General features: G+C 45.7%; 2 protein-coding genes and 1 pseudogene across 5 annotated transcripts; 1 reads left to right on the forward strand and 2 right to left on the reverse strand.

Moving 5' to 3' along the window:
* Window positions 1-2,333: 2,333 nt before the first annotated feature.
* Window positions 2,334-13,096, reverse strand: IRAK1 (interleukin 1 receptor associated kinase 1). Its single transcript, XM_053579361.1, has 14 exons — window positions 11,360-13,096; window positions 11,111-11,278; window positions 10,870-11,001; window positions 10,649-10,752; window positions 10,277-10,465; window positions 9,974-10,038; window positions 9,651-9,765; window positions 8,786-8,904; window positions 8,189-8,396; window positions 7,690-7,755; window positions 6,138-6,374; window positions 5,025-5,412; window positions 4,142-4,285; window positions 2,334-3,410 (listed from the first exon to the last, which is right to left on the reverse strand). Exons 1-14 carry the CDS (start codon window positions 11,493-11,495, stop codon window positions 3,349-3,351), a joined length of 2,133 nt encoding a protein of 710 aa, XP_053435336.1. The 5' UTR covers window positions 11,496-13,096; the 3' UTR covers window positions 2,334-3,348.
* Window positions 13,097-22,702: 9,606 nt separating this feature from the next.
* Window positions 22,703-97,002, reverse strand: MECP2 (methyl-CpG binding protein 2). 3 transcript variants are annotated; one of them, XM_053579363.1, is made up of 4 exons: window positions 96,868-97,002; window positions 91,239-91,362; window positions 25,010-25,360; window positions 22,703-23,919 (listed from the first exon to the last, which is right to left on the reverse strand). In XM_053579363.1, exons 2-4 carry the CDS (start codon window positions 91,250-91,252, stop codon window positions 22,836-22,838), a joined length of 1,449 nt encoding a protein of 482 aa, XP_053435338.1. In that variant the 5' UTR covers window positions 91,253-91,362; window positions 96,868-97,002; the 3' UTR covers window positions 22,703-22,835. The 3 variants fall into 3 exon arrangements, with proteins under 3 accessions (XP_053435338.1, XP_053435339.1, XP_053435337.1); XM_053579364.1 differs by lacking the exon at window positions 96,868-97,002 and adding an exon at window positions 88,653-88,800; XM_053579362.1 differs by lacking the exon at window positions 91,239-91,362 and having other exon boundaries at window positions 96,868-96,999.
* Window positions 97,003-112,856: 15,854 nt separating this feature from the next.
* Window positions 112,857-115,543, forward strand: LOC128577222 (mitogen-activated protein kinase 7-like; annotated as a pseudogene). The gene has a single exon (XR_008377528.1). The product of XR_008377528.1 is annotated as a mitogen-activated protein kinase 7-like (transcript).
* Window positions 115,544-139,625: the final 24,082 nt, after the last annotated feature.

Genomic DNA, 139,625 nt, shown 5'->3' on the forward strand with positions numbered 1-139,625 from the left:
CTTGGTGCCTATAGCTCCAGGACTAAGGCCCTGGCCACATATATGGGGGCTAGCGGGTTCAAACCCGGCCAGGGCCTGCCAAACAACAATGACAACTACAACAAAGGTGACAACTACAGAGGGTGACATGGAAAAACTGTCTCAAAAAAAAAAGATTGTATACACAAACCATCCCAAGTTATTTACCAAAACATTACTAGACCTAATAAGTGATGTATATATATATATATATATATATATATAATTTTATTATTATTTTTTTTTTTGTAGAGACAGAGTCTCACTTTATGGCCCTCGGTAGAGTGCTGTGGCCTCACACAGCTCACAGCAACCTCCAACTCCCGAGCTTAAGCGATTCTCTTGCCTCAGCCTCCCGAGCATCCGGGACTACAGGCGCCCGCCACAACGCCCGGCTATTTTTTGGTTGCAGTTTGGCCGGGGCTGGGTTTGAACCCACCACCCTCGGTATATGGGGCCGGTGCCTTACCGACTGAGCCACAAGCGCCGCCTATTTTATTTTTTTTTGTAGAGACAGAGTTTCACCGTACCGCCCTCGGGTAGAGTGCCGTGGCGTCACACAGCTCACAGCAACCTCTAACTCTTGGGCTTACGTGATTCTCTTGCCTCAGCCTCCCGAGCATCCGGGACTACAGGCGCCCGCCACAACGTCCGGCTATTTTTTTTTTTTTTTGTAAAGACAGAGTTTCACTTTATTGCTCTCAGTAGAGTGCCGTGTCATCACACAGCTCACAGCAACCTCCAACCTCTGGGCTTAGATCAGGCTATTTTTTTGTTGCAGTTTGGCCGGGGCTGGGTTTGAACCCACCACCCTCGGCATATGGGGCCGGCGCCCTACTCGCTGAGCCACAGGCGCTGCCAGTGATATATTTTTTTTTTTTTTTTTTAGAGACAGGGTCTCACTTTATGGCCCTCGGTAGAATGCCGTGGCCTCACACAACTCACAGCAACCTCCAACTCCTGGGCTTAAGTGATTCTCTTGCCTCAGCCTCCCGAGTAGCTGGGACTACAGGCACCCGCCACAACGCCCGGCTATTTTTGGTTGCAGTTTGGCCGGGGCCGGGTTTGAACCCGTCACCCTCGGTATATGGGGCCGGCGCCTTACTGACTGAGCCACAGGCGCCGCCCAGTGATATATTTTTTTAATGAAACAGTGTCTTACTCTGTTGCCCAGGATAAGAGTGCCAAGGGGTCAACAGCAACCTCAAACTCTTGGGCTCAAGTGATTCTCTTGCCTCAGCCTCCCAAGTAGCTGGGACTACAGGTGCCCGCCACAATGCCCAACTAGTTTTTTGGATATGGGGTCTCGCTCTTGCTCAGGCTGGTCTGGAGCTTGTGAGCACAGGTGATCTACCCGCCTCGGCCTCCCACAGTGCTGGGATCACAGGCGTGAGCCACCACACCCAGCCTAAATAATAAGTGAATTTAAACAAGGTCACAGAACAGAACACAAGGTCCATACACAAAACTCAACTGTATTTCTTTCTTTTTTTTTTTTAATTTGAGACAGTCTCAAGCTGTCGCGCTGGGTAGAGTGACGATGCGTCATAGCTCACAGCAATCTCCAACTCTTGGGCTCAATTGATCCTCTTGCCTCAGTTTTTCTACTTTTAGTATAACCTGGGTCTCGATTTTTGCTCAGGCTGGTCTCAAACTCGTGAGCTCAAGCAGTCCACCTGCCTTGGTCTCCCAGAGTGCTAGGATTACACGCGTGAGCCACCGTGCCTGGCCTCAACTATATTTCTATACACCATCAATTAGAAAACCAAATAAAGATACTATTTACAAAAGCATCAAAGAACATGAACTATGTCAAGAAGAACTTAATGACACATCAAAGTACTGGGTAGCAGTACTATGGATTTGTCACCAGTCTGAGTGTGGCTAACTGGGAGTGAAACCAAAAGCCCAGGGAGTAGGGGGGAGTGTGGTCTGGAATTTTAGTTGGATGGTCAAGAACCCAGAGATATAAAGCATTGGGAAAGCTCAAGGCTTTCAAGGAGCTTGAAACAAACTCCACAAGCATAGCCAGAGATCAAACTCCACAAGCATAGCCAGAGATCAAAATGTAAGTCTTTATTACTCAAGGACAACTTGGAATTCAGCAATGCCTAGCTTCATGAGGGTATGTAGTGTGACTCATGATTGTCAATACAAAATAACCATAAACCTGGGCTACTGCCTAGGTTACTTTTGAAGACCCTCAGCTACATAAAACCTTACTTGCTTCTAAAAATGTGAGCCGTATTTTTTTTTTCCTGAAAATGTTTCCCTTACCTCTTTGCCTTGCTCCCAACTTCTTGCCTTCTTGGGGCTTTATTTTTTGTTAGAGACAGAGTGTCACTTTGTTGCCCTCAGTAGAGTGCTGTGGCGTCAGAGCTCACAGCAACCTCTAGCTCTTGGGCTTAGCTGATTCTCTTGCCTCAGCCTCCCGAACAGCTGGGACTACAGGCGCCCACACCAAGGGTGGCGGGCGCCCTACTCACTGAGCCACAGGCACCATCCCTTCTTGGGGTTTCTTACTGTCTAGGTAACATGTGGCTTGGGCCTAGCTGGACCTTGGGTAGTGGACCCTCTGTCATAACCAGTACCTGGGCCTGAGTCTAAGCATGTGGACTCTGAAGCCTGTCTGACCTGGCTTGGGGCCTACCTGTAGCATTCAGTGGTGGCCTGGCTAGCAGGTAAGTCATAACTAAGCTAGCTCACAGGTCTCCAGTAAAGCTATAGACACTGGCCTGAGGGGATGTCTTGCTAGACTTTCTGGGGGATCTCACAACTCTCACTGCTTGCTGTGGACTGAACCACAGGACCATAAGACAGCCATACTTCACTTTTCCAAATTATAAGCATATGGGAGGTCTCTGGACCTCATGTATTTTTGTGCAGAGTGGCTACTTTCTCTTCAGGACTTCAGGAAAGTCCAAAGCAATGGGCTAAGGGTTGCTGCTACAGACCTGAGCTATAGACACCCTGCCTGCCTCGAAGACGAGCTGGCTCCCTGTGGCATCCCATGGCCCAATGGCCCCACTATACTCTTCCCCTGGCCTATGCAGCCAGTGGCCTTTGACATACTTCCCCCAACCCAGAATACTGAACCAATGGCAGGTCTCTTGAGATGTCCTGCCCTATCAGCAGGTTCCATTGAGCCTGGTAGGCTGGCCCTAGCTCCTGCCTGTGCGCACACCCCTACAACAACATGGGCAACAGCTTTCTCTCCTGACAAGGTCCCACCCCATTGCCTGCAGGCTGATGAGGGTTCAATCACCATGAGAACTTCTGACCATGAGAACTTTGACTTCCGGGTTTGAGGGATCTGCCCAGGTGAACAAATCAGCTCTGAAATTCATCACTCTCTTCAGGCCCCTGCCTGTTTTCCTGCTCCAGGCCCAAGCCTATGGAAGAAAAAGAAATGCCACTTAGCAAACAGAAGAAACGCTGAAGCTTGTGGGGTACTCTTAGGAGTTGAGGGTTTCTAGTTCTAAGCAGTGGCTCTTCAAATAGTACCTAAAATGGAAAATTCATGCTGGGCTTCATAGTTTCCAGGAGCATGGTGTGGGGAGTGGGGTGGGCACTGGCACTTCAGGTTAAGGCAAGGTCCTATTGTCTGGGTGTGTCTGGGAGCTGTGACAGGGTCTTCTTTTTTTTTTGAGATAGAGCCTCAAGCTGTTGCCCTGGGTAGAGTACCATGGCATCACAGCTCACAGCAACCTCCAACTCCTGGGCTGAAGCGATTCTCCTGCCTCTGCCTCATAAGTAGCTGGGACTACAGGTGCCCGCCACAACGCCCGGCTATTTTTTGGTTGCAGCTGTCATTGTTGTTTGGCAAGCCCAGGCTGGATTCGAACCTGCCAGCTCAGGTGTATGTGGCTGGCACCTTAGCCGCTTGAGCCACAGGCGCAGAGCCGGGACAGGGTCTTCTTAAGGGAGGTGTAGGGATAGGCTGGGCTTCCACTGTTAGAGGGGGTAGCCTGCCTCATCATTCCATACCCCCAGTGAGTGGGGGCCTGGTTTATCTGTGTAATCAGTGCTCTGCTGTTTGGGGCTGGCCCCAGGAAGTGTGCCTGAGCACCCCAGGGGCTGGCTATCAGGCTGCAGAGGCAAAGTTGGAGCAGTCCCTGGGTACCTGGGAGGGAGCTCGATGACAGCAGCTGGAGGCTGTCCAGGACCCCATCTTCATATAGGGCCAGCTTTTGCACCATCTTCTGTCGGGCTGGGTTGATGACAATGTGTGGTGGCTCCGATGACATAGAGCTGCCCAGGGGTGATCCTGGGGTGGAGATAGCACCCTCTTAGCTGTCCCTGGGAATACCTCAGTGACACTTCCAGCTTCACAAATCTTTTCAGTCCCCAGCCTAACACCTGGCTCTCTGGCTTCAGAATAGAATTCCTTCATGAAGTGTGAGGTCAGGGCCCAGGGTAGGCTGTGCCATGGACCCAGCTCTTGGGCTTCCCTGGACAGAACCAGCCTTGTAGGCTGGGCGTGGTGGCTCATGCCTATAATCCCAGCACTCTGGGAGACCAAATTGGGTGGATCACCTACCTGAGCTCACAGGTTCAAGACCAGCCTGAGCAAGAACAAGGCCCTATCTCTAAAATAGCCAGGCATTGTGGCTGGCACCTGTAGTCCCCGTTACTTGGGAGGCTTAGACAAGAGAATCGCTTGAGCCCAAGAGTTTGAGGTTGCTGTGACCTAGGACACCACAGTACTCTACTGAGGGTGACAAAGTGAGAGTCTATCTCAGAAAAAAAGAACCTGCCTTGTTCCTGGCTTTCAGGTGTGGGATGGGGGAAAAAAAGGTCTGGAAGGCTGGCCTCTGATCCATTGGGAAGGAGAAATAGGACAGCGCTGGCCATCCTTCGTGCCCCTTTCTGTGGCCTCAAGCTTACTAAGGACAGAGTGAGTTGACCATCTGGCCTTTGTTCTCATTTCCCAGAAGGCCAGGGTGGGGAGTGTGGGGGCTGTTGCCTAAGGAAGTCCCTGGGCCCTCTTCTGTCCCTGCAGCTACCTTCCATGGCTGTGGGCCGGAGCCCTGGGCCACTGCCCCAGCTTGACTCTCCAGCAGTATCCCCCTGAATACAGCCAGCCTCCCTGAGGGGTGCTGGGCCTGGCGAGCAGCTTGGGGTCAAGCGCCAGGAGTGCAGGGCAGCAGAGAGGCCGTATACACTCTCGTCGCTCTCCACAGGCTGGTTGGGGCCTTTCTGGAGCTGCTCTGCAGCCTGGGCTGGGGTTCCTGGTGGCACTGCCAGGGGCTGCCAAGGAGCACAACCACTCTGGGCACTGGCAGCAGTGGACACATAGGAGTTCTCCTGTGGGGAAGGGGAGATGCAACTCGTGGCCTCTGGCTGCCTAGGCAGCCCTGCTGCTGCCTGCAGCCTCTCCAGCCTCTCGTACACCTGCAGGGAGAGAAACACATCTCTCAGGGAGAGCAGGGCCAGTGCCCCTGAGTGTGCCAGATCAGGTTGGCCTTGGTCTCAAGATGGTAGCAATGGCCTGGCATTCTGTGGTCAAACCACAGAGCTGCTCTAAGTTGCCTACAACTTGCCCCAGGGCTCAGGCTGCCACCCCAGGCCTTGCATAACTATTCTGGGGGATTCAGGAACCACTGACCTGGCACACCCTGCAGCTGGGGAAGTGCTGTTCCTTGCCCCTTTGTCCTTGCCGCAAGGAATGCTGTGAATCATGGCTACCAAAGCCAAAGACTAAGAATGGCTTCTCTTTCTCCTCTAGAAAGAATTTCACTGCCCTGCTACCTTCAAATGGGATTTTTCTAATACTCAGCCGTTACCAGCCGTGGGGAACAAGGCTGGACAGAAAAGGGGAGATGTAGTGGTACAGTACACTCAGCAGGGGGCGCAGCAGAAGCCCTTTCCTTTTGCCTGAATGAGGTGGGGTCAGAGGTGAGCCCAGCAGAGCTGACTGCCCTGGGTCTCCTCAGTTCAGTGGGGCAGAGCCAAAGGGCAAGAGAGGAATGTCTTGAAACTCATCTTCAGAAAGAGACCTGGCAGGAGCTGTGTGTCGCTTGCTGAAGAGCAGGGCCAGGCATGTGGGGTTTCTAGCTGGCTAACAGGTCCCCCTGGGCAGCTGGTTTCTCAACTGCTTCCTGTCTCCCCAGGGCTACCTGGGTCATGGGGGGCCTCTTCTTGGCCCGGCGGTGCAGGCAGCAGCAAGCCAGCCGCCCCAGCCCCAGGCCCAGCTCAGGTAGGCATGGTCCAGGCTTGGTGTCCAGGTGCTTCTTGTAGATCTGGGTAGAGATTGGAGCAGCCCAAGCATCTGTCGCCAGACCTGCTTTCAGTGCACTCTGGGTACTTTTCAGGGTCACCCCGGCCTCCTCTGCCTCTTCTTCAACCAGGTCTTTCTGTGGGATGGATACTGTGAGCATGGCTACCAGGTAGCCACACCTTCAGGGGCATTCTCCAGGCCCTTGTCACCCAATACTGTTGCCTTCTTTCTATAGTTATTAAACACCCACTGTGTGCCCAGTGCTCCTCCAGGATTCCCTGGGTTCTTGCTTTACAGACCTGACCTCTGGGAGGGTGCAAAGAGATGCCCATAAGCCTACCAACTTGTTAAGACACCCATGGGGCATGTAGTTGGGGCCTGAGCAAGTAGCACTTGGGCTAGGATCTGAAGCCATGAACTAGCCAGAGAGGGCAGAGCCAAAAAGGGGAGTGCCCCACAAAGAGGTATCCTGGGGGTGGAAAAGAAACTAGAGGCCATGTGGCGTTTTAAGGTGGGACAGACCAGGAGGTACTACCAGAGTGGGTGCTGGCTCTTCAGAGAGAGGGAATGCCACAAATACATATGAAGATCCTGAAGCAGGCAGCACGGAGTGCCCCAAGCACAGGGGACCATGGGAGTTGTGGGGTCATGCCATATCAAAGGATTGGGCTTTCACCATAAGAGCAGAGAAAAGGCAATTGGGCTTTCTGAGGCCACTTTGGCTACAGGATGGAGAGCCAATGGGGAAGGGTCCAGAGAAAGACCTCTGAGAAGCTTGGCATGTTTCTCCAGGGCAGCAATGGGAACAAATGCAGAAGGTAAGGAAGGAGTGGCCAAACCCCCACTGTGCTCCCTGAAATACACAGTGCCCTGAGCAGGAGGAGAGCAGCAGGAGGCGCCCGACTCCACACATGGCAAGCAGCAAATGTGGTCTGAGCATGTTCCCAGACAGGAGTCGTGTGAGCACTACGCATGTATTGTTTTGTATATGGACAAACTGAGGCCTAGAGAGGAGCAGGAATTTGCTCCAAGGCCACCATCAAGCGGAGACTAGAACCCAGGTCTCCTTCCAGCCTCTCGACTCATCAGTCTTTGGCAAGCCAGATGGGGGTAAAGAAGTAAGGACATGGTGTGCCCACACCCAGTGCTCACCCACAGTTTGCCCATGGGGGCCTGACTCCACCACTGCCTCCCAAATCCCTGTCCTCTAAGTTCTACTGCAGTACCACTATCAGTGCACTGGGACTGTCCCCCTCCTCCTCTCAGCCCAGTGGAGGCATCCATAGAAGAAAGACAGGTTTCTCCTTGGCAAAGTAAAGCAAACTGCTTAGCGCCCTGCCCACTTCTAAAGATGAGTCAGCAGCAGCAGAGGCTTCTGAGCAGCGCTGCGTGCTCAATCACTGTCCCCTCTCCGGCTATACCTGTTGGCTGCCCTGCCTCAGGAGGCTCACCAAATACTTGGCCTTGGCCCCATGCATCTTCACAGCCCTTTGGCCAGTCAGTGTCTCCAGCACCACCTAGAGAGAGGGCAGGACAGACAGTATAGCAGTGGCTTCTGGACCAGTATCACCCCAGGTCTTGGCAGGAAGAGACATGCAGGGCAGAGGCCTCTGGTGGACAGTGGATTGGGGCTGACAGGGGTATGGCCTTGAGACAGGCAGGTAAGGACCAGCTACAAACAGCGAGAAAGGGCCAAGTGTCATGGGATGGAAGCATAGGCATCTCGGAGGGCCCACGTGCAGAAAAAGATCTCAAAATTACAAACACAAAATAAGTTGCAGGGTGAGGAAAAGAACCGTGCAAGGTATGGAGAGGCCCTGGAGCTGAATCTTTGTCAGCTTCTCACGAGGTTGGCCTCTGACCCCTGCAGAGAATTCTGCAGGACCTCTTGCCTTTGGCTACTTGTGTTTTTTTTCCTCCCCTAAGCCAGTGGAGGGGCCAGCGGCTCACCACCCCAAAGCTGAAGGTATCAGTGTCCATGGCCAGTCTCCCTGTCTTGATGTACTCCTCAGGCAGGTAAGCCAGGGTGCCTCGCACCGTCTGTGTTCGGGCCACTGTGCTGCTCTGGCTAGGGTTGGTCCCTGCAAAGCGGCTGAATCGGGCCAGGCCAAAGTCTCCCAGTTTGGGTATCAGTCTCTCATCCAGAAGGACGTTGGAACTTGGGGAGGGAAGAGAGTGGAGTCAGTCCAGCCCTCACTCCAGCTTGCTCTGCCCCCAGCACCTGCCTGGCTGGGATGAAATTGTACTTGAGGCTGCCAACCTGGCACCTTGCCCACAGAAGGCTGCTGGTGCTGTCTGGGTGTTCCAGCAGCCTGTGGGGCCAGTGGTTCCTGAGGCCCCCATACACAGCTTGTCCTCTGCTCATCAGTGGAGCTGTCCTTGGCTTGTTTCCATACTGTACCATGCTGGGGTGCTCAACACCCCGAGAACCCCCAGCTTTGAGGTCTCAGGCTGTGCCCATCTCCCACATCAGCAGGATAGAGCAAGGTGGCTCTCATGGGGGGCACCTAGTCTCTGTCTTTCCAGCTCTTATGGGACTCTCCTCACCTTTTGATGTCCCCATGGATGAGGCCAGGGATGTCTCGATGTAAGAACTGAATTGCTCGAGCTGTGCCCAGAAGGACTTCTAGTCGCTGAGGCCAGGAGAGTGGGCGGCAGGCCTGGGTCTGGGGTGGCAAAGGGAGCAAAGGGACAAAGGGGAGGCTGGGGGTAGCCATTCTTTGACCACCAACCCTCCCTCCACCTGTTACCAAGTGGCATGGAATAAACCACTTCACTCTTTGGGCCTGTTTCCCCTTCTGGAAAACAAGGACATAGTCTCTTTGACATGCTTTACAAGCAGGTGAAGACTCAGCTGTCCCAGTGGTTTGTAAAGCACTCCAAGGCAGGAAAGTGGCTGGGGAACATGTTCTTGGGGTTTGTGACAGAATCTGATAGGCTTCAGTTCCCAGAGTTTAATCCTTCATCTCTGGGTGGTCAAGAAGTCATCTAAGGCACTCTCGCTACCCTCCCCAACACACATGCACTTAGTCCCTGTGTCTTGTGGGTAACTCACTCAGATGGGGCCAAGTCTAGCATCCAGGTGGTTCAGGCTGCTGACCACTTCCAACTTTGCCTCAAGGGCTATACTGACAAGACCCTTCAGCTACTCTGATAGCAAAAGGGAGAAGCTTGAGTCAATAATCCCCTTTTAGAGGACTGCCAGGGATAGGCCACAGGAAAGAGTTCTGTAGCAAAGAGCTGTCTCATGCCAAAACCTGAGCTAGGCGCTGTGAAGAGACTGGAAGCGCAGGCTCCCAACTGGCAGAATCCAGCCACAGAGGCTAAAAGCCCCTAAGCCCCATGCCTAGCTCTGTCCAGGTACCAAGAGTGCTGTGGGTCCGGGCCAGTGTGCCAGGCCAGGTGTGCCTACCTGGAAGTGGAGACGGTCTTCGAGGGAGCCATTGGGCAGGAAACCATACACAAGGCAGTAGAAGCCACTCTGGGCACAGTAGCCAGCAAAGTCCACGATGTTTGGGTGACGGAACCTGTTTGACAAAGTAGGGCCTGAATGCTCTGGCCGTCCAGTCCCTCCCTTCCAATAGCGAGATTCAGTAGGCAGTCCTTGCTGGTCCCTCAGTGAGGCTGGGCCCAGCAGGCTTCAGGTCCTCGAGGGAGCCAGGTCTTGTGGCATGTCATCCTGGAGCCTGACAGGGCCCTGGTCCAGCCTTCCCTCTGTCCCTAGGCAAGGCTCACCTGGACAGCTGTTCCACCTCTGTCAGGAAGCTCTGCCTCACTGCAGTCCACTCCAGGTCAGCCTCCTGCAGCAGCAGGTGCGGTGGGAGGGTAGGGAAAATGGGCAGCATGAGGCTCTTGCAGCCAAGGCTTGTTAGCCACTTCCAATACCACCTGTCTTGGGCACAGAATTGAGCGACCAGGGACTTCGTACTGGAATCAGAGGGCTAAAGGAGTCGTAGGGCAGCCAAGGAGAGAGACTGGAGGGGGGCAGTGAGGGTGCCTGATGGCCTTGTGGGGTCTCTGCTTGGAGGCAGCACTCACCTCCTTCAGCCTCTTCACCGCATACACTGTGTTCCGCATCACTGCCCGATACACACGCCCAAAGCCGCCCTCCCCAATCTTCAGCTTCTCTGAGAAGTTGTGGGTGCCCTGGGAAATCTCACAGAGGGGCCAGCAGAATGGAGAGGCATGGGCCCCCTGCAGGAGGGACACTGGGCTCTTTGAGCTTGGCTGTAGGAAGAGACCCTGAATCAGGTACAGTCTGGGTCTCCCCCATCTGTCCAGGGCTTCAAGCTCCCCAACCCCAGCTGCCTCCCATCTGACCCGGCTTGGCTGATTGGGGCTCTGCCATGCACCAAAGGCTGAGTTTCTTCTCTTTGTCTCTGCCCTTCCCTGGAGCTAGGGGACACCTACCTGGGTAGAGGAAGGAGCTGTTGATGGTGGTGGTGGCTGGAGGGAAGCAGGGCTTGGGACCAGGCCAAACTCAGGCCCCGAATGGGTCTGGGAGCCTGGAAGAGCTTCACAGACACACCAGTGAGAGGTAAGCAGAGACCAGCAGCAGGGTCTACAGCCCTGGCCATGGTCAAGGTGGCCCTTCCTCAGGTCCCTCACGCCCAACACCAGAGCCCTCTTACCCGGGGAGGGGAGGGTGGAGACTGAGGATGGCAACTTCCGGGGAGTCCAGGTCTCAGCCTCCCGGGGTGCGGAGATGCTGCTGGGCCTTGGGGCAGTGGTGCTGGGGGGCGGGTGTGGGGCAGGAGGGTGCCCTGGGTTCCAAGGAAGGAAGGGAAGGTTGAGACCCCTGTCAGGGTGGGCAGGGGCCCTGGGGGTTCCGCTGCGCCCCTAGTCCCAGGGACTCGGGGCACTTCGGCTCACAGGCTGTGATGATGTCGCGCGCACGGAGCAGCTGCAGGTGCGTGAGGATGTGCACGAGGTCGGCCACGCGGGCATTGCGGTTGATCCAGGGCCACAGCACGCTGGCTGTGCGCTGTCCAGAGCGCTCGCACAGCCGCAGCTCGGTCTGGTCCCGCACTATCAGGGCCGCTGCAGGAGCGAGGGCGTCAGGCCTGGGGGCCCGGGAGCCCGCCGCCGCCCGCCCCCGCCGGCCCGCCCGCCGTCACTCACCGAACTGGCACCAGTCCGCCGGCTCCAGGGCGTCCATCACTTTGTAGAAACGGCACATGACCCAGGGCGGCACCTCGTACAAGAAGTGCTGCGCGCCGGGGGCCGCGGGCTCCTCCGGGCCCGGCCCCCCGGCCATGGCCGCCGCCGCCCGGCCGGGGCCTCTCGGGGCCTCTCGAGGCCGCGGCGGGTGCGGGCCTGGGCCGGCCGGGTCGGCGGACACTGACTCACTTCCCCTTCGAGGCGGCCTCGTGCGACGCCCGGCGGGGCGGAAGAGGCGGTGCCCGGGCCCGCAGCCACCTCGCGCGCAGGCCGGGGCTCCCCTCGGCCACACGGGGGCGCCCCGCTACCCTTTGCCGCGCGGGGGTGGGGGGAAAGGACGCGGGTGGGACCCCTACCCCTCATGTCAGCGCGAGGCCGAGCAGAACGGGTTCCAGGTGGAGGGCCCGTGTGAGTGGGACTCTGAAGGAGTAAAAGCGGCTCCCACACTGGAGACGAAGGGCACAGCAAAGGAACGGGACGTCCCAGGAAGACCGCTCTTGCCAGCCTGCTGACAGTCACTAGGAGGCCCCGTTATTTGGGAGGCAGTGGAGAGTCGGCAGAGTTCAAGGCGGGGCGGGGTCAGATGTGGCTCACAGAAAAGTTCTCTCTCGCAGATGACTCTCATCAGCTGCTGGTGAAGCTGGCTGCATGAAGAAGGGTGTGGAAGCTTGTACACCAGGCCGCCTGCTTCAGCACGCATCAGCAATCAGTAAGTAGCTCTTTGCCACTTTTCCTTCTCTGCTGGCTTGTCCCACTGGCACAGAAACGTGTTGGTTTCTGACAGTGGCCTTGGCATTGCCCTCCTCTCAGCCTCCTGGCTGCCCCTTTCTCTGTCATACTTCTGGCCCTGTGAAGACACCACAGACCAGCAGCCTCTCCTGCCCTACTCCCAGTCTCTCGTGCCTGTTTCCTTGACGCTCTCCACCCTGGGATTGGTTTGGCTTCTTTGGCCATTCCTTTGCTGCTCCCTGGAAGACACCATCTGGCTGTCATCTCACTGAGCATCTTTGGAGGCCACCCCTTCCCACAGGCCCACTGCCCTCACCACGGCCTTACCTTGATGCAGGGGGTTCCTTGCTCCATCTCTGTCCAGAGGGCCTTCCTCGGGCATTCATCAAGCCACCACACTTTCCTGGACAAGTCCTTCCCAAGGTCCCCAAATGTTCCTGTGGAGGCCCAGTTCTTTGGGCCTGTTTACAGGGCCACGACAGCCTAGCCCCTACCTGCCCACCTTGTGTCTAGCTCACCCTCTGCACTCATCGGTAGCTATCAGCCATTGAGAACTGTCCCAGCTGTCCTCCAACGTGGCAAGAATGCTGTTCCCCACAGCCATGAGTTTGCTGTTGCTCTCCCAGCCCTTGTTTATGAAGGTTGAGATTTGGCAGCTGTAGGAACAGTGTCCTGAGCACCCAGGCAGCTGCCACAGCCTCTGCACACTGCACACATCCTCTCCCATACAGTCTTCTAGAACGGGAGCCCCAAGCCTCTGCACCTGACTCCTCACTGCACCAGGCCTCCAGCAGCACTGGGGACTATTTTGTTCCTCCAGCTGGATGCGTGCAGGGAAAGCAACAAGCCTCCTCCCCCAACAGTCTTCCTCTCCTGCTCCACCCTGAAGGCAGAGCATCTCAGCTCCAGCCTTTTCTCCCAGAAACTTAGGGCTGTTTCTAGAAACAAGGTCTGCCCAAGGCCCACAACTGCCCCTGTTGGAGCCTGTTCCCTGAAGCTGCAGCCACTGTAACCACTTCCAAAGGGGTAGCCAACTATGCCCTGAGACCCTGAGGCTCTTCACAGGTATAGCCTTTACTGAGATGTCCTGCCTAATCCCAGCACTCTGGGAGGCCAAGGCGGGTGGACTGCCTGAGCTCAGGAGTTCAAGACCAGCCTGAGCAAGAGTAAGACCTCATCTCTACTAAAAACAGAAAAATTAGTTGGGCATTGTGGTGGGCGCCTGTAGTCCCAGCTACTCAGGAGGCTGAGGCAAGAGAATGGCTTGAGCCCAAGAGTTTGAGGTTGCTGTGAGTTGTGATGCCATGGCATTCTACCCAGGGCAACAGAGACTGTCTCAAAAAAAAAAAAAAAAAAAAAAAAAAAAAGAAAAGAAAAAGAAAAATCGCTGTGCACACTCGTACCACCCTCTATGGAAGTGGGCAGGGTCCCAAGTGTATAGTGCTCGCTCAGACAGGCTCCCTGCATACAGGCTGCACTCTGGAGTCCCTTCTTAGTAGGTGTGTTCACATTTGCACGGCAAACGGCACTCTGAATGAATCCACAGCCTGCTGCCCCATATAGTTCTCTTCTAGCCCAGTACCAATCTGGTGAGATAGCTCCTTATGGGAAGCCAGCGACAACAGGTCCCCCTTTGGACACTCTGTCAGCATGCCCTTGCCTGGTCAGGGAGCCAGGTGAGCAGTCATCAGAGGCCATATGTGGGTCTCATTGGTCTGGAACACAGGAGGAGCCAAGGCCTAGGGCTCTAACAGCACTCAGCGAGTAAGCCCTAGAAGGCACCCTCCTCACACTGGGACAAGGAAGCTGTGCTGCAGGCAGACTCATGCCAGACCCTGCCCTCCACATGCTGGAGCAGCCAAGGAAGGTGCCAGGAAGGCTACTGTGTGAAGTGGGCTTTCCTTTCCTCTCATGGCAGTCCTGAAATTGGCTATCTGGGTTTAGGGGCAGCCAGATGAAATTGGGAAACACACTACCATGTTGTCGTGTGAGCTGGACAGGGGGACTTCTGTCTTATAATGAAAGCCCAGACCTTGAGTCACTTTCACAGAGAGATTTATCGAGAATGCTAACAGCACAGGATACAGTACTTCCCAACAAAAGGTGCAAACGCATCACTTAGAAAGGCATGCTATTTCTTTGCTTTCACATGTATTAAAAAACTTACAAAAATAAAATAAAACTGCGTGCTGCCCATCTTTTCAAATAGTAAAAGAACCTTATGAAAAAATCACTTGATTTTACAACAAAAGACACAAACGGACATTTTTATGTAAATTTATAAGGCAAACTCTTTATATAATAAATAGGTTACAGGGATTCAGTGGGGGGGTGTTTTTGAAACGTATACAGGTACATTCAGACAGGTTTACTGAAATGGTACAAATTTCCTTAATAAATTGCCTTTTGTTTTTAAATATATCAGTGCTTTCAGTTATTTGGCTATACACAACCTTTTTTTTGAACACTACAAAAAAGCAATCAATAATTTTTGTTGTTAAAACGACCTACTTATTTTCTAAAGTAATTGTCCCAAAACACAAAAGTAAAGGTGAGTGTGGCAGGGAGTTTAGAGACATCTCCAGCTAAGTCTGTCCTGGCTTGTCCCTGTACCCTACATGCGCTTCTTCCAACCTCAGATGGGTTTCTGGGCTGGAGTCAGCTCCCTTCTGCACAGGGTAGCTTGTGACACTGGTAACACTGTCCAAACACGTTGGCCTCCAGGATGGCACAGGGGAGCATGACTTCAACTCGGCAGGGGGCAGACACCCTGCTGGCCTCCTCCAGCTACTACACCCCACGTGCAAATGCTCACTACAGTCAGGACTGTCCTCACCTCTCAGCAGACAGGCCATCAGGTGCTATGGGAGCCCAAAACAATGTCTAACATAGGTAACGGCTCTCTGAGAATGATCTGTTTTTCCATGGAAAGGTAACATGTTTCTCATGTCCAAATTTTGCTAGCGACTAGATGACAAGCCCTTCCACCTTCATTTTATTGCCCCAGATGGTGGGGACTAGAAATGTCATAGTGTTGTACACTGGAGCACAGGGTGGGGTATGACAAGAGTGTCTCCAGTGGCAAGGTCCATAGGGCATGCCTTGGAGGTGAGAATGTCACCCTTCCAGGAAGAGCTGCAACATATGCCTGGCCTGTACCCACAGCCCACTCCACAGTGGAGTGTCCTGGTCACACCTTTACCCCACCCTACCCCTCTTCAGTGAGGTTAGCTCTGCACACATCCCCTCTTGGCTCCCCTCTAAGGATCAACTTGTCTTCCCTTAAACATAATGAATGATGGTAATGAACTCAGGGGAGGGAAACCCAAACTGATTTTGCCCTGATTTTGAAAATGTGAAGTGTTTGGTCTGTTTGCTGGGAATAGGGCTCCCAAGCTTAACTTGTTTTGGTGGTTTCTGGCCTATGTGGGAAGAGCTATCTCTTCAGCTCTCTCCTTATCACAGTCAACTTCCCCCTCCCTCCGAGTGCTTTTTTTTGTAAAGAAAAGGTGTCTAGAAGCATTTGTCTCTGGAACAATTACTTTAAACATGGTTACAATACAGACTTCAGTTCAAACACAGAAGAGATTTACTTAGCAAAGTTCCTTTCACCCATCAAAAATTACACAAATATAAGCCTCAACACCACAGTTAAGAGGACCAGTTGAGAGAACCTCGTGTTTGTAACACAAAAGGAGAAATAAAAACCAAACCCAACCCAAACAGAAAAACCCCAGAAAGACAAGGAAAGGGCATAGGAGGAAGGAAGGAGAGCAAACACAGCACACGGTACAGTGTCCAGATACACGGGGAGCCCAGCACAAGGAACGGGCTCGGCACACATTGAGTAACAGTCCTGGTGATATTTGGTCATATATTCATCAACTACTGACTCTGGAGCGGCTGTTATTGATTGAAGCAGTGACAAATCAAACGGAAAAGGAGGCCGTGGTAGCAAGGGAAGGAGCAGGCTTCAAGTTCTCCACCTTTTGCACTCCACTGTCAAGCTCCCCAGAAACACTGAACCAGGTGGGCCCTGCTCCATCCAGGCAGGGCTAGAGGTTACCGGGTGAGGCTAACTCAGGTGCTGATTTCAGAAGTCAGTCAGAAATCACGCACGTGGACACACTCAGACACCCACCTGTTAGTGGCCAAACAGCAGCAATGGCCTCCTCTGCCCCCAGCCCAGGCTGGGTAGGAAAGAACATGGCGACCCGCTGCTAATACTGAATGTGCTGGAGCAGGCCCTGCAGGCGAGGGGGCCCAGAGGCTGTCCCAGCCTGGTCCTCCCCCGGGCCTGAGGGTAGCCTGGCCACTTGACTGTGTCTCACTTGGATTCAGGCCTCAGAAGCAGCAATGATGCAGGGAGGGAAGCTTCTGGCCCTGGTGATTATAATGCTCTCTGCTTTGGAAGAACAAGTTTCTGGATTTTTTTTTTTTTTGGTGTTTTTAATTACTTAAAAAATGATCAAAAACAACTGTTACAGCTAAACTCTCTAGCAGATATTGCTCATTAAGAATTACAAAAGCAAATGCAATTACTCATAGGATGGGGAGAAGAGGCATTTTTGGAGTCTTTACTACTTCCTGGAGGGACTCACTAGACTGGTGCACATGATTCTGGGGTCCCTGGCATTCTACCTGGTACAGCTCGTAGGTTTAGAGACAGGACAGGCCTGCTGTGTCCCCGCCAGCCCCCACTTTGAGCCCTGCTGGAGGGGAGGCCTGCTAGCTGACTTGCTGACTCTCTGGAAGGGGGTCGGGGGGATTAGGTACCCCAGGGGACTCCAGCTTCTTTTCTCCAGCAGAAGGGGACCAGGCTTTAGTGGGTCAATGGAGTGCTCTCACACCTGCCCGCTGAGGTGAACTATCCTGCACCCAGAGTCTTGGGACCACTTTCACAAGTGCAAGAGAAATGGAGTGCAAAACCCGGGTGCTGCCTGGAGCCTCCTTTGCTTGGCACAGGGAAGCCCTTGAAAGAAGCGAGGAAAGACCACGGATCTGCTTGGACAGAAGAAGTGACCAGCAGACAGATTTGTCGTTTTTTTTTTTCTTTTTTTTCTTTTTTTATTTTCCCTTGTCCTATGCTATGGTTATCAGAAATATTGTAATTAAGCAACAGGTATAATTTTAACAGGTCTTTTTTTGTGTGGAGCCACAAGCAAAATGAGTTTATAATTGTGCAATATACAGATATATATATATAAAAATCCAACTGCTTTGTGTGTCTAGTCGGTGCATTAAATAAAAGGGACAGAAAAATTAAAAGCAGAACTAAAAAGCAAAATGAAAGCCCAGGATAGAGGAGACAAAGCAGGCCTATGTGTACAGTCTGTAAGTTACTGGGTATAATCAGGGTCACCAGGAAGCACAGCTTTGCCACTTGACACACGGACAGTGCAGGGAGAGGGACTATCAGTGCACAGGCGCTCTCACTGCTGAGCAGGACCCAGAGAAAGGTAAGGCAGAGGGGGAGCCGGGGAGCAAAGCCACTTGCAGGTTTTTCAAACATCTTCAATTCAAAGGCAGATTTTCATCCGTGAGGGCCTGGGCTCCGCCTGTGTGAAGTTGGTGGGGGGTGTCCTCCCTCCTGGCACTGCCCTCATACCTGCCCTCTGCCTGCCTCCCGACAGGGCAGGAAGAGTGGCTCCAGGAGGCAGCGAGAGATTTGGGAGAGGAGCATGTTGAGAGGGAAGTGTCAGGGTGCGTGCCACACAGCTGCTCCAGAGGCCCAAGACCCATGGAGCAGAGCAGGAGGAATGTGTGAGGGCAGGGCACACCACAGGCAGAGATGGTCTCCTAGTTTCCTGGGTGTTCCCTGACAAATCGGTGCTGGGGGCAGGCTGTCAGTATAAGAGAACAGGTAAGTGAGGTGCTGCTGGGCCTTCTGGGTCCCTGGTGAACAGTCTGCTTTCCATACCAAGAGCTGGGCTCTTCAAGCTTTGGGACCAGGCTAACCTTCATATTACCCCCAAAGGACAGGGTCAGAAGCGGTATCCTTGGGGACTATTACCCAAAGAGAGACTGGCTCTCCACTAACAACATGGCCCAACATCTCAGGAGGCCTGATGTCACCTCCTCAGATACAGAGTGTTAGGCTAGATTTCCCTTTGCCTGTAACACGCACCAGACATATCCAGCCGAGCACTAAGTGTTTTCAGATCAGCACTTTTGCAAAAGCTTGCTCTTACTCATTCAGAAACATCAAATGTATTTTTCTGCCAAACATTTTCTGAGCTTTCCTTCTAAATTGTTGAGAACTAGTTTCAGAATTCAATTTTCCTCCTTTAATATGTAGTTTTAGACTCTGGGAGAGGCAGTATTCTAGCAATTTATAACAAGTGGACTACATATGCCTTTTCTAAAGACTGACATAATCTAAGAGAGAAAGACAACAAAATGGAGAGAAATCAACAAATCCCTTTAGAGCGGAGCTAGTTCTGATGGAGACAGCACAGAGAGGCAGAGCGGGAAGAGAGCACAGAGAGCAGAGGGCTCTGCCCCAGACATAGGATGCTGCTGCTTCTGTGCCACGGCAGCTGTTCCAAGGCAGGAACTTGGGGCACTTGCTATGCAATCCTCCACAGGGGCTCTAGAAACAGCCATCAGAGCTAGTATCTATAGGTGTGAACTTGAATCAGGCAATCAATTTGGGGCAACATACAGCCTAAAATTGATGAACAAAGGTCTTCTCAAAGGACTGGTGCCTGTGATCTCCTCCAGCTCAGTCAGCCCAGAGAGCCTGGCTGGAATGCTCTGGAGAGGCCATGGCTAGAGGGGTTCAGAGCTCTGGCTGTCAGGCTATAGTTGGGCTAAACCAAATCTAGCTGATCCTACTTGGTAGATTCAGTTCATATCCTTTTGCTCTCTTGAGCTTAAGCCACTTATTAAAAGTTATTGAAAATCCAGAGGTCCTGTCAGCTAACTCCCTTTTCCATCAGACTTGGCAGTTTGTTTCTGGTTATTATCCTTTCATGATCTCTGTCACAGCAATGGTAAGTTGCACAGAGAAGCAGGTGACAATCTGGGGCTGCTCCAGCTCCCATTTCCACTATTGGTGGCCTATCCTGGAATGATGCCACTGAACAGACTGAATTGGGCTATCACCATCCAGTGAGCAGAGAGGCTAGGGCTCCTGGCAAGTTTGGCACTGATGGATTGGGGAAAGTGGCATTTCTAGGTGTTCCCTGTGCCTTTTGATGTGGAAATACAGCATCAGCAGAAAGGATCTGTACTATAGCCTACCTGTGGCCAAGTGTACCCAGCTCATTGCACTGTCAAGGCTGGCAATTCCACTGGTTATGACAAGTCCATCAACAGGCAGGGCAGGGCCAGGATGGGAGTACCTAGGAGGAGCTTGAGGACAGTCTTCTGTCAGGAGAGGAGGTAGTAACTAACAACTAGAACAAGGGTGAGGGAGACTGTGGATGTGAACTTAATGACCTAGCCTCACAGGTATTTGAAGGCTTTTGGTCAATTCATTCCTGTATTCTTTACTTCACTGAAAGAGCCCCCCAGTATTCATAGTGTTTAGGTATGACAAAATTGAGGTCACACCCCTAACTGGGCCCATCACAGCTGGTGAGAATCCTGTGGCTTAAGGCTTTCCCTTCAACCTCCTGTCAACCTGACCCTGAGGCAGGGGCAGCATGGGAGCTACAGGGTTCCTGCCTGCCAGGGTGATAAACCATGCTGCCTTCATTTGGGGAAGGAGAGGGAATGGGGAAGAAATTGGGGGAAAGATAGAAGACCCTAAGGAGCTTTAGGCGCCACCTGCAGCTTTGGAAGGAACTCTTAGGAAAGGCAGCTGGGGAGTGAGGGAGCTGCAGGTGAGGTGCAATTGAAAGAAAATAACACTTTGAATGTTGTGTTCCTAACCACAAATGCTCTTGAATGAACTGTCATGGGCAATGGGGAGCCTGGTGGGCACCCATACTCCTCCTACCAGGACCAGATCACACTTGGCCGATGGAGAAGCCAGCTCCTGACACGGAGTCTAGGAGCCACACTTCACTGTATTAAATATAGTATGTTAAAAACCTGACTGACCAAAACATCTCAGTGACAACCTGGTTGGATGCCACACTCACATGGGTATGTGTCCTCTAGGGGTGGTGGGAATGCGAGGCCACTGCAAGGACAGGAGCCTTTTGTCCTTGGAGGAAGAGGGGCTCTGAAGGACCCCTTTCCTTTCTTGGGGAGGAGTCAGAAGTGAAGGGGGGAGGTCAACAGCACATTAGGTGGAAGGGCTCAGGGATCAGTCTGATGGGAGTCTGGTTGCAGGACTTGCTTTTACAGCATAAGGAAATGGATACATATATGCTAGAAAGTCCAATTATGAGACTTTACAAACAGAATGGGGCAAACTCCCTCACTTCTAACCATTCCAGAAGAGACAAACACATTTTTTTTCTTAAGCTACTGATTGGAACTGTCACTATGGTTCCTGATCACTAAAGACTGGCAAGAAGTGCTAAGACAGTTTCTATGATGTTTCACTCCTTCATCATTACACCATAGTAAGGAAGCCAGGAGACAGTAACTGAAATACACAAGACAACACGCACTTGACAGTTCATGGCAGCAGCTCACATGGGACATGCCTGTAGGTGTTTCTGGAAGCATAAGACTGCTGTCTCATTTGCTACTTTGATAAGGTACTTCTCAGTTGGACAGATTTAGATATAAGAGACATCTCTGTAAACACAGAAAAGGATGTACCAATATGATGAAGATATGCAGCGAGGTAAGGACTTCCTGAACAGAGGCTAAAAAGACAGGGTTCCACATGAAAACGGAGCGGTTAGAACCGCAGCAGGCCCAAGCCTCTAAACCCCATGCCATACCCCAGGGCCAGATGGTCAATTGCCTAGTGTTCTGGCCCTACCCAGTCTCTGGTGAGCAAAACATTTCCATTAGAAAAGGAGGAACAAAGGATGGGCTGGTCCCAGCTTGGGTTTTGGGGGTCCACTTGTTCTGCCACACTATGATGGACTCTGGATCTGTGAGGCCAAAGTCAAGGTGACAGGGAGTCCCTGCTGGGCCACTTGATGACTCTGGCATGCCACTGGGCCCTCTGTGCTTTTCTCAGTTACCAAATCTGGTCCAGCTCCTGCGGTCCACTTCTCTAGAGCAGGAGGGTAAAAAGGCTCATTGTTTAGGGTCTGAAAAGCCTTTTGCTTTTTTCTTACCAGGGAAGAGGGGTCTACCTAGGAAAGCAAGACCTTGCTAATCTTGCTCTTCATAGAGAGGCCAGGTTGGACTCAGCAGACCCCAAGTTTTCTTCAGGGCTCATAAAGGGGGTCTGGTACTGGCAGCAGGATGGCAAAGGGCAGGGAGGGCTCTAGTGGTGGGAGCTGACAATTGTCAGCTTGGTATATGGTTGGGCACTGTGGCTGCCTGAAACAAAGGATGAACTGTGAGGAAGGGGAGAAAGGAAAGGATGAAAGAAAGACAGAAATGGAAGGAGAGGAGAGAAACCAATCAGGAAGTCCTTATAAAATTGCAGCAAACACTTAGAGTTTCGGAGCTTCGTGGGAACCCTATGTGCTGAGCCCACTTTAAAACAAGCGCAGGTATATACAGATCCAGGTAGTTCTGAACATTGTCACGTCTGGTGGCTTGAGGGACAAAGTATCACCAATTCAAGCCAGTTTGCTCTCAGAGCATCTAGTTGTTTTGAAGTGGGAACATGAAGACTCAATAGTGCAAATAATTCTAAGCTGTCCCTACAGGAGTAGAATTGGAAAGTTAATTGGAAGAACATTTTCCTCTCTTCCCACTTTGCCCCCTGCCCTGTCCACTAAGTCCCTAACTACCAGTCACAGACTGCTCTGAAAGATTAGGAGTCCCTCTCATCCCACAGAGCTCAGCCCAGCCCGGCCCCGACCCCGAGCCAGCTTGCCTATACCTCGTTCTGCCGCCTCCATGGCCTCTCTAGTGATACCCACTAGAGGACGTCCCTTGAGAATGGGCAGTGCCACCTCACCCTGGGCCATCCTTTCCTGTTGGCTCAGGCCAGTCTACTCCCAGCAATTCAAGGGACAACTCGCTTCTAGCTATGCCAGAACTGGAGCAGACAGGTGCCACTTTAACTGTACTGTGAAATGTCCTTGTCAGTTTTGGATTGGGGTTGGTATGGGGCCAGACTTGTGCCACCATGGGTGGGATCACATGGGCCATAGCGACTGGCCATCTCTGTCATCTTCTCTCAAGAATCCAACCATCTCTCCTGCCTCACACCTCCCTGTCCCAATGTGACTGGGAGTGGGTGAGGTGGGGGGAGCTGGGGGAGCTGTAGGCAGGGCACCAATGGCACCAAAAATGGGAGTGTCCTCAACTGCTCTCTGTCCCTAATACCACATGGGGGAAAGGTCTATGTGGGAGGTGAGGTGCCTGGTCAACAGCTTGTCTGGTCAGTAGTATCTGCAGCAAGCCTTGTTGAAGGAGCCTAGTTTAGAAAAGTGCAAAGCTACTTCTGGCCCTGGTTAGGTCTTCAACCTGACTGTGCTTGTCAGTAAGAAAAACATCCCCAATGCTCCAACTACTCCCACCCTGAAGCCACGAAACTCTAAGTTTACTGAAAGAAAAAAAAATATTTTTTATTTCAGTTAATCGGGAAGCTTTGTCAGAGCCCTACCCATAAGGAGAAGAGACAACAGCTGCCTTTATTCTTGTTGGTTTGCTTTGCAATCCGCTCTGTGTAAAGTCAGCTAACTCTCTCGGTCACGGGCGTCCGGCTGTCCACAGGCTCCTCTCTGTTTGGCCTTGGCATGGAGGATGAAACAATGTCTTTGCGCTCTCCCTCCCCTCGGTGTTTGTACTTTTCTGCAGCCGTGGCGGCGGTGGCGACTGCGGGCTGAGTCTTAGCTGGCTCCTTGGGGCAGCCATCACTCTCCAGTGAGCCTCCTCTGGGCATCTTCTCCTCTTTGCAGACGCTGCTGCTCAAGTCCTGGGGCTCAGGGGGGCTTGTGGGGTCCTCAGAGCTCTCAGGCTCAGGTGGGGGTGGGGGCAGGGGTGGGAGCAGCGGCACAGGAGCCTTTGGGGACTCTGAGTGGTGGTGATGATGGTGGTGCTCTTTTTTGGGGGGCGAGGAGGTGCTGCTGCTGCGCCCCTTGGGGCTGCTCTCCTTGCTTTTCCGCCCAGGGCTCTTGCAGGTCTTCAGTCCCTTCCCGCTCTTCTCACCAAGAGTGGACACTAGCAGGGGCTTCACTACCTCCTTGACCTCAATGCTGACTGTCTCCCGGGTCTTACGCTTCTTGATGGGGAGGACAGTCTCCTGTACGGACCGGATGGAAGACTCCTTCACAGCTTTCTTTTTGGCCTCTGCAGCAGCAGCTGCCACCACACTCCCAGGCTTTCGGCCTCGTTTCTTGGGAATGGCTTGGGGGTCAGCCTCAGCTTTTCGCTTCCTCCCAGGGCGTTTGATTACCATGACCTGAGTGGAAGTGGTGGCCCCACCCCCCTCAGCCTTGCCCCCTGGTGAAGCTTGAAAAGGCATCTTGACGAGCAGCTTCCCAGGACTTTTCTCCAGGACCCTTTTCACCTGTACACCCTCTGATGTTGCTGCCTTGGGTCTGGCAGTGCCACTCCCTTTGGGGCGTCCCCGACCTCTGCCAGTTCCTGGAGCTTTGGGAGATTTGGGCTTCTTAGGTGGTTTCTGCTCTCGCCGGGAGGGGCTCCCTCTCCCAGTTACCGTGAAGTCAAAATCATTAGGGTCCAGGGATGTGTCGCCTACCTTTTCAAAGTACGCAATCAACTCCACTTTAGAGCGGAAGGCTTTTCCCTGGGGACTGTGGGAATAAATGGAGAAACACAAAGAACAATCAGAAACTTTCCATGGCAATGTCAGAGATGGGGCAGAGTAGACGGTGGTATCAAACTCTCTGACAGACATTACTACTGAACAAGAGTCACACTTAGGAAAAGCCAGGATAAGCTAAAGAAGGGCACAGGCAGGGTTATATGTGAAGCAGTGTAGCACAGGTAGGGGTTAGGTCGCCTGGTAGAAGTGGGCACCTGTATGGCCTGCTCTGAGGCTCAAACAGCTTGGTGCTGGCTACTCAACAACTGGGGCCGGGCTGTCCCTGTACCTGCTACCATCAAGGCCACTCCTCTGGCCCTCCCAGGCCTCTTCACAATCTAGCAATCATAGGGGCCAGGCCTGACATAGTGGGGGCCCATCAGGCTGGGGGCCATTCTGCTGGTTGGTGCCTGGGCCTTATGTACCACCAGAACATTCCTGCATCTGAACTTAGGCCTGGTGCTCACCCACTGGGAACTGGTTTCAACAGATAAATGAAAGAGTCGTGGAATCGCAATGAGGCTCTCTGCAAATGTCCTTTGAAAACTGCTAACCTTTTTGGGATCATTTGAGGGGCTTAACTGACATGTGCTTCTTCACTCTTCTGAACTTATGACTCTGGAAGTTAATCTGCTTCAATAGGAAATGCCTAGCTACCAGCCCAAAGCTGGACAAATACAAAAGGGAAAGTTGGAAAGGTACATGAAGTTTGTCTGACTGTCTTTGCAGAGACCCTGTTAAGAGAACCCATCCTTTCCCAACACTGACGTGCAGGAAAAAACAAAGTCAGAGTGGGCTCTATTGCTACTCCCTTTCCAGACAAGGACTTGAGGTGTGGCGAGGGTAAAGGGCTTATTCCTCTAGAACTCCTCACTCAGGGCAGTGGCCTCTGTACATGGTTACCCCTTCTATACCTGGTCTTGGTGTCATTATTTATGCCCCCTACAGGTATGGTTATGCACACTCATTTTCGTGATCCATCAGCAGCCGAGAGCTGTCACTTCAAGGGAGCCCTGTCCCTAACCTCCCACCCACCCTGCCCTCCCCACCCTGTACAGACAGGAGTTATTCTTACTCACTTGATCAAATACACATCATACTTCCCAGCGGAGCGGCCAGATTTCCTTTGCTTAAGTTTTCGTGTCCAACCTTCAGGCAGGGTGGGGTCATCATACATGGGTCCCCGGTCACGAATGATGGAGCGCCGCTGTTTGGGAGAGGCAGAAGCTTCTGGCACAGCCGGGGCAGAACCTGACCCTTCTGATGTCTCTGCTTTGCCTGCCTCTGCTGGCTCAGCAGAATGGTGGGCTGATGGCTGCAGAGGCTCATGCTTGCCCTCTTTGTCTTCTTTCTTATCTTTCTTCACTTTTTTAAACTTTAGGGGTTTGTCCTTGAGGCCCTGGAGGTCCTGGTCTTCTGACTTTTCTTCCCTGAAGTATTAAATAAGTATGTAAATATCAAAGAAAACACATCAGGCTGCAGAAAGAGTGGGTAAAGGCAGGATACCCCTCAACATGCAAGGCCCCAGGCCACTGTATACTCAAGGTCCTGATGAACCCTTGCCCAGGACAATGGGGCCCAAGTATTTCTTTGCTGGTGCTGCTGACCTGCACCCTGGTGATCCCCACGTCCTACCTAGCACTGCAGGAGTGAGTAACCTACATAAGTGTCTTTCTTCTGAGTAGAAATACCGTGTGGTTTCAGGCTTGGCGTTTATAGCTCAGCGACTAGGGAGCCAGCCACATACATCGGAGCTGGTGTGTTCGAATCTAGAATCTAGCCCGGGCCTGCCAAACAACAACAACTACAACCAAAAAATAGCCGGGCCTTGTGGTGGGTGCCTGTAGTCCCAGCTACTTGGGAGGCTGAGGGAAGAGAATCGCTCAAGCCTGGGAGTTGAAGGTTGCTGTGAACTGTGACGCCAAGGCACTCTACCAAGGGTGACAAAGTGAGACTCTGTCTCAAAAAAAAAAAAAAAAAAAAATACCGTGTGGCTTCTCAGCATATCACCTGGCAGAGGCCACTTTATGAGTCACACCCCAAGGGCCTCTGGACTTGACAGTTGACAACTGGGGAAAGGGAGATGGCCACCTAAAATTTGGGTGAGGGTCTCCTTCATGAAGGCCCAGGCTTGGGTATAGTTTTGGGTATAGTAATACTCGAATGTATTACCCCATCTATCAAATCCGTGCAACAAGGCATGCCACAATCTGCTGATGGAATGTGGTCTGGCATTGCCCCTTGCAAGGTGGCACACAATGCAGTGTCATAGAAAGAACACACAGGTTTGGAGCCTGCCAACATTAGCTCAAACCCTGGCCGTGCCACTTCCCAAACAAGAACCTGAGCAAATGCCTTAGCATTCTGTCCCTCAGTTTCCTCATTTAACAATGGGTGAGCCATCCAGAGGCACCTTTACTGTAAGGATCACGGGCGAAAAGGTACAGGGGCACTGTATAAACACTGGTTAACTCAGGCAACAGGAACTGCTACTTTAGGTTCTGATGTGATTAGAGAAGCGATCCCAGGTTGTATGAGTAGTTGTCACAAGATGTTCCCTTACAGGAACAGTCTCAGCCTTAATAGACTCAAAGGGAAGGCAAGGAAAAAGGTGTGGTCCCAACATAGGCATGTGTCCCCTTCCTGCTGGTGCAGAAGAGCACCCTCCCCATTCCAGGGTAGAATACTTCCCTGTTCTTCTCTGCTGATGGAGGCAGTTCCTTCCTCATGTACTTCAGCAATGGCCACAATGAGGCCCCAAACCCCACGTCTAGCCAAGATGCTCTAGTGGCCCATCTGTCTAGTTGATACTCCCTAGGACTGCAGAGCTGAGCCACACTGCCTTCACCTATAGCTCTAGCTGGGCCAGGCCAAGGGAGGCTTGGAAAGAAGGTACTGCCTGCTACTACCTTAGTTAGCAGTTCATTGTAGAAAAAGAGCGTGACTGTTCCTGTCCTCTGTGTTCTCAGCCCCACAAGCCCGGTTGTTTTTTTTTTATTTTTTTTGAGAAAGAGCCTCAAGCTGTCCCTCTGGGTAGAGTGCCATGGCATTACAGCTCACAGCAACCTCCAATTCCTAGGCTCAAGTGAGTCTCCTGCTTCCACCTCCCAAGTAGCTGGGACTACAGGCCACTAACCGCCACAACACCTGGTTATTTTTTGGTTGCAGTCGTCATTGTTGTTTGGCGGGCCCCTGGGCTGGATTTGAGCCCGCCAGCTCAGGTGTATGTGGCTGGTGCCTTAGCCGCTTGAGCCACAGGCGTGGAGCCACAAGCCCCCTGTTGCACATGGCTGTTAGTGCTGCCACTGCCCTGTTCCCCCAAATGACTGCCCCTCTCATCTATACTGCAGAGGCTGTGCAATAAAAGCACCGGTGGGAAGCCAGGACTCCAGTTGATGGGGGAAGAGTCATCACAGGCTGGTTAGCTCCAGGACTCAGAAGCTATAAGGATACACCTTTCCAGACTGCCAGGTCAGGTTTGGAGAGGCTGTAATCAAGTGACAAGGTCCTAGAGTAGACGGGACATCCTGGTCTCACTATGACTTGCCTCTGAGTTCCTCCTTACCCTGCACCTTCCTCCCATTGATTAAAGCCACAGAGTGTGGCTGCTGCTCTACACACAGATGCACCCAAAGCTCAGAGGGCACCTTTTTCTTGCTCTAAAGTAGGGTTTCTAACCTCTGTTGGTACAGAGCTCACTTTCCAAGTATCTGAGTCTCAGGGTTCCCAATGGAAATGAGGAAGAACCCTGGGAAGTTAGATGTGGCCCACTAGGCGGCCCCAATAAGAAGGAATGAAGGGGAGCTTGAAAAGGTGTGGGCTAAGAAAAAGGCCACAGTAGCAGACAGACAGAAATTGCCACTTCCATATAACCTGCCACAGCCCTGTCTAGTGCCAGGGAGAAGCACCTGGATGCTCCTGAAGTCGGGTGGAAGTACTGGACCAATGGGAAAGGTCTGACCTCTTCTAAACTCTCATCTGTATTTCCCCAAATATCTTAACTACCCTGAGGTCAAATACAAACCACATGACCAAAGGAATGCCTTCCAGAAATCTCTGCCGAATAGACACCTCCAGAAATGCCAAACAATGTGTGCATGATATTATCATTTATAAACCACAGCATTACTTTTACTAGCCAAAGGGTGCAGATACCTCAGACCCACCTTCAGGGGCTTGCGGAGTACCATGGCACACTCATGCTGGGGAGTGCCACGTGGCTACAAAGGGACACAGAAAGCTCTAAGAGCTGCATGGAGTGGCTTCCAGGATCTACTGTGAAGTGAAAAGAGCAAAGCCCAAAAATGTGTATTATACACTTTTTCTGTGAGAAAGGAGGCAGATTAAGGAGGGATACCTCAGGACTCATGAAGAATGGTGCCTTGCATGAGGTGGGCAGAACAAGGAGAGGTATAGGCACAGAAGAATGAGACCTAGACCTAGCTGAACACGCCTGAGTATAACTTAAGACTTCTGAACCATGGAAATGTTTACATAACCCAAATAAAACTGCAACAAAAACTAATAAACCCCCATTACGTTGGATGCCAACAAAACAAAAAAGTTTAGCTGTATGTTAAATTGACAACATGCCATGGACAAAGGATTTACTTCAAATGACTTATGACCACAGTCCTCTGGACACCCATAGTGGGACATGTTCTAAGGCCATCAATGACACTCCAAGGGCAGTAAATATAGCAGACTGGCTTCTAGGAAAAATGGGTATTCCTGGCTCTGGGGCATCTTGTGGTACTAGAAAGGCTGGAGACTGCAAGGGGAATACAGGGAGAACCCTTGAGGAGCTTCTAGCAGCAGCCTCAGTGTGGCCCAGGGTGGGAGGGGCAGAGGATTTGGGGACCTGTTAAGATGTAGTGACACAGAGTTATCACTACAGACGGAATGAATTATTTATTAAGGGAAGACTGGGGGCTCGCTAAGGCCCACAGCGATTGTCCATCTTTATTCACTGTATTATATATATCCAAACTCATCAGATAAGAATAAGTAAGAATAAAGAACAAAAGCACTAGTTGAGACTGCCATAAAAATTTCTCCTCAGCATAAATGTTACAAAGCACGTACATGTCATTTCTAATTCTGGAGCATTTGACTTAAAGATAAACTATAAGGACACCAGGCTGTCTGTTCTGTTCGCCCACCTCCCTAAAAGGCTAAATGAAACTTTTGTGTAACTTGAAATTAGGGAATGAAAAGCAACAGTTCAGCTCCAGGCAGGTGCTAAATCTCTAGCTATGACTTGGCGGGGACCTCAGGGAATTTCTCAAGGCCTTTTCAGCAAGCAGGGAGGAATTAATCCCCATCTCGCTTATAGCCAAGAATGGAATTTTCCCTTCCCAGGTTCTCATACCTCAAGGAGCACATGAGACAAAGCCACCTTTCTGGGGTGCTGAAAACTGTGCCCCTTCAGTAGTGCGACAGAGCTCAATGGTGGACTTGAATGGGGGTGAGGGCCAGAGGTGAGTTAGGGAACACTTCCAAAGCCTGGGGGGACAGTGGTGGCACTGACTGAGAAGGGGAAGACTGGATGAGGGGCAGTGGTTGTATCCATAACAACGGGCAGAAGACCTTCAGCTCCTGGCTATAAGTGGGTAAAATCCAGCTGTGCTCAGACTCTGACCAAGGCCTAAATGAAACTTTTTTTTTTTTTTTTTTTTTAAGACAGAGTCTCACTATCTTGCCTTTGGTAGAGTGCCATGGCGTCACAGCTCACAGCAACCTCCAACTCTTGGGCTTAAGTGATTCTCTTGCATCGGCCTCCCAAGTAGCTGGGACTACAGGCGCCCGCCACAACGCTCAGCTACTTTTTTAGTTGTAGTTCTGATTGTTGTTTGGCAGGCCAGGGCTGGATTCGAACCTGCCAGCTCCGATGTATGTGGCTGGTGCCCTAGCTGCTGAGCTACAGGCACCGAGCCACTGTTCAGGTTTTGTTTTTTTTTTTCCTGAGACAGTCTCATTATGTTGCCCTTGTTAGAGTGCTGTGCCATCACAGCTCACAGCAACCTCAAACTCTTGGGCTTAAGAGATTCTCTTGCCTCAGCCTCCCAAGTAGCTGGAACTACAGGTGCCCGCCACAATGCCCGGCTATTTTTTGTTATAGCTGTCATTGTTGTTTGGCAGGCCCGGGCTGGGTTCAAACACGCCAGCTCCAGTGTATGTGGCTGGCACCTTAGCTGCTGAGCTACACTGTTTTTTTTTTGTTTTTTTTTTTTTTTAGAGACAGTCTCATTTTGTCACCCTTGGTAGAGTACTGTAGCATCATAGCTCACAGCAACCTTCAGCTCTTGGGCTTAGGTGATTCCCTTGCCTCAGCCTCCTCAGCCTCTCGAGTAGATGGGACTACAGGCACCTGCCACCAACACCTGGCTATTTTTTTGTTGCAGTTCGGCCAGGACCAGGTTTGAACCCGCCACCCTCGGTATATGGGGCCGGTGCCCTACTCACTGAGCCACAGGTGCCGCCCAGACACTGTTTTTTTTTTTTTTTTGACACTGGGTTTTTAAAAAGGTTTCTTATTGTGGCAAAATACACACAAAAGTTTACCTTTTTAACTATTTTTAAGCGTACAAAAGACCTTTTAATAGCAATGAAGATGGGGAGTAAAGGGCTTTTAACTATCTATAATATTCTATCTGTTTCACATTGAAAATACTTGAAGCAAATATTATAATATGGTGATTTTCAATTCTGTGAAATGAAAGGCACACAGGTTTCTACTACTTTATTTTCTTTCTTTTTTTGTTTGTTTTTGAGAGAGTCTCATTATGTTGCCCTCAGTAGAGTGCTATGGCATCACAGCTCACAGCAACCTCAAAGTGTTGGTCATAAGTGATTGTCTTGCTTCAGTCTCCCAAGTAGCTGGGACCACAGGCACCCGTTACAACGCCCAGCTATTTTTTGCTGTTGTTGCAGTTGTCATTGCTGTTTTAGCTGGCCCAGGCCGGGCTCGAACCCGCCAACCTCAGTGTAATGTGGCTGGTAACCTACCCACTGAACTACGGGTGCTGCCTATTACTTTATTTTCTGACTGCTACTTCTACATTTAAAAACAAATAACAAGGTGGCGCCCCGTAGCTCAGTGGGTAGGGTGCCAGCCACATACATGGAAGCTGGCGGGTTTGAAACTGGCCCAGGCCTGCAAAACAACGACAATAACAACAAAAAAATAGCCAGGCATTGTGGCGGGCACCTGTAGTCCTAGCTACTCAGGAGGCTGAGGCAAGAGAATTGCTTAAGCCCAAGAGTTTGAGATTGCTATGAGCTGTGATGCCATGGCACTCTACCTAGGGTGACAGTGAGATTCTCTCTCAAAATAAATAAATAAATAAACAAACAAACAAACAACAAAAGCCCAAGAAAGCAGCTTAGATTCTGCTGGGTGGCACCACAGGTAAAAACTTCACAGAACAGGGCGGCGCCTGTGGCTCAGTGAGCAGGGTGCCGGCCCCATATACCAAGGGTGGCGGGTTCAAACCCAGCCCCGGCCAAACTGCAACAAAAAAATAGCCGGGCGTTGTGGCGGGTGCCTGTAGTCCCAGCTACTCGGGAGGCTGAGGCAGGAGAATCGCCTAAGCCCAGGAGTTGGAGGTTGCTGTGAGCTGTGTGACACCATGGCACTCTACCAAGGGCAATAAAGTGAAACTCTGTCTCTACAAAAAAAAAAAAAAAACTTCACAGAACAGGTAATCCCAGTAAGTTTACCCTGCACCTTCATTGGGCCTTCACTGCAGGCGCACCCCAGGGCTGTCCCCCAAAGGGCTTATGGCATTTGATGAAACACAAGCTTTATTTCAAAGAAACCACACACCCCTCTTCATTCTTCCTCTAATCAGACCACACAACACACATAATCTCAAGATGATTATGAGGAGAATGGAACACTTAGTTCAAAAGTTCACACATTTTGGAGTTGAGAGTATCCTTAGAGAAACCACCTATTCAACTCCTGAGTGTTACAGATGGGGAACAAAATGAAGTTTAACTAGACAAAGGAACTTATCTGAATTCACTGTCCAGTCATCAGATGTATGTATGTTCACAACTGCCTTTGTCCTGAGCCAGCCTCTGCCAGGAGCTAGGAAGCCAGGGCTGAATCAGCATCATTCTTCCACCTTTCAGAGCTCAGCTTGGTAGCAGGCACAAAGAAATGGGGATACCCTTCCCCTAAAAGCTGCTTGTTCTAGGCACAGTGAAAGCAGAGATGTGATAATTAACCAGAAGTGTGTGGGCTGTAGTTGGAAGGCCTGAGCCAAGGTTTTAGGGCTGAAAGAAGGGCTTGGGAATGCCACATCTCTGCCATGCTTGGGCAGAGGCAATGACACCACCCTTTGTCATCAGCAGCTCTGGGCCTGACACCCTCGCCCCCTGTTTACAGTTTCCTAGGAGAACTTTCCTCTTCTAGGTTCAGTTAAGATGGTACCTCTAAGAAGGCTTCTCTGATTCTACCTCTCCTCTTTCTCCTCCTCCCCGCTCTACAAACCAGAGCACCCTAAACCCCTCAGTGGCTTCATAATACACCCCTGTGCATGCTTACCTCATCCCCCCTCCTAGATGCACAATGCCAGGTCAGAAGCAACACCCAAGAAACATGGGCACGTAAATGAGTGTGACACAGCCAAGGTGCTATGTGAACTTCTTTTGGTAGCTTCATCCCTTTGACCATATACTTCTAGCAAACAGAGCAATTGAGAGTAAGCAGGCTCTGAATAAGTGAATAAACAAAAGGTAAGTTTGAGCCTGAATGCTGGTGTTTTGGAGATGGGGCTAGGGAGGTCACTGAGGGCCTTGGCAAGATGACAATGAGGTGTATAGACCTGGCTCTGGCTGAACAACTGAAAACGCTGGACTGACGACACTAGAGAAGATCCCATAAGCTGGCAAGACAAGAAGGAGCACGCGGGCTAAGGAGTATGGGAAAATACATGCTCTTTTCTGAGGAGAAATCTGGCAGGCACTGCCTTAACAGGCAATCAAACCCAGCTGCTGCTCAGTGTCAAGGAAATGGACCAGCACCAGGAAGGAATAAATAAGCTCACCATGAGAACACGGCCAGAACAGCAGAGAGAGGGGCACTCCACATGACAATAGGCCTAACTCTTTAAGATGGAGGACAACAGCAAAGTGGGGGCTGGGGGAGCATTCCTGATTAACGTTGGGGGAGACTGAAGAGGCCATCCTGGATTTCTGGTTCAAAGGCACTAGAAAAGGCATGAATGGGGCACATTGGAAGATGTGGCTAGGTCCCTGAGTGTCACAGCTGCTCTGTCTGCTCTCAGGAAAGTGATGCTCAAATATTTAGGAGTGAAATAACAGGATGACCACGACTAACGTTCAAATGCTAAATAGTGTGGAGGACAGACAGAATGCCAATATGGGAACATGCTAAACAAGGTGGAGACAACACCAATATAATTGCAAGCTGTGTTGATTGACAGCAATATTTTGAAGCAGTGGCAGGCAAGCATGTCATTAAAGACAAGGCCTCAATGTTACATAATACATAAAGAGGAAAAGCTGGGGCTTGGTGCCTGTCGCACAATGGTTACGGCACCAGCCACATACACCAAGGGTGGTGGGTTCAAACCCAGCCATGACAAATCCAACAACAAAAAAAATAGCCGAGTGTTGTGGTGGATGCCTGTAGTCCCATCAACTAGGGAAGCTGAGGCAAGAGAATTGCTTAAACCCAAGAGTTTAAGGTTGCTGTGAGCTGTGACACCAGGGCACTCTACCAAGGGTGAAATAGTAAGACTCTGTCTCAAACAAAAAAAAAAAAAAAGGAAAAGCTGGGAACCTTGAGCAAGTGCCTCCTTTTAGTGGCTTGAACAACCACAGTGCTCTCCACATTACACCTATGTGGCAAAACTGTTAGTGTGAATGAAGAAGGTACAAAAATATTTCCCATGTGTTAAAGAAAGCACAGCTGAAGGCGGCCTTGCTTAGGACCCAAACAGCTCATCTGTACCCAAATGAATGGCATCAAGCACGTGGAGCAGTGTGAGGAAGCACAATCCCAGGTTACGTTGAAAAGGGTTGGTGGCAATGCTGGGGGCAAATACCAACAGAGACTTCAGTGTGCTCTGCTATTCTTTTCACCAGAATAATTGTTCATGGTTTTGTCAGTGAGGTCTGGTTACCATACCACATAGGGTTGTAGTAGTCTACCCCCAACCCAGTTTTTCCTATGCAAACTCCTATTTTTATTGTGTGATTTACAGAACATGAGATTTTTTTCCAGGAATGCACATATCACAAGGAAGCAGAAACATCTTGAGAAAGCTTAAATATCTCCAAAGCATGAGGTAACTAACGCTCTTCAGTAGTAACATCATTCAGTGATTTTGCTGCTAGTAAGGCAAATATTACATCAAATCCTTTATTTGATCTAGTAAGGCAAATGAGAGTTGCAGAAATCTTGTTTTCAGGCCAAATCACTCTGTCCTGAGAGGTTCAACAACAAGAACTGCTTGTACTTTCATAGGACAGTAGAATCCTGCCCTCAAAGGCCCAGAAGGCAGTCCTAGGAGGCTGTATCTGGTACTCACTTGACGTAAGCAAGCAACACCTAATCCTAGCGGTTTTCTTTTCTTCTTTTTTGAGACAGAGCCTCAAGGTGTCGCCCTGAGTAGAGTGCTGTGGCATCACAGCTCACAGCAACCTCCAACTCCTGGGCTTAAGAGATTCTCTTGCCTCAGCCTCCTGAGTAGCTGGGACTACAGGTGCCGCCACAACACCCGGCTATTTTTCGGTTGTAGCTGTCATTGTTGTTTGGTAGGCCGGGGCTGGATTCAAACCTGCCAGCTCTGGTGTATGCGGCTGGTACCTCAGCAGCTTGAGCTACAGGTGCAGAGCCCCTAGCGGTTTTTAAGATTAAAAAAAAAAAAAAAAAAAAGCCTAGAAAGCAGCGGATGAAAGGTATTTTTCACTTGAATCAGAATACAGCCCCCTCCCTGCCCCCTGGAGTGAACTTCAGAGAAAATTCCAGAGCCTCAACAATATTCTGACCTTTCCTAATTTCACTCATGTTTGTATTAGGTCAATTTCAGAAGATGGCATTTTTCAGCACCTTTCATTTCCAATTACTCCGTGGCACCACATAAAGGGCAGAGAAGCAGCTACTTCTCCCCAGCTAAACAGTTTGGGACCAGAGGAGAGAATTAGCCTCTTGCACCAGCTGCTTCCATCCTAAAGTGTCATTCAATTGGTGCTTACAATTCTATTTCCTAGTATAAGCTACAGAATCAAGGAGGCTTCTCTGCACAAATAAATAAAGGCTGCAGGACTGTGAGACATCAGCCTCAGCCCTTTAAAATCTTGAGAAGTCAAGCTCACTGGAAGAGTTTCAGTGGTCTTTGGGGAGCAAAAGGGCCCGGGGCTTGGCTGGAAGCCAGTCTAGACCAGTTGTTCTCAACCTTCCTAATGCCATAACCCTTTAATGCAGTTCCTCAAGTTGTAGTGACCCCCCCCAACCATAAAATTATTTTTGATGCTACTTCGTAACTGAAATTTTGCAACTGTTATGAATCATAATGTAAATACCTGATATGCAGGATGTATTTAGGCGACCCCCGTGAAAGGGTCATTTGACTCCCAAAGGGGCTGCGACCCACAGGTTGAGAACCGCTGGTCTAGACAGAGGTTCCGCTGCCCTGTTCTGAATTCACAGTCCATTTTTTAATCCTTTACTTTTGAGAAGATGCAAGAATTCATCTATTTTTTTTTTTTTTTTGTAGTTTTTGGCGGGGCTGGGTTTGAACCCGCCACCTCCAGCATATGGGGCTGGCGCCCACTCCTCTGAGCCACAGGCACTGCCTGAAATCATCTATGTTTTGAAAAGCTAAATAAAACACAGTTCTTGCCAAGCAAACGCAGATCTTTCCCCAAATAAAGGCAACCAGTGACATACAGTAAATCTCTCTTTTTTTTTTTTTGAGACAGAGCCTCAAGCTGTCGCCCTGGGTAGAGTGCTGTAGCATCACAGTTTACAGCAACTTCCAACTCCTGGGCTCAAGCAATTCTCCTGCCTCAGCCTCCCAAGTAGCTGGGGCTACAAGCGCCCGCCACAACGCCCAGCTATTTTTTGGTAGCAGCCGTCATTGTTGTTTGGTGGGCCCGGGCTGGATTCAAACCCGCCAGCTCAGATATATGTAGCTGGTGCCTTAGCCGCTTGAGCCACAGGCATCGAGCCGTAAATCTCATTTTTATAGGTGCATAAAATGAAATCTAAACACAAGTCCACCACACATGGGTGAAAAAAAGAGAACAGGTTAGAAAAAATTGCTGCCAGGCACAGTGGCACTCCTGCAATGTTGGCTACTCAGGAGGCTGAGGCAGGAGGATTGCTTGAGCCCAGGAGTTCAAGACCAGCCTAGGCAACACAGTGAGAACTTGTCTCAAAAAAAAAAAAAAAAAAAATCCCTGCTGTGGAAAACAGTTAAGCATGGATGGAGTTACTACAGGATCCAGCAATTCCACTCTTAGCTATATACTCCAAAACCCTGAAAACAGGAATTTGAATTGATACTTGTATGCCAATGTTCATGGCAGCACAATTCACAATAGCCAAGTGGTAGAAGCAATCTGGTGTCAATCAACAGATGAACAAATCAACAAAATGTGGTCTATCTATGAGCGCAGACAATTAAGTTCACGAACACATCTTAGAAAAAATGCTACGTACCTCATTGCTGAATATCACTATGGTTACCTTCAAAGTACCCCCCTTGGGAAGCTATGCAGTAATGCCAGCATCTAGTCCAGGGGTCCTCAAACTTTTTAAACAGGGGGCCAGTTCACTGTCCCTCAGACCGTTGAAGGGGCAGACTATAGTTTAAAAAGAAAACTATGAACAAATTCCTATGCACACTGCACATATCTTATTTTGAAGTAAAAAAACAAAACGGGAACAAATGCAATCACACCACCTCATGTGGCCCGTGGGCCGCAATTTGAGGACCCCTGAATTCTAGTCCATCTTTCAAAGCACTTTTCCTAGAGCAAGTTTATGAATTTGTCTTTCATCATATATAATGCAACATTATTCAATCTCAAAAAGGAAGGTGATTCTGATACGTGCTATAACACAGATGAATCTTGAGGATATTATGGTCAGTGAAAGAAGCCAGACATAAAGAGCACTCTACCAAGGGTGACATAATGAGACTCGTCTCAAAAAAAAAAAAAAGAAAGAAAGAAAATGTTATAGGAAGAAGCAATGGTTGTACAACACTGTGAATGTACTAAATGCCACTGAGTTGTACACTTTGTGAATGAGTGAATTTCAGTATGAATGGTATCTCAGTTTTTTTTTTTTTTTGTAGAGACAGAGTCTCACTTTATGGCCCTTGGTAGAGTGCCGTGGCATCACACAGCTCACAGCAACCTCCAGCTCCTGGGCTTAAGCGATTCTCTTGCCTCAGCCTCCCGAATAGCTGGGACTACAGGCGCCCGCCACAAAGCCCGGCTATTTTTTTGTTGCAGTTTGGCCGGGGCTGGGTTTGTACCCGCCACCCTCGGCATATGGGACTGGCGCCCTGCTCACTGAGCCACAGGCACCGCCCTATCTCAGTTTTTAAAAAACCCCATTAAAACAGCAGTTAACTTCACCAGTTACTCTAAATCACAAAGATAGGTTCTGTGATGCCTGGGCAGTACTCAGAGCCCACACAGCTGTCTTTGAGCATGTCTGTCTGGCTATGGCACAGAGTCCTGTCAGGTAGCTGGGAAGCCTGAGAAGCCAATATGGGGATCTATGGTGATATATGCTAGGGTGGCTCAAGCCAACCTAAGTAACAAGCTGAATTTTAAGCCCAGGATACAGTAACTATGACAGTCAGGAAGGAGTTTAGTTTGAAAAGTTCAGCTAAATATTCTGAGGGCATTTGACCATTTTTTAAATTGTGGTAAAATATATACATTAACAGTGTTGCACAGCCATCCTCACTATCTGGCTCCGGAACTCCCAAAGGAAGCCCTACGCCCATAAAACAGGTTCTTTCCATTTCTATTCTGCTCAGGCCCTAACCACTCACTAATGGGCTATGGTCTCTATGAATCAGCCTTATCCTTATCCTTTTAATTCTATTTTTTTCTTTTTTCTTTTCACCATGGTGCCCTCAGTAGAGTGCCGTAGCGTCATAGCTCACAGCAACCTCCAACTCTTGGGCTTAAGTGATTCTCTTGTCTCAGCCTCCCAAGTAGCTGGGACTACAGGCACCCACCACGACACCTGGCTATTATTTTTGTTGCAGTTGTCATTGTTGTTTGGCATTTCCGGGCTGAGTTCGAACCCGCCAGCCCTGGTGTATGTGGCTGGCACCCTACCCAGTGATCTACGGGCACCACCCAATCAGCTATTTTTTATTGCAGTTGTCATTATTGTTTAGCTGGCCCAGGCTAGATTTGAACCCGCCAGCCTTGGTGTATGTGGCTGGTGCCATAACCACTGTGCTACGGTCGCCAAGCTGCCTTTTTTTCTCTTTTTTTTTTTTTTTTTTTTGTAGGGAAAGAGTTTCACTTTGTCGCCCTCGGTAGAGTGATGTGGCGTCACAGCTCACAGCAACCTCCAGCTCTTGGGCTTAGGCGATTCTCTTGCCTCAGCCTTCCGAGTAGCTGGGACTACAGGCACCAGCCACAACGCCTGGTTATTATTTTTTTTTAGACAAAGTCTCACTTTGTCACCCTTAGTAGAGTGCTGTGGCATCACAGCTCACAGCAACCTCCAGCTCTTGGGCTTAGGCGATGCTCTTGCCTCAGCCTCCCAAGTAGCTGGGACCACAGGCACCTGCCACAACGCCCGGCTATTTTTTGTTACAGTTTGGCCAGGGCTGAGTTTGAACTGAACCCGCCACCTTCAGTATTTTGAGGACGGCGCCCTACCTACTGAGCCATAGGCACCACCCTTGCCTTTTAATTATTTTTTAAACAAGAGTCTCACTCTTCTCGCCCTGGCTAGAATGTACAGGTATCATCACAGCTCAATGCAACCTCACACTCCTGGGTTCGATAGATCCTTCTGCCTTGGCCTCCCAGAGTGCTAGGATTACAGGCATGAGCCACTGTGTCTGGCTCTATTCTGGACATTTCACATAAGTGGGAATGATATCTTTCCTATGGAAAGTCTGTCTTTAAAAACCTTTATTTATGGCCGGCCCCATATACCAAGGGTGGAGGGTTCGAACCCAGCCCTGGCCAAACTGCAACAACAAAAAAATAGCCAAGTGTTGTGGCGGATGCCTGTAGTCCCAGCTACTCAGGAGGCTGAGGCAAGAGAATCGCCTAAGCCTATGAGCTGTGATGCCATGGTACTCTACCAAGGGCAACAAAGTGAAACTCTTATCTCTAAAAAAAAAATAAATAAATAAAACAAAAGAAAAAAAAAACCTTTTTTATGTATTATTTATTATTTTTATTTTTTGAGATACGGGGGGGGGTCTCATTATGTTGCCCAGGCTGGACTCAATCTCCTGGGCTCAAGCGATCCTACTGCCTTGGCCTCTTTTTTTTTTTTTTTTTTTTTTATTGTTGGGGATTCATTGAGGGTACAATAAGCCAGTTACACTGATTGCAATTGTTAGGTAAAGTCCCTCTTGCAATCATGTCTTGCCCCCATTGCCTTGGCCTCTTAAGTAGCTGGGATTACAGATGTGTGCCACAGTCCAGGGCTTAAAAGCCTCTACTTCTAAGATGAGCTCTTCATTCTCCAGCAACTTCTCCATCATTTCCTTTGTGCCTCTGCCTCTGTATTCTAGCAGGGTTCTCATCTTGTTCCTCCACACAAGTGGATGGAGAGTTACCAGGGCCAGGTTGGCCTCCAGCACCTCCAATTCCAAACACCCAGTCTTCAAGGTTCAAATAGCCTCTGTTTCCATAGGTGCTGACATTACATTCCCCATTTCCTGTTGATGTTTTTTTTTTTCATTCCTTTGCACACTTTATGTAAATGTTTCACAGACTTTTATCAAAGTGTTGGCTGCTTTTATTGAAGAACATATCTGCCAAAGTAAATTTCATCATGAAGGCAACATATTTTGGGGAACAAAAAAGGGAGAAGATCTCTACAAAGGAAGCAAGAACTCTGTATAAAGGCCAGCTCACTTAGTCTTAATTATCTCTAACCAACTGGGAGTGAATACCCTTGTTTTTGTCATGCAGCCTCCCACTAGTGTAGTTCACTCCATGTCTGCATGCTGGACAAACTTTTGTTTCCTGAGTTGCCATCTGAACCCCCACATTTACTTCACTTGATATTATTGAAATGACCAATAACATGGAAGAAAGGAGGAACTATCTGCTGGTGCAGGCAAACGATTAGGCGCCATCAGTGGCTGAGAAACTTTGAGGAAGTGCTGCAAAGCATGTGTGGGCAGGTCAGTATAAGAGAAGCAGTGCTCACACTCTACCACAGTTAAAACACAGGCAAAGGAGGGACCTCGTGGGGGCTATGAGGATTCACCAGCAGAGACCCATAAATCCCCCATAGCAGAAAAACTGGACCCGTGAGCCAGGCTGGCTGAAGCAGAGTTTGACAGTGGCAAATTTAATGGCCTGAAGTCCACCAGTGTCCTAGGTGGAAAGGCCAGTGACAGGCTAGCCAGTTTCCCGGACAGTGGTGAGCAACTGAAGAGCACTACTGGGGCAAAGAGGAGACACACTGATATGGACGGAGATTCTACTTGTCTCAGTGATTTGCCACGAGCACCCTGGGGTCTCCACCCTCACTCCAGCTTCCTGCCACAAGGGAAGCACTAACGGCTAAGTCTCTATCCCAGACACAACACTAGGGACTAGAAGAAAAGAAAGGAACATGCTTAGAGACAAAATAAATATCAACAAATCAACTTTGTACAAATACTAACTAGGTAGAAAATAAAATGGGAGGACTAAACACCAATCATTCCAGTCAAAATCCCAACTAGATTCCTTTGCAAACTGATACTTACCTAGGACAAGCACCTGAGAACAGCCAGAGAAATTACTGGGGATGGGGGAAGGCACATGGGCCATGATTTGCTTCTTGTGACCACTGCTCTAGGGACTATTTCCTACAATCACATCATAAATCATAGAACAGAAATGCTGCCATGTGTATTGGAGAATTAAGATTCAAACTTCCCCACAGAATCCCTCTCTTCCAATCTCCAGTAAAATGAACAACAAAGACAGGTGGGGGAGGGAAGTGTGAAGGAAGTATTCATCAAATAAAGGAAAGTGACATAAATGAAAGCAGTCTAAGACAAGACTCTAAATGACAATGTAGCAGCAAGACTGGGCTCCTGCCCCAACCCTATCCCCAGCCTCAGAAACCACGCCAGAGGGTCAAAAACAACCTAAGGATTCATGACCAGTAAGTTGGAGAGAAGTAACCAAGTAGCAGTCATTTACCTCTTCCTTTTAGGCTCAGAACTATATAACATAAACTCAGGCTGGGAGACATAGGAGAAACAGCTAAGTGCCCAGCGAGCCCTGGGGCCCTGTGTTGTAAGCAACTGCTCTTATGTACATACAGATTTATAGAACCACCCAGAGCCCCCATCCCTTTGGAAATGGCATACATATCCCTCAAGCAGCTCGTGTCTTAGTATAAGACATTTTAACACAATTCTCAGAACACAGGGAAGATTCCAGATACTGCCAAAGACTACATGGCTGTAAGTCCCTCCAGTGCGCACATTGTCTCTGAACATGAGGTAACAACAAGTCTGCACACGATAGCTCAGGGGGAAAACAGTGAGAGATGCCAACAGACTTGGGAAGGGAGAGCCAAGAATTTCCCCACTGTCTCAAAGCAAACAGAACAACCAGGCAAAGCCATCCAAGCTTGAGCCAAGATGAAAAGAAGCAATTTGGTAACTCTGCAAACATATTATAGCCAAAAGAAAAAAAAAAAAGAGACAGCAAGGAAGATGGCTCAGGAAAGGCAAAGTCTCCCACCAAGAAAAGAATACACCACAAAGAGAAGGAAATTCCCCACAACTTTATAAGAACAAGTTCCCAATAAAAGAGTTCAAAGATGAGGTGATAAAACGGAATAAGAGGACAAGACAGATTTCCAATCTAGACAAAATGAAGACCAAAATACATCATTATGGAACTAACACACACATAGAAAAATAGCCTGAAACAATATACGTAGCTGGAAATCAAATCAGACAAAGTGAATGTAGAAGACAAAAGCTAAAGCAATTAGGACGAAGCTGATAGAATTGGAAGAGAGACAAAGACAACCCAACATAAAGATAATTTGGGCCTGTTAAGCAGAGAATCTAACAAATGTAACAGAAGATGGTGTCAAAAATAAGTAAGAAATGAAGAAATAAGTAAGAAATGCCCTGAAATGAAGATGACTGCATGTACAGCTTGCAAGAATACACCTTGTTCCCAGGAAAATTTGATAAAAAAAAAACTCAACACACTCTTAGTCAACCTACTCAACTTCAAGGATAAAGTATTCTTCAGGCACCATGGAATTCTTCCAAGCAGAAAACCTCAGAAGAGCACACAATGTCTACAAAATTCTGAGGCAGATTAGGGCAGTAGTCGTGAGTGGGGAGGATAAGAGAAATGGACAGGGGTCCAAGGGTCTCAGAGAAGATGAAATATGAACACAGATTTGAAGGGAGTTGAGGGTTGGAGGAGCAGGTTGAGTAAAGATGGGCCCAGTCATGAGGATAGCAAGATCCAAGGTCCTGACTCCAGCAACATTCTGGCATGTTCCAGGAAGAGCAAGAACATGCTGGTAGAAAATGAGGTCAAACAGGCAGGTAGGGACCAGGTTTTATCTGGCTGTAAGAGGTAAACACAGCCATATCATTTGTGGGGCCTGGTGCAAAATGAAAATGCAGGGCCTCTTGTTCAGAAATTTAAGAATGTTGAGATGATGAGCCAGGTGTGGTGGCTTATGCCTATAATCCCAGCAGCACTCTGGGAGGCTGAGGTGGGAGGATCACTTGAGCCCAGGAGTTTGAGAGCAGCCTAGAACACACAGTGGGAACTTAGCTCTTCAAAAACTTAAAATTACCTGGGCATCGTGGCCTGACCTATAGTCCCAGCTACTCAAGAGGCTGAGGTAGGAGGACGGTTTTAAGACCAGGAGTTTGAGGTTGCTGTGAGCTAGGCTGATGCCACAGTGCTCTACCCTAGGCAACGGAGGGAGACTCTAACCCACCCACCAAAAAAAGAATTTTGAGATGTTGAGAGTATAGCATTAAACCAAGCACAAGTTTTTCTAAATCCTGGACAACTACACGAAGCTGGCCCTTCTTCCAAGCAATGAACTTTGGGTTTTATTCTAAGAGAGTTTTTCTCAGCAGAGTGACCTGATTACATAAACATTTCACAAGCCCACTGTAACTGTGGGAAGATGTTGAGTGATATAGAGTGGGAGGGGCAAGTGGACGTAAGATCCTGTGGGGTGGGCTACGCAGAAGCAGATATTGGGTCACAACTGGTGGGCAAAATGTTTATCAGGGATTGACACTCACACAAGGAGGTGGGAGGAAGAAGTCAAAGTGTGAAATGGTCACACAAGGGTTTTGTACCCTGACCTTGCTCAGTCACCAGGGTGCTAACTTGGAAATGGTGTGACCTTGGGTGAGGAGGCTCTTTCAGCTGAGAAAAGCCAAAGGAAGACAGTTGGAGTCTGCCTGCTAATTGCAGTACCTGTGGGGGATCCTGGCTATGACCTCTGAGTCTGCCAGGTGAGACTACTGTAGAGTCTAAGCAGGGATGTGGATGGCTGGTCTAGGGGGCATCAGCCAAGGGCATGTGTGCTGGGGGCAGGAGATCTAGGATTCAGACTTCTTCTCAAGCTGTTGCCCTGGGTAGATTCCGTGGCGTCACAGCTCATAGTAACCTCAAACTCCTGGGCTTAAGCAATTCTCTTGTCTCAGCCTCTCAAATAGCTGGGACTACAGGCACCCTCTGCAATGCCCGACTATTTTTTGTTGTTGCGGTTATCATTGTTGTTTTAGCTGGCCTGGGCTGGGTTGGAACCCACCAGTCTTGGTGGGTGCTGGCGTCCTACCCACTGAGCTATGGGCACTGCTCCACTTTTTTTTGAGACAGAGTTTCACTTCGTGCCATGGTGTCATAACTCATAGCAACCTCAAACTCTTGGGCTCAAGAGATCATCCTGTCTCAGCCAGCTGGGACTACAGGTACCACTACCACACCTGGCTAGTTTTTCTATTTTTAGTAGAGACCGGGTCTGGCTCTTGCTCAGGCTGGTCTCGAACTCCTGAGCTCAAGTAATCCTCCCGCCTTGGCCTCCCAGAGTGTTGGGATTACAGGTGTGAGCCTATTTCATGTTTTCAAGAATTAGGTATTTAGAGCCTTTTAGAGCTGTAAAGGGCAGATGGCTAGACATAGAAGCCTGGAGATCAGGTAAGTGAGGGCACCTTGGATGTGAGTGTGGAAAACCCTCCTCCACTATTTGGAGTTGTGATGAGGAGAAAGAGTCAGCAAAGCAGACAGAAAAAGAGGTGTCAGTGTAGCAGAAGGAAGATCAGACATATCTATCAACATTATTGGTGGCAATCAATGGAAACCAACTCTAGGTGATTTATGCAGACATGGACTGATTAAAAACTACTAAAGATGCGGCTCAGCGCCTGTAGCTCAAGCGGCTAAGGCACCAGTCACATACACTGGTGGGTTTGAATCCAGCCTGGGCCTGCCAAACAACAATGAGGGCTGCAACAACAACAACAAAAGTAGCGGGCACCTGCAGTCTCAGCTACTTGGGAGGCTGAGGCAGGAGAATCGCTTGAGCCTGGAATTTGGAGGTTGCTATGAGCTGTGATGCCTGCCATGGCACTCTACCCAGGGCAACAGCTTGAGGCTCTGTCCAAAAAAAAAAAAAAAAAATACTACTAAAGATGGACGTGGTGGTGGCTGTACAACAATACAAATGTACTTAATACCATAGTATTGTATACCTAACAACGGTTAAGATGGCAAATTTTCTGTGCATTTTACCAGTAAAAAAGTTAGGGGGGAGGGAGGTGATGGGTAAAAGTTAGTGGGGGAGGGAGGGGATGGGACTATGTGGGTGATGGACACACTTATAACTTTGACTCAAACTGTACAAAAGCAATTTAGGTAACCAAAACATTTGTATGTCCCTAATACTCTGAAATAAAAAAAAATATTAGCCAAAAAAGTTAGAGGTTAAAAAAAGATACTAGATGGTCAGAGAATCCCTAGAGGGTTTGAGGAATAGGGTTGAGTACAGTTAGCTAAAAACAATACTCCAAATCCCATTGCCAAGCTGACCCAGGGTAGCTAGCACTGCCTCTGCTGCCCTGCATGGGGGCGCTACTGGCCACTGGCACTGTGGCACCAATGCTGAGAGCAGCATTGCTTTTCCTTTCTTTGAGACAGAGTCTCCCTTTCTTGCCCCCGGTAGAGTGCTGTGGTGTCATAGCTCACAGCAACCTCAAACTCTTTGGGCTCAAGTGATCCTCTTGCCTTAGCCTCCCAAGTAGTTGGGACTACAGGTGCCCACCACAACGCCCGGCTACTTTTTAGAGACTGGGTCTTGCTCTTGCTCAGGCTGGTCTCAAACTTGTGAGCTCAAGCAATCCACCTGCCTGGGCCTCTCAGAGTGCTGGGAATTACAGGTGTAAGCCACCGTGCCCAGTCCATGTCTGGCCTTTCTGTTCTCAGTGGGTAAGTCATGACTGGTGGAACCTGGGGCAAACACCTATATCATTGTGCAGGATTTGTGCAATTATTTTCTGTAAAGGGCTAGATAGTAAATATTTTCTACTTTGCAGGCCATACAGCCTCTGTCACAACCACTCAATTTATGTTGTAGCAGGAGTGCAGCCACAGCCAACACATAAGGAATGGGTGGAACTGGGTTCCAATAAAACTTTATAAGAACAGGCAGTGGTCCAGATTTCACCCTTAGAATGGAGTATGCCAACTGTTTCCCTGACTGAAAGGGAAGCTATGCAAACGAGAATCTGGCATTTTCAGTGACTACAGTCAGAGATCACTTGTCTTCCCAACAAACTCGTAAGGTGGGGTGAGAATTCTGTGAAATATGGAAGGAGGCTCAAGGTATGAAGTGAGATGGACAGTGTACACATGAAGAGTATGGGGTCCCAGAAAAGACCCAAAGAAAGGGTTTAGATTCTAAACCCTTCTTTAAGACTGCTCAAGCTGGTCTCAAGACTGAGACCCTGATATCTGAGCTGAGTCTTCATGAAGTAGCAATGAAAATAATTTTATGGTTGGGGTCACCACAACATGAGGAATTGTATTAGGGTTGCGGCATTAGGAAGGTTGAGAACCACTGTTTTGAAGGAGTAACCGTGTTAAGAAAGAGGAAGACTTGCGACTGGCCACAGCAACATGGACGTCCACTGGGGATTGACAAGACTATTTCATGGAATGTGAGAAAGGAAGTCTTTGTGGAGGGGTTGAGCAAAGAGAAGGTGAGGTGGTGAGGAAGAGGGTCAGTGAGTAGAGAGAACACATGAAGAATCTAATTAACAGAGGAAACAGACTGTGTAGGAGCTGAGGAGGGTGAACAGGAAGGAGTGGTTAGTTAAGATGGCAAATTCTAAACCAAGTTCATATGGTGATGGGCACAGTTCATGATCCAAGGGAAAGCTGACAAAATCCCAGGGAGTGTGAAACAGTGGTTGACAGTGTGAGCTGGGAGGTAGGAAGTCCTTGTCACAGGAGGAACTGTATTAGTTGGAGATCTGTGGGTGGAGCAGTTCCAGTGATGAAGTAGTCCAGGCTATGACCATGGGAGTGGGAGTCTGAAGTTATTGAAACAACAGAGATAGTCAAGGAGATAGGGGCCAGGCACTATGAGGGCTGTCTCCATGTACAGTGATGCCACCCATGGGATGGGAGGGACTAGGATAGAGTAAAAAAGACTGTAGCCTGGCACCAAATCCTTCACAGAGGACTGTCTGGGTGGGGAGCAAGCTGAGTATCACAGCTCCTCCTCTTGTTCCCTGGGGTACATGGGATGTGAAACAATAAAAGAGTTGCTGAGAATCTGGTATGAGGTACAGGTGTGGAGAGGTGAAAATCTAACCCTGATGGGCAGTGGATGGTTAGGAAGGGCTTTTGGGGAAAGAGATACCTGAGCTGAGTCTTTTTTCTTTTTTTTTTAGAGACAGAGTCTCACTTTGTCGCCCTCAGTAGAGTGCTGTTGCATCACAGCTCACAGCAACCTACAACTCCTGGGCTTAGGTGATTCTCTTGCCTCAACCTCCTGAGTAGTGGGACAACAGGCTCCTGACACAACGCCCGGCTATTTTTTTGTTGCAATTTGGCTGGGGCTGGGTTTGAACCTGTCACCCTCGGTATATGGAGCCAGAGCCTTACTCACTGAGCCACAGGTGTCGCCCCTGAGCTAAGTTTTAAAGCATAAGTAGGATGATGAAATGTGACAGGGGAAGAAAAGGAAAAGATAAGGGGACTTGGACAGGGGAACCATAGACAAGGGCCAGGAGGACCAAAGAGCATGGTATTTGGAAAGAACTGTAAGCAGTCCTACATCACTGAGAGGAGCACTTGTGAGAAAAGAAGCCACAATAGAAAAGGCAAGAAAGACAAACAGGGGCCACATTAGGGGTTTTGATATAATCTGAAGGCAGAGGAAGGCACTCTCAGGTTTAAAGCAGGGGAGTGAGATTTGACTAGGGATTGTGTGGAAGACAAAAAGGTATAGGACTTTGTACCCTCAAAGAATCCCCAACAATAAAAAAAAACAAACAAACAACAACAAAAAAAAAACGGTATAGGCTCGGCACTTGTGGCTCAAGCAGCTAAGGCGCCAGCCACATACTCCTGAACTGGCGTGTTCAAATCCAGCCCGGGCCCGCCAAACAACAATGACAGCTGCAATCAAAAAATAGCCGGGCGCCTATAGTCCCAGCTATTTGGGAGGTGGAGGCAAGAGAATCACCTGAGTCTAGGAGTTGGAGGTGGCTGTGAATTGTGATCCCACGGCATCCTACCCAGGGTGACAGCTTGAGGCTCTGTCTCAAAAAAAAAAAAAAAAAAAGTGAGTTGCTTGTGAGTTACTGCAAGAGTCTTAGAGAGAGACAAGGGCTTGAAGCAGGACAGCAGTGGAAGGGGTGAAAGAGGTAAGAAAAATAAAAGAAAAATGGGCGGATTGTATGTACCCTCATATTAATCCTAAATTTAAAAAAATAATTTGCAGGCTCAGTGCCTGTAGCTTACCGGCTAGGGCGCCAGCCACATACACTGGAGCTGGTGGTTTCGAATCCAGCCTGGGCCTGCCAAACAACAATGACAACTACAACCAAAAAAATAGCCGGGCATTGTGGTGGGCGCCTATAGCTACTTGGGAAGTTGAGGCAAGAGAATCACTTACGCCCAAGAGTTGGAGGTTGCCGTGAGCAGTGACGCCACAGCACTCCACCAAGGGCGACATAGTGAGACTCTGTCTCAAAAAAAAACAAAACAAAACAAAGATTTGCAAGAACCAAAAAATAACTGTAGGAAATAAAGTACTTAACTTGAGCTGGGAATAAAAGAACAATGAGCGGTGCCTGGTGGTTCCCTGGATGTGGATGGTTAAGGGGAGCATATTGGGTGCTTGGGTTTCTGGCTTGGGTGACTGGTACAGCTATCAGCTGGGACAGAGGACATGGTGCTTGGCTGTTGGATTTTCTGATCCATCCGCCTCATCATGGAGGTGGCATGGGGGATGGCAGGGCAGGAAGTGGGATGAGAAGAATGGAAAGGAGGAAGAGGGTAAAAATCTTTCAAATGCTTTGGGCAAATCTGACTAAAACACACATAAACCGCATAAGCCTTTTTCTTTCTTTCTTTCTTTTTTTTTTTTCTGTAGAGACAGAGTCTCACTTTATTGTCCTTGGTAGAATGCTGTGGCGTCACACAGCTCACAGCAACCTTCAACTCCTGGGCTACAGGCTCCTGCCACAACACCCGGCTATTTTTTGTTGTAGTTTGGCTGGGGCTGGGCCTGAACCCACCACCCTCAGTATATGGGGCTGGCACCCTACCCACTGAGCTACAGGTGCCGCCCCATAAGCCTTTTTCTTTTTTTCTTTTTTTTTTTAGAATTTTTATTTTTATCATTTATTTTCAATCTGATTCTTTCTTTCTTTCTTTTTTATTTATTTATTTTTATTAAACCATAGCTGTGTACATTAGTATGATCGTGCCTTTTTCTAAAATGAAGCAAAACAGGTTTTATTTCCTTCGTGCTTCCTTTTGGTACTCTCTGTCGCCACCTAATGGAAGAACTGGCAGAAGAGGCTCAAGAAACACCAGCTTGGCCTATCCCAGGGCCAAGGAACCAAACCTACTCACCCAGGGATAATAGGACAGCCCTGGTGTGGAGGAGGACCAAAAGAAGTCTGGCTGCTTCTGGAAAATCATCAGGACCCCCTTATAGAAGACCAGAGGCTCTTAGAGCTAAAAGAGACATTCATTTGTTAATAAAACCTAGTTTAACTTAGCATCATTTTCAGCAGATGAATGTTATTGACTTTTCTTCCCAAACCAGGAATAAAACTGAGGCATGAGGGAAACAATCTGTAAACATCTGTGAAACTGTACATCCATGAAACCGATGGGATAAAAATTGGGTGCAGGTGAACCTCGCCAAACTCAGTTTTTGGTTCTCTTGTTTGACATAGCATCTCTAGATTTAGGGATATTTGCTTTAAAAATCAGGGATGCAAAAAAGAAAAAAATCTGGTAATCTTGAATCTGATTAACTTCTCATCTGAAGACTGTGGGTAGAGACAGAGAGCAGCTTGTCAGGAACCACTGCATGTGAGTGAGGTGAGACTGGAGGGACCCAGTGGAGATCCAATCCCAGGGGCTGACCAATGGACCAATAGGGAAGTGGACAGTGTGAACATAAACTACTCTTTTGGAAAGCTCAGCACAGAGATGTGGTTGCCTTTAGAGGTAAGGAGTAGAGAGCTGCTAAAATGCCAAGACAGAAGATACATCACCGGATATGATGGAATGTTAGGTAGTCTTTAAAGGGATGATAACAGCTTTTCATAACATGGGTGTACTTGTCTGCTCAGGCTATGGTAACAAAATAGTATAGATTGGGTGGCCTAATCAATGGAGATTTATTTATTTCTCACAGTTCTAGAGGCTAGAAACCCAAGATCAAGGTGCTGGCAGATTTGGTTCCTGGTGAGGGCTCTCTTCTGGCTGGTAGATGGCTGCTTTCTCTACGTGTCCTCACACAGTAGAAAGAGGACAAACTCTCTTGGTGCCTCTTCTTATAAGGGTACTAATCTCATCATGAGGGACCTACCATCCTGATCTCATCTAACCCTAACTACTTCCCGAAGACCCCTTATCTCCAAATACCATCATATTGCAGGTAATAGCTTCAACATACCAGCTCTGGAAGACATAAACATTCAGTCCATAACAATGGAGCACAACACAGCACCATGATACCAATTAAAACTCAATCCAGGCTCTGCACCTGTGGCTCAAGCGGCTAAGGCACCAGCCACATACACCTGGGCTGGCGGGTTCGAATCCAGCCCAGGCCCGCCAAACAACAATGATGGCTGCAACCAAAAAAGAGCCAGGTGTTGTGGTGGGCGCCTGTAGTCCCAGCTACTTGGGAGGCGGAGACAGGAGACTCGCTTGAGCCCAGGAGTTGGAGTTTGCTGTGAGCTGTGATGCCATAGCACTCTACCCAGGGTGACAGCTTGAGGCTCTGTCTCAAAAACAAACAAACAAACAACAACAACAAAAAAAAAAACAAAAACTCAGTCTAATTTCTATTTAATGCCACTGAACTATACAGTTAAAAATGGTTAAGATAGTAAATTTTAGGTAATGTGTATTTTACCACAATTAAAAAAGAAATCCAAGCAAGGTGTGGTGGCTTGTACTCATATTCCCAGCTATTTGGGAAACTGAGGCAGGATTGCTTGAACCTAGGAGTTTGAGACCAGTGTGGAAAACACAGCAAGACGCCCACCTCTTCCCTTTCTTTTATTTATTTTTTTTTTTTGTGGTTTTTGGCCAGGGCTGGGTTTGAACCCGCCACCTCCGGCATATGGGACCGGCACCCTACTCACTGAGCCACAGGCGCCGCCCAAATCTCTGCCCTTTCTTTTTTTTGTGTGTGTGGTTTTTGACGCCCACCTCTTAAAAAAAAAAAAAAAGCCAAGATAAAGAAAGGAGAAAACATTGTTTAAAAAACTAAAAAAAAGTGAAACAATAGAATGCACAAAATAAGATGATACAAATAAATCTAAATATAATAAAATAGATGTTAAAGGACAAAACAATTTTTTTTAAGAAATCTACTTATTTTCCACTTTCAAGAGCTATGCCTAACCCATAAAGACACTGAAAAAAAGCTGGGAAAGATACGCCAAGGCAGTACTGATCAAAAACACAGGTGGTGCAGTGCTATTTCTATCAGGCAAAGTAAAAATCAAGGCAAAATCATTTTTAAATATAAAGAGGGTCACTTTATAATGTCCAAGAGTTCAATTCACCAGGAAGATAAAACTGTTTCTAAAATTGAAGACATGGCTTCAAAATAAATAATAAAACAAAATTAACAAAGTTCTGTGGAGAAGCTGATGTATCCATCACCATAGTAGGATATTTTAACACATATTCCCTAGCAGTTGATAAATCAAGCAAACAAAATGAAAGAAGAAAAAATATTTTCCCAGCACAAGGAACAATACCAAGGTAATGAAAATATGTAGAATCCTATACCCATAACTGGTGGTGGCACACTCTGTCCACTGGTTGTAGACAAAGTCATGAAGCATCATCAATCAATTGTTAGGACTGGTATCATACAGACCAAGTTCTTGACCCCCAGTACCATTTAGCTAGAATTTGTTTAAAAAAAAAAAAATAACTAGGGAAAAAAACCCCAAAGACATATGCTTGAAAACTTAAAAACACAATTCTAAATACCATATTAACATTTTTTTTTGCCCAAATTTTTAAGGGGAAAAAAGGATGTGGATTGGGGCAGCGCCTGTGGCTCAACAGAGTAGGGCGCTGGCCCCACATGCCGGAGGTGGTGGGTTCAAACCCAGCCCCGGACAAAAACTACAAAAAAAAAAAAAAAAAAAAGATGTGGATTATACACGGTAGTACTAATTCCGTATCTATATAAATGTTTTAAATTCCATTATTTATGTTGGTGCATTAAAAGTTGTAACTCTAGGGCGGCACCTGTGGCTCAGTGAGTAGGGCGCAGGCCCCATATACTGAGGGTGGTGGGTTCGAACCTGGCCCTGGCCAAACTGCAACAACAAAAAATAGCCAGGCGTTGTGGCGGGCGCCTGTAGTCACAGCTACTTGGGAGGCTGAGCAAGAGAATCACTTAAGCGCAAGAGCTGGAGGTTGCTGTGAGCTCAATGCCACAGCACCTATGGAGGGTGACAAATGAGACTCTAAAAAAAAAAAAAAATTGTAACCCTATGGGCGGCGCCTGTGGCTCAAAGGAGTAAGACCGGAGGGCAAAAAAAAAAAAAAAAGAGTTGCAACTCTAGAAAGCAATGATATCTGTATGCAAAATAATGCCCTGGAATTATGGTAATCACACCCTCTCCATGCTACCCTGTTCCCTAGGCATGCATTACAGCTGCAGGAGCCAATCACACTGAACACAGATGCTACCTCCACCTTGGAAGCAGGCATAATGCTGATGGTGACGCAATGGTTAGTGTCCGGAGCTCAGTGAAAGGAGGTCACAAGTGGCCAAGCATGGGTACCTCCTTCTCTTGTGAGAAGCATGAGTCAGGGAGCCAGCAGTTGCAGGGAAGCTGGGAGTGAACCCAGAAGGCAGGAGAGTGGTCCCAATGACCTGAGCACACGACCTCCCCCAACTGTCCCCTCCCAGCCTACCCTTGTCCCATATCCTTTCATTTCCTATTCCCAGCCATGGCTGTTGGTGGGAATGTGCCCATAGCCACTCTGCTAAGAACCCTGGCAGGCTTATTTCCCAGGAAGCGGGTATGAGAGGCCTGAGCTGGGCCTGCTTGCCTGCCCTAGGCTCTTGATGATAAATCCCTGCCCTTTCTGTGCTGTCTTGTCTCTTTCACAGCTGGCCCCATTCTGAGGATCTGGGGCAGTGCCAAGAAGATCCCTGAGCTGCTATGATCTTGGGCCTCAGTTCCCATGAAGTTTCTGTCTGTGAGGGTACCTGGCAGTGAAGCATGAAGGCTTAGGGGTACTGGAGCCCACAGATTGTTGATGAAATGGAAACCCAGGTCTTTCCCCTGGAGAGCTGGTTCAATGTATGTGGGTGTGGGTCAGGAGTCTTATTTTCACCAGCCTCCCAGGTGATCTGTAGGATTTGCAAGTTTGGGAAAGACTGGTATTGTTCATTCTGACATTACTGAGTGCCCAAGGTCTGGATGGTGCCAAGGTCTGGATGGCTCAAGGTTAGGGTCTAGTCAGTGAACAGAAATGTAAGTGCAGTGTATACTTCATGTATACAATATGTACTTCACTGGGGTGTCATGAGGGAAGGCTCCTCCTCACTGCAGTGTCCTGGGGGCCTCAGAATGGGGCCAGATGAGGAAACCAGAAAGGGCAGGGGTCTACTGTCAGGAGTCCAGGGCAGGCAGGGCTGGCCCTGGCCCCTCACACCAGCTTCCCAGGAAATAAGCCCACCAGGGTTCCCAGTGGAGTAGCTGTGGCTGTGTTCCCACCAAAGGATGTAGGCAGAAATAAGAAATGAGAGGATGGCTTGGCGCCTGTAGCTTAGTGGTTTGGGTGCTGGCCACATATACCGGGGCTGTCAGGTTTGAACCCAGCCAGGGCCTGCTAAACAACAGTGACAACTACAACAAAAAAAAAATAACTGGCTGTTGTGGCGGGTGGGTGCCTGTAGTCCCAGTTACTTGGGAGGCCGAGGCAAGAGAATCGCTTAAGCCCAAGAGTTTAAGGTTGCTGTGAGCTGTGACACCACAGCACTCTACCGAGGGCAACATGATGAGACTGTCTTAAAAAAAAAAAAAAAAAAAGAAAAGAAATGAGAGGATGTAGGGATGAGAGTGGGCTAGGAGAAGCCAACTGGGGGAGACTGGGTGCTCAGTTGTCTGGACCATTCTCATCTGCTGCCTAGGCTCGCTTCTAGCTTCTCTGTAGTGTCTGGCTCTGCATCCTGTACCTCTTACGAGAGGAGTAGGAACCACTGTATGGCCATTGCCTCCCTCCTTTAGGGTGCCATGGCGTCACAGCTTACAGCAACCTCCAGCTCCTGGGCTTAGGCAATTCTTTTGCCTCAGCATCCTGAGCAGCTGGGACTACAGGCACCCGCCACAACGTCCGGCCATTTTTTTGTTGCAGTTTGGCTGGGGCTGGGTTCGAACCTGCCACCTTTGGTACATGGGGCTGGTGCCCTACTCACTGAGCCACAGGTGCCACCCAAAACAAAAGACTTTTTTTTTTATTTTTTTTGAGACAGAGCCTCAAGCTCTCGCCCTGGGTAGAATGCCGTGGCATCACAGCTCACAGCAACTTCAAACTCCTGGGCTTAAGCAATTCTCTTGCCTCAGCCTCCCAAGTAGCTGGGACTACAGGCACCCACCACAGCGCCGGCCTATTTTTTGGTTGTAATTGTCATTGTTGTTTGGCAGGCCTGGGCTGGATTCAAACCCACCAACTCTGGTGTATGTGGCTGGCGCCTTAGATGCTTGAGCTACAGGCGCCGAGCCAACAAAAGACTTTTTTCTCTGAAAGTTTGAGCCAAAAACATGGGTGAACTCCCACAATAGTCATTGGGCATAAGAAAAAAAAAAACAAACACATGGGTGCACATTACATGGGAATGCATTATACACAGCAAAATATGGTAATTTGTGGGTCAAAGAGTCACAAAGGTAATTTAAAAACCCTTGAACTGACTTAAACTGACAATACTATCAGAACTTGATGGATACAGCTGAAATAGTTCCAGAGGATTAGCCTTAAATGCTTATATTTGAAAGGGAGATTGAAAAATCAATGAACTAAATTTACAATTTAAGAAGAAAAACAGAATGTACTCCAAGAACAAATAATTCTTTATTAAAGAATTAATAAAGATAAAAGCAGAACTTAATGAACTAGAAAACAGACACAGTAATGGAGCAGAATACTGCCTACGTGTCTGCTCTGTGAAAGATGAACAAAACCAATGAATCTCTATCAAAACAAGGCAGAAAGGGAGAAGGCAAAAGGAAACATAATCACAGATATTGAAAACGTTTAAAAAGTGATAATATGAACTCTGCACTAGTCAACTTAATAACTCAGACAAAATGGACAAATTCCTAAGAAAAAATATAACTTACCCCACACTAGCCCAAGCAGGTGCAGGGAAAATAAAAACAGGTTTAGATGTGTCTACACATGCAGAGAACACCTCAAAGGACACATACCAAGATCCTCTAAGCAGCTGTTCCCTAAAAAGGGGCCTGGGAGGCTGGGAAGACCAGGACAACATGTATATTTGGAACAAGCATCAATTTTTTTTAGAGGTGGGGTCATGCTATGTTGCCCAGGTGAGAGTGCAGTGGCTATTCACAGGCATGATCATAGCATACTACAGGCTCAAGTGATCCTCCCACTATACCCTCCCAAGTAACTGGGACTACAGGCAGCATCACCGTGGCCTGCTCTGATCTCACTTTGAACTTCCTGAATTATGAACCATGCGCCTGTGTCACTTGTTCAGTGATGAGTCCAAATGTGACTGTATACACGGAAAGGGCTCGCCTGGCTATGCTGTGGAGGCTGGCCTGGCACAGTGCCTGCTATGAAGTAGGAGCAGGTGTGAATATCAGCTGTGGGTCTTTACTTTCTTTTTAATCTTCACAAATTTGGTAGGTGAAAAAGCCATCTTTTTTGTTTTCATTTGCATCTCTTTGATTGCCACAGTGGCAGAACTCTTTTCCTACTTTCATCGGCCATCTGTTATCTCTTCTTCTATGAATTTCCTGTTCGTATCCTTTGCTTATTAGCGGTGACTACTGGTAAGTTAGCAATAAGAACTGTTGCTTTCTAGGCTGAGAAGAAAATTTAAAAATCTGCCCATACACACTCATAATAAATGACTACTAAATACTGCAAGATAATTGTACCCACTGCCCACAGGCATTAAGCCTAGGATGAGTCACTGGACAGTGATCTGCATCCAAACTTCTTCCCAAGTTGAACATTTCAGATTCATCCCTGCCCTTCCTTCCTCACACTTTCCCCTTGAGCTGGTATCAGTGCTCCTAAATTATTATCTCATCATCCCAATGACAGAGAACCAATCACAAAGTTTAGACCAGGACATTTTCCCAAGCTATTTCTCAATATTTTCATAACTGTTGCTTTCCAAACAATCTCACTGAATGCTCATTAACACATTGCAAGCAGTATTTAACCGAAGGCAACAGAGGCTCAATGAAGGTAAGTGACATGACTGCTGAGGCCCCCAGCAAAGTGAAAAAGCTTGGATTTAATTCCAAGGCTACATGGCTCAAAAAAGCCTAATTTCATCCACTATACTTGAAGTAAAATCATGAAAGTGTGTTTTTCACCTTGCCCAAACCCTGCACATTGCATCAAGGTCCTGGGTTGCAAGCAACAGAAATCAATTCTGTCTAACTTCAATCACAAAGGAGTTCTTGGGCAGCTGATCTGGAAATAGAGAGAAGACTCGAGAACTGGGCTAAGAAAAGCAGCAGAAATAGAGAGGCTGCACAACTGAAAACACAAGAGAAAGTTATATTAAAGGGACCATCTGGTTGGGACACTCACCATGGGCACGACTGCCATTTTATTTATCACTAGACATTAACCATCACTAGACATTAGCCATTACTGCTGGCTTCCTGATTCAAGGTACTAGTACCATAACTAATCAATCCCTTACTGTCCCTCATGAGTCAAAGTCCTTGTGGGCAGAATGGGTTTGGCCAAGCCTAGGCCTCCGTGTCATCCCCAAGCTTCCAGGGAAGAAACAGAAGGAATTCATCCATCTCCCTGTGGCAGGTACTCTGGCTGTTCCTGCCTCCCCAAACCAATCCCCCAACCCCCATGTTCTTCATCTGCCTCACTAAAGCTCTGCTAAGCAAAGATATTTCTTTCTTTTTTTTTGAACATGATTTTCTTTTTCTTTTTTTGAGACAGTCTCATTTTGTCGCCCTTGGTAGAGTGCCATAGTGTCATAGCTCACATCAACCTCAAACTCCTGGGCTCAAGTGATTCTCTTGCCTCAGTCTCCCAAGTAGCTGGGACTATAGGCGCCCGCCACAATGCCTGGCTGTTTTTTTTTTTTTTTTTGCAGTTGTCGTTGTTCAGCTGGCTTGGGCTGGGTTCAAACCCACCAGCCTTAGTGTATGTGGCTAGGGCCATAACTACTGTGCTACGGGTGCTGAGCCTTTTTTTTTTTTCTTTTTTTGTAGAGACAGAGTCTCACTTTATGGCCCTCTGTAGAGTGCCGTGGCCTCACACAGCTCACAGCAACCTCCAACTCCTGGGCTTAAGTGATTCTCTTGCCTCAGCCTCCCAAGCAGCTGGGACTACAGGCACCCACCACAACGCCCAGCTATTTTTTGGTTGCAGTTTGGCCGGGACTGAGCTTGAACCCGCCACCCTCGGTATATGGGGCCGGCGCCTTACCAACTGAGCCACAGAGTTTCATTATGTCACCCTCGGTAGAGTGCCCTGGTGTCACAGCTCACAGCAACCTCAAACTCTTGGGCTTAAGCGATTCTCTTGCCTCAGCCTCCCAAGTAGCTCGGACTACAGGCGGCCACCTCAACGCCTGGCTATTTTTTGTTGTTGTTGTTTGGTTCAAACCCGCCAGCCCCGGTGTATGTAGCTGACACCCTAGTCGCTAAGCTACAGGTGGTGAGCCAGGAAAGATATTTCTAACTTCCCAGCAGACCATGGGACTATGTTCTAGCCAATGAGATGGCAACAGAGTGCACTCCTGCTCACCATTTTCCTTCACGCCTGCTCTTGCCCTGTTGACTATGGGTGGAGCACACTTCCCACCCAATGTCTCTGGGCTTGCTCACGTGTTGACGGGATGGGGGAGGAAAAGGCTTTAAGAGGCCTGTGTCTCTGCTCACTCATTTTGGGCTCCTGACCTCTGCCTATGAAGAGACTTTCCCTGGAAGCTGCTTCTCCCTCCTGGGCCCTGGAACAACAGGCTTGAGAACAGATCTGAACCCTATCTTGCAGCTGACCCAGACCCACAAGTGAAAAATAAATGATTACTGTTGTAGCCACTAAGCTGCTAGAAATATTTGTTGCCTAGTAAAAGATGAGGGGTATGCAGATGGAAATGGAATTTATGAAATGGACCTGGAGGTTGAGGTGTCAAGTGCCCTTTTGCCCTTTCCCTCTGTTCTCCCTCTTCCTACCTGGAGCGGTAGATGCAATGGCTAGAGCTGCAATTGCCATCTTGCAACCATGAGAACAGAAGTCACCCACTAAGAGGTCCTGGATCTTGGATACTTACAAAGCCACTGCAGTAGCCATGGACAATCTACTTCCAGACTTCATAGCACATAAGAAAAAAGTACACAACCCCCCAACTCTGTCTTTAGGCTTCCTGAAGTAGACACTAGGATCTATCTACCTCCTACCCAAAATGTATTCAATGGGGGACTCTGTCAACATGAATAAGGTTATCAAGATGGTCAGAAGTCAAAGGCAATAAAATGTTCATGATATACCATTTGTGAGGTTTCTCACTACACTGCTTTTTTTTGCCAAGTTACTACAAATCACTGTAACTCAAGCCATTGAAAAAAATGACAAAATAGATTGAGATTCTTCTTCCTATTTCTGTTAACTAAAAAGAAGCCTTTGAATTGTTTATAAGTGAATTCAAGAGACAAAAATAAATCCAAATAACTCAGAATGTACCGAGCACAACACATGCCTTCTATGCAATAAAGCTCACAGCATTATCTAGTCAAAGAAATCCTGCCTCACTGCAAAACTATAAAAAAAACTTAAAAGTAATTACACAACATACCACCTCCTACAATACCAGATTCCTTTCTTTTATAACTTGACCAGAATAAAAACAAAACATTGTTTGAACTGCTGAGACCCAGAAAGTTTAATTGCCACAACGTAGAAAATGCTTTCCTGAGGGGCACCTATAGCTCAGTGATTAGTGTGCCGGACTCATGTAGCAGGGGTGGCAAGTTCGAACCTGGTCTGGGCCTACTAAATAAATAAATGAATATAAACGGCAACAACAACAACAACAACAAAATAGCCAGGCATTGTGGCAGGTGTCTATAGTCCCAGCTACTTGGGAAGCTGAGGCAAGAGAATTGCTTAAGTCCAAGAGTTTGAGGTTGCTGTGAGCTGTAATGCCATGGCACTCTACTGAGGGTGACAAAGTGAGACTCTGCCTCAGAAAAAGAAAGAAAATACTCTCCCAAACTACACTCATCTAGCAGTGACTAGAGTTGCCTAAGCCTACTGAGTGAACATGGACACCCGGCACAGGTGACAGGCATACTTAGATGTCAATGACCAGATTCTATGTAAGTGAGCCCAGAAATCCTGCCCCTTTCTATTTCCTTGGAGATCCAGGAAGGGCTCCATCAACTGCTCATTCCTGACTCAATGAATGAGTGCCTCCAACTTGCCAGCTGCTATACTACAGAGTGAGGCCCTGGGGGAGTTGCACATGATTCTGTGCTCAAAGAGCTCACAACCCATTAGGGGAAGAGCAATGCCAGAAAACTGTTGTCCTTTTTGGCTACAGGGGCTGCTAAAGATGTCTGCAAGGGTCAGTGAGGGCCCAAAGGGAGGGTGGCCCAAGTGCCTGAGGCCTGGGAGCTAGAGTGGGTAGTGTTAGCCTCTTCTCAATAATCAGTTCCTAACGTTCCATCCAGTCAAGTGGAAAACCATGGAGGCCATTCTCATGGGTACTTTAAGCAGTACATCTGTTGGCAAAACAAATGTTGTTACACAAATACAAAGACACAGATTGCAAAAGCATCTGACAGCCTTTAAAATTAATTTCTCCTATTTTGCAAAGCTGCACCGGGAAATTATGCTGTTAAATTATACACTCATAAAGGAGGTATGTTTAAAAAGAGGGGAAATGGGGTGGCGCCTGGGGCTCAAAGGAGTAGGGCACTGGCCACATATACCGGAGGTGGTGGGTTCAAACCCAGCCCCGGCCAAAAAAAAAAAAAAAAAAAAAGAGGAGAAATGTATGGGTACTATTTAGACTCTCACTGATGTGTTTCCATGTGTTTCAGGTAACTGCAGATCCCCCATAACTAACTCAAATTCTACATATTTACCCTTTATGTGTACCTTCTGACTCATGACTATAGGCCTGATTAGCCCATAAACAATACTGTTTCTGAAGCTGATGAATGCTCAGCAGCACAGGCTGTATTCTCTTCTGCCCCTCTTATAAGATGAAATCTTAAGGCAGGGTCACATTGCAGAATTTATTCACTCATTTGATAAATTGCACGATTCTAGGCATGGGGATATAGCAAAGAAGAGGCAAAAAAAATCCTTGCCCTCATGGGGCTCAGATTCTAGTGGGAGAGATGGAGGGGAAGAGCACAAATAAAGCCAACCAGTAAAAGAGCTTATGGAAGATGGTGACAAGTGCTAGGCTACGCAGCGGGAACTAGTACGGTACAGGCAGGCTTCAATTTACTAGGGTACGGTCAGAGAGGGCCATACTGGGAAGGTGACATTTGAGTAGACATAAAGCAAACCACAAAGGGAGCCATGCAACACCTGGAACAGTGGGCAGGGTAGGGGGTCAAGCAAGGCCTTGAGGCAGGGGTGTTCTTAAAGGGTCCAGGAAGGAACAAGGAGGCTAGTAAGGCTGTAGTGGGTGAGTGACAGGAGAGCAGCAGGACAGATGAACACCACTGGGATTTGAGGACCCCTGTAAGGACTTGGGCTGTGTCTCTGAGAGTAGATCCACTGGAAGGTTCTGAACACAAGTCTGGTTCTCATGTTGCAGGACTCAGCAGAGAACCAGGGGGCAAAGGCAGAGAAATAGGATGCTGTGGCCAGGACAGAGGGAGTGGAGGTGAGAAGAGCGTATCAGAATCTGTATCCGTCTTGCAAGGAGAGTGAACAGGATTTGTGGATCAACACAGTGGACATCAGGTTCCTGGCCTAAGAAGCAGGGGGCTGGAGTTGCTATTTACAGGAAAGAAGAAGACCAGAGAAAGAGAAGGTGTGTAGGGAGGACTGGTATTTGTGATTTACTCAGCCTGTAGACATAGATTTGTGACCCAGTGGCTTTTTTTTTTTTTTTTTGAGACAGAGCCTCACTTTGTCACCCTCAGTAGATTGCCGTGGCGTCACAGCTCACAACAACCTCCAAGTCCTGGGCCTAGGCGATTCTCTTGCCTCAGCCTCTCGAGTAGGTGGGACCACAGGCGTCCACCACAACGCCCAGCTATTTTTTGTTGCAATTTGGGCGGGGCCAGGTTTAAACCCACCAACCTCAGTATATGGGGCCAGCGCCCTACCTACTGAGCCATAGCACCACCCAATCCAGTGGCTTTTAAATAGGATGGAGAGCCCTGAAGCTGGAGAATCGCTTAGGGAGTAAAGAGAAATCTGATCCTGAGGCCCTCTGACATCACATAGGAAGTAGAGGAAGACTAAGGGGTAGATATTCACATGCTCATCTGGGACTTCAGCGGACCTGTAGACACCAGACACTGTTCTAGGTGCTTGGGTTACACCTGTGAATCAAATGGATGACCCTAACACACGAAACTTCTGCTCCAGGCGTGACCATTAAGATAAGCACAGTTAGTCACATCTTCTGTTAGAAAGTGACAAAGCTGTGATTTGGTAGGCCCACTGAGAAGAGGGAAGAAGCTGACTCACATGAATATGGGCTTTGACTGAGACACACAAGTCGGGGAAGAGAAATGACAACCGGCCTGCACATTTATCAACATGAAGGTCATCACTGGAGACCTCACAGAGCAGCCTGGCAGATCTATGGCAGCAAAGGACCAACTGGAGTGGCATTAAGAGAGTGTGGAGAGAGGGACTGAAGTCTTGCTGATAAAGATAAGCATAGCCGGGCGTTGTGGCGGGTGCCTGTAGTCCCAGCTACTCAGGAGGCTGAGGCAAGAGAATCGTCTAAGCCCAGGAGTTGGAGGTTGCTGTGAGCTGTGTAACATCACGGCACTCTACCAAGGGTGATAAAGTGAGACGCTGTCTCTAACAAAAAAAAAAAAAAAAAAAAAGAGAAGCAGAGAAGGCTTGGTGTCCATAGCTCAGCCGCTAGGGCGCCAGCCACATACATGGGAGTTGGCGGGTTCGAATCCAGCCCGGGCCTGCCAAACAACAATGACAACTACAACCAAAAAATAGCTGGGCGTTGTGGTGGATGCCTGTGGTCCCAGATACTTGGGAGGCTGAGGCAAGAGAATCGCTTAAACCCATGAGTTTGAAGTTGCTATGAGCTGTGATGCCACGGCTCTCTGCCCAGCTTGAGACTCTGCCTCAAAAAAAAAAAAAGAGAAGCAAACAAGCTGGAAGGATGGTGGGGCTGGGAGCATCAGGCTTCTAGGGTTATGGGAAGGACCCAGGAGCCAGGGAGGGGTTTCTGATGTGAGAGAGCATGGCAGAGGGCTGGAGAGATGCCTTGGGATAGGAAAGAGGGCCCAGGACAGGGACTCTCTGATAGTAGGAGGGAGGCAGAGCAAGGGGGCAGATGCTGGCCTGGATATGTTCTCTTTGGATTGCTTCTGTGCTCCCTGGCAACTGAGATATCAGGTTTAAAAGGTGTGACAGATCCTAGCACTCTGGGAGGCTGAGGCAGGTAGATTGCTTGAGCTCACCAGTTCGAGACCACCCCGAGCAAAAAGCGAGATCCCATCTGTACTAAAAATAGAAAAACTAAGGCAAGAGGATTGCTTGAGCCCAAGAGTTGGAGGTTGCTGTGAGCTATGACACCACAGCAATCTACCCAGGGTGACAGCTTGAGACTGTCTCAAAAAAAAAAAAAAAAAGGTGTGATAGCTGAGGAGGATGGGAGGGGCAAAGAGAGACTGGAGAACTGCAGTATGCTGACTGGCTGGGTGGAATGAAGTTCACCTAGAATGGACATGCACTTAAATGGGAACCAGTTAGGGGCCATATTCAGGTTCAAAATACAACAGGTTCATGGCGGGTAGATGACTGAATTTCAGCAGGGCTGAAGCTTTCCTGACCGAGTATTATAAGGCAAGAAAATGGTAAGGCTGCTGAGATGGTATGCCAGGGAGCAGTAACGACTGACTGTGGCATTTAAGCTGGGAAGGCAATGAGTTGAGGATACAGGAAGGCAAGGCTAAGAAAAGACGGAACTATCAATGGATTTGGGGTGCCCACAGGGTCAAGGAGTACTGGAGTGGTACTGGAAGCAATAACACAGGAGGCTCTCTGCTTTTGCAGATGACATAAAAGATAAAGTAATTAGGGCTAAATTTTCTGGCACTAGTACTAGCCACCGTAAAAGTTGTTTGAGAAAGAAAAGAAAGACATGGCTAGCCTTCATAGCATGTACACCTTTATAAAGTTGTCCTTAAGAGCACAATCTTAAGTACCTTCTTTTTATTTTTTTTTCTTTTCTTTTTTTTTAAGAGACAGAGTCTCACTTTGTTGCCCTCGGTAGAGTACCGTGGCGTCACAGCTCACAGCAACCTCCAGCTCTTGGGCTTAGGCGATTCTCTTGCCTCAGCCTCCCAAGTAGCTGGGACTACAGGCGCCCGCCACAATGCCCGGGTATTTTTTTTTTGTTGCAGTTTGGCCGAGGCGGAGTGCGAACCCACCACCCTTGGTACATGGGGCGGAGGCCCTACTCTCTGAGCCACAGGCACCGCCCAAGTACTTTCACTTTGTAATGTTTTGCTTCCATTTCAAGTCATAGAAGAAGGTACAGAGAAGTCTGAGAATGGACTCAAGGGAATATTACCTTTGACTACACAAACTTTCCAGTGAATAAGGAGGGTTGTCCTGTTTATATTTAACTATGGCAACCAGACAAGAATGCAACATTGTCATTCAAAGCCAGGAGTTATAAGGGTGTTACTGTGAGGACTACTTAGGACAAGGTAAGCATCTCATTAAGTCAGCTGTAAAATCTTTCAGGCTAAACTACTGCAGTCATGCTATGGAGTCAGGGATGACTGCCCATCTGCTTATAGCTTGGAGTCTAGTGAAAGCAACTCTTTTGAGAGGTCTCCTGGCCCTTCCTTGGGTCCATCTATCCTGGAGACAGGCTTTTACAGTAGTAAGCTCAATAGTAGCCCCCCAAAGGTATGTTACATCTTAAACCCAGAACCTTATTTGGAAGGATCTTTGCTGATCTAATTAAGCAAAAGATCTAGAAAATGAGATATTTCTGGATTTAGGGTGGGTCCTAATCCAATGACAGACATCCAGAAAACAAGACACAGACACAGAGAAGGCCACTGAAGACAGAAGCAAGAGAATGGAATAATGTGACCACAAACTAAGGGAAGTTTAATATTGCCAAGGAGCCACTAGCAGTTGCAAGATGCAAAGAAGGGCCCCATGATGAAGCCTCTAGAGCAGTGGTTCTCAACCTTCCTAATACTGCGACCCTTTAATACAGTTCCTCATGTTGTGGTGACCGCCACACCCTCTAGAGCAGGGCCCCACACCAGGGTTCCTCATGTTGTGGTGACCCCTACACCCTTTTGGCAGGGCCCCACACCATCTAGAGCAGTGGTTCTCAACCTTCCTTTCGTTGCTGTAGCAACGAAAATAATTTTATGGTTGGGGTCACCATAACATGAGGAAATGTATTAAAGGGTTGCAGCATTAGGAAAGTTGAGAACCACTGCTCTAGAGGGTGTGGGGTCCTGCCAAATCTTGATTTCAGGCCTCTGGCCCCCAGCACCGTGTGAGAATATACCGCTATCGGTGTAAGCCACCCTGTGGGGGGTACTTTGTTCTGATCACCTGGTAAATGCACCAGCTTCTACTTGAGCTCTAATTCTCATTAGATTTCTGAGCTTCAACTAAAAGTCTGTGTGGCTCTACTCTCCTTGACTTTACCAAAAAGAAAGTGTTTGCCCAAAGCCCATGCTCTGGTGGCTGCTCTGGATGCCACCTCCCCTCGTCATGAAAAAACTCTGCTCCTCCAAGTCTTCACCTCCTTCTTGTTCCTCTTTTTTTTTGCAGTTTTTGGCCAGGGCGGGGTTTGAATCCACCACCTCCAGCATATGGGGCCAGCGCCCTACCCATTTGAGCCACTTGTTCCTCTTCTTTACTGGCCCAATCTCTGAGTGATGTGAACATGTTCTCATACCAACTCACTTGATAAAGACCCTCATCTTCCTCAACCCCACGTCTATTTTTCTGGCTCTCATCACAGCAAAACTTCTTAAAAAGAGTTGGCTACACCCTTACCTTCCACTCCAATCTGGCTTCTGTCCCCATTACCTCCAATTAAGTTGCCATACTATAGGTAGGGCTCTTCTAGTTTATAGACATAAATGGATTGTGTGACTCCTGTCTTAAAAATGCTTCACTAGAGGATGGCCAACTGTGTACATGCATTTGCCACCTGGCCCTTCAAGGTCACACAATTAAGTTCACGAGCTCATTCTAGAAAAACTGCTACATATGTCACTGTTGAATAACACTGCAGTTACCAGATGGCCAAGAGTAGTACTCTGAAGGTGACCTTAGTGATATTCAGCATTGATGTAGCACTTTTTCTAGGATGAGTTTGTGAAACTTAATTGTTTGACTTTGTATAAAGAAGAAACTTTAGAAACAACAGCAGGAAGAGACATACAAACAATTAGGTTTAGTAACTTTCTAGGTGCTCAAAGTAGGCAGGGACATGCTGACTAATGGGACAGAGTAGAATGTACTACCAAGGAACTATAAAGAAGATGGGAGCCCATGTACCTCTCAGAGTTCCAAAGAGGCTCTCAGACCAGACCAGACCAGACCAGACCAGACCAGATGAGGGACAAGCAGTGTCCCTCAAACTCCCATGTGCATAAAATCACCTGGGAGGACTTGCTGACTGCTAATCCAGATCCAAGTTTGGGGCAGAGCACCTCCAACAAGCTCCCAGGTGAGCCTGATGCTACTGGGACTGTCAGCAGAGCACAACTGGAATAACGAGTTGCCACTTCCTCCTCAGGCAAGAAATTAAAAGTGTCTTTTTTATTATTTTTTTGAGACAGAGTCTTTTGTCACCCTCGGTAGAGTGCCGTGGCGTCACAGCTCATAGCAACCTCAAACTCTTGGACGTAAGCGAGTCTCTTGCCTCAGCCTCCCAAGTAGCTGGGACTACAGGCACCTGCCACAACACCTGACTATTTTTTTTTGTTGTTGTTGTTGCACTTGTCATTGTTGTTTAGCAGGCTCCGAGCCGGGTTCGAACCCACCAGCCTCAGTGTATGTAGCCGGTGCCCTACTCATTCAGCTATGGGCACTGAACCTATTTTTATTTTTTTGAGACAAGAGTCTCACTCTGTCGCCCTGGGTAGAGTGCCATGGTGTCATCATAGCTCACAGCAACCTCAAACTTCTGGGCTCAAGTGATCCTCTTGCCTCAGCATCCCAAGTAGCTGGGACTACAGGTGTGCACCACCATACCCGGCTAGTTCCCCCCACACACCTATTTTTAGTAGAGACAGGGTCTGGCTCTTATTCAAGCTGGTCTCTAACTCCTGAGCTTAAGCGATCTATCTGCCTGCACCTTCCAGAGTGCTAGGATTACAGGCCTAAAGGGTATTAAAAAAAAAAAAAAAACAATCAATGGATAGAATCTTCCTTCCCTTTCTACACTTAAGGCTCTTGATGCAGCTGGGAAGCTCCCTATGGGGTGGGCGTCCCTATGGTGTGAATGATCCCTTCATACACTTTTCCCCGAAAGCAGTGTCACCTACAAATCTGCCCTACTCCCCACATAAGTCCTCTTCTAAACCACCCTCTGCAGGTGACAGGTGACCCCACCACAGCAGCGTAGGGGCAGCGCACCAATTACTGAGGCCTCCTCTCCCCAACCAGAATGGCTCTCCAAGGCTGGGGAAGAGAACCAGCAGTATGGAAGAGAGACCAATTCTGTCCCTAGAGGAAACAGATGAAATCCTCAGAGAAATCCTAGAAGATAATAAAGCCATTATCTTCTAAAGCGCCCTCTGCAGGCAAGAGGTGACCCCCACTACAGGAGAGCAGAACAAACATCCATAAAGAAAGAAACGGACAATAAAAGAGCTCAAAGATTAAACATCGGTTACAAATACCAAACAATACATGCACAAGGTTTTCCACTGTGGCACTGTTTACAATAGGTCTAAAAAGAACCGGAGCATCTATTCATAGGGATCTGTTCGACTAAAGCAGGGTTTATCTATACGATTGAGACTGTGCAACGGGAGCACAAACGAGAAGACCCTCCATGCTGGGGTAGTGATCTCTAGGACAGATTAAGTGAAAGCAAAATAAAAACAAGACTTGGTGCAGTATATCCAGCACACCTACTTTCTGTGTAAGAAAGATGGGGAAATAACACATATTAGAAGGACGATCAAGACACTAACAAAAATAATCATCTATAAAGGATGAAGGGAAATACGACTAAGAAAAGAGAAATGGAAATGCAACTTGTCTGAGTAAGCCTTTATTCTTTCTACCTTTCTTTTTAAAATTGAGATGGGGTTCTCGGTATGTTGCCCATGCTGGTCTTGAACTCCTGGGCTCAAGTGATCCTCCTGCCTCAGCCTCCTGAGTAGTATGGCATTGTTTACAATAAGAAAATGTTCTGGCTATAGGCGTGTGGCAACAGGCCCAGCTAAACCCCTTCTTTAAAATTCAAGCTTGAATAGCCGGGCGTTGTGGCGGGCGCCTGTAGTCCCAGCTACTTGAGAGGCTGAGGCAAGAGAATCATGTAAACCCAAGAGCTGGAGGTTGCTGTGAGCCGTGTGACGCCATGGCACTCTACCCCGAGGGCGGTAAAGTGAGACTCTGTCTCTACAAAAAGTAAATAAATAAATAAAATAAAATAAAATTCAAGCTTGAGGGTGGCACCTGTGGCTCAGTCAGTAAGGTGCCGGCCCCATATACTGAGGGTGGCGGGTTCAAACACGGCCCTGGCCAAACTGCAACAAAATTCAAGCTTGAAAAAAAATAAAATTCAAGCCTGTTTTATTAGATTCAACAGATAACAAATTGCATTTCAACAAACATAATCAGAACAAATAAAACAGAAAAGAATTATGAAAATCATACATATTTATGTGTGCATATAGGCCATTAATATAAAGTATCACTACTATACTCATAACACTTTGTTAACCCACAATTAGCTAAACAAAGCTGGGTGAAGTAGCAATTTCCCATATTAAATTAGGCTTGAGTTTTGAATCCCTGAAATACTTTGCATAATCTAAAAATAAAGAGGGGAAAAAAGCAAACCACAAAATAGGAAACAAACCTAACTGTATCAAATTAATAACACACAATAATTATTCCTAATGACTTTTCCCAACATACTAGAGAAAGATTTCAAACATACACATAGAAAACACTGTAGAAAGAACAACCATATCCTTATCGCCCAGATCCTACCATTATCATTCGTCCAGCCATCAATACATTTGGATGCATTTGAAAGTTCACATACCAGCATACTTCATCCCAAACACTTCTGCATACGTATCACTAACTAGAGTTGAAAAGTTCATTTTCATTTTTCCTTAGGTATAATTTACATCCAGTGAAATGCACAAAACTTTTTTTTTTTTTTTTGATAAGAGTCTTGCTCTGTCACTGGATTAGAGTGTTGTGGTGCCATCATAGTTCACTACAACCTCAAACTCCCAAGCAGCTGGGACTGCAAGTGCGTGCTACTATGCCCAGCTTGTTTTCTATTTTTTTGTAGAGAAAGGGTCTCGCTTGTGCTCAGGCTGGTCCTGAATACGTGGCCTCAAGCAATCCTCTGGCCTCAGCCTCCCAAGTTGCTAGGATTACAGGCATGAGCCACTGTGCCTGGCCAAAATGCATACATTTAAAGTGTACCATCTGATCAGTTTTTTCAAGTGCATACTTCTGTGTAACCCAAACTCCTAACAAGATAAAAGACATCACCATGTGGTGGCTTATGCCTGTAATTCTAGCACTATGGGAGGCTGAAGCAGGAGGATCTCTTGAGGCCAGGAGTTTGAGATCTGCCTGGGCAACTTAAGGAGACTCTGTCTCTACAAATAACAAAAACAAACAAACCCAAAAGAACCCCAAGCCAGACTTGTATGTGTCTGTAGTTCTAACTACTTGTTAAGACTAAAGGTGTAAGTCACAGTGCCTGGCCAATATAGACTTTTTTTTTTTTTTGGAGACAGAGTCTCAAGCTGTCGCCCTGAGTAGAGTGCCGTGATGTCCAGCTCACAGCAACCTCAAACTCTTGGGCTTAAACTATTCTCTTGCTTCAGCCTCCCAAATAGCCGGACTACAGGCGCCTGTCATAATGCCCAGTTATTTTTTGGTTGTAGTTATCATTATTGTTTGGCGGGTCCGGGCTGGATTTGAATCTACCAGCTCTGGTGTATGTGGCTGGCACCCTAGCCACTTGAGCTACAGGCATCGAACCAATATATACATTTTTTATATTAGTATTGCCACTCCAGTTCTCCTATGCTTACTGTTTGTACTGTGTACCTTTTCCCCCTTCAATGATTTGCTTTTTTTTTTTGGGACAGAGTCCCACTATGTCGCCCTTGGTTGAGTACCATGGCATCACAGCTCAAAGCAACCTCCAACTCTTGGGCTTAAGCGATTCTCTTGCCTCAGCCTCCCAAGTAGCTGGGACTACAGGCATCCACCACAACGCCTGGCTATTTTTTTTGTTGTTGTTGCTGTTTAGCTGGCCTGGGCCAGGTTAGAACCCACCACATTCGGTATATGTGGCTGGCGCCGTAATCACTGTGCTGCAGGGCGCCGAGCCTGTCTGGTCATTTTTTGTTGCAGTTGTCATTGTTGTTCAGCTGGCCTGGGCCGGGTTTGAACCTGCCAGCCTTGGTGTATGTGGTCAGCACCATAACCACTACGCTACGGGCACAGAGCCCCATCCTACTAGTTTCAACCTAGCTATGTCTTAATATTAAAATTGTGCATCTTATAGACAACATATAGTTGGATTTTATTTTTTAATCCAGTCTATAATCTGTGCCTTTTTTTTTTTTTATAGAGACAGTTTCACTTTATCACCCTCCGTAGAGTGCTGTGGCATCACACTACTCACAGCAACCTCCAGCTTCTGGGCTTAGGCAATTCCCTTGCCTCAGCCACCTGAGTAGCTGGTACTATAGGCGCCTGCCACAACGCCTGGCTTCTTTTTTTTGTTGCAGTTTGGCTGGGGCCGGGTTTGAACCCGCTACCCTCGGTATACGGCGCCGCCCAATCTGTGCCTTTTAAATGAAATGTTTAGTCTAGTCTATTTACACTTAATTACTAACATGACTGGATTTAGGACTACTGATCTGTTCTTGAGTCACAGGTACATTTTCTTTTATGTCTTTATAACACCTGCTTTAAAATCTTTCTAATTCTAATATCTGGGTCTGGATCATCTTGGGGTGCCCACTGATTGTCTTTTCCCTTGAACAGGGGTGAACAAAGTACCGCCTGCAGGCCCAATCTGACTCATTGCCTGTTTTTTTGTTTTTTTTTTTTTTTTTGTGAGACAGAGTCTCACTATGTCGCCCTCAGTAGAGTACTGTGTCATCACAGCTCACAACAACCTCAAACTCTTGGGCTTAAGCAATTCTCTTGCCTCAGCCTCCCAAGTAGCTGAGACTACAGGTGCTGGCCACCAATGCCCTGCTATTTTTTGTTGCAGATGTCATTGTTGTTTAGCTGGCCCGGGCTGGGCTGGAACCCACCACCCTCTGTGTATGTGGCTGGCGCTGTAACCACTGTGCTACGGCCACCGAGCCTCATTGCCTGTTTTTATTTTTTTGCCCAGCCTCTCCCTGGCTGTTTTTGTAAATAAAGTTTTATTTTAAACACAGCAATATCTATTTGTTTACATACTGTCTATGGCTGCTTTTGTACAAGAGCAGAATTATGCAGTTTCTACAGGGAACACATGGCCTACAAAAACTAGAACAGTTACTGTCTTTGGGGAAAAAATGCACCAACTCTTGCTCCTGAATAAAGGTCACACTAGGGTGTCCAACCTGTGGCTGCTAGTGAATTATATAGGGACTATTGTGCTTATCTGTAGTGTTGGGTATCATGAAAATTATTCATGGACGTTTTTTGCTCTTCAGCCTGTTAGCATTTGTGTATTTAATACGGTGTGGCTCAAGACAACTCTTCTTTCAATGTGCAACAGAGAAGAAAAAAGGTTGAACACCTCTGGTTCTGATTTTTTACTTTAGCAGGGAGTTAACTTTGTTGAACTCAAGCTCCAAGCTATGTCTTCTTTATGGAGGGCAGCAACTGAAATCTCTTTTGCTTTTGCCTTAGCTGGAGCTCAGTGGAGTTTATACAATATGAAGAGTATGGGCTCCTTGCCTGTGGCTACCTGCTGTCCAGGATTCCCCTCAGTTCCCACAGTTGCTGCTGTGGTTGCTCTGAACTGTCTTCTGATTCCTCAACCTGAGATTACAGGTGTCTATTCGAGTCTCAGTCTCCTTGTAGCAGCTTTGACTAAGACTGTTCTTGGGTGAAACACCATTGCAAGGAGAGGAGAGAATTCACCCATTGTAGTTTCCTTCTTCTAAGTATCATAAACTTCCCTATAGTTTCTCTCTGCTTTTAGTCACTCTATAGTGCCTTTTTTTTTTTTTTTGAGACAGAGTCTCACTTTGTCACCCCCAGTAGAGTACTATACTTTCATAGCTCACAGCAATCTCAGACTCCTGGGCTCAAGTGATTCTCTTGCCTCAGCCTCCAGAGTAGCTGGGATTATAGGCACTCACCACAAGGCCCAGCTGTTTTTAGAGGCGGGGTCTTGCTCTAGCTCAGGCTTGTCTCAAACTCATGAGCTCAAGTGATCTGCCCACCTCACCCAGCCAGCTTCTACAGTGCCTTTAAATAGCTTTCATTCATTCATTTAGAGACAGGCTCTTGCTGTGATGTCCAGGCTGGAGTGCAGTGGCATGATCACAGCTCATCATAGCCTTGAACTCCTCCTGCCTCAGCCTCCCAAGTAACTACAGGCATGCACCACATCAAGTTAATTTAAAAAAATTTTTCTGCAGGCTGAGCGCAGTGGCTCATGCCTATAATCCTAACACTCTGGTAGGCCGAGGCAGGTGGACTGCTGGAACTCAGGAGTTTGAGCCTAACCTGAGCAAGAGCCAGACCCTGTCTCTACTAAAAATAAAAAAAAAAAACTAGCCAGGTGCAGTGGCACATGCCTGTAGTTCCAGCTACTCGGGAGTCTGAGGCAAGAGGATTGCTTGAGCCCAAGAGTTTGAGCCTGCTGTGAGCTATGACCCTATGGCACTCTACCCAGGATATCAGAATGAGACTCTGACTCAAAAAGAAAAAAAAAAATTGGGGGCAGCACCTGTGGCTCAAAGGAGTAGGGCACCGTCCCCATATGCTGGAGGTGGCAGGTTGAAACCCAGCCCTGGACAAAAACTGCAAAAAAAAAAAAAAAAAAAGAAAAAGAAAAAGAAAAAAAAATTTTTTTTTGTAGGGATAGTCTCATTATGTTGCCCAGGCTGGTCTTGAAACTCCTAGGCTCAAAAGATCCTCCCACCTCAGCCTCCTAAGCACTGGGATTACAGGAGTGAGCCACCCTAAATGACTTGTTTTTTAATTTTGTTCAGTTTTTAACTATACGTAAGAGAGGTAGTTCAAAAACGAGCTATCTTACCACTACCAGAAGTGAACATTCTGCATTACTTCTGAACAAAATAATCTTGATTTTACATCCTTAGTAAGATACCCCTTGGGACAGAAAGAAATCTTGAGCCTCATTCAGTATTTTAATTGTTAACAGTAGTATTGGTATTGCAAATTTTGTAATTTTATGTGTATTACAAGATAAAGCAAGTAACTATGTTAATGTTATTGAGAATCAACATTTTCAGTGTAAGGAAAAGGTATGTAAGGATAAATGTTAAAGACCGGGTGTGGTGGCTCATGCCTGTAATCCTAGCACTCTGGGAGGCCGAGACAGGTGAACTGCCTGAGCTCAAGAGTTCGAGACCAGCCTAAGCCAGAACAAGACCTCATCTCTAAAAACAGATGGGTGTTGTGGTGGGTGCCTGGAGTCCCAGCTACTTGGGAGGCTGAGGCAAGAGAATCGCTTGAATCCAGGAGTTTGAGGTTGCTGTGAGCTGTGATGCCTTGGTACTCTACCAAGGGCAACAAAGTGAGACTATCTCAAAAAGAAAAAAAAAGGATAAATGTTAAAGAAAAATTCTGCAATGTTAAACTGCCACTGAAGTTATCATTATATATTCAAAACTTAAAAACATATCATTATATATTCAAAACTTCAATATATTTTCTAGCCAATGAAAGTGCCTAGATGCCATGTCATCCCAATAGGAACAAGCACATTTAACATCCATAGCTTGGATTTTTTTTTTTTTCTTTTGGAGCCAGAGTCTCAAGCTGTTGCCCTGGGTAGAGTGCGATGGCGTCATAGCTCACAGCAACCTCAAACTCTTAGGCTCAAGCAATTCTCTTGCCTCAGTTTTTCTATTTTTAGTAGAGATGGGAGCTTGCTTTTTTGCTCAGACTGGTCTTGAACTCGTGAGCTCAAGCTATCCACCTACCTCGGCCTCCCAAGTGCTAGGATTACAGGCCATAGCTTGGATTCTAAATACTATTTTCCACCAAAAGGAACCAGTTCTGGGACAGGAAAGGCACAATTGGGATGGAATATATTGTGCCAGAAAACTAGAAATCACTCAAAAGACTATAATCAATGAGGGTCTATCAAGAGAACACAAACACCAGCATGAAAGGACTCTCATTGACCAAATCTGGAATTTTTTTTTTTTTTTGAGACAAAGTCTCAAGCTGTCGTCCTGCGTGGAGTGCTTGGCATCACAGCTCACAGCAACCTCAAACTCTTGGGCTTAAGTGACTCTTGCCTCAACCTCCCAAGTAGCTGTGACTATAGATGCCCACCACAACACCCGTTTATTTTATTTTATTTTTTTTGGTTGTAGTTGTCGTTTGGCAGGCCTGGGCTGGATTTGAACCCACCAGCTCCGGTGTATGTGGCTGGCACCCTAGCTGCTTGAGCTACAGGCACTGAGCCCAAATTTGGAATAATTTGATCACAAAAGAATTAGGACTGTAGCTGAATTGTAAACCATTTAAAAAATAAAACTCCATGAAGCCACACTGATATGAAAGAGGAAAACAAAAACAAGACAACAGCAATCATTTTGCCACCATTTGAGATGACTATCAGACAAACTCCTTACTCTAAAATTTAGTAATTAAGGGGTGGCACCTGTGGCTCAAAGGAGTAGGGCACCGGCCCCATATGCCGGAGGTGGTGGGTTCAAACCCAGCCCCGGCCAGAAACTGCAAAAAAAAAAAACAAAAATTAGTAATTAAGAACAATGATTAAGGCTCAGCACCCATAGCTCAGCAGCTAGGGCACTAGCCACATACACCGGAGCTGGCAGGTTCAAATCCAGCCCGGGCCTGCCAAACAAAAATGACAACTACAACTAAAAATATTAGCCAGGCATTGTGGTGGGCGCCTGTAGTCCCAGCTACTCGGGAAGCTGAGGCAAGAAAATTGCTTAAGCCCAGAGTTGGAGGTTGCTGTGATGCCACAAGACTCTATGAGGGCGACATAGTGAGACTCCATCTCAAAAAAAAAAAAAAAAAAAAACAAACAAACAAAAAAACCCCCCCAAAGATTAGAAATCTACACTATGTTTTTAGGAAGAAATACAGTTCATTCTTATGTGATGAGGACAACATCTTTACAGAGGAGTGCCAGTATTAAATGTAGAGGAGATGACAGAATTAGAAAAACTGCTATTTTATAACCCCAATGTAATAATGAATTCAGGAAAGTATTATCAATGAATGCTAAAACCATCAAGTGAATGACCATTGAGAATAGGGTATTTGTATGATGCCAAAGCAGCACATCACAGATATATCAATCACAACAGGAAAATTGTACATCTACAACTGGAGATTTGGCAGTCACTTCCTTCTTCAATCAAGTAGTAAATTGGCATCACCAATCACAGGATAAGCAGCTATTAAGTGTCTCTTGAGCTGATGCTTTATTACACAGTATTGCCCATGAAAAATTCTTGCCCAAAAAGTTTAACCTAAACAAGCCTATAGTCCTAGCTTCTCTTTTACAATTAATATAAGGGATAAACAGTTACATCATATCATAGGAAGAGAAAGATGTCTAAAATGTGGGCCAGCCAGGTGTAGTCCCAGTTACTTGGGAGGTTAAGATGGGAGGATCACTTAAAGCCAGGAGTCTGAGGCTAGTCTAGGCAACATAGTGAGACTGCCTCTAAAATATTTTTAAAAATCTGTACATTCAGCCACATCTTTTCCAAACACTTTGCCAATATTTCGAGCTATTTGCACTGCATTGGTACCACATAACTCACAGTTGAATTTTTGACTTATCCATGGTGTCACAAAAATTTCTGTATATTAGAAAGATAATCACAACTCAAAATGTATGTGAAAGAATGAAGATGTACCTTCACAATAAAAATAAAACAAGAAGTGTCAAAGTGAAATGTCAGATATCAATTCTCAAACTTAGTACTTAAGGAAACTGGACATTTCATACTTACTAACCTGATAATAATACAAACTAGAAGACAATGGGAAAAATACCTCCAAAGTTAGCAGGAAAAACTATTTTCTTTCTTTCTTTTTTTTTTTTTTTTGAGACAGAATCTCACTATAGTGCCCTTGGTAGAGCGCCATGGCATCACAGCTCACAGCAACCTCCAACTCTTGGGTTTAAGCAATTCTCTTGCCTCAGCCTCCCAAGTAACTAGGACTACAGGCGCCTGCCACAACGCCTGACTATTTTTTGTTGTTGTTGCAGTTGTCATTGTTGTTTTAGCTGGCCCAGGCAGGGTTCAAACCGCCAGCCTCGCTGTATGTGGCCAGCACCCTACTCACTAAGCAACAGGTGCTGCCTTAGGGAAAACTATTTTCTTTTTCTATTTTTTTTTTTTTTGAGACAGAGCCTCAAGCTGTTGCCCTGGGTAGAGTGCTGTAGCATCATAGCTCACAGCAACTTCCAACTCCTGGGCTCAAGCAATTCTCTTGCCTCAGCCTCCCAAGTAGCTGGGACTGCAGGAGCCCGCCACAATGCCTGGCTACTTTTTGGTAGTAGTTGTCATTGTTGTTTGGCAGGCCCGAACCCACCAGTTCTGGTGTATATGGCTGGTGCCTTAGCTGCTTGAGCTACAGGCGCCAAGCTGGGAAAACTATTTTCAACTCGAAATCCTACACTCAGCCAATAAGGTATAAAAGCAGATTTCAGGCATTTCAGGGTGGGCGTCAGTGCTCAGTGGGCCCAGGCCTGCTAAACAACCACGGCAATTGCAACAACAAAAAAAATAGCCGCGTACTGTGGCAGAAGCCTGTAGTCCCAGCTACTTGGGAGGCTGTGGCAAGAGAACTGCTTAAGCCCAAGAGTTTGAGGTAGCTGTGAGCTGTGACTCCACAGTACTCTAGGAGGGCGACAAGATTGCAGGAGGAGGAAAGAGAGTTCAGACAGGAAAGGGGGGGGAGGGAACAGCATGATTAAGAGAATTTTACAACACAATCAAGGAATATTAAAGGAAAGAGAAAGGCAATCAGGGACAGTGGGAAAAACAAAGAGCTATACAAGAAAGCCAAGGTTTGAATATGAAGCAGATTAAACCCTAGCAAGGATTTTATGCAGGTGATGGAGTCCAAGAAAACAAAATCCGTGTGACCTTGATTGGTCATTCTCCTTTAAATGGTTCAGGTGTAAAAAGGAAACCTAACCCTAGCATTCACTACTTGGCCTTGCCAAGAACAATATTTACTTATGTGTAATGATATAAATGATGCTGACTGATTTTTCAACTTTAGAATTTTAACCTATGACTTGGCTGTGGCTGCAGGGCAGAAAATAAATGTTAATGATTCTAAGAATGGATGTGGTCAAGTATAGCTTTTAGGAAGCACAAGTTGGTGAGAGAAGGTAGAAAAGTAGGGTTATTAATGTCCTCATCTTATACAGAGGGGAACTGCCATATGGACGAATGCTGATGGAACGAGAAACACTGTTAACAGTTATGGAGAAATGTGAACATGGATCTCAACATGGGGAGGTAATATAAGCTAAGTCATCCTCTTTCATTTCAGAAGGTTAATATAATTCCCTAATGTTGGCAAAGCAAGAAAGATGTATAAGGATACGATTAAATTTTGAAGGTAACCATCAAAGGAACTAAAAGCAAAATGGTTAAAAACTGACATTTCCGGGTCACAGAACAGGAAGGGACAAAGACTGTTGTTTTCAACATAATATTTGACTTGTGACAAAGTGGTTGTAATATATTAATAAAAATTCAAAACTCAAACAACCTTACCCTTCAAGTTTCCTACTGCTCTGATGTTAACATCTAAAATCCTGTATGGGGGCGGTGCCTGTGCCTCACTCAGTGAGCGGGGCGCCGGCCCCATATACCGAGGGTGGCGGGTTCAAACCCGGCCCCCGCCAAACTGCAAAAAAAAAAAAAAAATAGCCGGGTGTTGTGGCGGGCGCCTGTACTCCCAGCTACTCGGGAGGCTGAGGCAGGAGAATCGCCTAAGCCCAGGAGTTGGAGGTTGCTGTGAGCTGTGTGACGCCAGGGCACTCTACCGAGGGCAATAAAGTGAAGCTCTGTCTCTACAAAAAAAAAAAAAAATTAAAAAAAATTAAATAAAATACAATCCTGTATGATCCAGCTTCTGCTGCCCTTTCTGACCACCCCTTTGCTCTTGCTAAGCTCCTGCCAAACTCTAGGCCTTTACACATGCTCTTCTCCTTCTGGAAAGCTTTCCTGCACCTTGCCCACTTTTGTTCAAACTTTGGCTGAACCAAGGTTCCCAGCTGCCTCCTTACGAAAGGCCTCCTCAACCCAAGATTGACTCGTCCCCCCCTTACACAGTTCTGCATTGCTTAAAAAATGGGGATACATGGGCGGCGCCTGTGGCTCAGTGAGTAGGGCACCGGCCCCATATGCTGAAGGTGGCGGGTTCAAACCCAGCCCCCGCCAAACTGCAACAAAAAAATAGCCGGGTGTTGTGGTGGGCGCCTGTAGTCCCAGCTGCTTGGGAGGCTGAGGCAAGAGAATCGTGTAAGCCCAAGAGTTAGAGGTTGCTGTGAGCTGTGTGACGTCATGGCACTCTACCAGAGGGCGGTACAGTGAGACTCTGTCTCTACTACTAAAAAAAAAAAAAAAAATGGGGATACATGCTGAGAAATGTGTAATTAGGTGATTTCTGTCATTAAGCAAACATCGTAGCATGTACTTATACCAATCTAGATGGTACAGCCTACTACACACCTGTATGATAGAGCCTATTGCTCCCAGGCTACAAACCTATACAACATGTGACTGTACTGAATACTGCAGACAACTGCACCACGGTGTAAGTATTTATGTATTTAAACATATCGAAATTTAGAAAAGGCACAGTAAAAATATATATGATAGTATAATCTCATGGGACCATCATCTTCGTGTAGCACATGACTATATGGCATCATAATGAGCCCCACTCCCATACTTGTCCTTCTGAGCACTGAAGTACTTGTGTAATTATTTAATATCTATCTCTGCCCCAAACTCCATAAGGAAAGCTACCAAATCTGTCTAGGTCACCTTATCTCCTCCCTAACATATGGCCTGAGGTACTATAGATACCTCACACCACTGTGGAATGAATGGATGACAGCTGGATGTACAGTATATCAGGAGCCACAGAACTCAGTACTTAAACTGAACTGTGGGCGGCGCCTGTGGGTCGTGGGTAGGGAACCAGCCAGCCCCCTATACTGAGGGTGGTGGGTTCAAACCTGTAGAAGACTGAAACTGGACCCACACCTTTCACCATTAACAAAAATTGATTCTTGGCTCGGTGCCTGTAGCTCAAGCGGGTAAGGCGCCAGCCACATACACCAGAGCTGGCGGGTTTGAATCCAGGCCGGGCCTGCCAAACAGCAATGACAACTACAACCAAAAAATAACTGGGCGTTGTGTTGGGCGCCTGTAGTCCCAGCTACTCGGGAGGCTGAGGCAAGAGAATCACCTAAGCCCAGGAGTTGGGAGGTTGCTGTGAGCTGTGACGCTACAACACTCTACCAAGGGCGATAAAGTGAGACTTTGTCTCTAAAAAAAAAAAAACAAAAACAAAAACTGAACTGTACTGGCCAGATGAAAAAGATACTACATGTGAAATGACCCTACCATTTAGAATTAAGTGCTGGTATAACAGACCTATGAAGCATGTAGTGTTTCACAAGAATGTCAGTGAGGAAGCCATTCAATATGTCATCCAAAGTCCTGGTGTATTCATTTGAGAGATGTTTTGTGGCTTGGAGTGGGATACTGCCAGTGGAGATGGTGAGAAATTGTTGACCTCACAGGACTTGCTGGCAGATTAGAGGACAGTAGGAAAAAAAGCTCAAGGATGACTCCAGAGATCTAGAATTTTGGACTGAATCATTGGGTGGATGTTGATGTTATTTACCGAAACAGAGAAAACGGGATGAGAAGTAGGTTTGAAGGGGAAAAGAAATTCACGAGTTCTGTTAGGGACTTCTTAAATTTGAGATTCTTATGAGCAACTCAAGTGGATGCTGAAGAGGCCATCAAATGTGGAGTTCAAGAGAGAGGTCTGAGATACAGAAACAGAGCAGGTGCCAGCAGCATGCAGACATACCATCATTCAGAGTGATGAAAACACAGAAACAATGGAAATGCCTTCTTCACTACATTAAAGCATAGCCATACAATGAAATGTTATTTGCAATAAAAATGATGGTATAAAAATATTACCCAGATTTTACCTATAGATGGCAGATTTATTGGCAATTTTTTTTTGAGACAGAGTCTCACTATGTTGCCTCCAGTCTAGTGCCATGGCATCACAGCTAACAGCAACCTCCAACTCTTGGGCTTAAGCGATTCTCTTGCCTCAGGCTCCCGAGTAGCTGGGACTACAGGTGCCCCATTAACACCTGACTATTTTTGTTGCAGTTGTCATTGTTGTTTTAGCTGGCCCAGGCCGGATTTGAACCTGCCAGCCTCGGCGTATGTGGCTGGCGCCATAAACATTGTGCTATGGGTGCTGAGCCTTATTGGAAATTTTTAATTTTTCTCTCTATTTTCTGAAAAGCATTTTTTAAATTAAACATGTATTACTTTTATAATAAGAAAATACAATTAAGTGATTTTCATTTTAGGGAAAAGCAAAGATATAAATCCCTTTTTATTGACAAGGACAGATATCTATAACATATTGTTGAGGAAAGAAGGCAAGTTACAACAGCACATACTTTATAATCTCATTCATCTAAAATATGTATGCATGCACGAAGGCAGATAAGGAAGATTCTAGACAGTGATTTTCAACTGGTGTGCTACGAAACATTGTGCCATGAGAGGATCTTCAGTGGGCCATGAAAATTTTTAAAGATTAATTAAATTATTTTCAAAAGAAGTTTAAAGCACAGTTAGTACATACTTTTTTCTTACTCTTCTTTTTGAACATAATTTTAGCGTGCTGCGTTAGTTTAACTATAGGTTCAAGTGTGCCATGAGATAAAAATGGTTGAAAACACTGCTCTATGAGGATCTTTTTCTTTTTTGTGTGTGTTTTTTTTGTAGAGACAGAGTTTCACTTTATTGCCCTCAGTAGAGTGCCATGGCGTCACACAGCTCACAGCAACCCCCAACTCCTGGGCTTAGGTGATTCTCTTGCCTCAGCCTCCCGAGTAGCTCCAACTACAGGCACTCGCCACAACACCTGGCTATTTTTTTGTTGCAGTTTGGCCGGGGCCGGGTTTGAACCTGTCACTCTTGGTATATGGGGCTGGCGCCCTACTCACTGAGCCACAGGTGCCGCCCCTCTAAGAGGATCTTTAAAATGCCAACAAGCAAAAGTAACTCTTAGGCTATTACTCATCAAGTAATTTATGTGGTATTAAAAAGTATTCTTAAGCAGTTTTATCATAGTTGCACTATACTTTGCAGGGTATTTGCAAAACACTGTTTCATAAATGTCTGACATAATAAGATGCAATAAATTTTAAATGTCATTGTGTCTTTTACTGTGCTTTCTCCCACTTACTAGTCGCTTTGACCTCTTTCCCCCACATAACTAGTCAGGTGCTAACTTTTTGCATTTTTCTTTGCAGGCATTAGGTCTTACTACCATGTTGCCCAGGCTGGCCTTGAACTCCTGGGATCAAGTAATCCTCCTCTTCCTGCCTCAGACTCATGAGTAGCTGGGATTATAGGTGCATACTACCACACCTGACTAAAGTGCTGTTTTCATATTTGTAGTCAAATGGTATCACACATACAGGTGTTCTTAACCTCCTTCTGCCATGGACCCTTTAGGCTTTATGCACTTCTCTTCAGAAGAAATGTTTTGAATGTAAAATAAAAAGCACAGACATCGATTAACAACAGTAAATCATTAAATAACCAGACCTTGAGATGGATCTAATAACTACCCTAATGCAGTAATGAAGTAATTATAAACATATATGGTATTTCAAAATATTTGTAACAACTACAATATGATACAAAAGCATCTCTGATCTCTCTCGGTGACACTCACGTGTAGTCCAGATACTACCATGGTCTGGTGCCTATAATTGCCAATGAAGGAAGAAATGTGGATTTTCAGTGAGAGGTCGGTGAAAATAAAGATGGAATGTTTTTCCCATCCATAGTCACAGACCTCCCCTGAATTTCTCAACCCCAGAATCAGAGCCTTTGGTCTAGAAAGATACATACCAAATGTATCTATGCATTTTCTAAGTTTTCTACAATGATGTTTTACTTACATAATTAAATAGAGAGCTAAATAAACACTATGTTTTTGTTTGTTTTGTCTTAGAGCCCGGCAGGATGAGTAAAAAATTTTATACAATTGATTAAAAGCCACATTAACATTTTTAACAGAGTGACAGCACTTAAAAAAATAGACTTCCAAGCTGGGCACAGTGGCTCACGCCTGTAATCCTAGCATTCTGGGAGGCAAAGGCGGGTGGACTGCCTGAGCTCATTGGTTGAGACCAGCCTGAGCAAGAAAGAGCGAGACCTCATCTCTAAAAATAGCTGGGTGTTGTGGTGGGCACTTGTAGTCAGCTACTTGGGAGGCTGAGGCAAGAGAATCGCTTGAGCACAGGAGCTTGAGGTTGCTGTGAGCTATGATGCCACTGCACTCTACCAAGAGTGACAAAATGAGAATCTGTCTCAAAAAAAAAAAAAAAATAGACTTCCAACCTTCCCTAATTACTTAAATGTCATCATTTCCATGTTCTTACAAGCCAAAAACATCCACTTGTTTAGTAGAATTATTTACTCTGGAGTTAAAAAGAATAAAAAGACAAACTGTCACAACTGCAGACATTTGTCTATTTTTTTTTTGCCAAGTGTAATTCCAAAAACAGTTGAAAATAGTACAGCAAATTAGTACTTAATATGGACTAATACATTCCATTGTTTATAAAAACACAAAACCCAGAAACACATGTGAATTTGTATTTTAAAAATAAGTTACCAAATATGTGCAGAGAACATAAAATACAACTTCAAAAGTAATGTTTAAAATTACATACTAGAAGCCCCAAAGAAACCAAAATGTTTTAATGTTTTCTTTTTTTGTTCTTTAATGATTTAAAAAATGATTCACACAGAAAATAAGCTCATGCTTGAAAGTGTTCAAGTTTTTTTTTTTTTTTTTTTAGACAAGAGTTTCACTTTGTTGTTCTCGGTAGAGTGCTGTGGCGTCACAGCTCACGGTGACCTCCAACTCCTGGGCTTAAGCGATTCTCTTGTCTCAGCCTCCAGAGTAGCTGGGACTACAGGGGCTCACCACAACACCTGGCTATTTTTTTGTTGCAGTTTGGCCAGGACTGGGCTTGAACCAGCCACCCTCGGTATATGGGGCTGGCGCTCTACCCACTGAGCAACAGGCGCTGCCCTCAAGTTTATGTTTTAGCAGCAATGTGAAATGCTGCAAAAGAGATGTTGACAAAGTAAAATGTGCATATCTCAGAAGCATGCTTTGCTTTCTTTCAAATCTAAAAATAAAACCTTTGGACTGCCCTATTAGTAAGTCTAGAAAATGTATGCCTTTTTTTTTGTGGAAAGCCTTCACAAGAAACACAGGAATAAAAATTTCGTCTTCTTGGTTAATAGGACCAAAGGATATAAACATAAACCAGATGCCGATCCTTGTTTCTCTACAGTTCCATTCTCCCTCAGGGCTCTAGTTGGGCTTCTGTTGTAAAATTGTTCCCAAGGCACAAGGTGACATGTTAAATGAATGAACATGGTCTACACAGAGCAACACGGACCTGGCTCAAAACCCAAGTGGTGAGTAAAAAAAGTAAGCTGCAGACTGTTTCATACAGTAGGGTATCAGACTGTAAAAATATGCAAAGCACTTTAGCATACAGCACACTGCATGTATAATACAACAGAAACTGCATAGAAAATAACTTGATCTGTAGGGGATGGGCCACCTAGGAGATACAGGGCAAAGAGTGCAACTAGGGGGCTAGGATTCAGCTGGATCTGTCATACTTGAGTTCCATAAAAGGCTGCTAACAGAAATAAGTCAAACTGCTAACATTTTCTAAGTCTGGGTGGAAACTACATGAGTAGCTACTACAAGAGCAGTACTTAAGAGCAAAAAAGAACAAACAGCAAGAAAAGGGGAAACCCTGTCCTCATGGGTCCCCTGGGTCTCGTGGAACAGAAATGAAGAGAAAAAAAGGTTCTGTGAAGAGACCTGGAATAGAGTGGGAGACTCAGGGCACCAATGGATGGGGTAGGAAGGCAACAGAAGGTGGCTCAAGGCAGATAGTCTCCAGAGCAATGTGGAATGGGGGGTGGGGTGGATGGACAAAGCACCTTACATTGCCTTCTGGGACATGGGGAACATCTCAAAGCATGATGTATCCTGCTAGGAAAGCTGGGCCTGTTCAGCATACCTGGTGCTGTGGTGCCTGAAAATCTGCTGACTGTAAAACTTGAAAATGGGAACGCTTTCTTCCACACAGCCTGACTTAGTACTACTGCCTCATCCCCACACACCGAATTACTCTGAACAGACTCAAGAGATTGTCTCCTATCTGAGCCTCCATACCTTCTGGGCCTTCCTCTCTCCCCATGAATGCTTTCTCCTTGACCTGGCTAACATTTCCTTATTGTTCAGGTCTCAAGTGTCATTTTTCAAAGTAGTCTCTTCCCTGACCTCATCCCCTAGTCTAGGTGGGATCCTCTCTATATTTTTATGTGCTCCCTTAGTGGCTGGTACTTTTCTCCATTACAGAAGTTGGCCCCTTGTAAAGTCAGGGCCCATTTGACTTTCTCTACCTCCCATAGACCAGAAGATAGTACTAAGGGTAGGACAGTTCACAGCAGCTAGCATAGTAACTGACACATAATACCTGCTCAGTTACCACGGGTTAAATGAATAAAGTATTTCTATACAGAGTACAGGAAAAGATGGGGGGGAAAAAAAAGAGTACAATAGTCATAGAGAAATGAAGAATCAGCAATGTAGTCCTAAATACTTCTAGGATACTCCTTATGCATATCACAACACAAATGAGGCAGGAAGTCCAGCAGCTGAGGGAGAATCTCCAACCCTGAGTCCCAGCTACCACAACTTAGAATGCTCCCAAATTAAAAATGCTCCGTTTTCTTCAAGATTCACAAAAAATAACTGGCTGAAGTTCCCTCATTAAATAGAAGGTCCTGCTTCATATACCCTGCCCACAAGAGGTTACATTTGATGAAAAACAAGCTTCCTAAGTTTTGCTTTCTTGTACTACGAACTACTTCCTAGCCTAATTAACAGCTCTCTAATCTCTACAAATAGTACTCACAGGCATAAATTTGTGTGCTTAACTACTCATATGTACTTTTTTCTTTAACAGTTTGAAATTAAAAGTCCATTCCTGATTTAGCAGTATCTATGAAAATTTAAAATGTATACACTGCTGAGCACAGTAGCTCATGCCTGTAATCCCAGCACTCTGGGAGGCCGAGGCAAGTGGATTGCCTGAGATCTAGAATTCGAGACCAAGCCTGAGAGTAAGACCTCATCTCTTAAAAAAAAGAAAAAATAGCCGGGGCGTTGTGGCAGGGGCCTGTAGTTCTAGCTACTTGGAAGGCTGAGGTAAGAGAATCATTTAAGCCCAAGAGTTTGAGACTGCTATGAGCTGTGAGCCACAGCACTCTAGAGAGCCACGGCACTCTACTGAGGGCAACAAAGTGACACTCTTGTCTCAAAGAAAAAAAAAATGTATATACTCTTTGACCCAGCAAGATCTACTTCTAGGAATTTCTACTAAAGATAAACTTGCCTGTGAGCAAAATGGTATATGTAAAAGACTATTCACTACAACATTAAAAAATTAAGAACACAAATACCCATCAATAGAGAACTGGTTAAATAAACCATAGTACATCCATGTAATATACTTAAACCCAACCCTAAAAAAGAATGATATGGCTCTACATGAACTGATTCCAAACAATCTCCAAGGTATACTAACTAAAGGAACAAACTTTACAAATGTGCATATTTTATAGTTTGGGCAAAAACACCCCCACTCTTGCTTATGTATACACACAAACTAATATAATTTATACAGACAGAAAGCAGAATAGTGGTTGCCGAGGAGGTGGGGGAGCGGGTGGAGGAAAGAACTGGAGTTAGTGTTTAATGGGTATAGAATTTTAGTCTTGTAAGATGAAGACAGTTCTGGAGGACAGTGGTGATAATTGTACAACAATTTGAACGTACTTACTGCCACTGAACCGTACACTTAAAAATGATTAAAAGGGTAAATTTTGTTATGTATATTTTACCACAATAAAAATATAATACACACACTTTTTTTTTTTTTTTTTTTTTTATTTTTGGCCAGGGCTGGGTTTGAACCCGCCACCTCCGGCATATGGGACTGGCGCCCTACTCCTTGAGCCACAGGCGCTGCCCATACACACACTTTTTTTTAAAAGAAGAAATTCATAATGATGGCTGCTTCCAGGGAGAAAAATCAATGCTTGAAAACAGGGTAGTAGGGAGACCTTTTGCTCTATAACTTGTCATATTGCCTTTTCATTCTGTAGCAATATACCTAAGTATAAAAAAATAATTAAGAAAAACCCCCAATCTTATATAAAAAGTCTTGCCTTTAATCATAAGTCATTTATTATATCCCTCTCCTTTAAGTAAAATTTATTTTTGCTGGGTGTTGTGGGACATACCTGTAACCCTAGCACTCTGGGAGGCCAAGGCAGGAAGATGGTTTGAGGTGAGGAGATTGAGACAGGCCTGAGCACAACGGACCACATCTTTACTAAAAATAGAAAAATTAGCTGGGTGTTATGGCAGGTGCCTGTAGTCCCAGCTACTCAGGAGGCTGAGGCAGAAGGATCACGTGAGCCCAGGAGTTTGAGGCTGCAGTGAGCTATGACAGTATTCTAGCCCCTGGTAACAGAGCACAACCCTGTCTCAAAAAAAATTTTGTTTTCAGGCTCGGCACTAGTCACATGCACAGGAGCTGGCAAGTTCGAATCCAGCCTGGGCCTGCCAAACAACAATGACAACTACAACCAAAAAATAGCCAGGCGTTGTGACAGGCTGTAGTCCCAGGTACCTGTGAGGCTGGGGCAAGAGAATTTCTTAAGCCCAGAGTTTGAGGTTGCTGTGAGCTATGACACCATAGCACTCTACCCAGGGCAAAAGCTTGAGACTCTTGTCTCAAAAAAAGAAAAAAAATTATTTTCAATCCAAGTCAGAATTCCATTCGATTTTGAGGATATTTATTAGATTTAAGTGATGGAAAGTCCGAAGATTACACCTGTTACCCTAAGAATACATTCACTGGCTTGGCGCCCATAGCACAGTGGTTACAGCGCCAGCCACATACACTGAGGGTGGCAGGTTAGAACCCAGCCTGGGCAAACTAAACAACTGCAACAAAAAAATAACCGGGCATTGTGGCGGGCACCTGTAGTCCCAGCTACTTGGGAGGCTGAGGCAAGAGAATCGCTTAAGCCCAAGAGTTTGAGGTTGCTGTGAGCTGTGAGGCCATGGCACTCTACCAAGGGCAACATAGTGAGACTCTTGTCTCAAAAAAAAAATACATTCATTAAAAGCCTATCTTATTTTTATCAGCTATTATAGAAAGGCTTCAAAATCATCATAGAAGAAAATTATCATTTTTACCAGTACACAACTTCTTTCATTCCATCGTAACCAAGCTAGATGAATATAGAACTGTTTCAATGGAAAAAAAGTTACCATCTTCATAATTTAAAACCAATTACATGAGTTGGAAAACAAATTATGCTTATGTCACGGTCTATCCTAAATCTCTTAACTAGCATGTCAGAATTTAAAGCATGCACATATAAACACAACCTTCTGGATTCCTCCTTATTTATCTAAAACCTGCTTTTGTGATGATCTGCTATTTTCTTGAGTCTTCTAAAATGAACACTGTAACCTTATCTCCAGACAAAAAGAAGGTGCTACTTCTGGGCTCAGCCCTACTCCTGGCTCTAAGCAAGTGCTCAATATTTGTTGCACATATTACAAATGTGCATATATATTTTTTTTTTTTTGGCCAGGGCTGAGTTTGAACCCACAACCTCCGGCATATGGGGCTGGAGCCCAAATGTGCATATTTTATAGTTTTTATAGAATAAAGATTATCTGCAGATGGGCCTGTCATTAAGCCCCCTAAAGAAAAAAATTCGGAAATATAGCAACTTTACAGAAAATGTAGGAAAAAAATTTAAGAGATACGTTCTTCACTTGAATAAATCAGCATTTGTTAAAGGTGATGATCAGATGACTGGTTCACCAAATGGTTAAGACACAACTGGCTAAGTGGGTCCTAGACTTCATCCTATCCCACAGTTAAATACAAAAACAGGTATTTAAAAAAACACAGGAAAAACACAGGACAACTTACCTATAAGGTTCTTTTTGTATGTATTAAATATTGTGTGAATATAGCACATTACCAATTTTTTTAGGAAGAAAAGAAAATAGAGGTGACTATTAATCTGTTCTTAGAGTAGGAAAGGACTTTGTAAGTATATAAACAAAAGACCTCGTAACAAATTTTTTATAACAAAAAGACAAGTGGAATCAGGACATATGACAAAGTAGGAAAAATATCACATGATGCCAAAAAGTTAATCTTTAATACATTAAGAATTCTTATAAATCAATTTAAAAAGACATATCCTGATGGAAGAATGAATAGAGAACAAGAACAGGCAATTCATGAAGACCAAATACAAAAAGGCCAATGATTACTGAGGTTCAGCTTCAGTAATAACTCACGAATACCAACTTGAAAGATGTATATCCAATTCTGAGAAGGACTGGGAAAATAACACTTTCTCAGACTGTCATGGGAATTGGGATAGCCATTTTGAAAGGTGATATGGCAGTACCCACCAGCAACTCCAAGTCTAGGCAGCTGTTCTTCAAAAAGACTGGCACATGAGGAAGTTCAATCTCGCAGTATTTTTAATAACAAACCATTGGGAAATCCGATAGAGGGACGATGAAATGCATGATGGTAAGTCAGCATCAGACTACACTGCTATTTAAAAGAAATGAGGCAGAAATAAATATGTGAGATGGATAGATGCAAAATATGTATATGTAAAACCATCTTCTTTCTTAAAAACACAAAAAGTGCATACTATAGTCTTAGAAGATTCAGAAGGATCTACATTAAGGTATTAACAGCAGTTACTCTGAGCAGTGGGAGCAGAGGGTAAGAAGGAGATTTCATTTTTTTTGAGACAGAGTCTCACTGTGCAGCCCTCAGTAGAGTGCCGTGGCATCACAGCTCATAGCAACCTCAAACTCTTGGGCCTAAGCGATTCTCTTGCCTCAGCCTCCCAAGCAGCTGGGACTACAGGTGCCCACCACAACACCCAGCTATTTTTTTGTGGCAGTTGTCACTGTTGTTTACCTGGCCGGGGCCAGGTTCGAACCCGCCAGCCTCGGTGTATGTGGTTGGCGCCAGAACCACTGTGCTACAGACGCTGAGCTGGAGCTTTCATTTTTTTACTTGATAAACTTTTAAGTGGTTTGATCTGATAAAAGCATCTATTATTTTTGCAATTTTTTAAAAGGTAAAAGATGAAAAATAGTAAGATATCGAACATTTATCTACTAAACACAGGTTTTGTCTTTTGAGAATTCCCTTAAAAGTTCCTTGAAGCTCAAATGGCTGTACCTTTCCCATTCATAAGCAGTAAGAGATTTAAAAAAGAACTCTTCCTCTCTATATTTCTTAGGAGAAACTGTATATCACCACCACTGCCTCTTTTATAAAATCCATTCGTAATCTGAGACTATTAAAAAATAAAACCACCCTCAGGACTAACTAACATCTACCAGAAGAAACCCATTCACAGCCCATACTGCATTTAGTCCACACAATTTCCGAGACAAAGCACAAAACACTAGCCATACAACTCCCACAAGCATAAATACGTGGAGTGGAGTACAAAGAACATCCTGTCAGCCGAGGCCAGCGCAAACCCCGCAGCAGTAAAGGGGAATGACAATTTGAGTCACAGGATCAGTAGAACCAAATTTGGGACTTGGAGGCAGCTTGATGCCCTTCACTTCCATCTACATGTTCTATTCTCTTCCACCCAAACCTTGCCCCCAACATAATCCCCAAATGGGCTATTTGTCATGGATGTCTACAACAGCTTTATACTGAGGTATCAGAAACCACACTCAACCTTCCTAGTGCCGCAGCCCTTTAATACAGTTCCTGTGGGTTGAGAACCACTGCACTAGAGAAACACAACAAAGTGCTACTTGGATTGCACTGGAATCACAATGGTAACATATGCAAAAACTCACATTTTTTTTTTCCTTAGGAAAAGAAACGAGAAAAAATTCAATTGAAACATTCTGCTTTACCACAAGAATTTTTGAAATCCAGGTGTCAAAACATCAAATGCGGGCCAGGCAGGGGTGGCTAATGCCTGTAATCACAGCACTCTGGGAGGCCAAGGAGGGAGGATAGCTTGATGCCAGGAGTTTTGAAATGAGCCTGGGCAATAAAGTGAGGTCCTGTCTCTACAAAAAAATTAAAAATTAGCCAGGCATGGAAGCAAGAGCCCTGTAGTCCTAGCTACTAAGGAGGCTGAGGCAGGAAGACCATGTGAGTTTCAGGCTGCAGTGATGATCACACCACTGAATTCCAGCCTGGTCAACAGAGCAAGACCTTGTCTCAAACAACAACAAAAAAAACAAAACAAACAAAAAACTTGAGATTTTGAGCCTGACAGCTGGGAAACTAAGGAACCATTCATTTTACAAAACTAAAGTCCACATAGTGGTGCCAAAGCAGTTCAATACAGCACCTGAGTGTCAGACCTAGAACGACTCAGACCCTCATGTTTCATAAAGCACTCATCCTGCTCTAGAACCCCAAAAGCCAGATGTATGTCTGGGCACTGTCTTCAGTTGCTATAGGAGGAGTGTGGCAGGCACATGCCGCTAGCCAGGGGCCCTGCTATTCTGTGACAGCTTTCAGGAGGTCATCCTTCGAGGGGACCACACCAGTCCCCATACCTGAAAATACATTACCACTGCTCACTAATGCTAGCCAGTAAGTAATTTACCCAAAACCAAAGCAAACTAATCATCATGCTGAAGATCACTACGCAACAGAGGCAGCACAAGTAAAGAGCTCAGTACACGTGCTCTCAGCTCAGCAAACCTGCTTCAAGGTGAACTGAAGTTGCAGATCACCAGTTCCGGCTCTAATCTGACACCCACCCTCAGAGCACACTGTGTCTACCAAGTAACCCTACCCAAACGGACCTTTCAGGGCTCAGGGAAGTGACTTTTTTTTATTATATGGCACAGTTTGGCACAGTTATGTCTTTAGTCTTTGGGGTACTTTTATACTGTCCAAGAGTTGTATATCTTTTTTTCCTTTTGTTTTTAAAAACAGATGGCCAAACCAGGACATATACTAAAAAAAAAAAAAGGAAGGTTACTTACCTGAGCCCTAACATCCCAGCTACTATGGAATCCTGTTGGAGCTGGTCTACAGAAGCAAGGTGTATTCTGGGGAGTCACATGTCACATCAAAGCAGGAACTGGTGAGTCTGTATTTTTATGGAGCCTAAAACAAAGAAAATTGTAAGTTGAAAGCTCCCATTGAGCTGCACAACCTTTTTCCCAAGGCTATTTGGGACATTCTGAAGATAAACGCATAAGATAAATGCATAGACAAAGTACTACCCTATTTCCCAGCTTACCTAGCTAGAAACAAAGGACAAACTGCAAATTATTGGCATGCAACACACAGTGCCAAAATAAAGGAAAGATTCATGCTCTTTAGAATTGACACTATCATAAGTCTTGTCACCTTGGGAGACACTTCAACACTACAAAGCATACCGTGAGTGGTGACTTCTGGCAAGTATTTTTTTCCACCACGTCATACAGAAATACTTGGGGAGAGAATACATGTTTAAAAGAACACACAACATCAAAATATCACCCTCCAAAGAACACATGGCCAACTGAACTTGGAACAAGCTGCTGTGACACCACGTAAAGGGGCTTTAACCAGCAAAGGAAACCAAGCACCCTGACAGTCCCAAAGGCATCATCTAAAATAACCAAGTTATTTCACAGCAATCACTTTTAAGCCTCTAAGATCAGTAAATCTCAAGGTTCAACAAACTGAGTTAAGCTGATAGTTTCTCTTTTGCTTTTGAATATTGCTCAAAAAAGGACTTTTGTCATTATATTGTTTGTCACAAGATAACCATCATTACCATGTTAAAACCTAAAAGGCCCCATATTAATTAACTAATCTCTAATACCAGTGCAATCCCAAGAGTAGCACTTTTATATTTAGACTAAAAGCTCACCGTATACAATTTAGGGACTATTCACACAATTACTCATCTACTCAAACTCACAAGAAGGGCAACTCCAATCAAGTCTTTTACTGGTCTATAGCTATCAGACGGTACTTAGAATTATCTTTTGGGGTATAGTGAAGTCTCATAATTCCCATAAACAGTCAAGTCATAAGATGCTTTGAAATTTCAGATGTCAAGTTAACAGTACTACTTGGTTAGCCATATAATAAAAACCAAATTAGTATCCTGGCTGAGAGGCCCTGGAAAAGTCACTTCTCACAGACACAAGTTTTTTAGGGCGGCACCCATAGCTGAGTGGGTAGGGAGCTGGCCATATGAACCAAAGCTGGCTGGTTCAAACCTGGGCCAGGCCAACTAAAACAACAACTGTAACCACAACAAAAATAGCCAGGTATTGTGGTGGGGGCCTATAGTCCCAGCTACTTGGGAAGCTGAGGCAAGAGAAACGCTTAAGCCCAAGAGTTTGAGGTTGCTGCGAATTGTGATGCCATGGCACTCTACTGAGGGCGACATAGTGACAATCTGTCTCAAAAAAACAAAACAAACAATTTTTTTTAACTTGCAAATTGAGGGAGCTGGACTAAGATTCCTTCTAGTTCTGAAAGTTTATGGCCTTTGATTAATTCAAGGTTTCTAGGTGAAAAAAAGCCAGAAAATAAGAGCAGGTGAGAACTCAATAAAGAAAATCCATATATATAACATCTGGCTCTTAGGCAAGGAAGACAAGCACATCCTTACTAAGGCTTGGTCCTGTCAACTTCAGAAGCAATAACAAGAGTCCAGACATCTGCAGAAACTCACAGTAGCTACACACTGTGGTGAGGACACATTCATAAGTTGCAGATCCAGCATAAGTGTGCCCTGAAGAAGTTAAAGTCCCAGGCTTTATTCTCTAATGGATAGTCACCCTCCCTTGATATGGGAGGGGGATACCCTGCTTACCCCTAAATTCGTGCTCCCACCTCAGTAAACCCAAGCACCATACCTATCATCAAAGTGGTGGAACCTAGTATTTAAGCAACAGCGTGTAAATCAAGCTTTCATTAGGAAAATGTTCCTTGCAAGGGAAAAGCAGAGAACAGGTAAAAAAGCAGAAGGGCATAACTTTTGTGTAAACAAGCTAGAGGAGGAGAGACTATTTACATTTGTCCTACCTAAAATGATGTAAAGGCACAGGGTTTAACCAAACAATAGCAGCTTGACTGGGAAGGGCTGGTTTGGAAGCACTAAAGACAAGGCCTTTCCACTGCAGCAGCAATATTGTTCTATTCCCCCCACCAAAAGACATTTTTTCTAACAACCACAGAAGATTGGTCTGCACAGATGTCACCAAAGCAAAGAGCAGTGAAAACAAGCAGGTGTCCTGCCACACTCTCTGGAACTCACCTGTCTAGGACTGTGCTTTACCCCTGTGCACTTAAAACATTGGTTACTACCAATGTCAAATGTTTCCTCCTTTTCAGAGATAGGCAAGCCTGGTGACAAAATGCTCTTAGTCAATTAAGATTTCCATTGATATTCATCTTTACTTCGGGTTCTAGAACACATCATTTATCATGCAAATAATCCCAACCTTAGTAGTAGAAAGCAGGCTCAAGGAAGGAACTAACAATTTTATCTCTGCTATATATATATATTTTTTTTTTGAGACAGAGCCTCAAGCTGTTGCCCTGGGTAGAGTGCCATGGCATCACAGCTCACAGCAACCTCCAACTCCTGGGCTCAAGCGATTCTCCTGCCTCCACCTCCCAAGTAGCTGGGACTACAGGCCCGTGCTACAACGCCCAGCTATTTTTTGGTTGCAGCCGTCACTGTTGTTTTGGCGGACCCGGGCTAGATCCAAACCCGCCAGCTCAGGTGTATGTGGCTGGCGCCTTAGCCGCTTGAGCCACTCACTAGGTTACAGAAATGCACTTCTTCCATTTCTGCATAGTGGAAAGAATGTTTGGATGGGGACAATATCACACTGGGCTCATCTAGTCAGCTTTTCTTTCAAACTCCACAGCTTGCCTCCCTGCCCCACTAGTCTAGGTTGTATGGAGGCAAGGCAGGCAGAGCAAATGACTCTGGCTTGAAATAAAAACACAGAATAGAGGCCAAAGTAGGAGGATCCTTTGAGCTCAGAAGTTTGCTTGAGTTCAGGAGTTCCAGATCAACCTGAACAAGAGCAAGACCCCCATCTCTACTAAAAATAGAAAAACTTAAGTGGGTGTTGCGGCCTGCGCCTGTAGTCCCAGCTAGTCAGGAGGCTGAGGCAGGAGGATCACTTGAGCCCAGGAGTTTGAGGTTGGTGTAAGCTGGGCTGACACCATGGCACTCTAGCCTGGGCAGCAGAGTGAGACTGTCTCAAAAAATAAAAACACGCAGGCCCAGCTCCCGTAGCACAATGGTTATGGCACCAGCCACATGCACCGAGGCTGGCGGGTTTGAACCCAGCCTGGGCCAGCTAAACAATGACAACTGCAACAACAACAAAAAATACAATAAAATAAAAACAGAGAATGCAAGTATTCCTCTGAAATCAGTGATCCATGCCTTACCCCTGACCTACCTCAGGATTCAACTAGCACAAAGTCAGAGTAGGACTGACTGCATGATGCTCTCCTATCAGGTGAAACTAAGACCTGGTACACTAAGTTTAAAGGGGTCCAGGCACATTTTTATTAATAGAAAGTAGGAAGATATAATAAGCTGGTACTGGCAAGAAAGCCATAAATGGTTTCTTCAAGCCATCAGGACACGCTGACTTCAGGTGCCATCAGGCACTTTGGAGAGAAACTATACTCTGGAAGCTGCCTGCACTGTTTAAAGGGGTACAGGGTTCCTGAAGAGGTGAACAAAGTGCCAACTATGAAAAACAAAGCAGAAATCTCAACTTGTCATGTCTCAAGCTCAAATGTCCAAACCTTGGAATCTTCGTCAAGTTAGGTTTGCGTGTCTGTGTGTAGATGTAAATGTGCCCACCCCAGTGATCAGTCACTTAGCTGAACTGCCATGAATGGTTGATCTATGGGGACTTAATCAATTATACCTCTACTAGATTGATTGTGCTCTTTAAGGTTCTGACATTTCCCAGTGAGAAAATAAAACCAAGTGTTTCCTAGGCTTCCTAACTGGAGATCCAGAAGAAAATACCAGTCACAAAACCCAAAATTCCCTGGAGTAATAATTGCCTATGAGTACAATTTTGCTCCTGAGGCCTGTATACGGTCCATTTTTACAGGATAACAAAATGCCTAAAACTTTAGAGTCCTACAACATCTAAGCTGCTGAGAGCCACACACCAGTAGGTTTGGTACCATGATCACCAACTACCCCCTGAATTTCCACCCTACCATCTCCCAACTGGGGGTACTAATCCCACACATCAAACACACAAGTGCGAATGGCACAGCAGAGCCCATTCCTGTTCCTGGAAAAATAACCAGAAGCACACATCTGCCTGACCATGAGTCAGGAGTATCAATTTTGTGGTGGAGCCCATTTCTGCTGTGACCAACCCACATCCAAACACACTCACAACACAAGCAACGTCCATAGAGATATTCCAGAGCAAGCTTTCCCCTTTCCCACTCGAGGTCCACACTTAGCAACGTCATAAACGGTCTCTCTGTGAGTCTCATGTTTAGACTTATCATGACCTTAAGTCTTCAGAACAAAACCACAGAAACATTGCCATTGCCACATAAAAGTCACCTGAGTTTCAGTTTGGGTGATTCAGTTATAACAAAACTGAAAAGAGAATAAACTTTTAGGGACAATCCACAGGAGACACAGCCTTGTGATGAACTTGTCCCATCTGGTACTGGTGATCCTGAGAGCTCCAGGGCAATGAAAGCCTGTTACATACTATTTCTCACTCCACTTATGTAACTGGATGATCCCCGGCGAAGGGGGGAGGATGGGAGAGCGCTCATATTCCGAGGTCATAGCACCCTCAAAGAACCTCTGAGCGCCCTGGGAGCACGCTCCCACCAAAAAGCCTCAGGTGTGGCCGGTTGCACGGTCCCTTTGATGGGAACTATAATCACCTCTTTATGAGCTGTGGGACCCAGGAACACAACGTCTAGTCCCTTTTGCGGGTGGACAATAATCCCCACCTACTTGTTCCTGTTAGATGGGGAAAGAAACTGGTGGGCCGACTCGCTCGCAGTGGGGGGCCAAAAGTCATGGAATGGGCGAGAAGGAGGGGGAGGCAAAGCCCGGAGATGGGGGTGAAAGCGCCGGAGCCCTTGTGGCGCACTCTCCCGACGGGAGGCGAACTGCGCACGCGCTCCAGCTGGGGGAGGGCCGAGTAACGGGAGAGGGGGCGCGCGAGGGAGGGAGAGGGGAGAGCGCGAGCCAAAGAGGCCGGGGCCGCGGGCGCGCGACGGCGCCGCGGCCCAAACCTCGAGAAAGGCAGGAGCGCGCGCAGCCCCGACCAGCGAAGCCCCGGCGACAGGGGCGCTCGCGGGGCTGGGGCCGGGATGTGCGCCGAGAGCGGGGAGGAGAGAGGGTGGCGTCAGGCGAAGGAGGCTCGTTCTGGGGAAGCCGCGCCGAGGACGGTCACCCATGAGCGCGGGTGACGGACCAAGGGGAGAGCCGCCACCGGCGGGAGGGGGAGGGTAGAGAGGAGGGACGCCATCCGCCAGCCGTGTCGTCCGACCCCGCGAGTCCCTCCCGCGCCACGTCCCGCCCCTGTCTCCCGCCCCCCGGCAAGGGTCCCAGCCCGCGGCCGCGGCGGTCCCACTCACAGTCTCTCTTCCTCGCCTCCTCCTCCTCCTCCGCTCGGCGCGGCGGCGGCGGCGGCGGCCATTTTCCGGACGGTTTTTACCACAACCCTCTCTCCGAGAGGAGGGAGCGCGCGCGCCGCCGACGCCGGGACCCCGCACGGCCGACGTCGTGCCCCGCCCTCCCAGTCAGCCTGCGCGCTGCTGCACCTGCGCGCCCTCGCCCCGCCTCCGGCACTGCCGCGAGCCCGCTTATTATTGGCTACGGCGGCCGGGCCGGGCCAGGGCATCAACGGCGACGCAGTCAATTGGTCGGAGTTCCTGCCCATTTCAGCCAGGGAAAAGGGGGTGGATCCCTATCCAGCTGCCAATTGGTTGAAGTCGGCCGTCACTTGCGGAAAAGAGGCGGCTGGGGCGTGGAGGAGCTGGTTTGGTGGGCGTAATTTGAATGTTAAGAATTAATGGGGCCCTTGCGGATGCTGGGGCCAGCGAAGGCCTAGGCTCGGAACGCCTGTTTGCACGGCTCTACCGGGCGGATAACCTGCTATCCATAAATGCATTGAGTATGCTGCAGTAAGCGTTTCACTGCATCCGCATTTTCTCAGTATCACCATCTTCAGCAGAAGCAGCAAAAATTGCCTGCCCTGGAGTTTGACGTTGTTCTGGCCAAGGGACCTTGGTTTAAGAGGCCTACTCGTTGCATTATTTCAACCGAGCCTGCCCAGTGCCACAGTCTCATAAGAGCTGGGAATAAACTGACAGCAAATCACAGCCCTAGCCTTCGCAGAACTTTGGTTGGGGGAGAGGGCGCACGCCAAGGCTGCTTAAGACCTGTCACTGCCAGCTCAGATGGTTTGGTGGAGGTGTGAATAAGGGACAATGAGAGCCCACAGGAAGCAGCACTTAGGTCTGCCTGAAAGATGTAATTTGGGAGCTGAGATCCAGCACTTCCTCTTCTGGGCGAGGTGATTTGGAGCTTAGATCTAGAAATTCGGTTTCAGGAAAATATTTAAAGAGTATGAGAAAAGTTCTAGACAATGGGTGTTAAAGACAGAGTGTTTGTTTTAAGGTGACCTTAGCCTGATACCAGTCCTCATCCAGTCCATTTTGTGTTCCCTGTGCTAGTTCTATACTTAACAAGGAACCTGATTTTGATTTGGCTCCCTACCCCCATTCAGAAAATGAATGGCACAGTACTGAACAAGCCAACAAATTAATATTCTTCTGAGGAAGATTCATACTAAACAAGCATATAATTTCACAGAGTGATAAGAGCTTTGAGACTGGTAAAGCAAGAGTAAAAAGGGTACTACCGTTTACATATCCACTGGCTTTTGCTCTCATTTTATTCCTCCATATGGATATCTTGGGAAAGAACATTCTGGCCAAGTTCAAAGGCCTTAAGACTATGCCTGGCATCTTGGGCAATAACAAGGAGGCCAATGTTGCTGGTAATTGGAGAGGCAGCCAGGGCCACTAGTAGAACGGGGCATTTATTCCAACATTATAAGTCATTGGAGGATTTTGAGCTGGAAGCTGACATTATTAGGTCTATGTGTGTATGTGCAGAGTGGAGAACTGGCTGTGGTGGGACCAAACTAAGAGCAAGAGGCTAGTTGGGAGGCCCTGGCAACAATCTAGGAGAATGAGTTGATAGTGATTTTAATTAGGATAGTAGCAGTGGAGTTTAGAGAAGTTATAAGATTCAAGATATGTTTTCAAAATCAAGCAAAAGGACTGGATGTAGGATATGGTGAAAGAGAAGAAAGTGGGATGAATGCTGAGTTTTGAGCTTGCGCTACTGATTGAATAGGGGTGTTTTTCACCATGATGAAGAAAACTAGAGGAAAAGCACTTTTTCAGAGGTGCAGATCAAGAATTCTGTTTGGGCCATATTAAGCTTGGGGTGCCCAAGGGTGAGAAAGTGGAGATGTTGAGTAGGCAGTTGGGCCTGTGATGTCATAATCTAGAGGTATAGCTAAAGCAGTCAAGAAGTCAACAAGCTGAACATTTAATTCAAGAAACTGTAAAAAAAACATTAGAGGCCTGTGGTAGTGGCTCAAAGTTGTAATCCCAGTACCTTGAAAGGCCAAGGCAGGAGGATCGCTTGAGGGCAGAAGTTTGAGACTACCCTAGGCAACACAGTGAGACCTCATTTCTAAAAAAAGTAAAAATAAAAATAATTAGCTAGGTGTGCACATGCACCTATAGTCTCAGCTACTTGGGAGGCTGAGGTGGGGGAATTGCTTGAACCCAGGATTTTGAGGTTATTGTAAGCCAGCGGTTCTTAACCTGTGGGTCGTGACCACTTTGTAACAATGAAAATACATCACGGCATTAGGAAGGTTGAGAACCACTGCTGTAAGGTATGATACAACCTCTGTACTCCAGCCTGGGTGACAGAGTGAGAACCCCATCTCAAAAATACACACAAAGGAAAACACACACACACACAAAGTAAAAAACAGCAGAGTAAGCCTGCCTGGAGAAAGTAAAAGAAAGAGAAATTAGGATGAGCAAAAATTAATGAAATAGGATAAAAACTTACCTATCGGGTACAATGTACACTATACTGGTGACAGGCACACTCAAAGCCCTGACTCTAGCGTTGTGTAATTCATCCATATAACAAGAACACTTGTACCCCCTAATATTTTGAAATAAAAGTTGTTAAAAAATCGAAATAGAAACAAATGATAGAGAGGATTAAGAAAATAACAAAGCTAATTCTTTGAAAAGCTGAAAAACTATATCCACAGAAGAGAAAAATGCATGCGGAAAAAGAAAAGAAAGAAAAGCTGAAAAACAAAAGCTAACCCACTAATAAGCTGGACATAAATAGAATGGAGACAAGTAAATTATATTAGAAAAGAGCAAGGTATTTTTTTAAAAAGGATATTGTGAACTATATGTCAGCAAATTTGAAAACATAAACATAAAGTGGATTGACTCTATAACCAGGAAGAAATTGACTATGTATTTAGAAAGTTATCCCCCTCCCTATATATACACCAAACAGACCAGGACAGCTTTATAGATGACTTCTACCATATTTTTAATGAGTGACCAATTTCAAGCATACACAAAAATTTCTCCAAATCTATTTATTAGACTAATATAACAACTATAATGAGCCAAGGAAAGCATAACACAGGATGTGGAAATACACCCCAAAATTCTATATACGTAAACTAAATCTAGTTTGGTTATGTTGATATATCATAACCAAATTGAGTTTTATCCTAAGAATGCAAGGATGGTTCAAAAAAATTTTTTTGAGACAGAGTGGCCCTGGGTAGAGTGCCAGGCCGGCATAACTAACAGCAACCTCAAAATCCTGGGCTCAAGTGATCCTCTTGCCTCAGACTCCTGAGTAGCTGGGACTAAAGGTGCCCACCATAGCGCCCAGCTTGTTTTTTGTATATATATATATATATTTTTTTTTTTTGAGACAGAGTCTCAAGCTGTCACCCTGGGTAGAGTGCCAATGGTTATAGCTCACAGTAACCTCAAACTTTTGGGCTTAAGTGATTCTCTTGCCTCAGCCTCCCAAATAGCTAGGACTACAGGCACCCGCCACAATGCCCGGCTATTTTTTGATTGTAGTTGTCGTTTGGCAGGCCTGGGCTGGATTCGAACCTGCCAGCTCTAGTGTATGTGGCTGGCACCGTAGCCACTGAGCTATAGGCGCCAAGCCCGTTTTTTCTATTTTTAGTTGAGATGGGGTTTTGCACTTACTCAGGCTTGTCTACAACTCTTGAGCTCAAGCAATCCATCCACCTCAGCCTCCCAGAGTGCTGGGATACAGGCGGGAGCCACCATGCCCAGCCAGATGATTCAAAATTTAAAAATCAACCTTAACAGATTTAAGGGAAATAAATCATGTGATTATTTCAATAAATACAGAAAAAGCATTTGACAAAATTCAACATCTACTTGTGATAAAAAACTTATAAAACTGCGAATAGAAAAGACTTCCTTTTCTTTTTTTTGAGACAGAGTCTCACTTTGTTGCTCTCAGTAGAGTGCCATGGCATCAAACAGCTCACAGCAACCTCCAATTCCTGAGCTTAGGTGATGCTCTTGCCTCCTGGGTTTAGGCAATTCTCTTGCCTCAGCCTCCCAAGTAACTGGGACTACAGGCGCCCACCACAACACCTGGCTATTTTTTTGTTGCAGTTTGGCCAGGGCAGGGTTCGAACCCACCACCCACGGTATATGGGGACTGCGCCCTATTCACTGAGCCACAGGCACCTCCCGAAAAGAACTTTCTTAATGTGATTGAAGGTATCTATTAAAAAGTTAAAGCAGGGGCGGCACCTGTGGCTCAAAGGAGTAGGGCACCAGCCCCATATGCCGGAGGTGGCAGGTTCAAACCCAGCTCCGGCCAAAAACTGCAAAAAAAAAAGCTAAAGCAAACATCATATTTAATGGTAGTATTAAATGGGAACCAACCAAGAAACAGAACAAGATCTATTGTGCAATAATCATTCCTGTAAAATAAAACACAGACAATACATCTGACAAGGAGTTAATATCCAGAATACATGGGCAACTTAAAAAAACTAAACAGCAAAAACTAAATAATCTAATTTAAAAATGGGTAAAAGACCTTAATAGACATTTCTTTCTTTCTTTTTTTTTCTTTTTTGCAGTTTTTGGCTGGGGCGCTGGGTTTGAACCTTCCACCTCTGGCATATGGGGCCGGCACCCTACTCCTTTGAGCCACAGGTGCTGCCCTTTTTTTTGAGACAGAGTCTCACTTGTCACCCTCAGTAGAGTGCTGTGATGTCACAGCTCACAGCAACCTCAAACTCCTGGGCTCAAGCGATTCTTTTGCCTCAGCCTCCTGAGTAGCTGGGACTGTAGGTGCCCGCCACAGCACCCGGCTACTTTTTTGTTGCAGTTGTCGTTGTCGTTCAGGCCCGGGTCAGGTTTGAACCTGCCAGCCCTGGTGTATGTGGCCAGCTCCCTAATTGCTGAGCTACAGGCGCCGAGCAAACATTTCTTAAAGAAAATATTTAAAGCTAATAGGAACATGAAAAAATATTCACCATCATAGGCAAATAAATAAATAAAGCCCAAGAATAATCAAGAAAGAGAATAAAATAAAAATTGCTAAAATTTTATAAGCAAATTCCAATGCATTCTCTACAGAATGATTACAAACATTAGTAGAATAATCTTTGTGCATCTGCGTGTGTGTGTGTGTGTGTGTGCATAAATTAGAAAAACAGCCAAAATAGCCCAGGAAAAGGAGAATTAAATAAGAATTTTGGTACAGATCACACAGGATTCAATGCATTAAAATAATATTACTCTGAATAATTAAGTACTTTTAGTGAATAAAGACATACTAGTACACATACATTTTCTGCACCACAATCAAATAAAAATTATTATTTAAAAAAATATTCACCATCACTATTCAACTATTCATTAGGGAAATGCAAATCAAAACCAAATGAGCTAATATCTCACTCCAGTTAGAATGGCTATAACCAAAAGACAAAAGAAAACAAATGTTGATGAGGATGTAGAGAAAAGGGAACAGTTACACACTATTGGTGGTATTGTACATTAGCACAGCCACTACAGAAAACACTATAGAGCTTCCTCAAAAATATACAAAATAAACTACTGTATAATCCAGCAATTCCACTCTGGATATACATCCAAAAGAAATGTTGAAGCAATAGCTGGATTCCCATGTTGGTTGCAGGATTGTTCACAATAGCCAAGATATGGAACCAAGCCACTGTCCATCAGTGGATTAAAATATGTGGTGTAGTTACACAATGGAATACTGTTCAGCCCTAAGAAAGATCGAAATTCTGTCATTTACAACAATGTGGAGTATTTGGAGGACATCATATTAAGTGAAATAAGACAGACACAGAAAGACAAATACTATATGGTCTCATTCATATGTGTAGTTAAAAATAAAAGAGTTGGGGCTGTGCCTGTGGCTCAAAGGAGTAGGGTGCTGACCCCATATGCTGGAGGTGGTGGGTTCAAACCCAGCCCTGGCCCAAAACTGCAAAAAATGAAAAAAAATAAAAGAGTTGATATTACAGAAGATCAGAGTCACAACAGTGGTTACCAGGGGAGGGGAAGGAGACTGGGAGAGAGATTGGTCGATGGGTACTAAGTTAAAATTAGATGGGAGGAATAAATCCTGGGCTTCCATTGCATAGTGTGGTGACTAAGGTTAACAGTAAAATATCATATATTACAAATTAGCTAGAGAGGCTTTTGAAAGTTCTCCCCACAAAGAAAGATAAATGCATTAGGTGATGAATACCCTCAATACCCTGATTGGATTATTATACAACATAGGTATGTATTGAAACATCAGACTGTACCCCAGAAACATGTACAATGTGTTAATCAAAAAAATTTTAAAACCCACACACATCCTTCTTCCATTCTCTGTTTTTTAATTTTTGTGAAATTCTCATCTTGCTGTCTGTTCACTTCTTCCATCCTCTTTTTTTTTGTAGACACTGTACTGCCCTCGGGTAGAGTGCCGTGGCGTCACACGGCTCACAGCAACCTCTAACTCTTGGGCTTACGCGATTCTCCTGCCTCAGCCTCCCGAGCAGCTGGGACTACAGGCGCCCGCCACAACGCCCGGCTATTTTTTTGTTGCAGTTTGGCCGGGGCTGGGTTTGAACCCGCCACCATCGGCATATGGGGCCGGCGCCCTACTCACTGAGCCACAGGCGTCGCCCCTTCCATCCTCTTTTAAACCTAGTCCATGGTACTGTGAGGAGAAAGGCTCATGAACCCAAGTCAGTTCCCTGATGTTAGGGTGCAGGCATATAAATCTAGCCAGTAACAAAAAAGCTGGACAATGTAATGAGGGAAAAAATTCAACTCACCCTCACTGCAAAAATTATAAAACAGCTGGAAATAAACTTATTAAGAAATGCCAAAACATATATTAAAAAGCTACAAATCTTTACTGAAAAATATAAAAGAAGACCTGAAAAAAATAGAAACCACCAAATTCCTAGAAGGGAAGAGTGAACATAATAACAAGGTCAATTCTTCATAAATTAATCTGGAAGTTCTTTGCTCCAATTAAAATCCAAGAGTTTTCAGGGACTGTAACAAGTTAACCCTAGGTTGGTAAAAGAAGTGTGCAAGACTAGAAGTCAAGAAATTCTTGTAAGATAAAAACAATGAAGGGGGACTTGTTAAATTCCTTAGGCTGATTAAATGGGACTTAAGTAATATAATTTCATTCTTATCATGAAATAGTATAAAATATACTGTAATCAAAAGTATTTGTTAGTATAATTTAAAATGGGCCATTAAAGGTGGGCGTGGTGGCTCACATCTATAATTTAGCACTTTGGGAGGCTGAGGTGAAAGGATTGCTTGACCTCAGGAGTTGAAGACCAGCCTGAATAAGAATGAAACCCCCATCTCTACTAAAAATAGAAAAACTAGCTGGGTATAGTGGTGAGAGCCTATACTCCCATCTACTTGAGAAGCTGAGACAAGAGGATGGCTTGAGCCCAAGAGTTTGAGGTTTCTGTGAGGTATGACACCACAACACTCTACTCAGGGCCACAGAGTGAGACTCTCTCAAAAAATAAAAATAAAATGGGCAATTAAAAATGGGACTATAGGCTGGGCACAATGGTTCACGCCCGTAATCCTAGCACTCTGGGAGGCTGAGGTGGGTGGATTGCCTGAGCTCACCGGTTTAAGACTAGCCGGGCATTGTGGTGGGCTCCTGTAGTCCCAGCTACTCGGGAGGCTGAGGCAAGAGAATCGCTTAAGCACAAGAGTTTGAGGCAGCTGTGAGCCGTGCGACGTCATGGCACTCTGACGAGGGCGACAAGTGAGAATCTGTCTCAAAAAAAAAAAAAGAAGGGGACTATGACTTTTTTTTTTTTTTTGGTAGAGACAGAGTCTCACTGTACCGCCCTCGGTAGAGTGCCATGACGTCACACAGCTCACAGCAACCTCCAACTCCTGGGCTTAAGCGATTCTCTTGCCTCAGCCTCCCGAGCAGCTGGGATTACAGGCGCCCGCCACAACGCCCGGCTATTTTTTTCTGCAGTTTGGCCGGGGCTGGGCTTGAACCCGCCACCCTCGGGACATGGGGCTAGCGCCCCACTCACTGAGCCACAGGCGCCGCCCGGGACTATGACATTTTAAGGTCCTCTTCATAACAGGACTGTAGAAGATATTAATAAAAACCAGGAAATATAGTATGGATGGTAATTCACAGAAAACTCACAGCCAGAAGGATTTTAGCAATGTGGCAGAGCACAAACATGTGCATCATTTGCTTAAAAATCTCTTGAACTGATATTAAAAAAAAATTAGTAGAGAAAATCCAAAATTACTCTGAAAGTGAGAAAGCTAAAACAGTAGAAAATTTTGGAACTAACTAACATCCCGTATGATACCACAAAAAAATAGAAAGACAAATTTACTCAAACATTTATGGGGTGGCACCTGTGGCTCAGTGAGTAAGGCACCGGCCTCATATACCAAGGGTGGCGGGTTCATACCCGGCTTCGGCCAAACTGCAACAAAATATAGCCAGGCATTGTGGCGGTCACCTGTAATCTCAGCTACTGGGAGGCTGAGGCAAGAGAATCGCCTAAGCCCAAGAGCTGGAGGTTGCTGTGAGCTGTGACCCTACAGTACTCTAGGGAGGGCAACGGAGAGAAACTCTGTCTCTAAAAAAAAAAAAAAAAACATTTATGGAACATTTCCTAAAGTTGCTCATGCAAAAAAAAAAAAAAGAAAAGTTTTTAAATTTCAAACCATCCACCCACCGAAAAACAATCTCAGTGTTTCCAAAATGTAGAATTCATGTAGAGCACAGGCTCTGGCAACAATACAATAAAATTATAAATGAGGGACAAAAGGAAAACAAAACAAAGAAACAAAAAACCACTCTCCAATAGGAAGTTTTAGAACAGACTTCAAAATAACTCTTTGGTTAAAGAGGAAACAAAACCATTTTCTTCAGAAATGGCCAACAATAGAGGCCTACATATTGCAACCTAGGGCGATATGGCCAGTGTGGTCATCTAACAAAATTAATAGCCTTGACTACATTTATTAAAAAATAGAAAAATAGGACCATACCTACGGTGCATCTTACAAGGGTACATGTGAAATTTACTAAATGTAGAATATAAATGTCTTAACACAATAACTAAGAAAATACCGTGAAGGCTATGTTAACCAGTTAGATGAAAATATTTCAAATTGTATATAAAACCAGAAAATTGTACCCCATGATTGCATTAATGTACACAGTTATGATTTAATAAAAACAAAATAGAAAAATAGACAAGAAATGAATTGATTTTGATATAAAACATCTTATGCTAGGGCGGCGCCTGTGGCTCAGTGAGTAGGGCGCCGGCCCCATATGCCGAGGGTGGCGGGTTCGGACCCGGCCCCAGCCAAACTGCAACAAAAAAATAGCCGGGCGTTGTGGCGAGCGCCTGCAGTCCCAGCTGCTCGGGAGGCTGAGGCAAGAGAATCGCGTAAGCCCAAGAGTTAGAGGTTGCTGTGAGCCGTGTGACGCCACGGCACCCTACCCGAGGGCGGTACAGTGAGACTCTGTCTCTACAAAAAAAAAAAAAAAAAAACATCTTATGCTCATACTCATGAGCACGTGCTTATGATATATGTACACAGATTTCCTCTTTACCCTTAGACACTCACTAAAAGAAACAGAAAGGAGTAAACCAATCAGAGCAAAGAGAATGTGGTAAGGATGGGAGGTTACCACCAATGGACAGAGTTCAACAATTTTTTACAAAGGAGATACAAATTGATTGATGGATAAAATAGACAGGAAAAGTCTGGGCAAAAATATTTCACAAGGGAGCTACAGAGGATGTGGGAGCCAGTTTGCCAGAGTCAGCAGGCATGTGGTAGAAATGATAGAATTAAATAGGAGTCAGCACATAGGGATTAAATGAAGGCCCAGGACTGAATGACTTTACTAATTGGAACCCCCTCTTCCCACCAGGAAGCTGGCACAGGCCTTAAGGGAAAACACCTGACAATTCTCTCTAAAGAAATCAATTGAAATGCCTGTGAAAGCCAAGGCTTCCAGCATGGATATTCACTACCTCTGGACACTTTTTTCCTCATTCTAGCATTTGGGGGCTATGATGTATATTTTTCAGTTCCCTACCTTACACAGAAGAGAGTCAGGGCAGGAAAACATACCTATTTGCCCAACAGCAGAATAAATCCACAATAATTATGCAGCCAGAAATAATTTATTTGCTGTAATTATTCACCAGGAATTTGAAGAAAGCCTTCAACATGGGGAACAGACCAAATAAACATATAGAAATAAATGAATTGGAATCCTAGAAATTCGGGGAATATATGAAAAAATTCATTCTGATTTATTTAGCACATTCAGAGAACTTTGAGAATTTATTGTATCCATAAAACAAGAACAGAATATATTGTAAAAGAGCAGAGACCAAAAAGAAATTTTTGGAAATTAAAATATGATTACTGAAGTTCACATTTCAGTAGAAATATTGACAGATAAAACTAAAGTCCCCCCAGAAAATAGAACAAAACAGAAGAGACAAAAATTATGAGAAGATATAGGACTTTGAAGTGTGATCTAGGAAGTCCAGGAAGAATTCTTGGCTGGATGTGGCAGCTCACACCTGTAATCTTAGCACTTTGGGAGGCCAAGATGGGAGGCTCACTTGAGGCTGGGAATTTGAGACCAGGCTGGACAACATAATGAGACCTCTGTCTGTACAAAGAATAGAAAAATTAGCCAGTGCATGCCTGTATTCTCAGGTACTTGGGAAGCTAAGGCATGAGGATTGTTTGAGCCCAGGAGTTTAAGGCTGCAGTGGAGCTGTGACTGCGCATGCTAGTCCAAGCAACAGAATGAGAACTTTTCTCAAGAAAACTATATATATATACATATATATATTTCAGATATGAAATAATGAACACTATTTTCTTAGGGAAGCCATTTAAAGATGCTTTGCAGCAAAACAAGGGTGCAAGCCAAGGAAAAGGATCCACAAGACAGTGGATGTACTCCAGGGGAACAGTGATAGGAAATACCAGCTTAGAGTAGGGGGATGGTAGGCTCTGGGAGAGAGGACACCAAGAACTTTCTTTGCAAAGAATATATATATATGTGTGAATTGAACATATAGATGGTGTGATTGGCAGTTTGATGAGGTTGGATATGATGATGGTAAATAGTCTTAGAAATACCAAGAAAAATAAAGAACTGTACAGGAAAGTTATGGTCAAAATAAGAAGCAAAGTAGAACATATCATAATTTCACCAAGTGATGGTAAGAAAAGAGAATCCATTGGGACCTTGATGCTAGGAAAGTTCTCTTTTTAAGTGGCTCAAGGGTCATCAAATTTGACTTATAATAAGGAAATATATTCCTAGCATTCTTCTTCTTGACCTGGCATTGAAAAATATTTCTTTTCTTTCTTTCTTTTTCTTCTTCTTCTTCTTTTTTTTTTTTTTTTTGAGACAAAGCCTCAAGCTGTCGCCCTGGGTAGAATGCTATGGCATTACAGCTCACAGCAACCTCCAACTCCTGGGCTCAAACGATTCTCCTGCCTCTGCCTCCCAGGTAGCTGGGACTATAGGCACCCACCACAACACCCGGCTATTTTTGGTTACAGCCATCATTGTTGTTTGGCGGGCCTGGGCTGGATTCGAACCCACCAACTCAGATGTATGTGGCTGGTGCCTTAGCTGCTTGAGCCACAGGCACTGAGCCTGAAAAATATTTCTATAGATATTATATTGTGAATTGCTTTGTTTTTCAACCTGTTCACAAAACATGGAGAGAGGTTTTTGTTGTTGCATTACACCTCTCTTCCCCTTATGTGTAGAATGAGTTAACTCCACAGGCCTAGCTATTCCTGAAGCAGGTCTTAGGGACCCTGACACACCATATATGACCATATATGTAACACCACACAATGTTTTTTTTAGTTCTGAGTTTACATAACACACCTTAAACCTGTTGTTCCATTAATTTTCAGTAGTAAAGTTATCTTTGACTATTATGTATCAGCTACACTTTAATTTTACATTGTTAGGATTAACATTTACACCTCATCCTGATAAAGATAAAAAGATAATCACCATGAGAGGGAGAGAGTGGAAGAAAGGGGATTTGAAGAGTCCCAATAAGTGACATCAAGTTTTCCCTACCTGAGTATAGTAGAATTTGACAATATGACCCTAAGTTTCCTTAGCATACACGCACAAGATTGACCAATAAAATGCTGACAAAGAGAAAACTTGCTTTAGCCAGATGTCCAAACATGCTATGAAATAACACCAATGAAAACAGTGCAGCTTTGGTACCAAAACAGATGAGTGATCAGTGGAACTGAATTGAATCTCAGAGAAGCAGACACAGTGGGGCAAATCCACTTCCTGCTTTTTTGGTAGAGCCCTGGTTATATTCCAGCTTGCACTGTCTCTGTGTGTTTCAGGAAGAAATCTTTTTTTTTTTTTGGCCGGGGCTAGGTTTGAACCAGCCACCTGCGGCATATGGGACCGGCACCTTACTCCTTGAGCCACAGGTGCCGCCCCCAGGAAGAAATCTTGATGTGAACTGTGGTGGCCAGTGACCTAGCTGTGGCCAATGAGAAATGTAGTGACTTCTAGGAAGCTGCAGCCATTTGCTCCTCCTGGTCAGGGTTAGGTTTAAAGGTGACATCGAATGGTGGCAGTAGCTCAACCAGGCATCAAGGGTCTCATTATAAGAACCTTCTCTGTGGTTAACACTCCCCAACTACATTTTCTATCTCCTTGATCACAAGTTTCTTGTAATCCATGGGGGCTTATGGCCACTTCTGTAAGGTTTTAGGAGATTAGAGGCTTTGTCAGTATCAGTTGTTTCCCAGTTTTGGTTTTTAATTTTGTTTTCTTCCCTTCCCCCTTGCTTAGGTTGCTGCTTTATCTTTATCTTACTGCTTTATCTTTTTGTTTTGTTTTAGTGTTGTCAAAGGACCAGCTTGGGGATTGATTTACTTGTCTAGTATCTCTGTATTCAGATGGGGTACTTTATCTGTTTTCATCATTCCTATTTTCTAGATATTCTGCAATGTCTTCTTTTTTTTTTAAAGGAAATTCTAAATTCTAAAGGTAGGATTTTGTTTGTTTTCTTTTCCATTTTTTAAACTTTCTATTTCGAGAATTTGTTCTGTATTATCACTTTTCTTTTTTGGAATTTCTTGAGGATCATTTTTGGCTTAATATTTGGTCAATAGTTCTTCCATCACTCCCTTTGCCGTGAGGCTAGGCATGCTCTACTCCCTATTGAAGCCTCCAAGTGGCTATTTCATTAGTAGGGCCCTCCCAGGAAAAGTGAGACCACTTTAGCTGCATGTACTGAATGCCAGGAAAGGGGTACCTAGGAGTGCTAGGAGGTTGATAGAGGGGTAGTGAGGCAGCTGGAGATCAGCATAGGCAAGAAGCCACAACCAACACTTAACTGGAGGGACTCAAGCAGAAGACCTGGAATCATATGGGCCTTTTGGGAGGAGCTGCAGCTACTGTTGAGGTACCCCTGCAGCAGAGAGGCAGGGAGGCAATGTCTTGGCTCCTCCTCTTCCCTCCTTCCCTCTACTCTCTGGCCCATGGCCCCCACAGTCAAGGCTAACCAGAAACCAGCTAATCCTGGAGCCTGCAAAAGGCAGGCAACAGGGCGTGCTCTGCAGGATGAGAAAGAGGTGAGGAATAAGTTGGGTTTTTTGTTTCTTTCTTTTTTTTTTTTTGAGACAGAGTCTCACTAGGTCGCCCTCGGTGGAGTGCAGTGGCATCACAGCTCACAGCAACCTCAAACTTTTGGGCTTAAGCGATTCTCTTGCCTCAGCCTCCCAAGTAGCTGGGACTACAGGTGCCTGCCTGTAAAGATGCCCGGCTATTTTTTGGTTGCAGTCATTGTTGTTTAGCAGGCCTGGGCCAGGATCGAACCTGCCAGCCTCGGTGTATGTGGCTGGCACCCTACTCACTGAGCTACAGGTGCCAAGCCAAGAATAAGTTTTTTTAAAAAATAATTTTTAGGCTGTGCACAGTGGCTCATGTCTGTAATCCTAGCACTCTGGGAGGTCAAGGCTGGTGGATCGTCCTGAGATCAGGAGTTCAAGACCAGCCTGAGCCAGAACGAGCCAGAACTTGTTTCTTAAAAAAAAAAAGCTGGGCATTTTGGCAGGCTCCTGTAGTCCCACCTATGTGGGAGGCTGAGGCAAGAAAATCGCTTAAGCCCAAGAGTTTGAGGTTGCTGCGAACTGTGATGCCCCGGCACTCCACCAAGGGCCACAAAGTGAGACTCTATCTCAATAAATAAATAAAAAAGTAATTAAATAAATAAATAATAAATAATTTCTAGTCAGGTGTGGTGGCTCACGCCTGTAATTCTAGCACTCTGGGAGGCTGACATGGGTGGATTGCTTGAGCTCATGAGTTTGAGAGCAGCCTGAGCAAAAGTGAGACCCCCATCTCTACTAAAAATAGAAAAATTGAGGCAAGAGGATTGCTTGAGCCCAAGAGTTGGAGGTTGCTGTGAGCTATGATTCCATGGCACTCTACCCAGGGCAACAGCTTGAGACTCTGTCTCAAAAAAATATATTTCTATTTTAAAGCAGTATTAGACTCACAGCAAAATTGAGAGGAAGATACAGAGAGAGTTCCCATATACCTACCACCCTGCCTCCCCCATGATCAACACCCACTGCCAGATGGTGAATTTGATGTAGCAGATGAACCTACACTGACCCATCATTATTATCTGGTGGCCATAGTCTAAATTAGGGTTCACTTCTGGTGTAGGACACTCCATGGATTTGGACAAATGGATAATGACATGTATCCACCATTATGGTCTAATAAGGAATAGTTTCACTGCCCTAAAAATTCTCTGTGCAACTCCCTCTCTCCCCCAACCCCTGGTAACCATGGATCTTTTATTGCTTCCATAGTTTTGCCTTTCCCAGAATGTCATATAGTTGGAATCATGTGGTTGCTAGCCTTTTCAGACTGGCTTCTTTCACTTAGTAATATGCATTTAAGCTTCTTCTATCTCTTTTCATGGTTTGATAGTGCCTTTCTTTTTAGTGCTGGGTAATATTCCATTGACTGGATGTACCACAAGTTATCCATTCACATACTAGAGGCCTTGGTTGCTTCCAAGTTTTGTCAATTATGAACACAGCTGCCATAAACATCATGTCCAGGGTTTTGTGTGAACTTAACTTTTCAATGTCTTTGTGTAAATGCTAAGGAGCTGGATGTATGATTTTTTTTTTTTTTTGAGACAGAGTCTCAAGCTGTCGCCCTGGGTAGAGTGCCATGGAGTCATAGCTCACAGCAACCTCCCACTCTTGGGCTCAAGCAAACCCCTTGCCTCAGTTTTTCTATTTTTTTTTTTTGAGACAGAGCCTCAAGATGTCACCCTGGGTAGAGTGCCATGGCATCACAGCTCACAGCAACCTCCAACTCACTACTGGGTTCAAGCGATTCTCCTGCCTCTGTTTCCCAAGTAGCTGGGACTACAGGCACCTGCCACAACACCGGCTATTTTTTGGTTGCAGCCATCATTGTTGTCTGGTGGGCCCGGGCTGGATTCGAACCCACCAGCTCGGGTGTATGTGGCTGGCACCTTAGCTGCTTGAGCCACAGGCGCCAAGCCAGTTTTTCTATTTTTAGTAGAGATGGGGGTCTCGATTTTGCTCAGGCTGGTTTCAAACTCATGACCTCAAGCTATCCACCTGCCTCAGCCTCCCAGAGTGCTAAGATTACAGGCGTGAGCCACTGCACCTGGCTAGAAATTACTTTATTTATTTATTTAGACAGAGTCTCATGTTGTGGCCCTTGGTAGAGTGCCATGGCATCACAGCTCAAAGCAACCTCAAACTCTTGAGAGGCGGGGCGAGAGGACTGGCTGGGCAGCATGAGACGCTGAGTTGGTGGCAGCAGTGGCCCTGGGACAAACGGCATGGCTGAGCCCCTAAAGGAGGAAGACGGCAATGACGGCTCTGGGGAGCTTCCCTCTCCCCCCCCACAGTGAAAGCAGAACCCGCCCACACCGCGGCCTCTGTAGCCGCCAAGAACTTGGCCTTGCTTAAAGCCTGCTCCTTCGATGTGACCTTTGACGTGGATGACGAGTGTGAGATCATTGAAACCATAGGCAACGGAGCCTACAGGGTGTTGTCCTCTGCTTGCCTCCGCCTCACCGGCCAGCAGGTGGCCATCAAGAAGATCCCTAATGCTTTTGATATGGTGACCAATGCCAAGCGGACCCTCAGGGAGCTTAAGATCCTCAAACACTTTAAGCATGACAACATCATTGCCATAAAGGACATCCTGAGGCCCATTGTGCCCTATGGCGAATTCTAATCTGTCTATGTGGTCCTGGACCTAATGGAGAGTGACCTGCACCAGATCATCCATTCCTCACAACCACTCACACTGGAGCACATCCGCTACTTCCTATACCAGTTCCTGCGGGGCCTTAAGTACATGCATTCGGCTCAGGTTATCCACCGTGACCTCAAGCCCTCCAACCTATTAGTGAATGAGAACTGCGAGCTCAAGATTGGTGATTTTGGTATGGCCCGTGGTCTGTGCACCTCACCTGCTGAACATCAGTACTTCATGACAGAGTATGTGGCTACGCGCTGGTACTGTGCCCCTGAGCTCATGCTCTCCCTTCATGAGTACACACAGGCTATTGACCTCTGATCCATGGGCTGCATCTTTGGTGAGATGCTGGCCCGACGCCAGCTTTTCCCAGGCAAAAACTATGTACACTAGCTACAGCTTATCATGATGGTTCTGGGTACCCCATCACCAGCTGTGATTCAGGCTGTGGGGGCTGAAAGAGTACGGGCCTATATCCAGAGCTTGCCACCATGCCAGCCTGTTCCCTGGGAGACAGTGTACCCAGATGCCGACCGCCAGGCCCTCTTGTTGCTGGGCCGCATGCTGCGTTTTGAGCCTAGCACCCGCATCTCAGCAGCTGCTGCTCTTTGCCACCTCTTCCTGGCCAAGTACCATGACCCTGATGATGAACCTGACTGTGCCCCACCCTTTGACTTTGCCTTTGACCAGGAAGCATTAAGGAGGCCATTGTGGCCGAGATTGAGGACTTTCATGCACACCCCGAGGGCATCTGCCAACAGATCTGTTTCCAGCCTTCCCTGCAGCCTATGGCTAGTGAGGCTGGCTGTCCACATGTGGAGATGCCCAGTCCTGTGGCTCCCAGTGGAGACTGTGCCATGGAGTCCCCCCCACCAGCCCCACCGCCATGCCCTGGCCCTGTAACTGACACCATTGATCTGACCCTACAGCCACTGCCACTGGCCAGTGAGCCTGCCCTACCAAAGAGAGAGGGTGCCATCTCCGACAACGCCAAGGAGGCCCTCAAAGCAGCCCTGCTCAAGTCCTTGCGGAGCCGGCTAACAGATGGCCCCAGTGCACCCCTAGAGGCTCCTGAGCCTCGGAAGCCTGTGACTGCCCAGGAGCTCCAACTAGAGCGGGAGGAGAAGTGTCGGCGTCTGCAGTAGCCAGCCAAGGAGCGGGAAAAGCGGTGGCAGGAGCGGGAGCGCAAGGAGCAGGGAGCTGGGGCCCCCTGGGGGCCCCTCCACTGATTCCCCTGGCCGGACTGGTGCTTAGTGACAATGAGCGCAGCCTGCTGGAGCGTTGGGCTTGCATGACCCCGCCCCCGGCCCCTGCCCCTGTGCCAGCACCAACGCCCACCCCCGCCCCAGCCCACCAGTCCTCCACCTGGCCCTGTAGCCAAGCCCTTTGGCCCCCCACCACAACCTGCAGACTCCACCTCTGGCCCTGCACCCGAGCCTGCCTGCCCACCCCCTGGCCCTGCATCCCATGTCACTGGCCCTTCAGGGCCCATGCCTGTTCCTCCTCCACTCCAGACTGCCACCACCACCAGCCTCCTGGCCCCCCAGCCGCTTGTGCCACCCCCTGGGTTGCCTGGTCCCAGTGCCCCAGGAATTCTGCCTTACTTCCCATCTGGCCCACCACCTCCAGACCCCAGGGGAGCCCCTCAGCCTTCCACATCAGAGTCACCTGATGTTAACCTGGTGACACAGCAGCTGTCCAAGTCGCAGGTGGAGGACCCCCTACCTCCTGTGTTCTCAGGCATGCCAAAGGGCAGTGGGGCTGGCTATGGTGTTGGCTTTGACCTGGAGGAATTCTTAAACCAGTCTTTTGACATGGGAGTGGCTGATGGGCTGCAGGATGGCCAGGCGGACTCAGCCTCACTCTCAGCCTCCCTGCTCGCTGACTGGCTTGAGGGCCATGGCATGAACCCTGCCGACATTGAATACCTTCAGTGTGAGATCCAGATGGACTCCCCCATGCTGCTGGCTGACCTGCCTGACCTCCAGGAGCCCTGAGGCCCACAGCCTGCGCCTTGCTGCCAGGGCAGACCAAGTTCCAGGGCCCGTGGGAACATTCTTGAGGACTGCAGCCCTGGGCCCCACAGGTAAGGCCCGGCTTGGATTATTTCTGCAGGTTCATCTCAGACCCACCCTTTAGCCCTAAGCAGCCACCTGAGCCACCACCGAGCCATGACAGGATTTGGAGACCCTGACTCCCTTTGGGTGATTCTTTTCAGTATTGTGTTATTATTATTATGTTATTATTACAGTCTTTTTGTCATGAAAAAAAAAGCAACCTCAAACTCTTGGGCTTAAGCGATTCTTTTGCCTCAGCCTCCCAAGTAGCTGGGATTACAGGCGCCTGCCACAACACCCAGCTATTTTTAGAGACGAAGTCTCGCTCTGGCTCCAACTGGTCTCAAACTCGTGAGCTCAAGCAATCCACCTGCCTCGGCTTCCCAGAGTGCTAGGATTACAGGCGTGAGCCACCGTGCCTGGCCTTAGATGTATGATTTTAAGAGTATGCTTAGTTTGATAAGAAACCACCAAATTGGCTCGGCACCCATAGCTCAGTGAGTAGGGCACTGGCCACATACACTGAGGTTGGCAACTGCAATCAAAAAAATAGTTGGGCGTTGTGGCAGGTGCCTGTAGTCCCAAGTACTTGGGAGGCTGAGGCAAGAGAATCACTTAAGCCCAAGAGTTTGACATTGCTGTGAGCTGTGACACCACAGCACTTTACTGAGGGCCACATATTGAGACCCTGTCTCAAAAAAAAAAAAAAAAAAGAAAAGAAAAAGAAAATGAAATCACCAAACTGTCTTCCAGAGTGGCTAGATCATTTTTCATTCCCACAAGGGATGAATGAGAGTTCTTGTTTCTCCTCAATCTCACCAGCATTTGGTATTGTCAGTATTCTGGATTTTGGCCATTCTAGTAGGTATGTGGTAGTATATCATTGCTTTAATTTGCATTTCCCTCATAACCTATGATGTGGAGCATCTTCTCATATGGTTTTTGTCATCTGTGTAACTTCTTTGGAGATAGTTCTGTAAAGATCTTTGGCCTATTTTTTTAAACAGGTTGTTTGTTTTCTTATTGCTGAGTTTTAAGAGTTCTTTGAGTATTTTGGATAACAATCCTTTATCAGATATGTCTTTTACAAATATATTCTCCCAGTCAGTGGCTTGTCTTTTCATTTGTTTGACAGTGTTATTCATAGAGCAGACACTTTTTATTTCAGTGAAGTCCAGCTCATCAATTCTTTCCTTAATGGTTTATCCACTTGGTGTCATACCTAAAAAGTCATTGCCAAATGTGAAGCCATCCAGATTTTCTCCTACATTGTCTTCTAGGAGTTTATACTTTTTTTTTTTTTTGTGGTTTTTGGCCAGGGCTGGGTTTGAACCCGCCACCTGTGGCATATGGGACCGGCGCCCTACTCCTTGAGCCACAGGCGTCACCCAGGAGTTTATACTTTTGTGCTTTACATTTATGTCTGTGATCCATTTTGAGTTCTCTGTTGTGAAGGGCATAAGGTCTGTGTCTAGATTCATTTATCTACATGTGGATGTCCTATTGTTCCAGTACTATTTTCTGAGAAGGCTATCTTTTCTCCATTGTATTCCCTTTGATCCTTAGTCAAAGACCAGTTGACTATATTTATGTGAGTCTATTTCTGGGCTTTCTTTTTCTTTTCTTTTTTTTTTTTGTAGAGACAGAGTTTCACTTTATGGCCCTTGGTAGAGTGCCATGGCATCACACAGCTCACAGCAACCTCCAACTCCTGGGCTTAAGCGATTCTCTTGCCTCAGCCTCTGAGTAGTTGGGACTACAGGCGCCCGCTACAACACCCGGCTATTTTTTTTTGTTGCAGTTCGGCCGGGGCCGGGTTTGAACCCACCACCCTCGGTATATGGGGCCGGTGCCTTACTGACTGAGCCACAGGTGCCACCCTATTTCTGGGCTTTCTATTCTGTTCCATTGATATGTATATTCTTTTGCCAAGATTGCTATACTTTTATAGTAAGGTTTGGAGTTGAGTAGGTGCCATTCCTCCAAGTTTGTTCTTCTCCTTTGATAGTGTGTTGGCCATTTTGGATCTTTCCTTTATCCAAATAAACTTTATGGTGGCACTCGTAACTCAGTGGGTAGGGCGCCAGCCACATACACCAAGGCTGCAGGGTTTGAACCCAGCCTGGGCCAGCTAAACAACAATGACAACTGCAACAACAACAAAAAGATAGCTGGACATTGTGGCGGGCGCCTGTAGTCCCAGCTACTTGGGAGGCTGAGGCAAGAGAATCACTTAAGCCCAAGACTTTGAGGTTGCTGTGAGCTGTGACATCACGGCATTCTACTAAGGATGACATAGTGAGACTCCATATCAAAAAAAAAAAAAAACTTTGAAATAAATTTGTTGATATCATAAAATAACTTTCTGGGATTTTGGTTGAGATTGAATTGAATCTATATGGCATTAAGCAGCTCATGACTGTAATTTCTTCCTTAAATGTTTGGTAGAATTCAACAATGAACTCATATGGGCCTGGTGCTTTCTGTTTTGGAAGATTATTAATTGTTGATTTAATCTCTTTAATACATATAAGCCTATTCAGATTTATTTCTTTTTCTTTTTTTTTTTTTTGTAGAGACAGAGTTTCACTTTATCGCCCTCGGTAGAGTGCTGTGGCGTCACACAGCTCACAGCAACCTCCAACTCCCGGGCTTAGGCGATTCTCCTGCCTCAGCCTCCTGAGTAGCTGGGACTACAGGCACCCGCCACAACGCCCGGCTATTTTTTTTGCAGTTTGGCCAGGCCGGGTTTGAACCCGCCACCCTCGGTATATGGGGCCGGCGCTCTGCTCGCTGAGCCACAGGCGCCGCCCTAGATTTATTTCTTCTTACATGAGTTTTAGAAGATTGTGTCTTTCAAGGAATGAGTCCATTTCATATAAGTTATCAGATTTGTGGGCATAGAGTTGTTATAGTATTCCTTTATTATCATTTTAATGTCCCTGGGATCTGTAATGATGTCTCCTTTTCCTTTTCTGATATTAGTAATTTGTGTTTGCTCTTAACAAGCTAGCTAGATCCGTATAGATCCATTTTTATTTATCTTTTCAAAGAATCACTTTTGGTTGTATTGATTTTCTTTATTGACTTCCTGTTTTCAATTTCATTGATTCTAGCTGTCATTTTTATGATTTATTTTCTTCTGCTTACTTTGGATTTAATTTGTTCATCTTTTTCTGGTTCTAGAGATAAATCTTGCTTCTTCTAGGTAGAAGCTTAGATTATTCATCTTTTCTGACACACGCATCCATTGCTATAGATCTTCTAAGCATTGCTTTCACTGTATCCCACAAATTTTGGTAAGCTGTGTTTTCATTTTCATTTAGTTTAAAATACTTTTAAGTTTCTCCTGGGATTTCTTCTTTGACCCATGAGGTATTCCAGAAGCATGTTGTTTGATCTTCAAGTATTTGGGGGATTTTCTAGTTATCTTTCTGTTATTGATTTCTAGTTTAATTCCACTGTGGTGCTCTATGGCCCAGAATGTGGTCTATCTTGGTGAATGTTCCATATGAGTTTAAAAAGAATGTGTTGGGTGGTGCCTGTGGCTCAGTGGTTAGGGCACCGGCAGGTGCGGGTTCGAACCTGGCCCTGGCCAACTAAAACAGAGCAGTGGCAACTGCAACAAAAATAGCCAGGTGTTGTGGAGGGCACCTGTAGTCCCAGCAACTCGGGAGGTTAAGGCAAGAGTATCACCCTAGCCCAAGAGCTGGAGGATGCTGTGAGCTGTGATGCCATGGCACTCTACCGAGGGTGACAAAGTGAGACTCTGTCTCTAAAAAAAAAGAAAGAAAGAAAAAGAATGTGTTATTCTGTTATTCTGCAGTTATTGGATGAAGTAGTCTATCAATGTCAACTATATCCAATTGATCAATGGTGTTGTTGAGTTCAACTTTGTCCTTCCTGATTTTCTGCCTGCTGGGTCTGTCCAGTTCTGATGGAGGTGTGTTGAGGTCTCCAACCATGATAATGGTTTCATTTAATTTTCCCTTGTAGTTGTATCAGTTTTTGCCTCACATATTTTAATACTGTGCCATTAGGTGCTTACACATTAAGGATTATTATGTCTTCTGAAGAACTGACTTCTTTTTTTTTTATTTACTGGTTCGGGTTCATTGAGGGTACAAAGAATTAGATTATGCTGTTTGCCTTTGTTAGGTAAAGTCCCTCTTACAATTGTGTCCTGCTCCCAAGAGAAGAACTGACTTCTTTGTTGTTATGTAATGGCCTTATTTATCCCTGATAATTTTCTTTGCTTCGAAGTTTACTCTGCCTGAAATTAATAAAACTACTCTTGCCTTCTTCTGATTAGTATTAGCATAGTATCTCTTTCTCCATCCATTTAATCTATATGTGTCTTTATATTTAAAGTGAGTTTCTTACAGACAAAACATAGTTAGGTCACGTTTTTTGACCCATTCTGACAATCTCTTTTAATTGGTATATTTAGACTATTCACATTTAAAGTGATTATTGATGTGATTGGATTAATATTTACCATATTTGGTATTGTCTTCTATTCTTTTGTCTTTGTTCCTATTTTTGTTTTCCATTCTTTTTCTGTCTTTTGTGGTTTTAATTGAGCATTTTATATGATTCTATTTTATCTCCTTTCTTAGTTTATCAGTTATACTTTATTTTTTGCCTTTTCAAGCAGGTGCCCTAGCATTTGCTATACATTTATTTATTTTTATTTATTTATTTTTTTGAGACTGAGCCTCAAGCTGTTGCCCTGGGTAGAGTGCCATGGCATCACAGCTCACAGCAACCTCCAACTCCTGGGCTCAAGCGATTATCCTGCCTCCACCTCTCAAGTAGCTGGGGCTACAGGCACCGTCACAATGCCTGGCTATTTTTTGGTTGCAGCTGTCATTGTTATTTTGCGGATTCAAACCCACCAGCTCACGTATATGTGGCTGGCGCCTTAGCTGTTTGAGCTACAGGTGCTGAGCCCATTTGCTATACATTTACACGTTAATTTTACATTTATAACTAATCCAAGGCCATTTTCTTTCTTTTTTTTTTTTTTCATTAGTCGTTTGTTTGTTTTTTGAGACAGAGTCTCAAGCTGTTGCCCTGGGTAGAGTGCCATGGCATCATAGCTCACAACAACCTCCAACTCTTGGGCTCAAGCAATCCTCTTTTTCTATTTTTAGTAGCGATGGGGTCTCCCTCTTGCTCAGGCTGGTCTCGAACCTATGAGCTCAGGCAATCCCCCCTGCCTCGGCCTCCCAGAGTGCTAGGATTACAGGCATGAGCCACTGAGTTTGGCCCCAAGGCCATTTTTCAAATAGCACTGTACCATTTCACAAGGAGTGTGAGTACCTTACAATAACAAAATAATCCTAATTCCTCCCTCTCATGCCTTTTATTTTTGTTCTCACTCATTTCAACTATATACAAGCATACATAAATGTATACTATATATGTGATATATACGTAAGCATATATAATCAAACACATTATTGTAATTATTATTTTGAACAAATTATCTGTTTCATCAAGAATAAGAAAAATAAACATTTTTAATTTTACTTTCACTTATTCTTTCTTTGATGTTCTTCCTTTCTTTATGTAGATCTGAGTTTCCAACCTATGCCACTTTCCTTCTCTCTAGAGAACTTTCTTTTTTTGTTTGAGACAGAGCCTCACTATGTCGCCCTTGGTAGAGTGCCATGGCATAACTCATAGCAACCTCAAACTCTTGGGCTTAAGTGATTCTTTTGCCTCAGCCTCCCAAGTAGCTGGGACTACAGGTGCCCGCCACAATGCCTGGCTATTTTTTGTTGTTGTTGCAGTTGTCATTGTCGTTTTAGCTGGCCTGGGCTGGGTTCGAGCCTGCCAGCCTTGGTGTATGTGGCCAGTGCCCTGCCCACTGAGCTACGGGCACTACCCATCTCTAGAGAACTTTTATGTTTTCCGGCAAGGCAGGTCTACTAGCAACAAATTCCTTCATTGTTGTTTGTCTGAGAAAGTCTTTATTTCTCCTTGACTCTTGAAGAATAATTTCATGGGGTACAGATTTCTAGGTTGGTGGAATTTTTCTCTCAAAACTTTAAATATTTCACTCCACTCTCTTGCTTGTACTGTTTCTGAGAAGTCAGATGTAATGATTTGAAAATGATTCCATTTTTCCAGCCTGTACCAGAGCACAAGGAGATTTTTCTGTGATATTTTCTGTGAGAACCTGGTCGAGCTCCTGTAGATAAAACTCACAAAAGCATGGCACCTTTCCTTTCCAAGAGTTTTTCACTCTTAGACTTGTTCATACCTAGCCTTCAGCAATTTGCTGATTACAGTTCAGTTCCAATTTCCTTACCCCGGCAGTGGTTCCTGTGGAGGGTTCTGCTCTAGTTGGTTATGGTTCTCTGTGTCTGCCTGCCTATCTCTCCAATTTCGAGGGCAGTGGTTTAGGCTTCTCTTAATGGGCTAAAAATAGTTGATTTTTCAGTTCATTCAGCTCTTTACTTGAAGTGGCAACTTTGAAGTTCCTTGTGTGAGGAAGCAGATGTGAGGAATGGATTTGAAACCAAACGGATCAAACTATTCTGTAAAAGACAAGGAAAGGAGCAGGTTCATCCTTGTCATCTTCCCTCCTTCTCAGCCCTTGCTCCTGTAGCATTTTTTGTTTATACTAGGTATTATTACTTTACATATTATAGTGGTTTTATTTATACCTTTTAAATAATAATTCAAATCTTTACTTGACTGATTGACATTAGGCAATATCCATTGACACGATTGATTTTTATTAAAAATTAAGGAAATCAGCTCACTTAAACTTTCTCCCACCTATTCGCCCCATCTCTGATTTTATTCTTTGAATTATTATTGCTGTATCTTTACAGTGTCACACTTTTATGTCCCATTTTGAAACGCAGCTGTCCAGATGCTTGACTTGCTCACATCTACTTGGCTTTGCTGGTCGCCACCATTCTTTGGATGGCTGCTGCTCCATGCATCCGGGTGTTCTAGACTTTGTTATCAAGCATCTTGGCAGAGGCTCCAGAATGTACTCTTTCAGATAATGACTTTTATCTAAGATGGAAATGATTATAAGTAAGCAAGTTACTGAAGACAAGCCCTCAGCCTACTTGTACCCTGTGAACATGCCATTCCTAGCAAAGAGTCAGTGGATTGTTCGTCAGAAGTGCCAGTTAATTGAACAATTGTCTGAACTCTTCAGAGATCTATCTGCTTTCAGCAAGCTCCTTCAGTTTTTAAATTAATGGGAAAAGTAATAATAGTGTCTGACAAAGGAAAACCAAAAGAACTTTAAATGGTATTGAAAAAGTATAGTTTTGGTTTTTTTTTTTTCTGGAGAGAGTCTCACTATGTCATCTTCAGTAGAGTGCTATGGTGTCACAGCATACAGCAACCTCAAACTCTTGGGCTCAAGAGATCCTCTTGCTTCAGCCTCCCCAGTAGCTGGGACTACAGGCACCTGTCACAATGCCTGGCTATTTTTGGAGATGGGTCTCGCTCTTGCTCAGGCTGATCTCGAACCTGTGAACTCAGGCAATCCACCTGTCTCAGCCTCCTAAGTGCTAGGATTATAGGTGTGAGCCACCACACCCAACGAAAAGTATAGTTTTACGTCAATAAGGAGACCACTTTACCATACAGAGATAACTGTAATGAATCTTTATTAATTGGGCAGAATTTCATTAGAGGAGAGAAAGCACAATTTGCTGGAAGTATGTGAAGAAGAAATGGGCAGAAATATAACAATTTTCTTCTTGGGGAAAAACCAAGAGAAGGAAACAAGCTGGATAAAACTACAATATAATCCATGACTTCGGCTTTCTAACTATGCATCAAACTGTAAACACTAGAGAATACATTTTTCAATGATAAATTTGTAAAAAGTGATAACATATTAAGCTGCAAAGGAAATAAGAATCAATTACTGAGATGTCTGCAGAGAAGCCCACTCTACCCACCACACCTCAAACAGAATAATCCTAATTCTGTCCTCTTCCTCCACTGCCATCACTACCCTATCCTCTCTACACCTTGGCTGTACCTCCCTTCCAGGTTAAAGGTTTTAGAGGTGTGTTTGTTTTTGTCTCCTCCACTAAAAGGTGAGTGCCACAAGAGCAGGGGACCATATACTGTCCTGTGTTGCATCTAGTGCTGGGAAGTGCCTGGTCGATCACTCAAATGTCAGTTGATTGAACGGAGAAATTCTCCAAACATACTCGCACCTCTATCACATTTGTTATCAGTGTCAAGAAGGAAGGAGCACCTTTGTTGGATGTCTTCATTATTCTAGCTCCAGAGTCTAGAATGACAGGCAGTGAAAGGGTTGCAAGTTTAGACAGGGTAACAGAGAAGGCTCACTTTGTAGAAATGCACGGGAAAAGTGAAGAATAAAAAATCTGAGGGTTGAGTAAGGAAAGGGCCAGTCCATTGTTCTAGGTTCAGGTGCCCAGGAGAAGGAAGGTGGATGGTGGCCTCAGGAGACTAGTGGGCAAGGTCATGAGCAATTCCTGGGTAACAGGGATCCCCAGTCATGCATCTGACAGAGCTAGGATAGAGAACCACACCTGTCTGTCTCTTATGGCACACTTCTAATCCATACTGGCTTCCCTCAAGCCCGGGACCTGCAGACAGGCTGAATCCACTTCCTGGGGCGTCCTCTCTCCTCTGTTGGAGCTGGTATCCCTGTAGCCCTTGTCTTCCTCTTGCTTGTTTGTCCCTGAGTTTGGTGGGATGTATTCTCTAGCAGTTATACAAGAGCATGTGGGAGATACATTTTTGAGAACTTGCATGGCTGTTTATAGTATTCTAGGTTGGAAATGATTTTCTTCCAGCCTTTGGAAGGAATTGCCCCTTGTTCCAGGTGTTACCTTATATTTGTGTGTATGTGTGCATGTGTATGTATATGTGTGTGTGCATGCATAAATTAGCTGTATGTTACCATGTTTTGACATCTTAAAAACCTCCAAAAAACAACAACAAAAAACCCTCCCTGGCTGGGAAGAGACTGCCCCTCTCAGGGCTAGCCGGTTCCTAGATCAGGTGTCCTCAAACTTTCTAAACAGGGGGCCAATTCACTGTCCCTCAGACCGTTGGAGGGCCGGACGATAGTTTAAACAAAAAAACTACGAACAAATTCCTATGCACACTGCACATATCTTATTTTGAAGTAAAAAACAAAACGGGAACAAATACAATTCACACCGCTACATGTGGCCCGCGCCTGCAGTTTGAGGACGCCTGTCCTAGATAGTGAAGGACGCAGCCAGAAGCAATTCTTAGCTATGTGAACTAATCAGTCCAGAGCCTCCTCCTCTCTGACCCACACCCCAGGAGGCAATATTCCTCTGCCTTAATCATCCCAGACCCAGGTGCCAGCAACTAGGGACCATCCCTACAGCCCTAAGCTTTCTAAAATTATTCAAACTAGTCAATCTTAAATGTTCATCTTGCCCTGCCTTGCCTTGCCTGTGGAAACCCTAGTAAAGGCTCTGGCCTAAATCCTACCCTCTCTTCTGTCTTCTGCCTGTGGCCCTGTGTGACATGCCACACCTCCCATCTCTAGGACTCATGAGGACAATACACTTTGATTTTTCTTTACCATCCCCTGAGCCTCTCTTCAGGTGGCAGCTCTTGAATGACTGTCTCATTAAAACAACACAAAACAGCCATTCTGATTCCTCACTCTATACTTCACTCTCTCTGGAAGCTTGTGGAATCTTCCTCTTGTCTTTAGTGCTCTAAAATGTCATGGCGATGTGCCCTGATGAGGGCCTCTTTTTATCCATGTGCAGGGCTTGCCATGGGCCTTCCCAGTCTGAGAGAGTGATGGGAAGCTGTGGGTACGTCAGTGGGGCTTGGCCCCATTGGACTCCACTGGAGTCAACTTTATTCAGATTCCCCAGAGGAGACACTTCTGATGCCCTGATGGGTGGGCAGGAGACTGGCTGCAGAATTCTGGGAGCTGAGTGGAGAACCGAGTCCCTGCTCTGTGCATACAGGCTGCACACGTTCACAGCATCACCCTGTTCCAGAGAGAATTTCACTGACGTCTCATAGTCCACTGATCCCTTGTTTTCCCTCTCCAGAAAATAAAGTCCCTAATTTCTGACACTATGGAAAAGGCAAAGTTGCCTCCTGGCACAGAGGTGAGGAGGTTTGCCAGAGACTGAGGGGTTTCAGAGAACATGAGATTGGCAGTGCTAAAAGCAGCCAGCTCAGTGGGTCACCCTAGTCCCTGGCCCTCAAAATGTTTATTAAATGCCTTTCACCCAGTGCCTCCTGCACTCCCAGATCCAGTTCCTGGGCCTTCAGCTCCCCCTCTGCCAGCTTGCCACCTGGCTTTCTGGGAGCTGTTTGTCTGGCTCCCTAAAACCTTATTGCTATGGTCTCACTCCCTACTCTCCCCTTTCATGTAGATTTATGCCATACTTCTCCCCAAAGTTGCTTCACTGCAGCTTTACTGGAGTGTAGAATTAGACAGTAGATCTCCATCTGTGCATTTTTGTAGCAGCTTTATTCACAGTGTCTCTGATGGTCCTTCAGATGTGAATGGTAAGCAAACTATGGCGCATCCACGCAAAGGGGCACTATTTAGCACCAAAAGGGAGTGCGGCTACCTGCATGGACCTCAAAACAATCACGCTCAGTGAAGGAGGCCAGGCTTCAGTGCCAATCCTAGCACTCTGGGAGGCCAAGACAGGTGGATTGCTTGATCTCCGGAGTTCCAAGACCAGCCTGAGCAAGAGGGAAACTCCAGCTCTACTAAAAATAGAAAAATTAGGTGGGCATGGTGGAGGCCGTAGGTGTGGTCCAACCAATCATCCTCCCTCCACCCATCCTCCCCCCTCCACTTCCCTCCCTCTCCCCCTTACCCCATATTCTTGGGTTATGATTGGGTTATAGCTTCCATACAAAAGCTATAAATTGATTTCATAGTAGGGCTGAGTACATTGGATACTTTTCTTCCATTCTTGAGATACTTTGCTAAGAAGAACATATTCCAGCTCCATCCATGTAAACATGTAAGAGGTAAAGTCTAATCTTTTTTAAGGCTGCATAATATTCCATGGTGTACAGATACCACAATTTATTGATCCATTTATGGGTTCATGGGCACTTGGGCTTCTTTCATAACTTAGCAATTATGAATTGGGCTGCAATAAACATTCTGGTACGTGTGTATCTTTGCTATAATGTGATTTTTGGTCTTCTGGGTATATACTTAGTAGAGGAGTTGTAGGATCAAATGGCAGGTCTATTTTTAGATCCCTAAGTATTCTCCAAACATCTTTCCAAAATGAACGTATTAGTTTGCATTCCCACCAGCAGTGTAGAAGTGTTCCCTTTTCTCCACATCCACCCCGACCATCTCTGGTTTGGGGATTTTGTGATGTAGGCTAATCTTACTAGAGTTAGATGATATCTCAAAGTAGTTTTGATTGGCATTTCTCTGATGATTAAGGATGATGAGCATTTTTTCATATGTCTGTAGGCTGTGTGCCTGTCTTCTTCAGAGAAGAAGTCCCTTCAAGTCCCTTGCCCAGCCTGAGATGGGATCACTTGTTCTTTTCTTGCTTATACGTTTGAGTTCTCTGTGGATTCTGGTTATTAAACCTTTGTCAGAGACATAACTTGCAAATATCTTCTCCCATTCTGAGGGCTGTCTGTTTGCTTTACTTACTGTGTTCTTGGCTATGCGGAAGCTTTTTAGTTTGATCAGGTTCCACTAGTGTATTTTTGGTGTTGCTCCAATTGCCTGGGATGTCCTCCTCATAAAATATTCGCCCAGGCCGATTTCTTCAAGAGTTTTCTCTGCACTTTCTTCTAGTATTTTTATAGTTTCATGTCTTAAGTTTAAATCTTTAATCCAGTGAGAGTGTATCTTAGTTAATGGTGAAAGGTGTGGGTCCAGTTTCAGTCTTCCACAGGTCGCCAGCCAGTTCACCCAGCACCATTTGTTAAACAGGGACTCTTTTCCCCACTGAATGTTTTTAATTGGCTTGTCAAAGATCAAGTAACGGTAAGTAGCTGGGTTCATCTCTTGGTTCTCTATTCTGTTCCATACATCTACCTCTCTGTTTTTGTGCCAGTACCATGCTGTTTTGATCACTATCGATTTATAGTATAGTTTGAGGTCTGGTAGTGTGATTCCTCCTGCTTTGTTTTTATTTCTGAGTAATGTCTTGGCTATTTGAGGTTCTTTCTGATTCCATATAAAATGAAGTATTGTTTTTTTCAAGATCTTTAAAGTATGATAGAGGAGCTTTAATAGGGATTGCATTAAAATTGTATATTGCTTTGGGTAGTATGGACATTTTAACAATGTTGATTCTTCCCAGCCATGAGTATGGCATGTTTTTCCATTTGTTAACATCTTCAGCTGTTTCTTTTCTTAGAGTTTCATAGTTCTCTTTTTAGAGATCTTTCACGTCCTTTGTTAGGTAAACTCCCAAATATTTCACCTTCTTTGGCACTATTGTGAAATGGAATAGAGTCCTTGACTGTTTTTTCAGCATGACTATTGTTGGTATATATGAAGGCTACTGATTTATGAGGGTTGATTCTGTAATCTGAGATGCCGCTGTATTCCTTGATTACTAATAAAGAGTTTTGTAGTAGAATCCCTGGTGTTTTCAAGATATACAGTCACGTCATCTGCAAAGAGTGAAAGTTTGATCTCTTCTGACCTTATGTGGATACCCTTGATCACCTTTTCTTCCCTAATTGCAATGGCTAAGACTTCCATTACAATGTTAAAAAGCAGTGGAGACAATGGGCAACCTTACCTGGTTCCTGATCTGAGTGGAAATGATTTCAATTTAACTCCATTCAACACAATATTGGCTGTGGGTTTGCTGTAGATGGCCTCTATCAGTTTAAGAAATGTCCCTTCGGGCGGCGCCTGTGGCTCAAGGAGTAGGGCACTGGTCCCATATGCCGGAGGTGGTGGGTTCAAACCCAGCCTCGGCCAAAAACCACAAAAAAAAAAAAAAAAAGAAATGTCCCTTCTATACCCATTTTCTTAAGTGTTATGATCATGAAGGGATGCTGGATATTATCAAAAGCTTTTTCTGCATTAATTGAGAGAATCATATGGTCTTTGTTTTCTAATTTATTTATGTGACGAATTATATTTATAGATTTATGTATATTGAACCAGCCTTGAGACCTTGGGATAAAGCCCACCTGGTCATGGTATATAATTTGTTTGATGTGTTGCTGGATTCTGTTTGCTAGGATCTTGTTGAATATTTTTGCATCAATATTCATTACTGATAATAGTCTATAATCTTCTTTTCTTGTTGGGTCTTTTCCTGGTTTGGGAATCAAGGTGATATTTGCTTCATAGAATGTGTTGGGTAGTATTCCTTCTTTTTCTGTATTTTGGAAAAGGTTGAGTAATATAGGTACTAGTTCCTCCTTAAAGGTTTGGTAGAATTCTGATGTGAAGCCATCTGGTCCTGGGCTTTTCTTTTTAGGGAGATTTTGCATAGTTGATGCTATTTCAGAACTTTATATAGGCCTGTTCAACATTTCCACTTCATTCTGGATAAGTCTAGAAAGGTGGCGTGCTTCTAAGTATTGGTCTATTTCCTTCAGATATTCATAGTTCTGAGAATAGTTTCTTGTAATATTCATTAAGGATTTTTTTGAATTTCTGAGGAGTCTGTTGTTATTTCATCTTTACCATTTCTGATAGATGAAATTAGAGATTTTATTCTTTTTTTCCTGGTTAGGTAAGTCAAAGGTTTATCTATTTTATTGACCTTTAATAAAAACAACTTTTTGATTTATTGATCCATTGTATAATCCTTTCATTTTCAATTTCATTTAATTCTGCTCTAATTTTGGTTATTTCTTTTCTTCTGCTTCTTCTGCTGAGTTTGGGATTGGAATGTTCTTCCTTTTCCAGTTGCTTGAGATGTCCCATTAAGTTGTTAACTTCCTCTCTTTCCATTCTCTTGAGGAAGGCTTGCAGTGCTATAAATTTCCTTCTTAGGACTGCCTTTGCGGTATCCCAAAGGTTCTGATAATGCATGTCTTCATTATCATTTTGTTCCAGAAATTTGGTAATTTCCTTCTTAATCTTGTCTATGACCCAGCTATTATTCAGCATAAGGTTATTTAGTTTCCATGTTTTTGTATGAGTATGCAGATTTCTGCTGTTACTAAGTTCAACTTTTATTACACAATGGTCCAAGAAGATGCAAGGAATAATTTCTATTCTTTTAAATTTGCTGAGGTTAGACTTGTGACCTAAGATGTGATCAATTTTGGAGTATGCTCCATGAGCTGATAAGAAAAATGTGTATTCAGTTTTGTTAGGATGAAATGTTCTGTATATGTCTGTTAAATCCAATTGTTGAATGGTTAAGTTTAAGTCTAAAATTTCCTTGCTTAGCTTCTTTTTGGAGGACCTATCCAACACTGTCAAAGGAGTGTTAAAATCTCTGACTATTATGGAGCTGGAGGAAATCAAGTTGCTCATGTCTGTTAGAGTCTCTCTTACAAATTGAGGTGAATTCTGGTTGAGTTCATAAATGTTAACAATTGAAATCTCATCATATTGAGTGTTACCCTTAACAAATATGAAGTGACTATCCTTATCTTTCCTTACTTTTGTTGGTTTAAAGCCTATTGTGTCTACGAATAAAATTGCAACACCTGCTTTTTTCTGATTTCCATTTGCCTGAAATATAGATGACCATTCCTTCGCCCTAAGACTATATCTTTTACAGTAAGATGAGATTCTTGTATGCAGCAGATATCTGGCCTGAGTGTTTGTATCCAGTCAGCCAACCTGTGCCTCTTTAGAGGGCAATTTAAGCCATTCACATTAATTGTAAATATTGATAAGCCAGATAGTATTTTGGGTATTGAGTTTTTCGAATGTCCGGAAGACATTTTTAATCCTTTCCCCACTGTGGAAGTTGGAATTTGATCAAAAGTTTCTGAGAGAGTTTACTTTGGTGGTGGAGGACTGTGCTGTTCGTTATGGAGGATAGATCTGAGAATATCCTGGAGAGCTGCTTTAGTTATGGCAAATATCTTCAAAATGTGAATGTCATTAAAGTATTTAATTTCTCCATCATAAATGAAACTCAGTTTAGCTGGATACAGTATCCTGGGTTGAAAGTTATTTTGTTTTAGGAGATTAAAAATCAATGACCACCCTCTTCTAGCTTGAAAGGTTTCAGCAGAGAGATCTGAAGTCATGCTAATATTCTTCCCCTTGTAGGTTATGGTTTTCTTACATCTGACTGCTTGCAGTATTTTCTCCTTCATTTTAACTTTGGCAAAGTTAATTATAATGTGCCTAGGAGGTGTCTTATTTGGGTTGAGTTGAGCTGGGGTTCTGAAACTGCTATCTGAATTTCAGAATCTCTTGGCATGTCTGGGAAGTTCTCCTTCATAATCTCATGAAGAGGAGCCACTGTGCCTTTTGAAGCCACCTCATTGTCTTCAGGAATTCCTATAAGGCAAATATTAGTTTTCTTCAAATTAGCCCAGAGCTCTCTGAGAGAATGATCCATTTTTGCTCTCCACTTCATTCCTCTTTGAGTGTTTGGGAATGTTCATAAGCTTTGTCTTCAATGTTAGAAATCCTTTCTTCTGCCTGCTCCATTCTATTACTGAGGGATTCTACTGTATTTCTCAGATCTTTGAGGGCTGCAAATTTGTGTCTCAATATGTCAAAATCTTTGGTGATTTTGTCTTTGAATTCATTGAATTCTTGAGACAACTTTTGAAATACTCCTTGAATTTCTAATTCCAACTTTACCTCCATTCTATTAATCTTATTTGCAATCCACATTCTGAATTTGATTTCTGACATCTCAGCCATTTGTTTATGAATGGGATCTTCAGTTGTGTCTGCCATGTTGTTCCTTGGGGAGGTTGATCTACTCTGGTTATTCATGTTACCAGAGTTTTTCCACGAATTCTGCCCTATGGGTTATTTTACACCATTTGGCTAGATAAGCAGATAAGGTGAAGTTGGGTTGGGGGCTCCCGGTAGTGATTAACCAGCCCTTTGCCCAAGAGCTGGGACTGGTGTCTGTGCCATTTCCCCTAGAACTTTGCAAAGGACTTGTACAGTGCTACGGCCTGAGACACTGATGACCTGCTTGGTGTGGTGGGTCTAAGTGTCTCTGTCTTGTTTTCAGCTGGTCTCTGTCCTACCTTAGTGAATCAGTTTCTCTGGGTTGAATTCTCAGCTGTGGAGAAATACCAGCAATTAAGTCACCACCCCCCACCATGGGCAACAACTGGAAAAGGAAAATCAAACCTTCCCACAACCACACACCCAGGGTACCACTTTGGATAGTCCTCAGGTGATTGGCACAGTTCAAGAGTCCAAATCAATTGTCCTGGTCAGCACTGGTCTCAGGTGGGAGAATTCAAAAGGTCTCTGGCAACTAGATAGCAGGGGTCTGCTGGCAGCTCAAGTATGACTTGCTCTAGTGCTCCATGAGGTCAGAAGGACCCACCCGTCAAATGAATTAGTCTGGGAAGTTTGATGCCTCCTTCCCCATCTTGTACCTCTGTCACACCCAGTCACTGTTAACCCCACAGGGCTGTGACCCAATTCCTATCAATGAGCAGATGCTCTAGTGCAGAGGTCCTCAAACTTTTTAAGCAGGGGGCAAGTTCACTGTCCCTCAGACTGTTGGAGGGCCAGTTTAAAAAAACAACTATGAACAAATTCCTATGCACACTGCACATATCTTATTTTGAAGTAAAAAAATAAAATGGGAACAAATACAATCACACTGCCTCATGTGGCCCGCAGGCTGCAGTTTGAGGACCCCTGCTCTAGGGGTTTGCACCTGCCTGAGTCACAGGGAGATCTATGTCTCCTTGGTCAGGCTGCTGCTCTCTGCCACTATCAGGCAGGGGGAGCTGAGACCTGACAACTTTGGGTGCTTAATGGAGGCTGGGGCGGTTCACTCAGCTCCAGCCTCACCCCTGATTGATGTTGCTGACAGAACAGAACAATTTTGCAGAATTTGTTTCTGTCCCAGCTATAGTCCCCTGTGGACCAGACACTGAGTTCACAGAAACTGCGACTCAGCCCCGGTCTGTCCTGAGGCCCAGAGCTGGCATGTCTGTCTCAGCTGTAGTCTGTGTTGGGGCAGGCACAGTTAGAGCTCATACTCAGCTCTCAGTTCCAGCCTCTGCCTGCCTCCTTTGTCTCAGTTATGATCCCCTGGGTGCTTCTTAGGCTCACTAAAATAGTCCTTCTGGCTCAGTCCCACCCTGGAAGTATGCCATCTCTGTGCGCACATGTATTCTAGTCTCTGGCTCACTGCGCCCGGCCCAGGCAGGTACTGCCTCAGGCATACCCTTTACTCATGGGGCCTGCATTTCCATCCCAGATATGTTCTGCCAGTGGCTACCACTGGAGAAGATGCCTGGCTTCCTCTGGTTGCCCAGAGAGGCAGGGATTATCTCTCCAAAATATCCCCAGGGGTGTGAGCCCTATTGTTCCCGCTGCTGTTGCTGCTGCTCTGTGCCGCAGGGTACCACCTCTCCCTCTCCCGTATGGCTCCCTCAGTTCACCATCTTCTCCTTACTCCTGGGCCACAGAATCAGCACAGACCAGCAACGGCCCATGCCTTGTCCATACCTTTCGAGAAAATGCCCAAGTATCTGGACTCCATGGGGGACAGGCTTTCAGAACTCAGGGTGAGAGTGGAGGGGAGTGCTGGGAGTTCAGAATTGCAGGTAGAGAATATATACAGTTTTATGCCTGGTGGGAGAGTACAATGGCACATTCGTAAGTCCTCTCTAGGGAAGGAGTTCCGGTTTTTAGAGGGTCTCTCCCATGGGGTAAAATAGGAGGGGATCTGAACTCTGCTTGCTTGTTTGTATAGAGTATACTATGAGTCATTCTCATGGGATAGAGGACTCCTGGCCGCTTGGCAATGGATTTTGTACCTATTGTTTGTTTCCTTGGGGTTGCAGCTCATCTCAGCGGGGTTGATGTGTGTTCTTCAACCTTCTCTCTTGGCTCAGCTCCAAACCATCAGCTTACTTGCTAAACTTCTGTCCTTTAACTCTCCTTCTGGATGGGAGCCTCTGTGAAAAGCTGGCTCCAGTCAGCCATCTCACCTTTTATTGCTAATATTTTGTTTGGGATTTTTGCATCTATACTCATAAGTGAGCTTGATCTATTCTTTTCTTTCTCATAATGTCTTTGACGGGTTTGGGGTTCAAACTTATGTTTGCCTTCTAACAAGAATGTATCCTCTCTGAAAGGATGTGTATGAGCTGGTTGTGGTGGCCCACGCCTGTAATTCTAGCACTCTGGGAGGCTGAGGCAGGGGGATTGCTTGAGCTCCAGAGTTTGAGACCAGTCTGAGCAAGAGCAAGACTTCAGCTCTACTAAAAATAGAAAAACTGGGCGGCGCCTGTGGCTCAGTGAGTAGGGCGCCGGCCCCATATGCCGAGGGTGGCGGGTTCAAACCCAGCCCCGGCCAAACTGCAACAACAAAAAAAAAATAGCCGGGCGTTGTGGCGGGCGCCTGTAGTCCCAGCTACTCAGGAGGCTGAGGCAAGAGAATCGCTTAAGCCCAGGAGCTGGAGGTTGCTGTGAGCTGTGTGATGCCATGGCACTCTTCTGAAGGCCATAAAGTGAGACTCTGTCTCTACAAAAAAAAAAAAAAAAAAAATAGAAAAACTAGCTGGGCATGGTGGAAGTGCCTGTAATCCCAGCTAGTTGAGAGGCTGAGGCAAAAGGATCACTCTAGCCCAAGAGTATGAGGTTGCTGTGAGCTGTGACGCCATGGCACTCTACCAAGTGTGACAAAATGAAACTCTGTCTCAATATAAATAAAAAAAATAGAAGAATGTGTGAGAAAATAGAACTATTGATTCTTGAATATTTGGTAGATCCTGGTGAGAAAGTCATCTAGGCCTGGTGTTTGCTTTTGAGGGAAGATATTTGATTACTAATAAAAAATACTTAATGACTGCATCAGCATACCAGATTTTAGTCTGTACTACAAAGCCATAGTGCTCAAGACAGCATGGTACTGGCACAAAAACAGAGACATAGACACTTGGAATCGAATTGAAAACCAAGAAATGAAACTAACATTTTACAACCACCTAATCTTTGATAAACCAAACAAGAACATACCTTGGGGGAAAGACTCCCTATTCAATAAATGGTGTTGGGAGAACTGGATGTCTACATGTAAAAGACTGAAACTGGACTCACACCTTTCCCCACTCACAAAAATTGATTCAAGAAGGATAAAGGACTTAAACTTAAGGCATGAAACAATAAAAATCCTCCAAGAAAGCATAGGAAAAACACTGGAAGATATTGGCCTGGGGAAAGACTTCATGAAGAAGACTGCCATGGCAATTGCAACAACAACAAAAATAAACTAATGGGATTTCATTAAACTGAAAAGCTTCTGTACAGCTAAGGAGACAATAACCAAAGCAAAGAGACAACCTACACAATGGGAAAGGATATTTGCATATTTTCAATCAGACAAAAGCTTGATAACTAGGATCTATAGAGAACTCAAATTAATCCACATGAAAAAAGCCAACAATCCCTTATATCAATGGGCAAGAGACATGAATAGAACTTTCTCTAAAGATGACAGACGAATGGCTAACAAACACATGAAACAATGTTCATCATCTCTATATATTAGAGAAATGCAAATCAAAACAACCCTGAGATATCATCTAATCCCAGTGAGAATGGCCCACATCACAAAATCTCAAAACTGCAGATGCTGGCGTGGATGTGGAGAGAAGGGAACACTTTTACACTGCTGGTGAGACTGCAAACTAGTACAACCTTTCTGGAAGGAAGTATGGAGAAACCTCAAAGCACTCAAGCTAGACCTCCCATTTGATCCTGCAATCCCATTACTGGGCATCTACCCAGAAGGAAAGAAATCCTTTTATCATAAGGACACTTGTACTAGACTGTTTATTGCAGCTCAATTTACAATCGCCAAAATGTGGAAACAGCCTAAATGCCCACCAACCCAGGAATGGATTAACAAGCCGTGGTATATGTATACCATGGAATACTATTCAGCCATTAAAAAAAATGGAGACTTTACATCCTTCGTATTAACCTGGATGGACGTGGAAGACATTATTCTTAGCAAAGCATCACAAGAATGGAGAAGCATGAATCCTATGTACTCAATTTTGATATGAGGACAATTAATGACAATTATGGTTGGGGGGGGAAACAGAAAGAGGGAAGGAGGGAGGTGGGTGGGGCCTTGGTGTGTGTCACACTTTATGGGGGCAAGACATGATTGCAAGAGGGACTTTACCTAACAATTGCAATCAGTGTAACCTGGCTTATTGTACCCTCAATGAATCCCCAACAATAAAAAAAAAAAAAAAGAGAAGAGAAACAGAAAAAAAAAATACTTAATGACTATATGACTATATAGGGTCTCTGCTTTTTCTTGAGTCAATATTGGTGGTTTCTTTTGCTAGGCATTTGTTCATTTAAATTGCATTTTCAAATGTATTGGCATAAAGTCATTCATAATATCCTTTATTTTGAAATCTTTACTGCATTTGTGGTTATATGTCATTTTCCATTCATAGTATGGTTTATCTGTGTCTTTTCTTTTATTTCTCTTGATGAGGTCTGTAAATGTCATTAGTCCTGCTGAGGAAGCTTTCACCTCCAACAGGCAACATTGCTTTGTCCCTGCTTTATGAAGACATCTGCATGAAGTTTTTCCTTTTGTCATCAATCATGTCACCATCCTTCTGGCAATAGAAAAAAATGGTATCTGAAGTGGGAATGACACAGAGATCTGATCCACAAATAGATAAACTTGATTTCAGACTTAAGAAAATGCATGTATTCTCCAAATGTAAGCAGAACTCTGTCATGAGAAAAAAACTAGACTTTCTTGCACTGTGTTTCTGACTGAAGATAACAAGCGTGCTGTTTGTTATTTCTTATTAAGATTTTCATATCTATTATATTGTTCTTTTGACCAGTATGAAGTGTCCATCTTTGTCTTTCTTAACTTTAGTTGCTTTAAATCTGCTTGTATCCGTAACCCCTCTTTTCTTCTGATTTCCATTTGCTTGAAATACTGTTTTCCATCTCTTAACTCTGAGTCTTGATTTGTCCTTCAAGGCTAAATGTGTCTTCTGGCAACAGCATATGGATGGCTTGTGCTTTTTTATCCAATCAGCCAGCCTGTGCCTCTTCACTGGGGAATTCAATCCATTGACATTTATCGAGAGAATTGGTAAGTGTGGTGGAGTTCTATTCATCTTATTTTGTGAAAGTCCATTGTATAGTTTAATCCTTTGTGCCATTGTGAAAGCTAAGTTTTGACCTTTAGAATGGATTAACAAGCTGTGGATTAAAAAAGATAGAGACTTTACATCTTTTGTATTAACCTGGATGGAGGTGGAACACATTCTTCTTAGTAAAGCATCACAAGAATGGAGAAACAAGAATCCAATGTACTCAATGTTTTTTTGTTTTTTTTTTTTTTGAGACAGAGCCTCGAGCTGTCACCCTGGGTAGAGTGTCGTGGCATCACAGCTCACAGCAACCTCCAACTCCTGGGCTCAAGCGATTCTCCTGCCTCTGCCTCCCAAGTAGCTGGGACTACAGGCGCCCGCCACAATGCCCAGCTATTTTTTGTTGCAACCATCATTGTTGTCTGGCAGGCCTAGGCTGGATTCAAGCCCACCAGCTCAGGTGTATGTGGCTGGTGCCTTAGCTGCTTGAGCCACAGGCGCTGAGTCCAATGTACTCAATTCTAATATGAAGGCAGTAGATGAGCTAATACAAGGGAAGAGATAGGGGAATGAGGGAGTGGGGAAAGGTGAGGAGGGATGGGCATGGGGGTTCATGGTGTATGGCACACATCTTGAGGGTGGGACAGAATTATAAGAGGGACTTTATCTAACAAATGCCATCAGTGTGACTTGTTTGTACCCTCAATGAATACCAAATAATAAAATAGATTCCCATATCTTATGTTTCCTGGATATGTATCTAGGTCAACATGACCCAGGTTTAATCCACATGACTCAAAGGATGTGGCAGATGTTTAGCCTTTAGGAAGCTAACCTGCTTTGCACCCGTTAAAGAAATTCACCTGAACCCTCCTCTACCTTTAAGGTCTGTCTCTGAGAACTGTGCCTTCAGCCAGCTTTCTCCTTGGTGGCTGCCTCACTGAACTTGGACATATGCTTATCATCTCCTTGGTTGAGATTGCTGCTTTCACTGTTTAGCTGTCTTCTCCAAGGTCACTGGCCTCAGGATAGCTGCATTAGAGCAGAGCCCTGGCCTGGGAAGTCCCAGCAGAGCACTGTAAGTGCCATCAAGTCTCTCGCACTCCTTCCCTGGAGGACTGCTACTGACAGGGGAGTTGAACCTTGGTGGCTTGTGAGTTCTCGTCTGTCAGAGTCTGGTGGCCATTAAAGTTTCTGGCCCCTTGGCCTGTTTTGATTACTTCTTACTGTCTTTTAGGGTGAGTGACCAAAAGTGCCATTTATGTGAATCATGGCTATATTCTAGTATGCAAGACTGACGAGACCCATTAGCACATTTTTCTTAAAATGTAGAGAAATGGATAAGCCTCACCCTGGGAAAACTGCTTTGTAGTGATAGCATCTCTCCTGTCAAGTAAGCATGTCTTACAACTTAGAAAGTAGGAGCCTGGGTGAGGTGTCCTGTTTCCCAGATTGAAGTCTGGGGAAACCTGTTTGTAACACCATCCATTATCTTCTCTGTGTGTCCTGTCAGAGGCCAGAATAGCTGTGTCCAAGGGCCAGGGCTTTCTGCCTGGACCAGAGACAGCTGAGTAGCCCTTCTCTGTGGACCCAGGATCTGTTTGCAGCTAGTATGCAGCTATAGCAGAACTGGTTCTGCCTGTTTGCGGTGGTGTTACATTGTGCACGCCACTGAGTCACCACCAGGTCAGGCCAGGGCTGTGTTGCCCTGTGTGTGTTCTCTAGGGAGAGTACATCCAAGTGGCTGGAGAAGTGGAAAAGGCGAATCACGATAACTCAGCCTGAACTTGAGCTCCTTAAGGCTGGCCCTATCTGCTCTTTCCTCCCCTTCTGAGAACTAGAGGAATCCCAGGAACATACACAAATGGGCCAAGGCTGCGGGACGGTGGATAAGCCGCAGGTGCCAGCATGAGGCTCTGGCCTCAGAGGCCAGCCAGCCTGCCCTACACCACAACAGCAAAGCACCACATTCTACCTGCCCATCTGTGCCCAGTGGTTCCCAAGCTTATGAATGTTATGGCCAGGGTCCACCCTGAAACCCTGTATATGGGTCACTATGAAAGTTCTGAGACAGACTGTGCTATGGTCCATTATGGTCCATTACTTCCAAGAAACATAGTCACAGCATTCTTTCTGATTCACCCATGTAAGTTTCCACTCTCATGGCTTACGGTGTCACTGGGAGGGCTTCATTTGTTTCTGCCCATGTGGATGTTACATTTCTTGATTTCTGTGCATCTTTAAACTTTTGTAATCACCCACATACCTATAGAAGATGCCCAGGTTGGGCACAATCACAGGGGAGGGACCTACATCCTCAGGGAAGGCCTCCTTGACAGTCTCCAGCATGCCGGCCCTCACAAGTGTCTTCTGCTAGGCGAGGGAATGGCCATTTCTCTCCATATGTATGTCCGTGCAGCAAGGCCAATATTAAAGGGGAGGACCTTCTTTTGCTAGACACCTTTGCCTACTTCTGGATGAAATGAACAAATGAGGATTCTGGAGCTCTCATAGCTGATGAACTTTTATTTTGATTGATTTCAAAGACTCCCAGGAGGAAAACATTTTAAAACCTAAGCCTAAAACTCTGATGCTATAAAAGTACTGTCACCCTAAGAAAAACTCCAAACTCTCCACACGAGAAGCAGGAAGCTACCCCAGCAGGGTGCCAGAGGCCTGGACCACCCTCATGGTAGTGCTCAGTGGTAGTGCCGGGCCTGGTGGACCTCACTGTGTAGCTTAACTTCTGCTACCTTTGGGACAAGGAATCCTATAAAACACTGCTCCATGCCCTGCTTGGTTGAGTCTGAGTTGGATAGGGGAAGCTGCAATCAGGCTTCAAGGTCATTAGGATAGTCCTGGGATAGAAAGAACTGGGAACACCAACGGCCAAGCCAGGGTAAGCCAGCTGCTACAGGGACAGCAACCAAGCAACCACACAGAGAAAGATGGAAAGAACTGAGACCCAGGTGGACTGATGGGCCACACCACAAGCCACACCGAAAGAATGGGTCCTGGGCAGGGAGCTCTTATGAGCA

Source organism: Nycticebus coucang, chromosome X, assembly GCF_027406575.1.
Source record: "Nycticebus coucang isolate mNycCou1 chromosome X, mNycCou1.pri, whole genome shotgun sequence".
Classification (NCBI taxonomy): Eukaryota; Metazoa; Chordata; class Mammalia; order Primates; family Lorisidae; genus Nycticebus; species Nycticebus coucang.

Bases quoted from the DNA above. Each gene is read 5' to 3' on its own strand.
- IRAK1 (XM_053579361.1), bottom strand. From the start codon at position 11,495: ATGGCCGGGGGGCCGGGCCCGGAGGAGCCCGCGGCCCCCGGCGCGCAG. The intron at 11,279-11,359 runs GTGAGTGACGGC...TCGCTCCTGCAG, and splicing joins GGCGGACTGGTGCCAGTTCG to CGGCCCTGATAGTGCGGGAC. The intron at 3,411-4,141 runs GTACCCAGGGAC...TTTCTTCCATAG, and splicing joins GTCATCGAGCTCCCTCCCAG to GCTTGGGCCTGGAGCAGGAA.
- MECP2 (XM_053579362.1), bottom strand. From the start codon at position 96,929: ATGGCCGCCGCCGCCGCCGCCGCGCCGAGCGGAGGAGGAGGAGGAGGC. The intron at 25,361-96,867 runs GTGAGTGGGACC...TTAATACTTCAG, and splicing joins GGAGGCGAGGAAGAGAGACT to GGAAGAAAAGTCAGAAGACC. The intron at 23,920-25,009 runs GTGAGTAAGAAT...TTATTCCCACAG, and splicing joins TATGATGTGTATTTGATCAA to TCCCCAGGGAAAAGCCTTCC.